At 41.8% G+C, this 126,550-nt stretch overlaps 7 protein-coding genes across 9 annotated transcripts; 2 read left to right on the forward strand and 5 right to left on the reverse strand.

Annotated features, from left to right (window-relative positions):
• Nucleotides 1–3,488: 3,488 nt before the first annotated feature.
• On the forward strand, nt 3,489–18,332 carry ccsapa (centriole, cilia and spindle-associated protein a). 2 transcript variants are annotated; one of them, XM_075464137.1, is made up of 4 exons: nt 3,489–3,612; nt 5,933–6,339; nt 11,027–11,349; nt 11,683–18,332. In XM_075464137.1, the coding sequence occupies exons 2-4, from the start codon at nt 5,967–5,969 to the stop codon at nt 11,860–11,862; spliced, it is 876 nt and encodes a 291-aa protein (XP_075320252.1). In that variant the 5' UTR covers nt 3,489–3,612; nt 5,933–5,966; the 3' UTR covers nt 11,863–18,332. The 2 variants fall into 2 exon arrangements, with proteins under 2 accessions (XP_075320252.1, XP_075320253.1); XM_075464138.1 differs by having other exon boundaries at nt 3,607–3,696.
• An 897-nt stretch (nt 18,333–19,229) lies between these two features.
• Nucleotides 19,230–24,829, reverse strand: cdc6 (cell division cycle 6 homolog (S. cerevisiae)). Its single transcript, XM_075464608.1, has 12 exons — nt 24,704–24,829; nt 23,593–23,972; nt 23,264–23,473; nt 22,560–22,759; nt 22,136–22,284; nt 21,187–21,293; nt 20,929–21,068; nt 20,740–20,840; nt 20,552–20,619; nt 20,223–20,401; nt 19,949–20,089; nt 19,230–19,865 (listed from the first exon to the last, which is right to left on the reverse strand). Exons 2-12 carry the CDS (start codon nt 23,960–23,962, stop codon nt 19,773–19,775), a joined length of 1,758 nt encoding a protein of 585 aa, XP_075320723.1. The 5' UTR covers nt 23,963–23,972; nt 24,704–24,829; the 3' UTR covers nt 19,230–19,772.
• Nucleotides 24,830–29,148: 4,319 nt separating this feature from the next.
• On the reverse strand, nt 29,149–46,727 carry LOC142379163 (uncharacterized). The gene is made up of 6 exons (XM_075464296.1): nt 46,705–46,727; nt 46,184–46,287; nt 32,727–33,071; nt 32,529–32,618; nt 31,588–31,674; nt 29,149–29,571 (listed from the first exon to the last, which is right to left on the reverse strand). Exons 1-6 carry the CDS (start codon nt 46,725–46,727, stop codon nt 29,429–29,431), a joined length of 792 nt encoding a protein of 263 aa, XP_075320411.1. The 3' UTR covers nt 29,149–29,428.
• A 1,850-nt stretch (nt 46,728–48,577) lies between these two features.
• On the reverse strand, nt 48,578–77,612 carry wipf2a (WAS/WASL interacting protein family, member 2a). The gene is made up of 8 exons (XM_075464139.1): nt 77,140–77,612; nt 70,237–70,369; nt 67,550–67,682; nt 62,942–63,067; nt 60,432–61,112; nt 55,403–55,642; nt 50,711–50,812; nt 48,578–50,625 (listed from the first exon to the last, which is right to left on the reverse strand). The coding sequence occupies exons 2-8, from the start codon at nt 70,291–70,293 to the stop codon at nt 50,585–50,587; spliced, it is 1,380 nt and encodes a 459-aa protein (XP_075320254.1). The 5' UTR covers nt 70,294–70,369; nt 77,140–77,612; the 3' UTR covers nt 48,578–50,584.
• A 2,226-nt stretch (nt 77,613–79,838) lies between these two features.
• On the forward strand, nt 79,839–80,647 carry mrpl21 (mitochondrial ribosomal protein L21). Its single transcript, XM_075464143.1, has one exon. The coding sequence runs from the start codon at nt 79,853–79,855 to the stop codon at nt 80,462–80,464; it is 612 nt and encodes a 203-aa protein (XP_075320258.1). The 5' UTR covers nt 79,839–79,852; the 3' UTR covers nt 80,465–80,647.
• A 329-nt stretch (nt 80,648–80,976) lies between these two features.
• Nucleotides 80,977–85,586, reverse strand: c4h6orf120 (chromosome 4 C6orf120 homolog). Its single transcript, XM_075464144.1, has 2 exons — nt 85,504–85,586; nt 80,977–82,948 (listed from the first exon to the last, which is right to left on the reverse strand). Exon 2 carries the CDS (start codon nt 82,915–82,917, stop codon nt 82,360–82,362), a length of 558 nt encoding a protein of 185 aa, XP_075320259.1. The 5' UTR covers nt 82,918–82,948; nt 85,504–85,586; the 3' UTR covers nt 80,977–82,359.
• Nucleotides 85,587–86,354: 768 nt separating this feature from the next.
• Nucleotides 86,355–110,878, reverse strand: npepps (aminopeptidase puromycin sensitive). Of its 2 annotated transcripts, XM_075464140.1 has the most exons (23): nt 110,511–110,878; nt 108,160–108,244; nt 107,941–108,018; nt 107,675–107,796; nt 106,329–106,436; nt 105,177–105,377; nt 104,815–104,911; nt 104,691–104,724; nt 104,046–104,160; nt 103,628–103,792; nt 103,276–103,380; nt 103,131–103,191; nt 102,919–103,028; nt 102,544–102,607; nt 102,248–102,387; nt 100,151–100,285; nt 96,465–96,684; nt 94,409–94,551; nt 93,841–93,897; nt 93,308–93,415; nt 92,194–92,349; nt 91,281–91,328; nt 86,355–88,566 (listed from the first exon to the last, which is right to left on the reverse strand). In XM_075464140.1, exons 1-23 carry the CDS (start codon nt 110,805–110,807, stop codon nt 88,420–88,422), a joined length of 2,796 nt encoding a protein of 931 aa, XP_075320255.1. In that variant the 5' UTR covers nt 110,808–110,878; the 3' UTR covers nt 86,355–88,419. The 2 variants fall into 2 exon arrangements, with proteins under 2 accessions (XP_075320255.1, XP_075320256.1); XM_075464141.1 differs by lacking the exons at nt 108,160–108,244; nt 110,511–110,878 and having other exon boundaries at nt 107,675–107,825; nt 107,941–108,019.
• Between the last annotated feature and the right edge of the window lie 15,672 nt (nt 110,879–126,550).

Below are 126,550 nucleotides of genomic sequence, written 5' to 3' on the forward strand. Positions count from 1 at the left end.
GCAATTGTTTACTTCAAAAAGGATGTCACTAATGTCATAGTAACATTTCAAATGGCTATGGCTGGAGCCTCATACAGACAGTTAATGTCAACAGAATAGTGTTCAATAAAGAGTCAGTTTCTCTTTCATGTCTGTGCTTTGTTAGATCATTAATGGTAAATGAATAAAGCATCAGATCACTTTAGTTACATGGATACAAATGTGTTGCATCTCACATTAGAGAGCGGATCTTATCTCATTCCTCAAATGCAGGTACAAATCCACTGCTTGATAAGCATCAGCTGGAATATGAAGCTGTGACTCCACCATCAGAATGTTGCAGAGGTCAAAGATGTCTGTGTCACATGACACAGACATCTGGTCGAAATGTGCAGTTACTCTGACACAACTGTACATCAGCTCTGTCCACTGGGGAAATGCAGTCCTCACTTGAGTAGGGTTCTGGAAACATGTACATGATTCGGGGTCGACCACTGGGTACCCCATCATTCTTTGATAGTCTGATGACATGTGAATCCCACACATGGATGGTCTCATCCAATTCGTCCTGGAAAAAATTGTTCTCGTGTCAGCCAGATGATCTGAGATTTAAAAAAAAAAGTGTTTTGATAAAGTTACAAAAAAATTTAAAAAAATAAATAAAATATCGAAGAGCAGAGTTGGGTGCGCAGCTTTTGCCGTGTCAGCACCATGGACAGCTCCGGACCTGATGTCCTGTGAAAAGGACCAGCAGACCGGTGCGGTTCCATGCTCAAAAAGTTAAAGCCATTTTCGCTTCTATTATGAATGATTATTGTAGGAGACCACATGGATGTCAGTAATTAAGACTAGTGGACACAGAGAGACATATTACAGTATTCACAACCATTCAGTGTCTGCTGAATGGTTGTTTAAAAAAAATGTGGGCCACCATTTAAGATTAAGTTTTGACAACAGTATGATCTTACCTGAATGATACCCATTAAGCTGAACTGAATCAGACTTGTGTCCAAATATGAACCACCGAACAAACCACGGTCCTTCAGGTCAGTAAAGGGGAGATGAATAATTCCATTGATTCCCTTTTAGAGGAAGCCCCACCAACTCTCTATGCTTGCCCCTTCAATGTAGCTGTCAATGCCAGAGATGTCGTGAATATTGCGACGGAGAAAACATTGAAAGTCTTTGACTTTAACATTCTCTGTGCCCCGATCACCTCTTACAACTCCGCCAGCATGTGGGGCCACCGTGGAAACTGCAGACAAACCCACTTGGGACCCTTATCTGCAGCCCAAATTTAAACCTTATGGGCCCCACGTGGACATGCTGGCTGACAGCCACTGAATCTCTCTGTACTGACCCCATGTAGTAGCCTCCAATGATTTTTGGGTCACTGCTAGATAATACATTCATCCAGATAATTTTCCGAGAAAAGCCATCAATACAGCCATTAATACAGACACCGAACGGTTTCAGTTTGTCATTGGAGTCTAAGTGCCAGAATAAATAATTGGGTCCTTTTGCAAAATAACTGCGGCAATGGAGCTTTCTCCTTCTTCTGAGTTCCACACCCCTTGGGTCAAGTTCTTTTAGAATTAAACAAACCTCTTCTTTCTTGACGCGTAACCCACTCTCCTTGCTTTTTGTGTACATCCACTTATATCCACAGAGCTGGCCAGATGTTTACAGCTGTTCTTCAATGAAACTGACAACACGATCCAAAGCGGTGTATCCCCTGCGCTGAAACAGACTACATGACCTCAAAATTCTTTTGAAGTATCTTTAAGACACAACATAACCATGACGAGTTGCAAGCAAAGTAGCTATGTCTTTATAATGCAGTCCCAGGTCAAAATATAAACGAGTGAACCCCCATACTGACATTTGCATATGGGAATGCACACAAGAAAACTTTCTGGTGCACACCCAAAACATTTTTCTTTTTCTTTCTTACATGTCCCTTTAGGGGCTCCGTAAATACGGTTTAATTTGCCAAAAACTATTAATCTTACATTTAGCTAACGCCGACACAAGCTTTATCAGAGCTGACTGAAGTAGATTGAAATTATTCCAGCATTATAAATACATGCTATACTGATCCAGAAGGTAAGCTACCTGACAATTTTAAATATTAACCTTCAATTTCAACTAAATTTCTCTTATTTACCCTTTTTTTGCTGATTGTATCTGATAGCAGTTTGTATTTAACAAACCAAGTTTTTTTTGTTGTATGTTTTGTTTTGTTTTATTATGTGTCTTCTTTTTATTGGCATGGTATGAAACTGACTTATTTGGAGTTTGATTTATTTGATTGGATGGGATTGTGGTTGTATTACATTGAATTGGATCATGATTGGCTTGAACTGACTATAACTTCGAAGTGCCACTAGATTACATTTGTTGTGATTTGGTGCAATATAAATAAAACTTAACTGAATTGAATTAGTTATTCATGAAAAGGGCGTGGCTGAATTATACAATAAAGGGAATTTCTTTCCAGTATAATTGTGCTCATATCGTGGCAGTGGCAACTAACAATGGCACTTTCGGTGCAGTCTGAGCTGCCACAGCTTTGCAGAGGCAGCTGCCACAAGGTGCCACAGGGTGCCAGGGGCTGCCAAAGCAGATGTAAAAGCATGTAAGGCGCTGCCACAGCCCTGCCATGCTGCTGCCATGCTGCTGCCACCGTTTGTTGAAGCCAAGGCTGATTATCCACAAACGGGTTGTCAGTATAGTTATTAGCTATGGCCTGTTACTCAATAAATTATTTCAGATGATGATGTACTTATTGGTTGTTCGCCTCACAGCAAAAGAGTTCCAGGTTCAATTTCCAGCTGGGGCCTTTCTGTGTGGAATTTGCATGTTCTCCCCGTGTATGCATGGATTCTCTCCGGCTTCCTCCTACCGTCCAAAAACATGCATGTTAGGTTAATTGGAGTCTCTAGATTTTTCCTAGGAGTGAGTGCGAGCGCGCTTGGTTGAATCTCTCTTTGTGGCCCTGTGATGGACTGGCGACCTGTCCAGGGTGTACCCTCCCAGCCAGCATGTCCATGTGGGGCCCATAAGGTTTAAATTTGGGCTGCAGGTAAGGGTCCCATGTGGGTTTGTCCGCAGTTTCCACGGTGGCCCCACCTGTGTTTGCCCATATGGGTTTCAAGTTGCTCTGTGGCTTTAGTTGGACTTTGCATTTAGCCAATTTGAATGTGAACATTCTTTTACTTTGTACCTGTATTGCCTTTGGAATAATTTAAGGCTTAGGGTAACCCCCCCGCAAACCCTACATTGGATAATGTAGTAGATATAGAAAATGGATGGGTGGGTGGATGGATGGATATATGGCACCCTGTGGCAGCTCAGGCTGTCACCGGAAGTGCCATTGCTAGTTGCCACTGCCACCATGTCTATGACTACCACGATTTGAGCTCGCGGTTTCTCCAAAAGCAGCGAGTTGACGTCTGATCAGTTTTATTCTGAAAATAAAACCCGGAAGTAATGTAACATTGTTGCTGACTTAGTTTGTGGGTCATCTGTAGGTGTTTGCCGTCAGTCAGTGGGGCAATGCTCGCCATCTGACAGCTGAAGCGGAGGGACAGACGGGGTTTATAAACTGGACCCCAGTGCAACGACATCTTGGTGAGTCAACATATGTCCGAGTTGGATATCCAGCCAGGCTTTGTGTTTACACCTCCGTGTGTTTGCAAACGCAGCATCAGGCAGGTGAGAAGAGTAGGAAGTGAACATGGCTGAAGCCTGTTTTCACACGGTGTCATTCAAAATCTCACATTCACACTGTTTATTTGATTGTTTCGTGTTTTTTCATTTCATGTGCATCCGTTAGTTTTTGTGCAGCAAGTACGCTGAAATCTCGTAAATACGACCAGGTTGGGTGTGACTGGGATATATTAAGCCTTTAAAGCAATAGGCACACAGCGTGTGTATTTAGGCTGTATGAAAATTCAACATTTGAAAATTAGCTATGATTTGACAGTGAACTGGGACTACATGCAGTTCCGGTTTTGTCCTTTGATGAGATGTAGGCCATCTCAAAGAAGTAAATTATTCATGAACATGTTCACCAGAGGTTACAGGTATCTAAATGTTGATCAGAGAAAAAGACAGAGATGTGTGTAGGTGGAAGGACGCCTGGCTAAAATAGACACTGCGTTGTCGGTTGTGTAGTATGAGTTATAATTTGGCTGCAGTCAGTAGTAAAGCTGTAGTAAGCCTCAATCCTCCTATGCTCCGAGGTAATCTGTGGTAGAGGGAGAGATGGGCGGGGCTTATAACAGGTAGACCGCACCTTGCAGAGGTACATCACTAGTTGGTGCTATATGAATAGAATTACAAGCAATTAGCTGATGTTGGACTGGATTTAATTGCACTTGATTTGAACTCTTTTCCTTTCTGTGCCCTGAGATGACTTTTGCTGTGATAGGGCACCATAATTAAAACAGATAAACCCTTTGAAAGAGATACATTTGCACTCAAATGGATTATATGTTTTTAGATTGTGACAGTTTCAGTGAAGGAGGTCAGACAGCTGGGGATGACGTTTTGAGGCCATTAACGCTCATTTGCACAGCACATTTTGAACCCAGAGCCAACTCAAAGTGCTTCATGTGATGTGAAAGCAAGAAACAACAACCATGGAGTAACTGTTGCTACATGAATCTGTGTTAGACACGTGGCTGTTGAAGAATGAACCGATGAAAGTGTCCTCGTGGACATCTGAGCCCCATGGAAATGTGACACTGCTGCTTCCTTTGGGCACTAAGGATCAATACGGTCTGTCTGAAGCAACACAAAACCAACTCAGAAAGTTCAACAGGTGATCAGGTTGCAATTGCTCACTGACGTTTTGAGAATTGGATTTAGGTAAGAATTTTTCCATGAAGACAGTATTGAACTTAGAAGGGGTTTTTTTTGGAACTTGTGTGCTTGAATGACAGGTGTGGAAGCCTATGACAGTGGTACTCATCCCACCTTTGAATTACAAGTTGATTTATGGGCCTCGGTGATCTATAAATCTTTACATTCTAATTTTATTCGCAATTTACACAGTGTCCCAATATTTTTAAGGAAAAGTCTTAAACAGACTACAGTTGAATCAATCAGCAAAGTTCAAAATCAGAATTTTGATTATTATTTCTCTGTCTTGTTTAAATAAATGTCAGTGTGAAAATGCTAACTCTGAGTCAAATCAAAATCAAATCAAATTTATTTGTATAGCACATTTCATTTACAAACAATTCAAAGTGCTCTACATAAAATAAAAGCATTGCAGCAGGGAGTGGAAGAAGCATTAAAAATACATAAAATTATATAAAGAGAAACAAATAAAATCATTTAAATGAATTTAAAAACAAGCAACAACTAATCATTAGTCAATTAGTCAACAAATTGATTCAAATACTAATTGCAACTCTCGTACGGACACAAAGAGTTCATCCTAAGAGGGATCAGCTCTCGTAACTGGATCATCAGGCTCATCATCTCTATAGTTTGTGCTCGGTGCTAATAAGAGGATGTTTAGCATATCGGCGTGATGGCATTTGAATTTTGCTGATTTTAAACAGCCTCAGCTCCACACCAGCTTCCTACTATTTGTCGTTCACTCCAAGTCCTTGCAGAAGCCTGGACTTGGAGTGGACTTGCTTGTTTGTTCATAATATCTTTGTCTGCATTTAATTGTATCATAGAAGGCAAGATGAATTCTGAAACATTTGCGATTTAAGTTTATTTTACTAACCAATGACCAGCTGTAGGTAATAAACTTTGGAAATTCATCATATTTATCACAGATTTGTTGTCATATGTTGGTACTTAAAGTACAGACAATTAACATAATGATAATTACAGTTAATTACACTAAACATAATAATAATTGGGCTACATTGGGAAAATTGTGTTTTTTTTAATGTCTGTATTTCAGGTCTTCTTTTCATTTCCACAGATATTGGGACCAAACACAAGCAATACCAAGAACCATGGTGACCAAAAAAGTCAGGACAGAATACATGAAGAAGTTCAGGGATCCAAAATGGGAGACATTTTCTAAAAGTTACGAGGATTCTCTGAAGTACCGTCTGACCCGGCGAGTGATGGAACATTCCCACAAGCCTTGGTTCTGGGAGGGCTGGGACAGCGGTTCCGACTCCAGCGGATGGTCCACACCAAGGCTAACCCGAAATAAAGTGGCTCCTCTGTCTCTCCCGCCGCCGCAGCCGACCACATCCCTGGAGGTCAAGCAGAGACTGTCAGAGTTGAAGACAAGTCCTGAGCCGGAGCGTCTCTCTGAGGAGAGGGAGACTGAGGTGGGAACAGGAGAGGCGCCGGTTGTAGATGCTGCACTACCCACAGGTGAGGAAAGTGTTACAAAAATCATACAACAGAACTGGGGATAGCCTGACAGAGTTTTAGTTCTAAAAACGGTCAACAACAATCAGTTGTTGGGATGTAATTTCAGATTTTCAAATGTGATGCTTTTCTCTGTCTTAAATAGTGTAAACATTACATTACATTACATTACGGTCATTTTGCAGACACTTTCATCCAAAGCGACTTACAATAAGTGTGTTCAACATCGGTAGGAAAAAGAACTTCAGGTCACAAGAAATCATAAGTGCATTTCCTTCCAAAACCAAACAGCTAAGAGCATAAGAAGAGTAGGTAGACCGCTGCTGGTATCCCTCAAAATCAACTGGTGCTCTTGGAGGGTGCAATGTTCAACAAAAAGAGAGAAAAAAATCCTAGGTCCATTTTATGTTGGACTCACCAAAAGAAGGTTGAAGGACAGACTGTATGAGCATAGATATGCAATCAGGGTAGGGAATATGAATTACCCAATGGCCAGACATTACAAAGAAGCACAATATGGGCGTGACTCAAGTCTACGCGCTGTGGGCATTGAGGCTATCTGCCTTGACGCCAGGGGCAGGGACAAAGTCATGCGAAGAGAGATGTTCTGGATCTATACCCTGAAAGCTACAAGCCATCCCGGTCTTAATGAGGACTTTGACCTGTTTCCTTTCTTAAAAATGTTTTGGATTTTATATTGATGTAATAATGTGTTTGCTGCATACAACATACTTTTGATTAATTGAGCCAATAGCAATGATTTGGTATTGATCTATGGGATATATCTAATCACTCTGTGTAGTGTTTTTCTATGGAGAGAGCAAATTGTAATCTATGCCTAAATCCTTCCCCTGTCTTTTATAAGTAAATTGACTATTCCAGGAACGGTGTATGTAGGCTTATGTAGTTAAAAGAGACATCTATCTAGTTTAGAGAGACATCTATGCTTCTTATACTTATATCTGCCATGTTGCCATACTGTGGTGCTTACCACTGCCCCTTGTGGCTTGGAGTAGGCCTACAGGTACTACACCTGAGGGCAATCATAAAATTAGATACCTGTTTGCCTCTGTAACACACACCCTGATGAAGGCCTTAGAGCCGATACGCGTTGGTGATTTTTAATGTACTAGCCCACTTTATAAAGATTGTTTTGGACTTTTTAAATCAACTGAAGTGCCTGGACCAAGGATTTTTTCCTCTCTTTTAGCTAAGAGCATAACTAGTGCTAGAGTAAGTGCAGTAAGTTAGGTACCTTGACAAATGGGAAAAAAAGACAATTTAGAAACAAAGACAATTTAGGAAACAAATAAGTGCGTAGGAAGCTGGGACGAAACAGGTGATGTCCTTAGAGAGAATAGATTTGGTGCTGGAATAAAAAGAAAAAGCAAGATGGTGTTGGATGATCAGACAGGGGCATGTTGCATCACCTCATACACGGCATCGGATTTTTGACGTTTTTAAACACAAGCCTTGCTGGGCTGCTGTCTGACCAAAAACTGGACTTTTAAAATGCACGTGAAGGCATTAGTCTGACTGAAACTGTAAAACACACCCAGATTTTGTGGCTGGGTACCAAATCACTCCTGCATGTATACACTCGACTGTACGTGCTCCAGAGTTCCATCTTTTTGTGTAAGTGTAAGTGTATGTTAAAACAGCTTAATTCCCAATAAAGCTCCTTTTATTCACTATTCTGCTTTTTTTGGCAGATGAAATGTTTACGGTTCAGGTTGAACTTCATTGGGATTCGTATATGTGACATGAAGTTACAGAGATGAAAAAGAACAAATCGTAAGAGTTAAACATTGAATTAGGCTACTAAATAATATGTCTTAATGGTTGTGTGTGTGTGTGTGTGTGTGTGTGTGTGTGTGGGGGGGTGTGTGTGTGCATGTGTCAGGTTTTTTATTGTAATCTTAGGTAGTATTTTTATGTGTGTGTGTGTGTGTGTGTGTGGGGGGGGGGTTGTATTTTTTATTTTAGCATCATATGTATAATATTTGTTTATATATTTAGGAGGTATGTGCAATGGATATCCAAATGGGGTAGAATTACTGATGATGGGATGATAGGATCAAGAGGGAGGGTTGTGTGCACTAAATGGTTGTCTGCTGCGGGGCTATGGCTGTAGGCAAACTAGGCTACAGTGTATCTATGTTTACATGTTTCCTTGTTCAGCATATATTGTATGTTTCTTGTGTGTTCCCTCTGTGGTACCTAAGTCGTGTCTAAGTCTTGTTCGTTCATTGTAAATCAAACCTTCTCATGCCCACGCAAAATTTCTCTCCTGTAGAGACAATAAAGGCGAATCTTATCTTATCTTATCTTAATTAAGGATTGCGTGTATATGCTCCTCTATTTCACCTGGGTTTTACTTGACTCCAAGAGTGTGTTTGTGTTTTTGTGTAAGCATCATTCTGACAGTATTAGGGCCGCAGGCCAGTGTACCTCAGAGAACTGTGATGCTAAAAATGTTGCAGTTATCAGTTGGGACTGTTTCTTCCTGCGCAGACACTGGGCCCACATATGAAAGACGTCCAGTGTCTCCTCTATCACTGCAGTATGCATAATGTCAGCACACCAGCTCATCAAACCAGCTCCTCTGCAGTTTCCTTCAACATTTGTACCTGCTTGTTTTTGTTGTTATGCTATGGTTTTTATATTTCTCAGTGATTTTGTAATTTGTAGTTACTTTACATATTTGATATGCCATCAAGTTGCCATGGACTGCACATGAAAATCAGCATCTATGACTACATCAGGGACAATAATACAACAAAGTTGTCATGTGCCTTTCCTAAATCAAAAACATAAACATGTGGTTAAGCCACTGTTAACACTGGCTTGCTAGTGGGGACACCCAAGAGAGACAGAGGCAAGGAGGAAATCAGCAAACCGCTCAGGATATCAGAAACAAAAATAATTTTATTGCTGCACCAAGAACTAAGGGAGTTGTTTAACTGAGGTCATGGAACTTTTCTCCTGGAACAAAGACAACTAAATCATCTCAGTCCCCTTGCTACGGGGGAAGGAAGAATACAGTCCACATTTTCACGCTGCTGTAACTTCTGAGGGCATTCCCCCTTGTTTCGGTAAATGATCATTTAGTGCTGCTTCCCTGCAGGTCAGTGGCTCTCTTGTACTCTGTATGAGCAGCTCTTTCTAGCTCCGAGCTCCTGCCTCCAGCTCCTTGCTATCCAGCCCTCTTTTAATCAGGTGGCTTAAGCAGCCACACCTGTCACTGTTGTGAGGGCTTCCGGGTAATGTGGTTTGAAGCCCATGCAGCCATTTTATGTTGTGGCAGCTTCCAGACTGGGATGTAGCAGCCCTCCACCTCTTGACCTCTGATGATGTCTGTACAAATCCCAGAATGGTTTAGGCCCAAAATACATCTGTGATCTGTTCAGAGAATATAAACCTAGCAGAGCTCTTAGATCCAAGGACTCAGGTCAGCTGGTCCAGTCCAGAGTCCAGACTAAACATGGAGAAGCAGCATTTAGCTGTTAAACTTTTTAAATTTTTAAATCCAGGTTAAAAACATTTCTTTTCTCATGTGTCTATGCATGAAATGTGCACGGTATTTTTTAACCTATCTAGACTTTTGCTTGTTTTTAAATCAGTTTGAATTATTTTATTTGTTTCTCTTTATATTCCTTTATGTATTTTTAATGCTTCTTCCACTCCCCGCTGCAATGCTTTTATTTTTATGTGAAGCACTTTGAATTGTTTTGTACATGAAATGTGCTCTACAAATAAATTTGACTTTGACTTTATATACATACACACATATATGTGTAAATATTCATATGTATATGTATATGTATATGTATATGTATATGTATATATATACATATCATCACAGCAAGAGGGTTCTGGAGTTCCCCCCAAGACCATGAATTGGATTAAGCGGGTATAAAAAATGATTGGATGGACAGACGGATAGATAGCTAGATATACACATAGTTGTACACTGTACAATATACTATAATTTTGTCTGAATTAGATCTGATGACTACATACAGTTCAGGAGGTCATTTCTGCAGTGTTTGTAGATTCAGGTACATCCCACAGAATCCAGGGATTTGAATGAGTTACATTTACTTTGATGAACCAAATTAAGCCTGAAGTGTAGCTTTAAACAGCAGTGAGATGTACTTCTGTTGTTTTTTTGTTTGTTTGTTTCGCCCACACTGATTCCTCCTGTTTATACTGTCTATAAAGATAAATTTCCTTTACATGCTTTGACTTTGAGAGAAGTGGAAAAAATCCACAGCCCTCATTCTATTTATTCCAACGTTAACTGAAACATGTGGATGTTTCTGTTCCTTCAGTGAAGATCAAACAGGATGAAAAGTGTGGTGAAACATGCTGAAATGTTTGCAGAAAACACTGCTGAATCGTCAGATAAACCTCCAATAAATGTTACACTGTAGATCATTTCATATATCAGTTACACTGAAATCACATAAGGAACAAATAGGCAGATATAAACTGCAAGAACGTTGTAACAAAAAATGTTAAATGGGCATGTGGCTTTCAACTGAAGACACCAGAGAAACTGTAAAACTGTCCTGTGACGTGACCAGATTCGGTTTATGAGCAGTGCAGCTGGGTGCTGTTTTCTGTTAAAAGATCAAAATAAAATGACCCTCTCTGCCGCTACATTTTTGTCTGTCTTGTGAAATAGAAGTCGTAGAAAATGATGTGAATGAGGCCAACGGAGGTTCGGTGAAGGTGGCTCCGAACCCCAGTGGACCCTCAGATGACACTGGGACAGACAACGGACTGGCTGACTCTGCTTCTTCTGACGGAGAGCCGCTGAACAGAGCACCACGAACACGCCACTGCCGTCGCACCCCTCGCTCTGAGTCAGGACAACGGGACAGTTCAGAAGACAACACACAAGCTGTATTCAAAAAGTCACCAAGAGCCAAGAGCCAACCACCAATCAGCACCAAGAAAAACCTGAGGCCATCCAGCCGATTGGACTGGACTGAGAGAGAGATTGAGGTGTGTTTGTCTTAGTGACTTTATTTCTTTAAAAGCCTTTCAAGACATGCTCCGTACAAAAGTCAATCAAACAAAGAATTTAGTGTAAAAAAGAAAATATTATAGGTTTAAACTGGTGTTACATCACAGGTATGGTACTGAAAGATTAGTTTCTTGTGTACTTGTCCTTTTCCTGCCTCAGATGTGAAATTAAAAGTCAGAACAATCTGAGTCCTCGGAGCAGCATTCGCAGGACACCAGATCAGTGGAGCTGTGTCACTAAACTCTCTGCAAGCATTAATAATAAACCACTGGTGTACTGTTCAGAAACAAACCATCTCTCTGGTTTCACAGAGCCACACGTCCAACGCCCGTGGGCAGACTCGGCGGGAGTCCGACAAGCAGAGCTCCAACCTGGACCGTCGACGGGCTCGGTCAGCTGACCTGGAGAAGACGAGGCAGTCGCAGCTGACGGTGGTAGATGACCGCTGGATGACAGAGTACATGCGCTGCTTCTCGGCCCGGCTCAGGTAGAGACGGGAACCACAGACCTTTGAAGACATGTTTCTTTAACAAGAGGCTAAAATCAGGTGTGGACTGTTTTCAGCTGATTAAAGAAAACAGACTGAAAAACATGTAGTCTCAAAGTCAAAAAGTGGGCAGAGGTGCTGATACAGAAAGAAACGTGCAGCAACTGCAACATTGGCATTGATAAAAACAATATTTTTAAAAGTCACATTTGGATTAGTTTGATTTATTCCACCAGGTCAAATACTGAGCTGAAGTTTGACTCCATCATAAGTAAAACAGAGGACATTTGCATAAGAGCTTGACTGTTTCTGTTGCAGCTTTTGTAAGTAAACTCTAGTCCCACAGAAATGTAACAGTGCATAAATAGGCAAGGCAAGTGTATTTGTAGCGCACAATTAGTACACAAGGCAGTTCAAAGTGCTTTACAGCTACATAAAATCACAAGAAGGAAAATAAAATCATTAAAACATGAAAATTAATTAATTAAATTAAAAGCGAAGAGTGCAGATAAAACACTTTCAGTCATCATATGCACAGCTAAATAGAACTGTTTTCAGCCTGGATTTAAACATTGTCAGAGTTGAGGCCTGTCTCACATCTTCTGGAAGACTGTTCCAGATGTTAGGAGCATCAAACTGAAACGCAGCCACACCCTGTTTAGTCCTGACTCTGGGCACCAGCAGGAGACCCCTCCCTGAGGTTCTCAGAGTCCCAGTTGGTTCATATGGCTCTAACATGTCAGAGATGTACTTTGGTGCTAGACCATGAAGAGACTTGTACACGAGCAGAGCTGTTTTAAAGTCTATTCTCTGAGCGACAGGAAGCCAGTGCAGAGACCTGAGCACTGGACTAATATGGTCGTATTTCCTGGTTCTAGTCAGGACTCGAGCAGCAGCGTTCTGGATGTACTGCAGCTGTCTTACAGCTTGTTTAGAGAGCCCAGTGAGCAGGCCGTTACAGCAACCTGCTGGAGACAAACGCATGGATTAGTCTTTCTAAGTCTGGTTTTGACACTATTCCTTTGAATACCCCACAGGTCATAGCCATTTGGACTGAGACACTGAGACACTGAGACACTGAGATGCCGTCAGTGACACGTAGATCTGAGTGTCATCTGCATAGTTGTGGTAGGACACATTATAGCTGCATATTAGCTGGCCTAATGGGGTCCCAGGATTGACCCCTGGGGAACCCCACAGGTCATAGCCATTTGGACTGAGACACAGTTACCAATTTCAACAAAATACTTCCTGTCCTCCAGATAGGACTTGAACCAGTTTAAGGCACGACCAGAGATTCCCAGCCAGTCTTCTAACCTCTGTAATAAGATCACATGGTCAACTGTGTCAAAGGCAGCACTCAGGTCCAGCAGAACTAAGACTGAGGATAGACAGTGAGCTGAACCTACAGGATGCTATCAGCTGATTCTACAGCTTCTCTTTGCAGTACAGAGCTGTATAGTTTCAGCTGTTTATCACTCTGACTACAGCCTCACTGTTTTGTGCGCTGCAGATAAAACAACTGTAGAAATCCACCATACACAGCAGAGAGCAGCAGGTGAACAGCAGCGGTCATAATGATGAAGTCTTTTAATCCTCGAGTGACCAAATATTAGTCCTTGCAGCTTTAAAAGCTGAAATCTGGTCCAACAGCTGATATAACCACAGTAGTTACAAAGATGAACCGCAGACAGTACCTGTCCTGTGTAATGGAAATACTAAAAGAAACTCTGAAGCTCCTTTTCTCAGCATCGAAGCAATTGGACCAGCTCTTTGATGGCTGATTTCATTCCAATAGGGACCTTCATAAGCAAAAAAAAGACAATTCAACCCGACCCCTGAAAACCCTCCAACAGTTTATCCATAGAGTTACTTATCAGGACAGTGACTTTTAGGCCCCTGATGGCCCAGTGTAACCCTGCCCACTTCTTTACTTTATTCTACGTTCTATACAATACGATGATGAACCAATGAGACAACAGAAGCAGGGCTGTCTTGTAGCTACAGTGTTCTTCAGGGTGAATCGCTACTGTTTAGGAGGAAACGCCTTTTTTTTCTTGACCACATTCACTTTTTTGCACACCAAATACATGAAACACACATGTTAAAAGCTGATTAATAGATAGATGATTGTTTTAATTTTCATTTCATGACACATGTACATGTACATGTCTGGTTGGACAGATCTGCATGAGCTGAATGAATCCTACAGCATAAAGGTGTGTCTGTCCGTTCTGACCCTGACGGCGGCGACTCAGTATGCTGAACGAGTTGAAAGTCTTAGTTCAGATCAGTTTCACAGGCGGTGGACTGCTTTGTGTTTCTCTGCTTCTGTAGAAGCTGTTCGCTTTTGATAATGAACAGACGGCTGAAATTCGAGGATAAATTTTTCTCAGCCTTTCTACATACCTTTAAAAAAATCCCTCCATATCCATCCATCCATCCATCCATTATCTGCCGCTTGTCCGGGGATCGGGTCGCGGGGGCAGCAGCCTAAGCAGAGAAACCCAGACGTCCCTGTCCCCGGCCACTTCCTCCAGCTCTTCTGGGGGGACCCCGAGGCGTTCCCAGGCTAGCCGAGAAACATAGTCTCTCCAACGTGTCATGGGTCTTTCCCGGGGCCTCCTCCCAGTGGGATGGGCCCGGAACACCTCACCAAGGAGGCGTCCAGGAGGCATCCTAACCAGATGCCCGAGCCACCTCATCTGACTCCTCTCGATGCGGAGGAGCAGCGGTTCTACTCCGAGCCCCTCCCGGATGACCGAGCTTCTCACCCTATCTCTAAGGGAGAGCCCAGACACCCTGCGGAGGAAACTCATTTCGGCCGCTTGTATTCGCGATCTCATTCTTTCGGTCACTACCCACAGCTCGTGACCATAGGTGAGGGTAGGAACATAGATTGACAGGTAAATCGAGAGCTTCGCCTTCTGGCTCAGCTCCTTCTTCACCACGACGGGCCCGACCCGGAGAGAGCATTCCACCCTTTTTCGGCTGAGGACCATGGTCTTAGATTTGGAGGTGCTGATTCTCATCCCAGCCGCTTCACACTCGGCTGCGAACCGCTCCAGTGAGAGCTGAAGGTCACGGCCCGACGACGCCAACAGAACCGCATCATCCGCAAAAAGCAGAGACCCGATTCTGAGGCCGCCAACACGGACCCCCTCAACGCCCTGGCTGCGCCTAGAAATTCTGTCCATAAAAATTATGAACAGAATCACTCCATATCACTTTCTGAATGTTCTTTATTTCTCAGCTTGACAGTAAATGTATTTCTGCGATTTAGCTGTTAATCTCCTTTAAGTCAGTTTCAGGTTTTTCAGTTCTCAAGGCAGCTGAATGTTTACAGCTCAAAGGCAACAGAAAGGACCAAACTGGAATATTTTTGATATCTGAGTATTTTAAATGTTTTTAGATTAGAAGAAACTACTCCTGGATGATTTATCAAATCAGATGAGTATCTAATGTATTTTCTCAGTAAAAATGACATAGGCTAGCTGACTTTGCTATAAATGAACCTCACTTCACTTAAATGACGTGACTGTTGAATCATTTTAAAATTGAGTTGTTGTTTTTCCTTTAGAGCTTTAAAAGGGAGGGTGAGGTGGTGAGTTTTAAGTTGGTTTCATTTGGAAACTTCACCACTGAATGTCACAAACTCTGACACAGTGTTTCTGTCTATCAAAGTCTTTGAGACTCTTTGGCTTGAAGGACGATTTGAATAAAAAATGTACGTCTTTATAATTCAGGGTTTCCTCCAACATCTGACAAATGTTCAAGGAAAAATAGAGCCATACATGGCTGTCGTCTTGTCTCTAAATCGTTTACAAGATGGCATTTTGCCTGGCTAAAGATTTCAGTTAAAAAAGTTTGATCCAATTTAGTTATAGAAATAATGACACTGTCTGTAAGATTCTACTGGATACCCTGAAATAAGCTTACTCTTTCAGTCCTGCGTTTAGAACCCGAGATGGGATGAGATAAGGAATGTTGACAGCTAATGTAATACAACTTTTATCTGTTTGTATCATGCACTTGACATTTAGATTTTAAATGTTTCCATCAGCAAGACTGACAGGTTGTGATGAAAAGCGAAAGCTGCGAGTGTTTGCTGTCGTATTTAAGAAAAAAGTTTTGTTTTTGATTGGTGATGTAACTAAAGATTGTACATATGTGAGTGATGTCATTGTCCCACTTGGTGAACCACTCTGAAGGCTAATGGCCCTGTCACACTGTTGCGTAGGGCACTAGCGTATGCCAGCTTATGAAAATTATCACTCATACGCTGGTATACGCTGACATACGCTAGGGGAACGTTAGGCATAGGTTGTATACGTTTCAAGCACGCTGGCATACGTTGGCATACGCTTAGGCAGAAATAAATTTTTGAACATACTCAAAACTTTTGTGCGTATGGTTAATACGCTAAGCATACGCTAGGCATACGCTGAATATGCTAGAGGTACGATATAGGTACGTTACTGATAGGTCGAGAACGCTGGACATAAGTTGCCATACGTTGGCATGAAGGTGTACCGTACAGCTAGCGTATTTATAGCCTCTGCCCGTCTGCCGCCTCCATCTCCGCCAGACGGGCGGAGATGGAGGCGGCAACTGACATATCTGAGGCAACCGACGATTCACGGGAGCGGTCAGGAGGAGGAGTTGGGGATCTTGATCGCTCAGAAGCATGTAACTCATCAGCCGCAGGTGCATCAGGCATTTCAGCAGGTTTGGGTGAGAATGATTCTTGTGTTTTTTTGCCTTTTCCTCGACCTCGGCCTCGGCCCAGGGCCCGGGCAAACGACGATTGCTTCTTGGGAGGCATGATCGAGATGAATGTCTCGAGAGATGTTGATAGCGCGTCGTCTACTGCAATAATGGAGCAATGTGGAAAGGCTGCTGATATAGGCGCGTTGAAACGTACGCTGGGCATGCGCAGTTCATATGCTACTCATGCGCTAGTCATACGCAGAGTACGCTGGTTATACGTTGTTCATACGCTGACATGCGCTGGCCATACGCTGTCAATACGCTGATCATAAGCTACTCATAGGTTCAATACGGGAAGTATACGCACAATTCTTTATTTTCAAGGACTTTTCGTGCGTATGAAAATTATATTATTAATTTTCATACGCAACTCATACGCTTCTCTCATACGCAACAGTGTGACAGGCCCATAATCTCCTTTATGTAACTGAATGCTTCTACGTTCAGTGGGAATGTCTGATTCCACTGCAGCTGAACCTCCTCATTCTGAAGGTGCACACATATGAATCGATTCTTTATTTAACAGGGTTTTTATTCACTTTGCTGTAAAAATGACCTCTTGTCATTTTGAACATGCCCAGTCTGAAACAACACACCATGTTTACCACAGAAAGAAGTGCTCTAAACTTTTCCTGAAATAAAACTAGTACTACCACTGTAAGAAAGCTCCTTTACAGGCAGAAATTCTGCTTTTGAAGTTTTTATCAAGTATTTTAAGTTTAATCAGCTAGTGATGATTTTGTGTTGGTCTCTTTGTTTGATCAAACATCCATCCATCCAATTTCTAAACCTGCTTAATCCAATTCGGGGCGCAGGAGGGCTGGAGTCTAGTCTGATCAAAGGTTTGAACTACATTTATCACACCTTTGTGGGCTGGAAGCTGAGAAGTGATTCTTATTTTCAAATTTAAAAGCTTTTTACTTCAAATGATTAAAATATTTGCATATTACTTTTTCAGTCATTTCATTTAATTGGAAAAGGATGCATTTGATCGAATCAAAATAGAATTAAAATTTGGGGATTTGAGCTGTCAGAAATAAATAAATGAAGACCTAAGTTTATAAGCACTGCTCTGTGTCCTTTCAGCTGGTGGGTGTGCCGTCTCAAACTGAACTCGTTTCACTTTTGATTTAAACCAAATATTTGAAACTCAGGGTTGATTTTTAACACAGCTGATGCATATGATAGTGAATCTGCTCTAAATTATTCTGTTCAGATGACATTTGGTTCCTCCCTGTTTCAGCCATCACATTATATGACACATGAACTGTCAAATTCCTGAAAACAAATATAGACCAAATTATTGAAACTCGAGTCTTCTTAATCTTCATGAGAAAGAAGACATGCGTTTGATATATTCCAAACATTTTGTATCTTAATTCATCTCTACACTAAGTGGATTATTGAGTTTCAGAATGTTCAGACAATCAAATGAAAGTATTCAAACTGTTCTTGAGCAGGCGATTTAAAAAGGGAAATGAAAAAATGAAAAACACAAAGCTACTGTTTTGGAGAAAGTGTTATTTCCTGCTGTGGCCTGCTGGCAGAAGATAATAGATGTTTATTATCCATTAGAATATTTGATTATATTTTATTTCCACTGATGTTTACATTTTTGGTCACTGTATTTGTATTTGAAAACATGCACAAAATATATTTTCATCCACTTTAAGGTGTTGCTGTGAATAAATGATTTGAATAAAATCTGATTGGAGTCGTTTATATTCCTATCCAACACCATTTCTCCACAGTTTTAACCCTTGTGGGACCAGGCTTTCTGGTCTGAGACAGGATCCATCCATCCATCCATTATCTATACCGCTGAATCCGTCGATCGGGTCGCGGGCGGGCTGGAGCCTATCCCAGCGTCTGAGACAGGATGTTCCTGATTTTAACAATATTACGAAGATGAAAGAGGGCAGTCCTAGAAACCTGTTGTAAATGAGTTAAAGGACAGATCCTGGTCAAAAATAACTCAGAGGTTCCTTGTCGTAGTACTAGAAGCCAAGGAAATGCCATCTAAACTATACAGCTGGACCAGAAGCAACAACTTCAGCTTTGTCTGAATTTAGGAGCAGAAAACTCTTTAGGTCTTTAAGACATGCTTGTAGGCTATCAAGTACAGCTGAGGATCATCAGCATACCAATGGAAATGTATGCCATGCTGTCTCGTAAGATTACTTAATGGAAGCTTGTACAAAAATCAGTCCAAGCTTTCTGTGGAGCTCCATGACTTACTCTGGTGTGTGAGGAAGATTCCTCATTTAAATATGGATGAAACATTTGAGTTTTCTCAGAGAGAAAAAGAGTTGCCAAACCCTTAATTATTTCCCTTTGTTTTCCCAACAGCAGCTTTCCCAATACCGCCTGTTTCTCCTCAGACATCCGATTCATATTGTGGCTCGAGCCACAAGACTATGATATCAAACAGGCCTCCCATTATTCAGCCTGACATAGAACTTAAAACCTTTGTTGCTTTGACTCGGGTCTGTGTGCCCATTTGCTGCGAGGCTCAAACGTCTGGTAGCCGAGAAAAATCACAGACCTTCACCTTTGTGAGGTTTTAATCTTTAATCCAATCAGGTGCATGGTGTTGCTGGTCTTGTAGCTCCACCCACATATCTGCAGATTATTTTCCAAATGTTATATTTAATCTAATTTAATCTCTTTAAAACAAATTAACTTGGAAATCACCTGCTACTTTCCAAAACATTTCAGCATGAGGTGTTCTGTTAAAGGACAGTAATGAAAACTAAATGAATGTGCTCTGAAAACCCCATCTGTGACTGAGAAAACTACAAGAAAACTACAAAATGTGTTCCTTAAAAATAAAAATTTCCCTTTAAATGAAACAGCAATATAAAAAGCACACCAGATTAAAATGTCTGTACATTTGTTTACTTACAGCACAAAACTGAAACGTTTCAAAATTAAACTGAAACAGATGCTGTTCTTTTCATAACTGATGCGAGTCCAACATTTCTCAAAGTCTTTTGGGGAAAAATTAATAATAATTAAAAAAAAAAATTGCACTAAAACATTTCATAAAACAAAACAAAAAAATCCCAACAAAACCGAGAATTATCAAAAAATAAAAAGCTAATTGTTAGACTTAAAAATCCAAGATAAAAAACAAACAGGGCATCATGAGGGGAGTCGTGCAGCGAGGATGCTGCCCAGCAGCGTCCGGTCCTTCAGAGCATTTTCCACGTCTTTCTCTTCAATCTTCAGAAACACCTGCAGGAACAAACTTACGTTACGTCACGTTTCACCTTCTGAAAACTGTGGAATCACATTGGAAATTAATCGGCCTCATTTACCTTTGTGAGACGAGCCTCTTTGGCTTTCTTCAGAGCGAAGATTCCTCGACTCTCCAGCAGACTGCAGAGCGACAAACACTCGGCCTGACCGACTCCGGACACCTGCCTCTGAGCGCACAGACGGCTGTACACCTCGTGGAGCTGCAACAAACAACTCTGAATTTACCTTACACTCACATGTGACACTTTTAGAATGATCCACCAGGACCTCATCTGATCATCTTTAATAAAGCATCCAGGTAAGCAGGGACAGAGGGTGCAGTCTTAGTCTCACCTTTCCCAGGCCGATCTCTTTACTCTTGCCGTTGCGGATGAGCAGCAGGAGGCAGCAGACCAGTAGCTTCTGCTGCAGTGGGAAACTCTCTCCCTCTGAGCCGCTGCTCTGAGATGCCATTCTGTCACCATACACCTCTGATAGCACCTGTGCAACCTGCGGGAGGCTGACCCGAGACGCTGCAGACGCCCAAGAAGCAAAGGTTTCAGCAACAGTGTTCACTGGTTCAGATTGTCTCTACAGCTTCTTAGCATCAGTGTGCCAGTCATAAAGCTGCAATTAAACTGATTATTTCTTGGCTTTTTATTGTAGGTCAAGGCTGAACTTACCTTTAGTTTCACTTTTTGAATCTGCTCCCTTTTTTCTCTGATCAGCCTCAACAATTTCAACTGCTCTCCTGAGAAAACAAAAAACAACAACATCTGAATCTATATGAAGGATTTCTTTCTTTCTTTCTTTCTTTCTTTTTTGCCTAACAGCATTGCTTGTGATCCAACATGCAGGCTGGGATGTTTACCTGCAGATGTCCAGAGCTTTTCTGGCATCTCCAGAGACAGCCGACACTTTCCTGGCACAGAACTGGACCGCGGAGGCATCCAGAATCCCATCGGCTGATGCCTGAGGAGAAAAGATAACTCCTGAGCACAAATGTGAAATTAGATTGAAAAAAAAAAAAAAAAATGTCACACGAATAAACGGTGTTTACCTGTGTGAGTCGGTCTTGTACGATGGCGGTGAGCTCCTGCCGGCTGTAGGGAGAGAAGTTGAGTAGCTCGGGGCGACAGTGAGGTCGAGCCTGCAGTCTGGGCAGGATGCGGTCCGTCAGGTCCAGAGCATTGGCAACACCTGCACATAATGCACATTATTACAAGCTGCAGATCCTAAGATTTTTAGTTCCAGGTGACAAGGAGACAGACCCAGTGACGTTTTTTTTTTTTGTTTTTTTTTAAGGCTGAGGTCTTACCAATGAGACACAGACGAGACTTTGGCAGGTATGGCCATTCAAAGATGGTGTAGAGGACGTCCTGAGCTTTGCTGTCCAGCTGATCCATCTCATCCAGAACAAGAAGTCTGAGAAGGAAACAGATCTTTTATTATTGCTCACAGTACAGTAATGTCTACAGGTCGTATTGCCATTTAAACTAGGGCTGGGCAAGTTAACTCATTAATTATTCAACGCCGATAAATATTTTATCGTGCATTAACGCAGGTTTTTTAAAAATCTTTTGTGCCTTTAATGGTTAGGAAAGTTCAGAGAGACACGAAGCAGGGGGCAGAGAGAGGGGGAACAACACGCAGCACAGGGCCGTCCAATGCGGGATTTGAACCGGGACCAGCTGCAGCGAGGACAATAGCCTCTTGTACACGGGGCACCTGCTCAACCCACTACAACCACCCTTGTTTTATTATTGTAAAAGTCTGTTGTCGTCTGCTGCGGAACCGGAAAAGAAAGTAATCGGCGGATCCACCAAACATGGAGAAGGGTACGGAACTTTTACTCGGCCATTTTCATTTTAAATTTCTTCCACTTGAATTATCTTCTCACCGTAGTAGTTCCATTCTAAAATATCACTTAAAGGCAAAACACACAACTGATAGCAGCAAGTCATTCAAGGAAACAGACAGTGGAGCGAGGCTTCTACATAAAAACTACAGAAAGATGCTGATGTTAAAAGTGTGTTTGCACAACAAATGTTATGGCACTTTCATTCATATGGCAGCACATTTAAAACAAAACTAAATGTTAAAAGCTATACCCTACTTTTGAATTCATTTTTGGTGATTAATCAAGGAAATCATGTGATTAATTAGATTAAAAATTTTAATCATTGCCCACCCATACATTTTACATATTCAACAGACTGATTATAATAAATTGTTATCGAGCATGTGTAGAAGGATTGGTAACTCACATTGTGGGCCCCGGGACCATCAGGAACCTCTGCAAGCCGTTCTGTCCACCGGATGCTTTCAGCTTGTCAGCCAGCAGTGGGAAGATGGCGTGGGAACTCCGCAGACTCATGCAGTTCACCGTCACAGTCTGCACCGATGACAGCTCAGCCTTATGAGACAGCAGCACACTGATTAGTGATGCAATAACAACCCTAGTGGGCAAAATAGTCAAATTATGAGTCGTTTGACAGTAAAAACTCAAGCAAAAGTCGAAAATATGCACAACAGACCTTCAACTAAAGAGCCAGGTACAGCTCTACAGTCGAAACCATAAAAGTTTTTGGATCTCCAGCTCTAATTTCCGCCGGGTGCCACTAAAGCCCCACATATTATTATCCAGGTCTAAAGATGTCTACACTGAGAAGCTGTCCAACTGCCTCTCACCCTCATTTCCTGTAGCACACAGTTTAGGCAGGCTGTCTTCCCAGTCCCCGGGGCTCCTGAGATGTAGAGGCTGCCAGCGCGGTGCTGCAGGACCTTCTCCTCCAGGAAGGACCGGATGGACGCCTGCTCAGACTCACGGGACAAGAAGCGCTCAGGGATGGCAGTATGGAGCGCCTGTTTCACAGTCTGAAATCTGGACTCTGGGAGAGAAACAGAGTTTGCAGGTTAGTAATGCTGCCGATGGCGTGGCTGGACTGACAGGAACAAACAAGACAAAGTTCATTATGCCTTTACATTACATTACGGTCATTTTGCAGATGCTTTTACTCAAAGCGACAATAAGGCTTACAATAAGTTTGTTCCACATCGGTAGGCAAAAGAACTTCAGGTCACAAGAAATCCTAAGTGCATTTCCTTCCAAAACCAAACAGCCAAGAGCATAACTAGTGCTAGAATAAGTGTAGTAAGTTAGGTACCTTGACAAATGGGAAGACAATTTAGAAAACAAAGACAATTTAGGAAACAAATGAGTGTGTAAGGAGCTGGGACGAAACAGGTGATGTCCTAAGACGGCGGATCTGGGTAGTGTTTCCTGAAGAGGTGGGTTTTCAGCATGCGGCGAAAGATGGGCAGCGACTCAGCTGTCCTGTCCTGACTTCATTCCAATCATTAAAATACTTTATGTGGCAGTTAGGAGTGCTTACTTTCTGCAAACAGCCGAGCGACCGGCAGCCTCCTCTCCTGGCTGTGAGGGACGGGACTCCCAGCACACGGTCGTCGTGGGGAAGTCTGAACCAGCCGTCTGCGTGCCAAGGCTGGTGAGTTTTCATCGAAGCCCAGCTTCCGTGGTGAGGCCAGTGCGGGTCTGTTCTGTTTCGGTGGTGAACAGCCGAGGTTGCAGCCATTATCGTCACCTGCAGAAAGAAAATACAAAACGCATGAATTTCCTAGGCATCCTGCCAGTGATAGGTAAGACTGATTTTTATTTGAAGTTCAATCAGCCTTTCTTGTGGAGGATGGGTCAGTCTCTCACCTGTGCGCTTTCGAGGGCTGAGTGGGAGCCGTGTTTGGAGAGCTGGGGAAGAGGGTGGCTGTGGAGGCTGAGATACGGGGCGTCTGGGTGAAAGGGGGGATGGGGGGGTACCCTGCTGCCCTGGGGAAACACATGGGGGCCCGTTACCGAGGCGTCTGGGTAACAGAGAGGTGGCCGAGCCAGCAGGGTGTTTTGAGGAAAGGGGCCCAATTCTGGTTGGAGCGAGGGGCTGAGGCTCAGGCTCGGCTGGTGGCAGAAGCAGAGAACCCTGGGACTGGGGGGTCTTGGAGCGAGGGGCCGCTCTGCAGGATTTGCGTCGCTGGAACTGCAGTGTGGGCTGAGCTTGGCCCTGAGAACGAGTGTTGGGCATTTTGGGTTCTCTGTGAAAGAAAAATGGCACATGATTAATGATATAAGAAATGAACCTTCAAGCAGCTGAATTTAATACAGAGCGTTTAATGAAAAACTGATGTCATAGTGAGAATTAGCTTCTTTGGGCTTTATTTTTATCTGGTTCTTGCAAAGCAATTTTCATCCATGTCCAACCACAGATAATGAGGAATATTACACTGGGCTGTATGCATCTGCTGAGAAATAACTCGACCTCTTAACCCGGGTTTCCATATTTGTGATACAAACACACTGTTAATCATCAGAGCCTTTCCACGCTCTCTTATGTTCAAAGGGAAATACGCTCTTTAAAGAGTCCTCAGAGTACTAAAGTTCGGTTATCCTGACATCATTTACCTGAACAACACAAAGGTTGCAGTGAACTCAGTGTAGTTTCTTATTAAATCAACAGATCTTTATTTGAAACAACAGAACAGCCTAAAACTGTAAGCAGAGAATATGGCGCCAAGAATCGGCGTCGGCAACATTACAACATTATGATGGCTTTTGGTTGATCAAAAACACATCTGCTGAACTAACTTAAACTGTGACATACAAGTTTTACCAACATTTTGAATAATAATTTACTTAACAGATGTATTACAGAAACTAAACTAAACTAGCAAACAAGCAACCCCACGGCTTATCAGACTTCCGCCCTTCGATGAACGAACTTTAACGAACTTTAGCCTTTAAATGAGCGACCTGGAGTTACACATACCTCACTGAAAAGTTGAAAGAAGTCCTCTGAGTTCAAATCGTAGTATCTCCTCAGTTTAAAGCTCTGTGTACCTCTTTTTTAGTCAGACTACACCAGAGTTCTGAGACAAGACTTGCGCCAAATCTCCTCTCCAGCTGGATCTCCCGCCGCTATTCTCTGATTGGTCAGAGCACCAGCTTCTGCGATGCCCATTGGTTTAGTGCTCTGGACGGATGTTACGTCAGTGTTACTTCGCCAGTGAGTTGTCGGTGGCGGGAGTTTCAATAGAGCACCGTTTTGGCGGATTAATTTTCCCGGGAACCTTATAGCTGTTTTGTTACGTCACCGTTAAACACATAGCATTTTTATTTTTTAATGTCATTCATCTTGACAGTGACGTAATATCTAACGTACCACTGAACTACCGACTCATGTAAAACACTTAAAACTTATGAAAGTGAAATTGTAAAAGTTGAATTAAAAGAAATGTCCTGAATTTACAACATCTAGAACTCCAAGTCACATTGTGAAATCCACCCTTTCGTCAAAAGTTAAGTTTTTATATGTTTTCGCATATGGAAAATATGTGTGCACTTTAAAGAGTTCTGAAGTGGATTATATGCATCTAAATGCTGAATACAGATGTGAGTGCATCACACGGTGATATTAAATTACTAGCATTTCTAGTAAAAACAAAAAGCTCACAGTATTACTATTTTCAAAAAGTGATTTGCACTACAGAGTACAGTAAATGAACAAGGAAGTCCAAACCAAAAAAAAAGAAAAAAAAGATGCACATTTATAGAGAATACTAATGCTACAGCTATGATGAATAATAAACCCAGTCATGCAAGATTTAGGGGGCCCTTGGGAGTTTGTTTTGGAGGAGTACAACCTCCACCATAGATCTTATGTGAGGGGCAATTACATATCCACCCCCTGTAATATTTGATGAATTGTTGTTGGAAAAATCTAAAGAGTGCTTTCAAGTAAACAAAAAGAATCAAAGACATACAAATTGGTTCATTATAACTGGCATCTAGAAATTCAAGCCACCACATGATCCATTATGACATTTTTCAGAGAATCCGTTTTACAGCAATTCTTACACAAATGAAATTCCTTTTGTCCTGACACTGTCCTTGTCACTGGCGCCTTTTATCATCTGGTTTGAACTTGCCCAGAAGTTTAAAACACAGATACAAAATCTGATTTGGGTTCTTCTTCTTCTCCCAGTCTTTGCCTTTTTTCTTGTGATGTGTTGAAGTTCAATGTTAAAGTGGGAAGTGGGACAAATATAGTGCAATCATTTGCGCTCATCGGGTTTAATGGTTACATTAGGGGACTTAATAGTTATCACTCTATATTATAATTTTAGAATATTGTACTTTGATACTAGAATAGCACTGACCCCTGACAATAAAATGCTGAGGGCTACTCAAACTCATCAGGAGAACATCGGCAGTGACAACTACAGCAGCAGCAGTGATGTGAGCAATCATTCAGACCTCTACCTTTGAACAACCTGAGAGAAAGCCAGAATGTGCCGAGTTGAGAAGCGGGACAGCCTGAAAGTTTTAAACATCAGGAGGTCATTCATTCTAATATAATCTACTCTGTAATACAAGTAAAAAAAACATAATTTCCCTCACTTCACATCAGTCAGTTCTCCTGTTGCTTGACGAATGCAGGATGTAGCATACTGATGTAATTTCAGTTTACCCAATAAGAAAATAAATCTAAAACATTTCTATCTTTGCATAGCTATCTTATCATTGAGTGTGTCGTTGGACAAGTCGACTGGTGAATCCAGAAGTCCTTTTTATCCACCATTATCTAATCAAATAATAGGTGTGCATCAGTGTTTTGTTGCTTGTAAAACACTTGAAGTCGATAAAATCAATTAAGTAGTTGACCTTGACTAATAACTAGGCAAAAGACATGCATCTTGTTAGGATGCCTCCTGGTCGCCTTTCTTTGGAGGTTTTCAGGGCATGTTCAACTGGGAGAAGGCACCGGGGAAGACCCAGAACTCACTGGAGGGACTATACATCCCTTCTGGCCTGGGAATGCCTTGGGATTCTCCCAGAAGGAGCTGGAGAGCGTCGTTGGGGAGAAGGATGTCTGGTTACTCTCCTGGACCTGCTGCCTTCGCAACCCGACCTTGATTAAGCAAAGAAAATGACCGGCTCTGCTCTTTTTGTATGTACTGAAAATAAGCATTCTCAACAGAGTTCCCTCAATCGCTTGCTAATTTACAGCTTGAGTTATTTTTCAACCCTTCAAAAGGTGGCTGTTCTTTTGGACCAATCTTGTCCATCTACAGTATAATTGAGTAGCTTTATATGAATTGCACTGTTCATACAGTCAACATCCAAAAAGTAGATGTCATCTTACTGATTTTCACATGATAAAAACTAGACAAAAATCCCCCAATTTTTTTCAGAGCATTTTGTGGAGACATCTGTCAAAGTCCAAGATGGTAATTCCTGTAATTCGAAGCCTTAGTTGAGCTACAGAAAAACTTTAAGCAATATGTCTGAAAAATGTATAAAAATCCAAATGCAAACCATCACTAACAGCTAAAGAGAAGAAAAAAAAGAATGTACAAGAATAAAAATGTAGCAGAAAGTGTTTTTTAATAAAAACAGAAGGAAAAATGATCATCTGAAGAGAGCAATTCACAATGTTTAAAGGCTCACTCTCAAAGGATTCATAAAAAGTTTTCATAAGTGGTGTGGGAACTAGATCTAAAAGCATCTCTAACCAGCATCTTGGCATCAACCAGGACAAAACTGTCCAGTGTTTCCTCAGGTAAAAACACCTTCAGTTTCATTAAATAACGTTTTTATCTGCATAAAATGCTGGATCTAATAAATACTAAAAAGAGAAGCAGTCAGGGATTGTGAATGATTAGATGAAAGTGAAATTCAGAAATTAATCACCAATCTGCATTAGACAAGGAGATGAAGCTGGAACTTAAAAAAACAAGCACATTTCCACCATCATTATGATATGGGGTATGGGGTTGATGTCAGGAAAAGGACCAGGAGAGACGGGAGCCATTACCGCTGACATTTTGGACACTTCTAGTTCCATCAATATAAAGGAGCTTTGGTGATGATGAAGTCATTTCTCAGGATTTTAAGCATGTAAAATGACAGAGCAGGGTCAGCGGATGCTGAGGCTCATAGTGCGCAGAGGTCATCAACTTTCTGCAGAGTCCATCGCTACAGACTTCATGTGGCCTTCAGATTAGCTCGAGCAGTGCGTAGAGAGCTTCATGGAATGGGTTTCTATGGCCGGGAAGCTGCATCCAATCCAAGACATGGAGGAGCCAGTTTGGTGTGGAAGACCTTGACTGGCCTGAGCAGAGTCCTGACCTCAACCCGATAGAACACCTTTGGGATGAATTAGAGCGGAGACTGCGAGCCAGGCCTTCTGTCCAACATCAGTGTCTGACCTCACAAATGCACTTCTGGAAGAACGGTCAAAAATTCCCATAAACACACCTAAACCTTGTGGAAAGCTTGCCCAGAAGAGTTGAAGCTGTTATAGCTGCAAAGGATGGGCCACCATCATATTAAACCGTATGGATTAAGAATGGAATGTCACTTAAGTTCATATGCGTGTAAAGGCAGATGAGCAATATAGTGTGTTTATATATATATATATATATTACGGCTGCCACAAAAGATTATTTTAATAGTCGACTAAGCACCGATTAGTCGACTAATGGGATGATACGTAAATTGAATGTAAAACATACAGCGTATCGCACCAGCATGCAGCTGCTCTTATGAGATTATAGATAGATAAGTACTTTATTCATCCCAATTTGGGAAATTATTGTGTTGCAACAGCGTACAGTATAAAAGATATGTAAACAATTAAAGGAAAAACAAGCAAATAGAATAGAATAAAAAGCCAAGTTCTGTCTTGCTGATATTGTATTGCACTTTTCTATTTTGTTTTCATCACGGCTTACCCCGATTACCACTAATGCATGTGTGTCAAGGACAGAAAGACAGATGCAGCCCTAATATATATACACAGATACATAATAATAATAATAATAATATATTTCATTTATAAAGAACTTTACATCAATTTAATGACCTCAGAGTGCTACATTTTAAAACTAGCAAAAAAACCAGTAAAATAATATTAAGATAATTCAGGCAAACTAAAGGCTTTTCTAAAAAGGTGAGTTTTCAGGCCTTTTTTAAAAGAATCCACAGTCTGTGGTGCCTTTAGATGGTCGGGGAGAGCATTCCACAGACTGGGTGCAGCTGAGCTGAAGGCCCGGTCGCCCATAGACCTGAGCCTTGTCCTCTGGAGCTGGAGGAGATTGGCCTGTCCAGAGCGGAGATGACGTGAGGAGGAATGGGGGGAGATGAGTTCTTTGATGTGGGGAGGGGGGGGGGGGGGGGGGGGGGGGGGGGGGGGGGGGGGGGGCAGTGCCATGGAGGCACTGGTGGGACAGAAGGGAAATCTTGAATTCGATCTTGTACTGGACAGGAAGCCAATGGAGGGATTTGAGGATTGGTGTGATGTGGTGGTACTTCCGCCCCCCCCCCATCAGGATCCTGGCAGCACAGTTCTGAATATACTGCAGCTGCTGGAGGTTCTTGCTGGGGATCCCGATGAGGAGTGCGCTGCAGTAGTCCAGCCTGGAGAAGACAAAGGCGTGGACAAGTTTTTCGGAATCAGGGAGAGTGAGTCACATAGCCCACAGGCAGATGATCACGCCTCCTGCTGAGCTACAGCCGCCCCCTCAGACCATTCACTGAGGTCACTCTGAGCACCAACCATCACCTCCGGATGGATGGTCCTCATCTCCAGTTCAGTGCCATTTTCTTGACCCTTCCGTCTTCTCAGCTCGATACCTATGAAAACCATTTTAAAAACACACAAATTGGATACGTAATTATATTGTTATCAAAATATTTAAGACGATTTTGCAGGGTAACATTCATCACATTAAAAAGGTTTTCAAATGACTTAACAGTTGATGAAAACAATCATCCGCGTGCTCGCAGTGCCATAATACACTCTTTGATTTGATATAAATTACAGGATCTTATCATCGCACTACATGGTGGTTTAGCAGCTTTAGGTCTCCTGCAGGACCTGTGGTGATTCACAGCCGGGATGTGACTATTGGCACCTAAAGCTCTCAGGCCACCATTGTCAGTTGGAAACAGGTGGAATGCACGCTCCAGGTTGGAGGTTAGTCCCTGATGATGCGGACATTAAACCAGTGTGTCATGGCTAACGGAGCCGAGTCGAACAGCAACCCTCACCTGTGGTTATGAGCTCTGGGTAGCGACCAAAAGAATGAGCTCAAAATACAGGCGATAGAAATAAGTTTCTTCTGCAGGGTGTCAGGGCTCACCCTTTGGGATAGGGACGAGGAGCTCGGTCATGGGGACTCAAAGTAGAGTCGTTGCTACTTCTAATTTAAATCAGCCAGTGGTGGTTGGGCCTCAGGTCAGGATGCCTTTTAGACATCTTCCAGAGGAGAAATTTCAGACGTGTTCCGCCAGAGGGAGGCCTCAGGGCATGCCTCGGGAACCACTTGGTGTCCCCTCGGAAGAGCTGGAGGAGGTGGCTGGGAAGAGCAAAGTCAGGAGATCTCCAAGACTGCTGCCAACATGACCCAGTGATGGGTAAACGGCAGAAAATTGATAAACTGATGGATGGAGAAGGCAGAGTAACTATGGAACAGTGTGTCCATCATCAGCTGAGGGACATTCATTCAACAGCAGACACAGGGTGGTGATGAGAAAGCAGTGGTAGATGGACTAATCATTGCAAATAAGTACAACTACAAATATCAAAATGTGCAAATAGAAGAAAATCCTTCAACTTCTTCTACTGACGCAAACTTCTGTAGGATAACCATTTCTGGGTCTGTAAATGGCATTTTTTTAACACCAAATGTTGAAATAGTTTTTCTTTTTAATGCGGATAAACTGACAAAAAGAAGCTGATTAAATCCTTCCTCACTGCCATTATCACAGGGTTGTATCACGACAATGTACTGAAAACCTGATCGGTAACTACCACATCATCCAAGGGTAGTAACCACATGCTTACAAACATAACAACACTAAGGGATGGGATAACACTGTATCCTCAAGGCTGTGGGTGACCACAGTTTCAAGAAATCCCAATTAAACTAGTTCCTCATCTTTGTTTGGACCATGGGCATCAGCCCAACCAACAGGACCGAGAGTGAGCTGCCAGAGTTGTTGCTGCCAGTTTCAGAGACTTCATATGAGACGTTATGGTTGGAAAATGTGTGTTAGGTGTCATCCTGTGCCGCAATCAGCTGCTTTTAAGACTGCTGCAAGAGCCTGGGCAAGACCAGGGTCACTGATGAGGGATTTCCATTCTGCTTCAAGTGGAATAGTTCCACCACTCCCAGAGATGGCTGACAGGCTAACATTCCACCCAAATATACACTGAGGTGAGGAGCGACACTCGATTCTCTTTCAGGCTCTACTGTCATTTCTCATTTGACCATTTGTGACACTTCCCGTGTGGCATGTGAGAATGCAAAATGTCTAAAACATTTGTTCCGGACCGCTCGCTCAGATTCTCTTCCCAACCTCAGAGTGAAATCTCTGAAACGTCTGCTGGTGAGACAACACCCGCACAAAAGGTCTACAAGACATCTGAAAATGTGACACGAGGTCACAACGACAGACACCAAAAGTCAAAATTACTCCCTGGATATTCAATTCTTAAGATGCTTACATTTCATCAATTTAAAAAAATCTAAATTACATTTGCTGAATGCGGTGTCGTACAACTACAGGGCAGCCTAAAATGAAAACACAAAAGCAAAGAATCAGTGCGTCAACACCGAGCAATCTGTAACTAAAGTTGTAACTCACACGTAGTTGTGAATATCACCAGAACTACAATGGAAAGGAGTCCAAAAGCAGCGATGGGGTAGTACCACACACGGTCGGCTTCCTTTTCTGCAGAAAAGCACACTGCTTAGAATACAACCTGAGACTTTATCTTCAAGCAGCACCATTTCACACAACTCCAACGGTAATCACTTACTTAAAGGGATAGTTCCCCTCTTTTGACATGAAGCTGTATGACAGCCCATGTTAGCAATATCATTTATTAAATTTGACTTACCCCATGCTGCGTCCTGTGAGCCGAGTTCCAGCCTCGTTTTGGCATTGACGAAGGTAGTCCGGCTCGTTGGCTGGGGCTTAAAAAATAAAGCGTTTTGCTTCTCAAAAGAATATGCATTCAAAAGAGTAATACATTTGCATCACAAAATCATTCATCCAGAAGAAGTCAGACCTCACATCGCTTGGCGCTATTTTCTCTCCCTTTGTATCACTATGGGCTGTGTAGACCGTGCAGACCGAAGTGCAGACCGAAGTGCAGACCGAAGTGCAGACCGAAGTGCAGACCGAAGTGCAGACCGAAGTGCAGACCGAAGTGCAGACCGAAGTGCAGACCGAGCAGTAAACACCGTAACAGGTGCGTCTATCGGCAGGCAGCCGCCCGTAGTGATACGAAGGTAGAGAGAAAATAGCGCCAAGCGATTGTAACGGCTGACTTTTTCTGGATGAACGATTTTGTGATGCAAATACTCTTTTGAACGCATATTGTTTTGAGAAGCAAAACACTTTTGCCAACTAGCCGGACTACCTTCGTCAACGCCAAAACGAGGCAGGAACTCGGCTCACAGGACGCAAGTCAAATTTAATAAATGATATTGCTAATACGGAATGTCATACAGCTTCATGTCAAAAGAGGCGAACTATCCCTTCAAAAACACAATGTAGTGAAATTTGACAAAAAGCCTTACCCGCCTCACTTGGGTTGGTCTTTTCTTCCACCGAAGGTGTCGTCAGGCTGAAAACGCTGCTTTTTATTCCAATCTGCTGAGCTTTTTTTACTGTTTCAAATGAGATACAAAGTATAAAGTTACACCTAACTTACATTTATTCATTAATCAGAAGCAAATGGAACATGTCCAGTACAGTATTAAGCTCAGTAAACTGACCAACTACGGTAAAATCAAAGGTGGCTTTGAGTTTGGGGATGTAGCACTTGTACAGTCCACTATCCGACAGCCCCACAGAGAGGATGTGAAGAGTCAGGAGGCTTTTTCTTAAGTCATCACGGTCGAGATGTATCCTGTTTCTGTACTGCTCTGTTTGGGGATGAGGATGGTCGTGTCCATTTCGACGGGAGTAGATAAGACGGTTGGAGTCACTGAAGTTGTCGTCAGTTCTCTTACAGTCCGCTGTGAATTTCTCTAAGTCCACATGGGGATTTACTTCACACTGGAGGGTAACATTGTCACCTTCTTGTTTCTCAAGAATCACAGGAGTGAGGTAGCACCTTCCTGCAGAAGCAAACCATTAAACATTTAGACAGTTTGAACACATCTGAAAGACTAAAGTGTAACAACAACACGGGCTTGTAAGGCCTGGCGATGTGGCATAAAACCATGGGTCACAATTATCTGGTGTCACTGAGGCTAACTTTATTCAGTGATTGTGGTTAGCTTAGCACAAATCTACTTGGCTTTCTGAAACCAGCAGAGGATGATAATCGTCTCTAGCAGAGTGATAAGTATTTAATGTAACCAAACTACCCAAGTAGCACGAGGAAGCCAAACAAACATTCAAAGGTTAAAGGTTAACAGCTGTACACGGTGTGCATTTTAATTAATCGTGGGATTATTTACTTGTGTTTCATATACAGTGTTAACCCATTTAGGCCTAAGACGCCTGGAAAAGAATGCCTGTAAAACCTATTGGCGATTTCAGAAAGACCCCCTAAAACCTGAAGTGTTTCTGGAAATTCAGCAATTGTGTCAACACCTACTAAATGATTGATTTCTCAGCCTCTGTAGCAGATGGAAACAAAATTCAAAAAGTATTTGAGAGCTTACACCTGTGGCTTTCTTTGGAAATTGAGTTTATTTACATACACCTTCACGAAAATAGAAAATGTAAAAAGTAAAGTGCAGGAACAGCACTATTTTCAATAAAAAAAACAGTAATAAAATAAAATAAAAAGTCAAGTTCAGGAACAGCGCTACTTTCAATTAGAAAACAGTAATAAAATAAAATTTTATTTTAAATTTAAATTATTTATTTATCCATTTATTTTATTGCCAGTAATCTCTTCGTACTGGCAGCACAAGGAGCCCATACACATTCCAATAAACGTTTTCATCTCCAGCACAGTTACGTGTGACCACCTTGCCATCTTTGCTCGAACTGGAGTCTGAAGTACCTGGTCACTGTATCTATTCGTCTCGGAAACGAGTAAAAATATGATTAAATGCCTGCAACGGTGTGGCATCTGCAGGTAAATCGACTTTCACCGCTGGTGTGCGGTTGAAATCTCTCCGTCGATTACAGTGGTAATTGTCAGTCTTCCACTCACATTCAAACCCTTCAAAATCATCCTCAAACATATGTGCTCGCCATAAATCTCCATCAATTGTGTCAGCACGTTCTTCAGCATCATCAAAGCCAAGAAACTCCTCACAATCGCTCCCGTCTGAAATGTCTTCCCACTGAAAGTCCTCCATGCTTGGTTCGATGAAACTTAACTTCAAAACAAAGACACGAGGAACATGACGACACTCTCACGTGTCTATTATAATGCATTTAATTGGCGCAGAGGTCAATAATTGGTGCAAAACAACCTTATACATGAAAAAAGACGTGTACGCTTTCCCGGCCTTAAAGGTAGAAATGCGGCAACGCTTTCCCAGTCTCAATGGGTTAAATGCTATCAAATTTCCCAATATTCACCAGACTAAACCCTCAGAATTGACTTTACAACCACAGACAGCAAGCAATGTATAACAAGAGATCAAACCAGGCACGTCAGCAGATACTTTTTACGGGGGCACATGCCCCTGTAAACATGCGTTGTGCCCCGGTAAAAATTCCCACATACATCCTTCAGACTACGCTACGACTGATATGTGCCAAGGAAGAATAACACAGGCACGATTTTCCCTATTTTAACCACCTAACCTGCTTTAGCCAATGCTGCACAGGTCTACCAAAGAGTGAAGTGAAGCGGTTGTATTCGCAGGCTTTGGGTGCGTCTGTGCATGTTCAGTCAATGGACTGCGTGTGACGCGTAGTGCGAAAAATCAGAGTTGGAAGGCAAGATACTGCGGCCCGTTCGTCATATTTATCAGCGGATAGTAGCCACACATTTTGTCAATCAAAACATAAGCCGCTTTCGGACTATAGGAACCTTTGGCAGTTCTAATAACCTTTTAATCCGCGGGGCCGTTTTCTCCCGTGTTCGGACATACAGGAACTCGGGGCTTTCTCCCTTAGTTCCTATAACTATTTAGCTCCTTCTCCGAGGTCGGGTCTTTTCATAGTTCTTATAGAACGAATCTAACGAAGGTGTGTGGTGGTCGGTAGCTACGCCCCATGTCATGCTATCACGGCTGAAATGTTTCCTCATAAGACACAGACAGAACCGGCGGGTGTTTAATAAGTTAAACTTACACTGGTCTCCTTTGTCTGCACCGCTCTGCTCTCCTTTCTTCCTTCATGAAATGAAAAAGTATCTCCTGACTCTCTCTGTGAGCTCTTCCAGCCTCGATATTAGACGCCTGATGTGATTGTCCATGATTAATATCACCATCATGCAGACCATAAACACGGTGGCCTCCCCGCTCTCCATATTAGCTTCTTGGTGGTGTTTTTTCTACTCTCCTTACTTTTACCGTTTTGTTTTGTGTTTGAATGTAGCGCTAAACGGCTAACGGCTAACACGTCACTGAAGCAGACGGCTGCGCGCGGCGCATCAGTCCCTATCAGGTCCCGACTCATGTGCGAATGCAGACTGAAACAGTTCCGCTGGGGAAGGATAGTTATCAGAACGAAATTCGAGGAGGGTAGTTCTGATAACTACTTTCTTAGAACGGTCTGTCCGAAAGCGGCTATAATAGGCTATATGAACCACTACACATTGATGGATTGCCGTCATCGTGGTCATGGACATAAGGAAATTCTCACAGAGGAGAGTCAGGGACAGAGAAGCAACAAGGAGAACTGAGCATGAAGTGGAGGGAGGTGAGAGATTTGTTTTCTCTGTTAAGTCGACGCTCATGCAATAGGCCACTGTCATTTCTCATGCCAAATACACAACGTTTACATTTAGGCTTAAACAATATCTGGTTCCATGGTATATGAATTAACGCGAGACAATATCCTATTTTGCCTGTTATAGCCTATTTACTAAACTATCTTAGGCATTATAAATGGGTAAAAAGTGGGTAGGCTAGTTTAAAAGGCTACTCAATCCGGGGAATAACTTATCAGACCATATCAAGTACTCTTAATTTAATTTTTATTTTGCAATATTCCCTCTTGTAGAAGTATTTATTGACTGTGCTACGGTAACATTAAAAAATGTTCAGTACCTGGACTGAAATATTGTTCATTATTTTGTATCTATTGATTTGTTGAAAATTGTAACACTGGGCATACTGTGTTTTTTAGGAACATTAATTGATTATGTTTGATGTGCTACAGAAAGAGGAATTGAAAAGCTAAATGGCTGAACTCAAATGTGTTTTTATTTGCTTGGATAGTTAAACCTGTTGAGGTTCATGCAAATTTGAATAAATGTTCTTATGCATCCAGTAGGCTACAGGCACATTTTCTGTATACAGTACAGCAGTGTTGGTGGTGGTGTTCTGGCTGGGGGCCTGTGCCCCTGTACAGCTGTATACCTAGCAACGTCCCTGGATCAAACATGTAACAGACATTTCAGACGAGCTCCATTCCAGAGAGAATATTCTCCCTTCCAGGGGCGTCGCACCCGTGGGGGATGGGGGTGTTTCGACACCCCCACTTTTACAGCAAGGTGATTTCATCCCCCCCACATTTTCTAAAGGTAAACCCGTTTGCCCACCCTCGTAGTGCACCAACATACAAAAAAAGGAGCGCACCTCAGCTCCCTTACGCTGCACGTAAAGGCATTGGTCAAACTGAACGGACATTCACCCAATCACAGACTGTTGTGCGCGACCCAGCCCGGGAAATTTGATATTACGTCAGAGATGAACAGTCGGAGCTAGTGATGGGAAGCTCGGCTCTTTTGACTCGGCTCCCGAACGGCCACCTCTGGAACCTGATTGGACACCTCAGGTGTCACTCCAGTTGATTGACAGGCAAGTCTCGTTGAAAGATGAGTGAGAAACGCGGCGTCTTTGAAATGAGTGGCAGGCATAGAGAGTGTCCTGTTGTACTGTCAGAGTGAACCTACTTTCATGGAATACATCATTTTGAGTTAAGTTTTAATGTGATTTCCAAATGAGTCATTAATTTTAAAGACTGCACCTTTAGAGAAGAGATTGTGTTGCCAATTGTTAGGCTAAACGAGTAGGCTAAAGTTATGAAAGGCTAATGTCACATTAGCATGAAGCTATTATGTAGCACTTTAAAGTGATACCTTAAGTTAAGAGTGTCCCAACATACGATTTTTTTTAAGAGCCGTTATTCCGTCTATTTTTATTTCATGGAACGGATTAATGGCATTTCCATTCATTTCAATGGTGAATATTGATTGGACTACGAGCTATTTGACTTATGAGCTCTGTCACGGAACCAATTAAACTCGTAACTCAACGTACCACTGTGTTGGGATGTTGGGTGGAGGAAGAGGAGGTGGAGATGGAGGAGGAGGAGGAGGAGTCCAATATTACCCCGAGATTTCTAACTTGATAGTTAGGTTTTAGAGAGAGAGTCTCAAGGTGACTGATAACACTTTCTCTTTGTTTCTGTTGGCCACAGACAATGATTTTAGTTTTGTCTGAGTTTAGCTGGAGAAAATTGTTTTGCATCCACACACTGATCTGTTCGATGCAGTGACACAATGTATCTACAGGCCCGTGCTCTCCTGCCGTCAGTGACACGTAGATCTGAGTGTCATCTGCATAGTTGTGGTAGGACACATTATAGCTGTGTCACTAAGCTGTTGGTATACAACTTTTTCTAGGACTTTGCCTAAGAATGGCAGGTTTGCTATGGGCCGGTAGTTGTTCAGTACTGTGGCATCAAGATTGCTCTTCTTTAGAAGAGGCTTATTGACAGCGGTTTTTAAGGCCTTTGGAAATATTCCAGTCTGGAGTGAGATGTTGACTAGATGAGCAAGTTGTGGTAACAAACTGCTCAGCAGACTTTAGGAATCTAGTGGGCAACTCATCAAGGCAGCACGTTGATGAACTCAGACTGCAGATGGTCTCTTCGACTGTTTTGTCAGTAACAGGTGTGAAATGTGTCAGCTCTAGGTGTCTAGCTGGCTGCAGAGTAGTTATTTGTGTTGTGGAAATTATTGCATTTTTAATGCCTTGAACTTTGTCATTAAAGAATATTGCAAACTCATTACACTTGGATGTAGAAATGAGTTCTAAAGGCTGTGAAACTGGAGGGTTTGTTAATCTGTTTACTGTAGCAAACAGGACATGAGAGTTGTTACTGCAGTTTTTGATGATTTCAGAAAAATAACTCTCCCTTGTTCTACGCAAAGTCTGGTTGAACACACATAGCTTTTCTTTGTAAGTCTCATAATGAACCTGGAGCTTTGACTTGCGCCATTTCCGTTCGGCTCTCCGGCACTCCCTTTTCTGTGCCCTGACCGACTCTTCTTTCCTCCATGGCGCCCTTTGCCTACTTTTAACCATTCTAACCTTGACAGGAGTAATGGTATCCAAAACATTTAAGAGACTTGATGTGTAAGAGTTCAACAGATCATCAACATCAGAACACAGGGTGTTCTCAAACCTAATCATTTCCATTAACTGTGTCCCTGTTCTGTCATTTATGAGTCTTCCCCGAACAACTGCAGACCCAGCTGCTGGTTTGGGTGTAACAGACAGGTCGAAGAAAACACAGAAATGATCAGATAAAGCAACATCGACGACATCCACGTTTGAAATAACAACACCCCTTGAAATGAGCACATCTAGAGTGTGCCCTCTGTTGTGGGTGGGCTCTGTCACATGCTGAGTTAGACCAAACATTTCAAGGACAGCAGTGAGCTCTTTAGCTTGCTTGTTATGCGCTACGTCCACATGCACATTCAAGTCCCCTGTTATGACTAAACAGTCAAAAGCAGTGCACACAATTGAAAGTAGTTCAATAAAACAATTCTGTGGTGGTTTATAAATGGTGACATAAAGTATGGAAGATTCTTTTATCTCCATTTTGAATGACACATACTCAAATGATGAAAAAACCCCAAATGACAACTTGTGGGTGGGTATATTGTCCCTGAACATGGCACAAACACCCCCACCCCTCGGTTTTCTCGTGTTTCAGGCACAAAATTGAAGTGAGGTGGACTAGACTCAATCAGGACTGCATTAGCTGTGTTTTTGTCGAGCCATGTCTCAGTTAAAAACAGAAAATCAAGATTGTGAGAGGAAATAAAACTATTTATCAGGAATGATTTGTTACTTAAAGATCTGACATTGAGTACTGCGTGTTTGAGATTAGTTATAGTTGAACTGGATGCTGTGTTCTTGCAAGGGATATGGATAAGATTTCTCTGATTGGACAGTCTGATTGTCCCTCTCTTCACTCCAGGCACAGGCATAAACTAACTGGATTCTTGTATTTAACCAAAATGAACAAATAATCAGATATGAATGTATTACCAAAAAAAATGACTTCAGTTTTAAAAGAAATCAAAGTGTACAAAAAGTGTCATTGTAATATTCTTGAAGTATGTCTATTCTAATGTTGTTCAATAGCAAATCTGAAGTAAGTGCTTTCCATTTTAACTAACATTTATATGTGTTTACCCAATACTTTCAAATTGTAATCAAAAGTTTATTGATTTCTGTTAAATGACTTATTTGATGTGATCTAAACTGGCAGCAAAAGATGTGCACTGTATTTTGGCTGGCACTGTATATTCCTGGGCATCCTATTGATAATACGCCATTAATTGGAACATTTTTAATCCATGACTTTTACTCAGAATGATTTTTTTTACATTGTGTTATTTATATTTTCTTTGTTTGATGAATATATCTTAATATATCTTTGACCTCTGGTTAGTGCTACAGTACTAAAATATGAAAGCCATATTTTTTTGGGGATTTGAAACACATCTTGAACCATTCATTTTTTTTTATTGATTTTATGTTTTTTAATTATAATATGTGTTTTTGATTGATTTTTATTTCTTTGTTTATTTTGCCATTTAGTCATTTATCATTATTTAGTTAGTAGTAGTATTATTATTGTTGTTTTATTGTTGTTAATTCAATCATTGTAAATATTTAAAAATGTGTTGAGCTACTTGACGAATTTGAATTTCCCCCATTGGGGGATAAATAAAGTATTTTTCTATTTCTATTTCTAATCATATGGACTTTTAATCTGGAAAGTTCCATCATTCTTTTTGACTCTGAAGTTGAACAGGCTCTGTGATGTATGGTTCTATTTCAACATTCCGCTTCTACTGTGCATCGAATTTGACACGGTTGTGGAACTTTGGTCATTTCACATTGTGAAGAGCTCAAATAAGCTGAGATGGAGGAGGAGGAGGAGGAGGAGGAGATGGAGGGGGAGGTGGAGATGCAGGAGGAAGAGGTGGAGATGGAGGAGGAGGTGGAGATGCAAGAGGAGGAAGAGGAGGAGGTGGAGGTGGAAGAGGTGGAGGAGGTGCAGGTGGAGGAGGTGGAGATGCAGGAGGAAGAGGTGGAGATGGAGGAGGAGGTGGAGATGCAGGAGGAAGAGGTGGAGATGGAGGAGGAGGTGGAGATGCAAGAGGAGGAAGAGGAGGAGGTGGAGGTGGAAGAGGTGGAGAGGTGGAGGAGGAGGAGGTGCAGGTGGAGGAGGTGGAGATGGAGATGGATGAGCAGGAGGAGGAGCAGGTGGTGGAGGTGGAAGTGGAGGAGCAGAAGCAGGAGGAGGAGGTGGAGGGGGAGGTGGAGGAGGAAGAGGTGGAGATGGATGAGGAGCAGGTGGAGGAAGAGGTGGAGATGGAGGAGCAGGTGGAGGAAGAGGAGGTACAGGTGGAGGAGGTGGAGGAGGTGTAGATGGAGATTGATGAGCAGGAGGAGGTGGAGGATGTGGATGAGGAGGTGGAGGAGGAGGTGGAGATGGAGGAGGAGCAGGTGGAGGAGGTGGAGGGGCAGGTGGAGGTGGAGGAGCAGGAGGATGTGGAGATTGGGGAGGAGGAGGTGGTGGAGGGGGAGGAGATGGATGAGGTCGAGCAGGTGGAGGAGGAGGAGGTGCAGGTGGAGGAGGTGGAGATGGAGATGGAGGAGCAGGAGGAACAGGTGGAGGAGGTGGAGATTGGGGAGGAGGAGGAGGACTAGGTGGAGCAGGTGGAGGAGGATGAGGAGGAGGAGATGGAGTAGGTGGAGCAGGTGGAGGAGGTGGAGATGGAGGAGGAGGAGGAGGAGGAGATGGACCAGGTGGAGGAGGTGGAAGTGGAGGAGCAGGAGGAGGTGGAGGAGCAGGAGGATGTGGAGGAGGTGGAGGAGGTGGACGAGGTCGAGCAGGTGGAGGAGGTGTAGGAGCAGGAGGAGGAGGAGGTGCAGGGAGGAGGAGATGGAGGAGCAGGAGCAGGTGGAGGAGGTGGAGGAGAGGGGGAGGAGATGGACGAGGTCGAGCAGGTGGAGGAGGAGGAGGAGGAGGTGTAGGAGCAGGAGGAGGTGCAGGGAGGAGGAGATGGAGGAGCAGGAGCAGGTGGAGGAGGTGGAGGAGATGGAGGAGGTGGAGATGGAGGAGGAGGAGGCGGAGATGGAGGAGGTGGAGCAGGTGGAGGAGCAGGAGGAGGAGGAGGCAGAGATGGAGGAGGTGGAGGAGGTGGTGGAGGAGGGGGAGATGGACGAGGTCGAGCAGGTGGAGGAGTAGGAGGAGGAGCAGGAGGAGGTGGAGGTAGAGGAGGTGCAGGGTGGAGGAGGTGGAGATGGAGGAGGAATGGAGGAGGAGCAGGTGGAGGAGGAGGAGGAGATGGACGAGGTCGAGCAGGTGGAGGAGTAGGAGGAGGAGGTGGAGGAGCAGGAGCAGGAGCAGGAGGAGGTGGAGGAGCAGGAGCAGGAGGAGGTGGAGATGGAGGAGGAGGCAGAGATGGAGGAGGTGGAGGAGGGGGAGATGGACGAGGTCGAGCAGGTGGAGGAGTAGGAGGAGGAGGTGGAGGAGCAGGAGCAGGAGCAGGAGGAGGAGGTGGAGGTGGAGGAGGTGGAGATGGATGAGCAGGAGGAGGAGCAGGAGGTGGAGGAAGAGGTGGAGATGGGGGAGGTGGAGGACGTGGAGGAGGAAGAGGAGGAGAAGGTGGAGGAGGAGACGGTGGAGATGGAGGAAGAGGAGGTGGAGGAGGAGCAGGTGGAGGAAGAGGAAGAGGAGGAGAAGGTGGAGGTGGAGGAGGAGCGGGAAGAGGAGGAAGAGGTGGAGATGGAGGAGGAGCGGGAAGAGGAGGAAGAGGTGGAGATGGAGGATGAGCAGGTGGAGGACGTGGAGGTGGAGGAAGAGGAAGAGGAGGTGGAGATGGAGGAGGAGGAGGTGGAGATGGAGGATGAGCAGGTGGAGGACGTGGAGGTGGAGGAAGAGGAAGAGGAGGTGGAGATGGAGGAGGAGGAGGACGAGGAGGTGGAGATGGATTAAATGTACAGTGATACATTTAATGTATCACTGTACTATTTAAATGTAATAGTGATTAAATGTTAAATTTTGTGATTAAAAATGTGTAAATTATGATACCGTATCTCTATTGTGAGGCTTGACCTTTTTATATACAGTCTTTGGAGTTGATGTGGTGCTCAAGTGCCACCCCTGGAACACCCCCACATCTAAAATCACTGCTCCACCCCTGCTCCCTTCTGTCAACAAATGATCAGCTCTTACAGGCAAAAAGAACACAAGTATTCAAATAAAGAGATAGAAGTGTTCCTGATATAACCTGACGAGGTTTATGTGACCAAACTGATTCGTTTATACGCAAATAAATAAATTACAGCGCGTATTCAGTGGGCTTAAACAGTGGTGTCTTCATAATGCGGTAAAACAACATACATGACATTACGTTGACAAATGAGGTTTGTCATTAATCCTCGTCTGTCTGGTGTTATATTGGATGTATTGTCCGGAAAGACAGAGCTGCGTCTGGGTCAAAGCGAATACACTCAGGAAAACGGTTCAAAGTGAACAAACCGAACGAACTGGCGTCGTATAAGTAGTGACGTTTGAAAAACTTACCCCGAGAGAAAGTTAAAAGAATCACAAACGCCGACAGGACCACAATCATACTGATACAGAACCAAATGAGGACGGCGGTGCCTGGAAACTAGTTCGCTGCGTTGTTTAGGAAAATGGCAAGTTTAAAAACACGGTCCTCAAAACGGTCCCGCCAAACAAATAGAGCGGTCACGTGACCCGTGACGCTGAGAAACTAACCATGTCCGGTTAGTTTCAGTATCACGTGAGCATTCAGGTGCGCAGCGCCAAATTGTGGGTCCTATGCACAACAGCCCCCAAGTACAGGTACACAGAGCTTGACTTTGGTGTTGCTAAACACATTACAGTATGGATAACTAAAAATATGTGCTTTCATTTTAAACTCACATGGTCTCAAGTCTACATTTTCAGAGGATGAGAGGTCTGTTCAAATCAAATTCAAATTCAAAGTTTATTTCTTTAGCACATTTAAAACAGCCTCAGCTGACCAAAGTGCTTCACAACAGCAACCGCATCACGAGAGTCATCAATAAAATCAATAGGAATGACTTTCAACACAGATAAAAATAAAATATGAGATAAAATTAGCAATAAAATAACAATAACAGTAACAATGACAATAAAAGTACCAAGCCAAGGTGAAACTCCATTTCAGCTATGGAAGGCCAGGGAAAAGAGATGTGTTTTCAGTCCAGATTTGAACTGGCCTAAAGACTGAGAGGATCTAACAGACAATGGGAGGCTGTTCCACAGTCTGGGTGCTGCCACAGAGAAGGCTCTATCACCTCTGGTCTTTAGCCTGGCTTTGGGAACAGCCAACAGGAGCTGGTCAGCTGACCTCAATGCTCTGAGTGGAATGTAGGGCTGCAGCAGCTCACTTAAATAAGGTGGGCCCATGGAGTTTAAACACTTAAAAACAATCAATAAAACCTTAAATTTGATCCGAAAGCCGACAGGGAGCCAATGAAGGGCGCACAAGACTGGGGTGATGGATTCGCGCCTTTTTGTTTTGGTCAGCAGGCGGGCTGCAGCGTTTTGGACGCCCTGTAAACGCTGCAGAGAATGCTGGTCCAACCCTATATATAAAGAATTACAATAATCCAAACGCGATGTTATAAATGCGTGGATTGCTCTTTCAAAATCAGCCCGAGGAAGATAAGATTTAATCTTGGCAAGAGTCCTCAGCTGGAAAAAGCTGGCCTTGATGACACCGCTGATGTGCTTATCAAATTTAAACAGAGGGTCAACCATCACACCCAGATTCCTAACAAAAGGACGGCAGTAGGAGGACAGAGGACCAATCACACTGTCATGTCCATGCAGGGGATTTCTTTGTCCGAACACCAGAATCTCAGTTTTATTTTTATTTAGGTTCAGAAAGTTAAATTTCAACCATGCCTGTACCTCCACAAGACAATCCTGCAGCATTTTTACTGCCGACTGGCTGTCATTGGCGTTTACAGGCAGGTAAATTTGAACGTCGTCTGCAAAGCAGTGAAAAAGGATTTTGTGCTTTTTAAAAATGGAACACAGGGGGAGCATGTACAGGGCAAAAAGAACAGGTGCTAATATCGACCCTTGGGGAACACCATAGCTCAGAGGAGACATACTGGAGGAGTACTGTCCAAGGTTTACAGAAAAACTCCTATTAGAGAGATAGGACCGAAACCAATTTAGTGCTGTACCTTTAATGCCAACAAGTGTCTCCAGGCGGGACAGAAGGATACTGTGATCCACAGTATCAAAAGCTGCGGACAAGTCTAAAAGCAATAGGACTGTCCATTTCCCTGCGTCAACAGTTAAAAGAAGGTCATTAAAAACTTTTAAAAGGGCCGTTTCAGTGCTGTGACGCAATATAAAATTAGTCTGTTGTTGCATTACCCTTTTTGACAGTTTCTGAAACTGACGTTTCACAAGTTAGCTTTGCTCCTTGTTTGACAGCCTATCCATATGAACCTATGACACAGAGCCTAAATCCAAATCAAATCAAATTTATTTGTATTTCTAATTTCATGTACAAACAATTCAGAGTGCTTTACATAAAATAAAAGAATTGCAGTAGGGAGTGGAAGAAGCATTAAAAATACATAAAAGAATATAAAGAGAATCAAAAATCATTTAAATCAATTTAAAAACAAGCAACAGTCCAGATAAATTAAAAGATATCGTGCACATTTCATGCATAGACACATGAGAAAAGAAATGTTTTTAACCTGGATTTAAAAATATCTACATTTGGTGAAAGTTTAATCTCCACTGGCAGTTTGTTCCACTTGTTTGCAGCATAACAGCTAAATGCTGCTTCTCCATGTTTAGTCTGGACTCTGGACTGGACCAGCTGACCTGAGTCCTCCTTGGATCTAAGAGCTCTGCTGAGTTTATATTCTCTGAACAGATCACAGATGTATTTTGGCCCTAAACCGTTCTGGGATTTGTAAACCATCAGCAGGCTTTTAAAATCTATTCTGTGACTGACTGGAAGCCAGAGTAAAGATTTTAAAGCTGCTGTGATGTGTTCAGATCTCTTAGTCCGGGTTAAAACTCTAGCAGCAGCGTTCTGGATGAGCTGCAGATGTTTAATGCTCTTTTTGGGAAGTCCAGCCTACTCAGTTAGGCTATTAGCCTAATTATGTTATGGCCCTATAATAAATATCAATTACATTTTTGAATTAGTATACTATTGCATTGGTGTGGTAGGCTATGCAAAAAAAAAAAAAGTAGACTTTTACCTCAGATTACAGATGAGGCGTCATGTTATTTCTAATTTTGTGTTGTGCAGTTTTTTGCAATGACACTGGCGGTGGCATTGAGGCATTTTATAACCACAGAAGTTCATTTACGTGCTATTTGCTTTCACATTTGGGCTCACCTTTCTTGAGAAATAATTTTGTCAGCAGTTGCTTTTCCTCATTTCCTGTCTGTTTTATCTTTTGAAAACCGGATTTTGCTTTCTTGGACATCATCATCAACGCGTTGAGCACTGCTGCTTCAGCAGAATGAACGCTGAGATAAATGTGCGCGCTTCAAAAGAAAAAGAACGCCCCTAAAAAGCCCAGTGAAGGCGAACTAAATTGTTTGAGGGTGCCTGCCCTGTACTCTGACACTATAATTAGGGTAGCCTAGAACACAAAATTCAATCCATCCGAACCGATTTATTTACTCAAAACATTCAATTTACATTAGTTGGCAACATTTACAGTGATGTTTAAATCATATTAATTTTAATATCATATATTGTATATATGAATACATTAATATTCTATTCGATTACCTGCAATATCTGCTTTGTCTGCGAAGCACCGTCCAGCTGTGCAGGCTGCATCCTGCCTCTCATCCGATGCCAGCTGGAATGTCCTCTGGCCCCTGGATCCTGGACTGCATTAAAGCGGGTTTGAATGGACTGATGAATGGGCCTCTGTTCACTGACAGTTTGGAAGGCATCTGCAGTTAAGGTAACGTATCAAACAGGCTTCCAGGGTCCTCAAATGACGCGACTCTTCGGTTTTATCTAAAACGAATTGCAATAAAACACATAGTCTTCTAAATATTTCTGACAGTGCAGAGATATTTACACCATACATTATATTCCCGAAGCACATCCATATTTCCAACATTCAACAACCACATGTTTTTTTACGACCACAGAAACTGCATCCATGAATGAATGAAAGAAATCACACTAATGAAGCAATAATTCTCACAAGAAATCAGTGAAACCTGGTTTGCACTTCAGATTATTTCAGTTAAATGAATAATTTTAAGTATTTACCTGGTCTGAGAGGAGCTTCTTACAGCATGCTGATATCTGACAGCATCTCGCTGTTAGACGCCTAGGGTCACGTGATCATCTAATCCTGCCTTTTCACACACTTTCCCGCCATCCAGTGGGCTGCTGTTGGCTGAGCTGCCGCGGCAAATTTAAGATGTTACTTTTGGCGGCACTTAAGACTCGTGCAGTTGTTTTGCACTGACGTCAGACTGTGAGGGACGCCACATCATTCTCCAACTGAGAATGATGTGGCCCCATCCACACGTAGCCGGGTATCTGCTAAAACTAATATATTTTTCTACGTTTGGACCTGTCATCCACATGAAAACGCATAAAAACGCATCGTAAACGAATGTTTTTAAAAACTCCGGGCAAAGTGAAGATTTTTGAAAACTCCGTTTATGCAGCTGCGTGTAGACAGAGATAACCGGAGTTTTGCGTTTTCGAACGTCACAATATGCGCCAAAACAACAACAAATCTGCTTTAAAGTCTAAAGTGCGACCTTTGTTTACTGAAGAAGCATGGATGTCTTGAGAACTGTGGTGGTTATTATTGTGCAGGCGCTGTTTACTGCCTTGATTTTACACGCCCAAGTCGTACTCCCAGAGGAATGGCGTGACAATTTCGCATGTCCCGGTGTGGAACATTATAGATGGACGGACCTCTGGATCATGAAGTCCGTTTACAAACCCAAATAGATCCCATGTCGGATATCTGCAAACTGGATCACACAAAAGATTGATTTCACTTTACATTTAGCTCAGACAGAACACGTTTCCGCATTAAAGCGCTTTATTAATACCTGAGCATTTCCTTAGTGAAAGTGACCCTTCCTGACCAAGAAAATAACGAGTGAAGAGTGTCACATTTCTGAGTGATTATTAACATGAAATTATTTTTCCACGACTGGCGCCCAGAATAAAAGTTTGTGATCCAATAATTTCTTATACAGTAACATTTTAGAGTAAAGGTAAAAAAAAAAAAAAGTCCCATGAAAACATGGTAAATGGTGAGTGCTCTTTTAACTGGACTTCCCAATAAGAGCATTAAACATCTGCAGCTCATCCAGAACGCTGCTGCTAGAGTTTTAACCCGGACTAAGAGATCTGAACACACCCCACCAGTTTTAAAATATTTACTCTGGCTTCCAGTCAGTCACAGAATAGATTTTAAAAGCCTGCTGATGGTTTACAAATCCCAGAACGGTTTAGGGCCAAAATACATCTGTGATATGTTCAGAGAATATAAACCCAGCAGAGCTCTTAGATCCAAGGAGGACTCAGGTCAGCTGGTCCAGTCCAGAGTCCAGACTAAACATGGAGAAGCAGCATTTAGCTGTTATGCTGCAAACAAGTGGAACAAACTGCCAGTGGAGATTAAACTTTCACCAAATGTAGACATTTTTAAATCCAGGTTAAAAACATTTCTTTTCTCATGTGTCTATGCATGAAATGTGCACGGTATCTTTGAATTTATCTGGACTGTTGCTTGTTTTTAAATTCATTTAAATGATTTTATTTGTTTCTCTTTATATTCTTTTATGTATTTTAATGCTTCTTCCACTCCCTGCTGCAATGCTTTTATTTTATGTGAAGCACTTTGAACTGTTTTGTACATGAAATGTGCTATACAAATAAATTTGATTTGAAACATCATAGCCTGGTGTTGTTCAGATGAAGCTCAAACAGTAACCTGAACATTGTGTTAAATGCTCCGCCACAACATGAACTTTACTTCAGAGGAAGTATCGAACATGTCAGATATTTAGGAAGGATTATTGGACTGCAACTCACACTTTGAGCGTAGTAAAGGACTTAAATGTTTTTTCCGAGCACAGTTTGTTGTACAGAACTATTAAAACTGATATAAGCATAAAGAACAAATAAGACAACAGGTACCCTTTTCCCCCCAACAGGAATATATTTATTTCAAATGATTTCAAATGATAAAAAACATGGTTGATTAACATGAAATGACACAGGGTTCTTGCTCTTCAGAGTGGGTGAGGTGACAACATGAAGATGCAAAGCCAAAGGTCACCTGTGTGTCTCAGTGAGTGAACATCCAGAGAAGGTGTATGTCCATTATTGTGTGTGTTCATCACTCACCTTCTTTAATTGATTCACCAAATGGATTTCTAGATATCAGAAGCCCCAAACATATGTTGGCAGAAAACTAACATAGATCCATGTAGCTCATTCACCCGTTTGGCCAAACATCCAGAGAGGTGCTGCAGACAGTCTGCTCTACTGGAACATTGTTATAGCTCTTAATCATTTTATTTTCCTATATTACAAACTTTTTACAACATAAAAATAGATCAATAGCTATGATTACCATATTCCTTACTGTAAATATACAATATTTATTGAATTTTCAAATATACTTGTTTCTTATTTACTCTGATGACATCATCACCCAGAAAAACAACCAAAATAAAAGCACTGGTACCATGAGGGTGACAACAGGTTTGTGTAAGGCAAACACCAGCAGGGGGCGCTGCATCATGCACAACCTGACCCCATCGCCCCTCTTCCCCCCCCCCCTGCCTGGTAGAGAAGTCCTAATGTGATGTCTTTAGTGTCTTAAAGTGAAGCATAATGGTTCATTAAAAAAGTAGAATAAAGAACCTAGGTTTTTCTAACAGTTCTCTGGCACTTAAGTGTTCACGTCTTGTTAGCTGCTACAATCAACACAAACTGCTCCCTTGCATAGCAATTAAACAACAATGTATCTTTCTGGCCATACAGTCCTTTAAAAAAGGCCACCAGCAGCAAAAGTAGGAATATTAATAGCTTTTCAACTTCCCTGGAATAAGATTTGGAAAAAAAAAAAAGAGAAAGATCCCTTGTAAACTCCTCCAAACCACTGAGAATCTGCAGCTAAATCCTCTTAACTCGGTTCCGTAAATAAATCTTTAATGTTGGACTAAACTGCGTATCCCACTCAGACCCCACAGCGTGTTTGTCATGCACAACTACAGTTTATCAAAAACACGAGAGAACATTTCAGCCTTTAACCGTTTTCCGTTCAATCTTCGTGAAAGAATTCTTATTAGTGTCTAAATCCGCATCGTGCACAGTGTTTCGGTTTAGCAGTTAAGCTGCCGTGCAACATCGCCTGAAGATGGAAATATAAACCTCCTGAAATAAAGGGAGGTGGAGGGTGAATAAGCAAGAAACATTCCCTCTTAAATGTAAAAACAAGCAGGCCAGCCTTCTCAGAACTTAGCAGGTTTTCCAGCACTGTGTCTGCAATCATGAGAATATTCAAAATGATCTCTGCACAGTTCATGCAACTCTGCCTGCATTTGGCACACTGAGGGGGGAAAAAAAGAAGAAGAAAAAAAAGAACCCTTAACTGGCACTGCTGGAATGGCTAATGACAACAAAAAACAATCAAAACATCACCATCATCAAGCCCCACATTTGTGGCATTAAGTTTAGCAGAAACACTGAAAGTTTTCATTCATTGTGCTGACCCCCCCCCCCCTCAAAATCAATGCTGACACCAAATACCTCACAAAAAAAAGAACGAAGCGTTATTAAGAATTAAGAAAATCACAACTATCATCATTATCATCATGAACATGCATAAAAAGAGGTGGAATGCAGCGTTCATTGAAGTGTTTGGAGTTTGGTCCTGATATGTTGTGTCAAACGGAGGCTTCGCCATCCCATCAGAGGAGGAGTTGAGTGCAATTTTCGCCTCCTTCAGTGGTTTTTGTTCTTGTGCAAAGACACACGCTGAGCAGTGTCAAACCTTTACTTTGTACTCACCGCTGTGCTTCTGGCTGGTGGTTTAGTGTTAGTGCATGTAGTGTGTTTGTGATTCGAGTGCTTCTTCGCCGCTCCATCCGACCGAGTCGGTCGACAGAGTTCAATTCCTGAGTTGAAGTCTGTTCACCTCCCCACCGGCGGTGCTGGGGGTGCTCCTCTAATGGCTGCGGGCGGAAGAGAAAGGCAGGGGTTACTTCAGGTCATATATGCTGCACATAAGAAGATGCACAGATGTGACTAAATTCGTACCCTTGTTGCTTTTGCTGGGGTAGACCTTGCTAAAGGGCCTGTAGTCCTCTGGAGGTGGAAGATCCTCAATGGGGTGAAAGCTGAACCTGGATTCAAAATCATCTGGGGAAAGAAAATAAAACAATCCAGAAGCATTCAGTGTCCAGGCTGAATCAGTCAAGACAATCACAACAGACTTTAAGCAAAAGAAATGGCTGCAAATTCTGGCAGATATGAAAGGACGAAAAGTAACACAATATGTGACTATTAGAAGATATCACAACTGCACACAAACTGATTGCTCGACCTTATATTTAAGCTTCATTAGGTATGACCAGAAATTTGATGGTCCGGTTCAAGTACATCAGATTCTGTGTCGGTAAAATGAACATGAACCACCGAATTGTTGCCCGGGAGGCAGAAATTGATCTGCCACTGATACGCGTCTGAGGCTGTGCAGAACACGCAGCTCTAACCGACGTTGAGCTGATCCTGTGATGCCGGCTGGATGTGTGTAAGAATGCAGTGATGCGTGACTGGGGAGTCTCGGTCTGCCAAAGAGGATCAGTGGTGGGTTGACAAGGACATCATTTTTTCCAGACAATAAGCTACGACCGATGTGAAAAGGATTCATATTCAAACTTCCAGGATCAAAAACTATATTTTGGAAAATAGTTTAGGTTTCACACTTAGAAGGTTGGACCTTGCTTGATTGAATAAAAAGTCATTCAAAAGATGAGATTAGCGAGCTGGTTGTTTCCCCCATCACCATGTAAACCAAATTACTGTACTGTGATACTTTAAGTAAAACTGGACTTTTAAAGTACAGTACATGTAAGCATGTTGGTCAGACTAAAATTGTACAAAATTGAATTTCTCAAAGTCATTCTGGTTAGGAGTCAAATGACTTATTTTCATATACATTCAATTTGACCTATAACACAGTTCCCACCCTGAGCTTTAACTCAGAAGTAACAGAAGAAGCAGGAAACTATTTGTGAAAACAGTAAAGGTCACAGCATGTAAGAAATGTTCAGAGCTGTGAAGCTTCAACGTTAAACCTTGTGCCAGTTTGACACTGGCTAATAATTTTGGGCTGTGGTATTAAATCAGCAGGAAGAAGAAGAATCGCTCGAAGTGAAGTCAGGCATACTTTTGTAAATAGATTGATTCTCCTCCCGTGTTAGTATACTGGGACAAGGGGAGCAGTTCAATTAAAAGGTCTAAGCAAGCTTTAATCAAAGCTCAACTTAACTGTGCATGTAAACATACCGAGTGGTCTCCAATTCCCATTGTAGCCGGCAACAAAACAGGAATTAACTGTGAATCAGGAGTCTATACATTCCACTCCATAAACAGCTGCTATTCTTTTCATAAATTCTGTGTCCTGGACCGCATTCTAGGAACAGACTCTGCTCTCCTGATTTGTCCAGTAGAACAGGAAACAAAAAGCCTTGTTTGCATTGCTGCAGGGGATTTGACTATGCATGGCCTCTCACCACTATGTGCTCCATCACATCAAGATAGCAAACAAAGTAGTTAAACAGCAGAACAACTGACAGACTTCAGAAGAGATCTGTGTAGGATTCACAGAATTCTGTGCTAGGCAGATAACTCCGACCTTCGATATCAAACAAAAACAAACCCTTAGGGACAGTGGAAATTTGTGTTTTCTCAGATTGTAGCAGAAGTGTGTAGCAACTGCAGAAAGACAGAAAGAGATCCAGCAGTATTTAACAGCACGTCATCCTTAAATATACATATTAAACCTCTGAAAACCTCAAAGTGGTTCTTGGAATTCCTCTGAAAATGCCACATTGAAGAGCGGAAAAGAGGAGATGATACTTTCCATAATCCTGTCGTCTCAAAGTTAAATTTCAGATTCTATTAGATGTATTTATTTCAATGTCATATATTCATGCACTAAAATTGAAAAGAAACTTGCAGTTGAAAGCAAACCCACTTTAAAACTTTTTCTTTATTGTTCTCTGGAAGTAGGGAGCGTATGCTGCTGCTTTAAGAGAGAGGCCTGCACTCAGTGGGCCTCATGCAACAACCGTTCGTACGCACAGATTTGTTCTTAAATCGTGCGTACGAGTGATTTAAGAAAATTTGTGCATTCACCAATCTTTTCGTATTTTACGTTTTCTTTCAGGTACGAACAGAATTTACGAGTGATCCAGAGCTGTCGTAGGAGTTTCCTAAAATAGTCCGCTGTTATTCCAATCAAGTTTGCTTGACTAATGGATTGTATATTTAATTACATTGAAGCAAACATAAATAAATATATACATTATACCCCATAATGATGCTGACATGCACTAATTGAAGGTTAATTTGAATCTGAATATAACAAGGTCAATGGGAAGTGTAATCAGCAGCCGACTTGCTACTTTTGGATGCCTTAGCGCGTCAGGCTCTTGAAGAGACCGTGTAGATATTCTTGCGGAGACAGACGAATGGCTGACATCGCGATTAAGATTGCCAAGGACTGTGCTGCTGCAAATATGCAGCTTGCTAGAGCCACAACTCCAAAGAGAAAAACGCAGATCAAACCCAATTTCACCACACGTCCAGGTCCTCACCACCCTTGGATTTTTGGCCACTGGAACCTTTCAGAGCGAGATTGGAGACAGATCGGGGGTGTCACAGTCCTCTGTGAGTCGTGAGCTCCCCTTGGTCATCAAAGCTCTCATCAATTTATCACCCATGGTACATCAAATTCCCATACACCGCTGTCCAACAAGTACAAATTAAGAGGGACTTTCATTCCGTGGCTGGACTACCAATCATAATTGGAGCGCGAGACACATATACGCATCAAAGCACTCGTGCTGTCGTGGAGTGCACTGAGCTGAAGGCCAGGTGGGTGTGTCTCGATACAGGGGGGGGGGGGGGACTGCTCTATAGCCCAGAGAAGGCATGCCAGATTTGCACAGTATTGCCATGAACAAGTCTCCTACAACCAGAACCAGCCCAGACGGACCAGAAGGTGTGGTGCCAGATTCCCAGCCTCCCTGACACACATGTAGAGATGTTCTTGGGCCTCAAATTGGTCCAATGGTGTGTGAATGTTTGTGATAAAGGAAAAAAAATAAATAAACACACTGTATATATTACAATGTCATTTACTGCAAGATAGCAGAGAACACTGTGAAACGCTGGAAACTTCTAAGACTTTGATGTAAAATGAGCTGACCAAACATTTTTACATCAGAAGAACTTACTCCCATGAGAAGAACTTATTCCCATTAGAGGCCTGCGCGGGACCCGCCCGCTCCTGCATTGTGCACTCCAGCTCCCGCCCGCTCCCGCAAAAAGATAGGAGTTTTAGTCCCGCTCCCGCCCGCACCTGTCATATTTTGTCCCGCTCCCGCCCGCAATTCCCGCCTGATTCAGACGTTCGCGTTACTTCTCACGGAAGTTCTTGTCATTGGCTTGAGGAAAGAAACATGATCTTAGCTGCGCACACCACTGTCCGATCCTTCACGTGGGGCACATAGTGCAGGAGCGCATTATGGCACAAGCAGCTGAGGCTTTACAGCAATAAGCCTACCCAACATACCTACCAAAATCTGCCGTGAATATTAAGAATAATACATTGTACATATGTTATATGCCACTCCTCACATTTCCATTCTTGGAAGTAAAAGTATATATTTTTAGTTAATATGATTTTAAACACAGCGTGATGGAGCCCCGCCCCCTACTTTGAGTGGATTTGAGCATAAATATCTAAGCCTACAGCTCACGTTACATTGATTTAAATGCAAACAAGTGGAATGAAAACAATATGTGTTATTAATTACCCTACCTTTTCTAAACCCAGAATGTTGAAAATGTAACATGTAAGCCAATTATTATTTAAGTAGGTTAACCATGCCCTGTCCCTCGTCGTTGTGCAATGCGCATCTCCTGAATAAAAGGAGAGATGGATCGCGCTTTTGAACTTCTTTTAGTTTGGCTTCATTTCTTCTCAGTTTCTCAGTTTCCTCTCACGTTTTTAGTTAGCGGGACTGCAGCTTATCACCGCTCCCGCCCGCTCCCGCCCGCTCCCGCACTGGGCACTCCCCCTCCCACCCGCAATGAGCTTTCAAAATGTGTCCCGCGCCGCACTGCTTTGCGTTGGGTCCCGCGAGTCCCGTGGGACTCCCGCGGGAGTGCAGGGCTCTAATTCCCATGTCAGTCTGAAACAGAACGGAGCTACAAGCTGAGGTGTCACCAGTGAGACAGAAATGATAACAATAAGGTTAGAACTTAGGTTTCAATTTCTGGTGAATAACTTAACATGGATTACACTGCTGTTGTAAGGATGGAAATCTTCTGCTGGTCATGATAAAAAGCACTAATGTAAACATCTGGAGTATATGAACATGTTTCATCAGTTTTATTACAAAGCAGAATGTTTCATTGATATGGCAGTGCCTGTGAAATCTAAAACTGGAGTATCAAATTCATTGTATTGTTATTGGTGTTTATATGCTTGCCCACTATTTCTCTTCTTAACTCATATGAGATTTTTGTGTAACGTGTCATCTAACTGTCTACCTTGTAATAACAGGAGGGGATCATCTGGGGTAATCCAATGAAATCTCTCCTGCCTCTCTCCTAAAATTCCTATTTGTTTTGTGAAACTAATACGGTGCAAAACATGATTGTGTCAAGGGGGGAAAATTATGAACTGTAACGCAGAGGTGAATTGTCTCAACTCACCCATGATGGACCTGGAGGAAGAGCTGGTGGAGTGACCATTTCGGATGGGCGGGGGAGGTGGAGGAGGTCCAGCTGGGGTCCGGGAAGACGAGGAGATGGAAGAAGAGGAGGGAGGAGGCTGTGGTTTCCCCACTCGGCTGTGGGGCTCTGAGGCCACAGAGCTGTGGCCACGATATGGAGGCGGAGGAGGAGGAACCTCCCGTCCACCATTACGGGACCCAGATGAAGGCACCTGAGGAGCTGTGGAGATGACACATAATCATGACCAACATGATCAGCTACTTTTGAGCATGAAAAAGCCGACAGCTGATACATCGGCAGACAAACACCAAACAGTGCTGGATTGATCTTCGCCTTGAGGAAATTATGGAGAATCAGAGACATTTAACCTCTTTAAAAGGTCCCATGGCATGAAATTTTCACTTTTTAAGGTTGTTTAACATTAATATGAGTTCCCCTAGCCTGCCTGCGGTCCCCCAGTGGCTAAAAATGACGATAGACCTAAACCATGCACTGGAAATTATTCTCAGCCTTTGGAAATGTGACCATGCAGAAGGCCTGATCGGGAAAGCCGCCGCTTATGACGTGTGCCCGCTTATGACGTGGAGGTTGTTTCCACCCAGAGCCAATAAACTGCCTTTCCCCGCCCACAGCTCTTTGGCCAGCTCATTGCTCTGTACATGGATGTAAAAAATCTGTTTAGAGCTCCTGCATCAGAACCTCTAAAGAGCCAGTGGAGAGATTTTGTTTTTTTCTGGGAAAGTGATGACAGAACTGAAGAGATTTGTGTGTGTGTGTGCGCCAAATATTTCACAGACGAATGTTTCCAGAACTTGGGCTAATACAGAGCCCAAGGGAGAGCCCAGACACCCTGCGGAGGAAACTCATTTCAGCCGCCTGTATTCGCGATCTCGTTTTCTCGGTCACTACCCACAGATCGTGACCATAGGTGAGGGTAGGAACATAGATTGACCGGTAAATCGAGAGCTTCGCCTTCTGGCTCAGCTGATTTTTCACTACGACGGGCCATTGCAGAGCCGAGCCCGCATCACTGCAGACACAGCACCATCCGCCTGTCAATCTCCTGCTCCATTCGTCTCTCACTTGGGGAAGGATCTCATTCCCGAGTAAGTAATTTAACGCTCTATTATTGTGTTGCTTTCCTGTATGTACAGTATAGTTACATAGCTTGTTACCACAGGAAAGGGTTTGTATCGTTAGCAGCTAACGTTAGCTAACGGTTAGCTATGCAGCTAATAGCATCTGCAAGCTCTTATCTCTGCCAACTGGGCTGTTGGAGGTGTTTGCATGCCCATGAGATGGTTAGCTCGCTCATTTTAGACCAAAACCCCCGACTTCAAGCTTCCTGAAGAAGAATGAATCCACAATTTCAGTGCATTTCATCAGGATAATGATTCATTCATGGTTCCAGAGTCAAAACGGTCAGTCTGTCTGTGTCGTTAGCTCTGCAGCTAATAGCTCGGTCACTGTCGCTAATGTAACAGTAAATAGCATGAGGTATGCAAGTGGACACCTCATTTACTGTAACGCGAGTGTTGTGTACTTATTTGTTGTTTTGATAGCCGTCCTGCTGTTGGTGTTATGGCGCGCACGATATCTGCCTTTCCCCTGTTGAAATGACTCGCGCTACGTGCATCTTTGCAAACCAAGTAAGGCCACACCCCCACTAAACAGCTCATTCTGAGGATCCTAAGGAAAGCTTATTTTTGGGACTGGCTGTAATTCTGCACCAAGGCAGAATTTTGGGGAAAAAAACTCAGATACAGTATTAGGGGACCACTAAAGCCTATAAAAATACATAAAAGCCTCCATTTATTTTCATGCCATAGGATCTTTAAAGTATCAGGCCTTTAATGGAGGCAGGACTTTATTCCTAATTTCTGTTTTCATCAGTGTGACTTCTGCTTCGGAAGTGTGCATAAATGTGTGTTTGCATGAGTCAGTTAATCCATTACCTTATCATTTAATTCATTCATTCATCTTTTGTAGTGGCCTCTGAAATTTGCATCAAGTTAATATGAAATAGAATACTGTAGATTTCAGAAGGACTGTGCTGTGTGGAAAAAAAAGCTGGACGAACAAAATGGAAAATAGGTTGACAAATACGAGCCTGACCAACCACCTTTTGAACTAATTTAAGAGAAACCTCTGCAGATAGTCACATTTAGCCAGTTGGTACTGAATTCATGGGAAGCTGTTCACTGCACAGAATACAAGCAAAGTGCTTCACACACTCTTTAATATAATCTTTCACTAAACTGATTCCGATTGTGAAATGGCGCCACACCAGTAGCAACCTGCTGCAATAGCTCAAGACCGAGATTGTGTGTTTCTCTGTTTGTTTTACTGAGAATTTTTTTTTCTACGTTTTGGTTGCTGTGAGGCTGGAATGATTTCTGTTACGCCTTTTAACATCCATGTGTACCATGATGTATAACCATGCCAGCAGGTGGAAGCAGCTGATTAAGCTTTCTAAAGTCCCGCAAAAAGAAGAACCCACATACAGATGAGTCAAAAATCAGATGACACAGATGCAGGACTTGAACTAAATGGAAAGCAAAGAGGTGTAAGTTTAACCCATTTCCTCGCCTGATCATCATTGGGAATGTGGGATCAGATAAATAAGAGTTTGGACAGCAGAATATTGTGTTTCATTGAGTCATTGGCGCAAGAACGTACATATTCCAGACTACGATGCTTCTTTTTGACCCCTCTTTGTGCTACAAGCTACAGCAGCTGTATTCAAACAGAGAGGAAGAGACTGACCAGTCAGAGGCAAGAAAGGAAATCAGAGAAATAAAATCTAATCATCAATCATTTCACATTGGTTACGGTTTTAAGCACAAATAAACTTATCCATACCTCCACAAACCTTCACAGAACCATGTTGGAAAATGCTGCTTTATTAGATTTTATGAGAAGTCCCTGTGTGTGTTGCCGGAGAGGGAAGGAAGGAAGGAAGAAGACTTAGGGCTGGGCGATAATTCGATCTCAAATCGGGATCGCGATAAAATTTTGATCGATCTCGATAATCTGCTCGTGACCCACATACGATAGGCTATCACATGGCAAAACTAAACATGGCAACAGTATCAGCATCTGCAGGTAGGACACGCCCACTTCCCCTGTTGTGAGCAGCATGGCTGCAGTTGCAGAGAGAGACTGGGGTCGAAGAAGGCGAGAATAATGCAGAGTACAAAGGCGACGACATATCCACACCTGAATCCAACAAAATTGTGGATAAAAAAAGGAAACGCAGAACCATATTCCCCAGCGCCTTTCCCGTGGCTTGGACCGCGCAGCGTTGGACACAAAGACGCAGGTCGATGAACTCCTCCCACGTAGCTGGGTCCTGAGTTTGCATAAAATCCTCACATAACTCAGCCTACTAAGCCGTGAGCCCGACACGAAAAGAGTAGTGTGTTATGTCGAGCGCATGTTCCGACAAAGACGGGGAATACCTCTAATCTGTTTCATCACCTGAAGCAGCGCAACCCGTTTGAGCATGGAGAATGCAAACTTTTTTTGATTAGTTGATGTTAGAGTGCGATGTCTGTCACTATAGACAATCTTTACACGCACATATGCGTCGTAGTTGTGTTCCTGGTCAATGTTTAATAAAGAGAGCGGCATCTCCTCACTGAAGCAAGCGAGCGAGTGCAAAGCAACTTGTTTCCTGTGTGTTTCTTATACAAGTAGCTGAGTAAGTTTACTATGTTTGAGGGATGTGTACATCAGCTGAGACGTCAGGAGAGAGAACCCAAACAGCAAGAGAGACGACCGCTGCCGGAGAGCAAACAGTTGACCGGTCAGATATAGGATTTTAATTTAAAATACCTGTTCTGTATTTATCTGAAACAGTTGTATAGTGTCACATGTCATGTTCTACTTTGACAGAAAATAAATATTTACGGTAATTAAAAATGAACCTTCTGATATCATATATAACTGGGAACATTTAAAATTCACAAAACAGTGATTTGTTTTATATCGTGATATATATATCGATATTGACTGATATAAAAAAATATATCGTGATGTGACTTTTTCCCATATCGCCCAGCCACAAGAAGACTGTTCGCTTTTAGCTCTCACACATGTACTCACTGGCTGGCATCTACTCTGTCTCTGACCCCAGCCCCCCAAACAGAAAATTAAAGAACAGTACAATCTTGAACAAATAAGAAGAACAATAAAATAAATTGCAGACTTATGCTACAATTTAATGTAAACTAGGTACATAAGCAGAGAGAGTCAAGAAGGGTGAAGGGTACTGGAATATTCCACAGGGCCTCAGGAATGCAGAGAAACCAGGAGACCTTGTGGAGAATCACTTCAGCTAACAAGCGCCTTCCTGTTTGGTGAGTTCACTCTGAATTCAGGTTACTAACACATTTCCAGGGAGCCACAAATTCACTCGTTTAAAATCTATAAGATAGAGAAACTTGTCGAACTGGGTCAGTGTGTATGTGTTTAACACCCCACTCCCTCACCTTTCTTGTGCAGAGACCTGGTTTGCATCCCATGATCAAAAGAGGTGAGATTTATGTGTTGCCAAGACCCAAAGAAACCTCAGTGCTGCGTTCAGCTCTATTTAGATTGGACTCAGAGTAGGAGTCATGTGGAAACGATGTTTAGTGCACTGTGCTGCTTTACAGCCAGACTGCAATTTGGAGGACAGAGATAACAAGTGAAAACTTGCCTTGTAAACATTCCTCAGAGAAAGAAAATTATCCAAGGTTCAGTCAAAATGATCAGTGGATTACTTTATAGATGATAAGGTTTAGCTCATGGTGGAGTAAACAATTCAAATAATAATTATTACTCATGCAAATTCTAGCTAAAACCAGTCATTTTGTGAGCCTAAGAATTGTGGGCCACAAATTGGACATTTTAAACTAGTTGCAACTGATTTGTGTGTCCCTTTCTATCAACCTTTAAGCACAAATTAAAGGCAAAACAAGTAAGAGGTGACAGCAGTGTGTGTTCACAGGGATGATGGACGTACCTGCTCTGCGTCCAGGGGGCTGTCTAGCAGGTGGTGGTGGTCTGCTGACCTGCTGAGAGGATGGAGATGGTGACGGAGGTGGTGGTGGGGCATGGCTGCGTCCTTGGCTGCCACCTCCTGATGTGTGTTTTTTGTGAAGGGAGTTGTGTCTCTGGGGAAGATGTGGAGCCCCACCACCATCTACATGAGAAGGCCCATTGGAGACGCCACCTGATGGGTGTGGTCTATACGGTGGAGGAGGAGGAGGTGGTGCAGAAGTGCCACCGCTTGCTGGTGCGCTGGGAGGCTGAGGCTGCCTCATGTTGCTCGGAGGAGTGGGGCCTCTGCTGGGTGTTGGTGGGAGGGGTTTCTCTCTGCTGTAAGAGGAGGATGTAGAAGGTGGAGCAGGTGCTTTCTGGTTAGGGGTTGGTGGAGCATTACCACGGCCACCTCTAATAAAGGGTGGAGGAGGGGGTGGTGCAGAGGTGCTGTGCTTCATCCCGCTGCCCGAGGAGGAGCTGCTACTGCTGCTGGAGGGGCGGGAGATGTCAGGTAGTGATGGCCGGTGAGAGCGTTGGTGCTCCGGCGGAGAGGGCTTGCTGCCTGGGGAAGGTGAGGTGGAGCGGCCTGTGGGGGGGCGAGGTGCTGTGGGCCGGGACCCCGGAGGCCGCAGAGCAGATCTGCCTACCGATCCACCAGCATCTGGAGGAGAACAGGTAATGTGTAGTACATCTCTTAAAGCTCTCAAAGAATAGGCAACATAGTTCACAGCTAAAAACTGATGAATTACTCAATAACAATAAAATGTCTGAGAAATTAAAGGTAGGGTAGGAGATCCTGGATTTTGAGTCCAGCGAAGCTGCATTTTGAAAATAGACCGGTAAAAAGTCCCAACCCTTTTCTTCACTTTCCCCCCGAAGGCACGCCTCTAGAGTACATGAACGCGCACAAGCACGAAGGTGCACGAGCGCTGTTCTGACAGCAAGCATCGATCGTTGCCGTATTTAGTATTTAGTTTATGCTAACTATACGTTTAATAATGCTAGGTGCTAGCCAAGCTGGCTCTAGTTTAGCTTCCTTCCAAGCTTCTGGACGCGTAATTCGTTCACGGAGCAGGGTAGGCGCACAGGGAGAGGGGAGGGGGAGGGGGGGGGGGGAAGCTGATTGCCAATCATTGTGAACGGACCGTTCACAATGATTGGATACTGTTTTTCCTAGATTGTACGTTCTAGAGGCCACTAAAACTTTTCATATTTGTGTCAAAACTTTTAATTAATTGGTTGCAATGGGGGTGTGAAGAGTATTTCAAGCAATATGTAAAAAAATGTTCCAGAAAAAGATCCCCTACCCCGCCTTTAAGCAATCATAATTTTCTTCAGAACAGGATTCCTCATCTTGCCCCTTTTACCAAATAGATTTTCTTTTAAGAATGGCACACACCAACTAAAGCAGCACTTCTTAACGTCATCCATGTTTATTTCATCAGGAAAAAATAGACTAGAGCAATCATCGAGTCTACGTGAGCATGTTGCCCAGGGCTTGAAGCTCAGAGCCAAAAACTTTTACTCATTTTAAAATGTGGGCTGTTGAGCCAGCACTACTGCTGTTAAAAAAAACTCCCGTATTGTCATGAACAACTGCTCTGAAACAGCATCATAAGCCGCATTCGGACAGAGCAGTTCTAAGAACGCCGATCTAAGAACGGTCCTCCTCGAATTTCGTACTGATAACTGACATTCTCCAGGGGAACTGTTTCAGTTTGCATTCGCACATGAGTCGGAACCTTGATAGGGACTGATCGGACCCAACCGTCTGCGACAGCGGCGTGTTACTTTAGCGCCACATTCAACAACAAAACAAAACAAAACCTGCGAAAAGTAAGGAGAGAAGAAAAAACACCACCAAGAAGCTAATATGTAGAGCGGGGAGGCCACCGTGTTCATGGTCTGCATGATGGTGATATTAATCATGGACGATCACATCGGGCGTCTAACATCGAGGCTGGAAGAGCTCACAGAGAGTCAGGAGACAAAGGATCGAGCGCAGGCGATACTTCTTCGTTTCATGAAGGAAGGAGAGCAGAGTGCCGCTGACTAAAGAGACGACGTGTCAGTTTAACTTATTAAACACGCGCCGGTTGTGTCCGTGTCGTATGAGTAAACATTTCAGCCGTGACAACATGACAAGGGGCGGAGCTACCGACCACCACACCTACGTCAGATGTGTTCCTATAGAACCCAGAAAATACCCAGCCAGGTTATAGGAACTGAGGGCTGTGGTGACGAGTTCCTGTATGTCTGAATGCGGTAAAAACACGGCCCTGTTCCTGAAAAGGTTATAGGAACTGCCAAAGGTTCCTACAGTGCGAATGCGGCTATTGAGTGGGACTGAGTGCGGAAATCATGTCCACATTCAGCTACTTGTTCCAATTAATTGATAATGACAAAAAAAATGGTGCAACATGAATTAAAAACATTGAAATTTGGATTAAATGTAAAGGAATTGTTGATATGACAAAAAGGAGCTTTTACCTCCAACTGGGCGTAATTTAGGCACACCTCCTTGGAAAAGACCCCCCATTCCCATTGGCCCTCCACCTCCAAAACCTCCACCACTGCCGCCTCCTCCTCCTCCTCCGCCGCCGCCTCCACCTGAATCTGATGGAGAGATGAGACACGTTAATACAGGCATATATGAAGAAGAAATGTGTTTCAGTATTCAGATACTTGGAGAGCACTAAGGTATCTGCACCCTGAGAGGTGTACAGGCACAGAGGAGCTACTATACATCCTAAGTTTAATCTAATTATTAATCAACATTTTGATTCAAGTTTAATCTTTGTTTTTATGCAAACCCTCGACAAAGACATTTCTGCAAGACCACAGCTTCTTCTAAACTTTGGATGGAAATCAATACCCTAACCATAACCCCAAACATTTTGATGGGTTTATTGATGATTATTGAACATTTCAAAACTGCTCCAATAATCTAGAATCAATGGGCCTCATGCAAGAACATTTTTGTATTTTTATTCTAATTTTCTCTGACTTTTTTCGTATAAAGGTCTCATACTCCACGCCACGTCAGATTCAACAAATGCTCTTAACTTGGGAAAAAGTGTGTAAATGACCTGCGTAAAAGATGAATGCCACCCGTGCGTATTTAAGTGCACGTGCACGAGGATAGTAGATTTGCATACTCCACGCCCAAAATTTTACCATATTAGGCCAAGCTTCCTCTCTCCTGTGCCAGGAAGTATTGTCATGAGAATGGCATCAAGGCGCAAAAATAACAACTTTAGGGGCTCTGAAATTGAAGTTCTGCTTTCAGAGATCCAGAAAGGAAAATCTGTCATTTTTAGCAGAGTCAGCAGTGGAATTATGGGACCTGCTAAAGCAAAGAAATGGGAAGCAATTACGAGTGGCAATTACGAGTGCTGTTAAATCCATGTCACCTGTAGTTCGTAATGTCACAGAAATAAAGAAGAACTGGTTTGATATGAAAATGGCTTAAAAAAAAAAAAAAAAAAACTGTCTCGCCATGACCAGGCGCTCGATGACTGCAACTAAAGCTGTGAAATCAGTTGTTGCCTCATCATGATGGCTCTTTGATGGGGTAGTCCATGAGGGGGGTCTTCTGGCACCACACCTTCTGGTCTCCCTGGGCTGGTTCAGGTAGTAGGAGACCCTCATTCATGGCAATATTGTGCAAATCTGGTATGCTATAGATCAGTGTTTCCCAACCCTGGTCCTCAAGGCACACTGCCCTGCATGTTTTCCATGTTTCCCTGCTCCAGCACACCTGATTCAAATAATTGTGCAGGTCTTAAAGCTCTCCAGAATGCTGAGGACGACCCATTCATTTGAAGGTGTGCTGGAGCAGGGAAACATGGAAAACATGCAGGGCAGTGTGCCTTGAGGACCAGGGTTGGGAAACACTGCTATAGATTAAGTGTTAAGTTAAGTGACTTTATTTATACCCGAAGGTAGATTTGTCCTCCGCTTTTAACCCATCCAGGTTGGCACCTGTTGACACACATGCACAGGGTCACACACTCAGAGACAGATGCCAACCTGATCTGGGCTATAGAGCAGTTTGCCCCCCCCCGCTGTATCGAGACACACCCATCTGGCCTTCAGCTCAGTGCACTCCACAACGGCACAGGTGCTTTGATGTGTATATGTGTGCAATCTATTGCTCCAATTATGATTGGCAGTCCAGCCACGGAATGAAAGTCCCTCTTAATTTGTACTTGTTGGACAGCAGTGTATGGGAATTTGATGTACCATGGGTGATAAACTGAGATGAGAGTTTTGATGACCAAGGGGAGCGCACGACTCACAGAGGACTGGGACACCCTCGATCTGTCTCCAATCTCGCTCTGAAAGGTTCCAGTGGCCAAAAATCCAAGGGTGGCGAGGACCTGGACATGTGGTGGAATTGGGTTTGATCGGCGTGTTTCTCTCTGGAGTTGTGGCTCTAGCAGGCTGCATATTTGCAGCAGCACGGTACTTGGCAATCTAAATCGCAATTTCAGCCATTCGTCTGTCTACACGGTCTCGGAGCACACATGCGCTAATGGCCCTGTCACACTGTTGCGTATGAGAGAAGCGTATGAGTTGCGTATGAAAATTAATATAATATAATTTTCATACGCACGAAAAGTCCTTGAAAATAAAGAATGACTAGCGTATGAGTAGCATATGAACTGCGCATGCCCAGGGTACGTTTCAACGCGCCTATATCAGCAGCCTTTCCACATTGCTCCGTTATTGCAGTAGACGACGCGCTATCAACATCTCTCGAGACATTCATCTCGATCATGCCTCCCAAGAAGCAATCGTCGTTTGCCCGGGCCCTGGGCCGAGGAAAAGGCAAAAAAATACAAGAATCATTCTCACCCAAACCTGCTGAAATGCCTGATGCACCTGCGGCTGATGAGTTACATGCTTCTGAGCGATCAAGATCCCCAACTCCTCCTCCTGACCGCTCCCGTGAATTGTCGGTTGCCTGCCGCCTCCATCTCCGCCCGTCTGGCGGAGATGGAGGCGGCAGACGGGCGGAGGCTATAAATACGCTAGCTGTACGGTACACCTTCATGCCAACGTATGGCAATTTATGTCCAGCGTTCTCGACCTATCAGTAACGTACCTATATCGTACCTCTAGCGTATTCAGCGTATGCCTAGAGTATTCTTAGCATATTAACCATACGCACAAAAGTTTTGAGCATGTTCAAAAATTTATTTCTGCCTCAGCGTATGCCAACGTATGCCAGCGTGCTTGAAACGTATACAACCTATGCCTAACGTTCCCCTGCCGTATGTCAGCGTATACCAGCGTATGAGTGATAATTTTCATACGCAACTCATATGCTTCTCTCATACGCAACAGTGTGACAGGGCCATAAGGCATCCAAAAGTAGCAAGTCAGCCGCTGGTTACACTTCCCATCAACTTTGTTGTATACAGAGTCAAATTAACCTTCAATTAGTGCATAATTTAAGTCAAACAGTATAATGTCAGCATCAGTATGGGGTATAATGTATATTTTGATTTAGGTTTGCTTCAAAGTAATTAAATATACAATCCATTAGTCAAGCAAACTTGATTGGAATAACAGCGGACTATTTTAGGAAACTCATACGACAGCTCTGGATCACTCGTAAATTCTGTTCGTACCTGAAAGAAAACGTAAAATACGAAAAGATTGGTGAATGCGCAAATTCTCTTAAATCACTCGTACGCACGATTTAAGAACAAATCTGTGTGTACGAACGGTTGTTGCATGAGGCCCAAGGTTTGTTAGCGCAGGACTACACTGTATCATGAATTTACTGTCTAATAACATGGATAGACCATCATAACACGCAGCCCATGTCCAAATCCTAAAGTTTTGTTTTATAACCATTACAAAACATTAAAAAAAAAAAAAGAAAAAAAAAAAAATTAACAGGATACTATTAGAAGTTAAACAGATTCCAAAGTCAAGGTAAAACGCAGCTTTTCCAGGACTTTCAACTTTACCTCCATCTCTGGACTGAACAGACACTGGAAGGCAAAAACAGTAGAGTTTGTAAAAAAAAAAAGAAAGAAAAAGAAGAAGAAAATAAACAGATGCTAATCTAAATTTCAGTATCTGAATAGAATAGATGTTCATTTTCATGTCCACTGACACGGCATCTGCAGACACCCACCCACACCCATAACACAGAGATGCTGCTGTCTCCAGAATAAAACTAACTAAACTTCAAATGTCGCATTTTTTTTGCAAACAGTGAAAATATATCCCATGTTTTTTTTTTTGTTTGTTTGTTTTTAAATCGTCATTATACTGTGTGTGTGTCCATGTGTCCTGTTTGAGTGAGAAACCGGAGAGTTAACACCAGCTTGTCTCAAAGTCATAACAACACATATGGCGCGTTTCCACTAGCTTGCTTCGGGGCGCGCTATTTGCACGTTTCCACTAGCACGCAGTACCTGCAACCGGGTAGACTTTCCATATAACCATATAAGAACCAGTAGACAGAGATCTTCTTCTGACACAAAACTGTCATGCAGTTAAGATAACATAAAGACATAAAAGTAGTTAACCAATTTGTTAACCAATTTGTTCAGTGTTAAAAAAAAAAGTTTAAATTAATGTTTGTTTATTTTTCTTGTTCACAACTATTTTGTGACATTTCTGTAACTTGTCTGTTTTGATCAAACCATATCAGTAATGTAGTCAAAAATATGATCATGTTTCATTAAAGCTGTTTTTAGGAGTGATTCTTTTCTCAGTTGGGAGCACGAGTGCTGCGAGTGGAAAAACTGTTTCTTAGAATATTGAAAAACAGTTGAGCTATAAGAGTTTATGCCTTTAAATTTGTAAAAATGATCTCCTCCACAGTGCATCAACATTTTATATGTTGTGAGACAAGTACTTCCAAAATTAAGAAACAGCTGCAATTCTCATACTGTAGAGTTGTTTTTCCATGTTTCCATATTCCATAAATACAGATCACATTAACTCCTGCTGCTGACATGTCTGTGGGTACAGTTTTTAGTTTTTGAGCAGGTTTTGAACAAACTCACAGGGAGAAGATCAGTTGGAATTTGAGTGCATGTTTGTGAATGAAACAAACATGTTGCAACTTACTCTCAATTATCGGGGCACTCCGGTCATTAACTGCAGTGGTCTTCTTTAGCTTGGCGCCTTTACAGATGTCCGACAGCAGCGCTCCTCTGCCTTTCGTCTCAGAGGAGTTCAGTTTGGGGGGAGTTGTGTTCGCCTGTGGAACAAGTTAACACCGATGCAATCACACCTCAGTTTTGCCTAGTCTGAACTACAGCAGAAAATATGTTGACCTTGTTCTGGCTGCCAGTGGCAGTAAACAAAGCAGATATGTCTCATTGCAGGATACTTCTGCATTCTTGCTATAAATAGCATGCAGCAGCCTACATAGTCTCCATCTTCTCGCCGTTCGAATGGCATTATTCATAGGTTAATTGATCCACAGATCTTTATTCTATATTCTACTTGCAGGACCAAGGGAGGTAAGCAAACTGTGTTTTTGTCATTTGTCAGAGTATAGCTAGTTGCCCTCCAAGCTTGTACCCTACCTCGCCTTCTGCTTTACTATCCTGAAGTTTTAAAGCATTCTCCTACATGCTAGGTGCCAGTTAGGAGCAGCTGTCTGCAGCTCTCATCTGGACCTTCTAGTCTTGCTTCGTGTGAACATAATTCATAATTCATGCACACCGTCTAGCAGCAGGGTAGTCTGACTGTTAGATACTTTCATCATAAATACTGAAACATACAAACATTCTTTTGACTGTTCCAATCCTGTTTGGTTGCTGAGCCATTTATCTCCCTTGGCTTAATGAGCTAGAGTATTACTTTAGGAAGCAGTATAGCACTCTGTGGCATAGTCACAGTACTCCCTCAGAGGTCCTGCTTGATATCCTATTCTGCGTGAGACTGGCGCTAAACCTCAGTTTAATAATGACCAAGTGTTTTCATATGAGTTACCTAAGGAAGGTCCTAACTAGTGGTGGGCCGTTATCGGCGTTAACGTGCTGCGATAATTTGAGAGTCTTATCGGGCGATATAAAAAATATCGCTGTTAATCTATTCTCAAAATTGGGTTGGGAACTGGGTCAAAATAGGTAAGCAAACTGTGATGACTTTTACCTTGATATTTTAGCTCGGGTGTAGGCCGATGTACTTTGTCAGCCGTTAGGTGTGATGAAAACAGAAGAACGCCACTTTGCAGAAGCCTGTGCTAGGCAGTTTATGGAGGTCGGGGATAGTTGACAAAATCTGCTCTGTTGGAACAGACAGCGCTCCTAATATGGTGGCCACAGGGAGGATACTGCCCTTCGAGCATCTGCCGTGTGTTGCACATGTTGTACAGAGAGCGATTGTAATGTCACTGCGAGAAGGGGGTTTGATGCTGCACTTGCCAAGTGTCGTAAAATAGTGGGATATTTCAAACACAGTCCGGCCAACGCAGATGAGCTGAAAGTCCAGCAAACCTCCCTTGGGCAAGTTCAGGAGCCGCTCGTGCAAGATGTTCCAACACGGTGGAATTCCACCCTCGAGATGATCAAGCGCGTGAGGCGCAACAGAGACGCACTGCACACAACGCTATCTCAACAGCAGCACCATCTGGCCCTCCCAACAAGTGCTGAATATGAGAAGTTGGCGAAGCTAGAGAAACTGCTGGAGCCATGCATGTGAATAAGCTGGTCTGCCTAAGTGACTGGTGGAAGAAGGAAAAGTAGCGCTTGGACTGATTAACAAAAAGCTACTGATGTAAACCTTGTAGGCTTATGGTACTAATTTCCATGTTTAACTGAATAACCCGTTTAACACAAGTACATTTTATTGAGCATGTTTTTTTTTCTTCACCAAATATCAAAGTAGAACAGCTTTCTCAAGCAATCAGTGATGGGTTTTGGAAACAGGAAATGAGCCCCTGGTTTAATGCACCCCCTGTATTAAGAAACCCTATCTCAAAGACTGATTTTTAGTCATTACTTGGGTAACACGCATATTCTGAATGAGCCATTTTAATCTAGATTAATTTCAAGATTTCAGTGAGATTAAAAAAATTAATCTATGCCCACCACTAGTCCTAACTGACCCATGCATTAATTGCACTATTTTGCCGGCCTCTGTGAGAGGAAAATCTTATTTTTTTAAGGATGGCTTTCCAACCTCTTAGCTCTCTCATGAAAGCTTTGTTTCACTCAGACAGTGTGAGAAGCGCAGACATGTGCCTGACGCGGTGCGCAGAAGTCCACACGCCAAGATTCTGATGCCCTACAACCTGGGATTCGTCTTCAGAAGCTATGATAGAGTGAGAGGCAGAAGGTCCATCATAGGTGATCTGTCATTCTACTCGAGGCATGGCCACATCATTGGCTACCACAACGAAGGGAATGTTTTTGGAAGACATCTGTGCAGTGGCATCATGGGTTGCACCTTGCACCTTTACAGCTATAGCGTGGCCTCGGGGTCCATGCTGGCATCTACCAGCTGACCACAAGGTAGGCATAAGCTCCTCCTGAAACTGCTAGTATGAGTCATACACTTTGTTTATTGCTGCTGGCAGTTATCCAGGAATTGTCATATTGTGGCTGCAGTATCTCTAACAGTATATTTTAGTGCAAGGCGAGAACACAAAAATGGGGACATGACGCACAGCCTTAAGACTGAGTTTCTTATACTTAATGAGCAGCAACACCACGGATTTGACAAAAAGGAATGTCACTCGAGTCAAACCAAGTTCACATCATCTATCAAAGACCAGCTACGCTGTGTTTAAGCAAGTCACTCACCACATTAAAGGTTGGGGGAGGCGGGGGTCCAGGGGGAGGAGGTGGAGGAATAGGCATCCCGTCTCTCAGTTGGCTGTTGTTTGATAAAGGCAGGCGACTTCACCGTCTCCTCTGGCACGACACACTCCGACTCCTAAAACATAATTTAATTACACTCTTCTTAAAAATAAGGAGATGTACAATCTACTATCACCAGCTAAGGTAAATAACACCTCTGTAATTACATCATTTTTCATTTCATTTCATTGTAGAGTGGGTTGAGACATACAGCTGTCAGAAGGTGCTAGATTGGCATATTATGTGTGAATCTAACCAAGAATATGTATCGTATAGTAAGTAAGAATTGCAGCACCACCCCCAACCATCACAGCCAAACAGACCTGCAGCTCTGACACAAAGAAGAAAAGCGTTGCTTTTAATTCTATTCTCTCGTGTCTTTATACCATGGTGGAAACCCAGGATACCTGGGCACGTTCAGAACAAACGCTTCTTTGAGCTTGTTGGGGGTTGTGAGGACTGGGGGCGCCATTCAGGACTGCATACCTTTTCAAATACTTTTTAAGTTGCATTTGCACCATCAACAGAAATACTGAGGTGTAACAACAGCCACTCATCGGATGGTAGTTGAGTTAAGATTTCAATCTAATTATCAGTTAAATACGTTGGACCAGCTTGTTTAGTGTTTTAGAGGCTGACTATAAGAATTGCTATTTATATGGACAATGTTTTACTGATATTGACTAGATTTTCGGTAATGGCAGAAGCCCTGACAGCATTCACATGTTCAAACAATCACTGTGCACAGCTTGTCAAGCAAAGAGTTTGTTAACCTGTTCGCTACTTTGTTAATCCAACTTTCTGCCCGCCCTCTCCCCAATCATCCACAAGAGGTGAACTTTTTCAACAATTCTGGAGGAGATGAAAGAGAAAAGAAAAACAGGTGTGTTTCGCATACTAGTCCTGATTATCGAGCTTCATATTGGAATGAATTGATTTCTGGCAAACTAACATATGGACACAATGGAAAGTAGTGAGAAGGCATATGTGCACTGTTCCAGATTGTCTGGACGCATTTGTGGAGGGGGGCGTGGTGCATCAGGTGCAGAGGAGAGGTGGGAAGGGCTCAGAGGACAGGGGGAGGGGAGATGATGGGCACATCTGCACATCATCAGCTAATCATTCTCCCCTTTATCAGTAGCGTGCTGGTCCGGGCGGGAGAAAGGAGAGCCAGGAGATGACCTGGCAGAGAGAACAGGAGCAAGGAGAGCAAGGAGAGCTAGGAGAGCAAGGAGAGCGTGGAGAAACGGAGACCGTCCCCTGAGTTCATCCTTTCGAGTTAATAAATAAAAAGATTAACTCGAACCCAGTGTCTGTGCATCTGTTGGGAACCCACGGTGGCACAAGCTTGCCACAGCATTAAAATGCATTCTTGATATCTTAACCAGTTGAAGTAAATAATAGCTTCTATTTGGGGAAATTTAATATTTTCATGGATTGTTATACATGTTGCAACTAAACGCCCATCAGCTGTTGCGTGCTCCTTGTTCCTTCTGCCACTAACTGAACAAAATGGTTGCGTAGTCAGCTGCCACATTTAAGTCTGTATTTTTATGTTTGGTAAAGTGGCGATACGAGGTTTCCCTCTCTGACTACAGCAGAGAAGCAGCATGAGGGACAGATAGTCCTACACCGAAAAGAATTAAGGTTTGTTTAAAGGACGGTACATTTATTGCTGAGCATGCTGAACGGTTCTGAAAATGGATCTAAAAGTCAATAAATCTATCTGGTGAAAGTAACAAGTGTTCCTACCGTGGCTGTGTTTGCGTTAAGCAGTGAGGGGCTGATGTTTTGTGTGACAGAAAAGTGTTTGGGGGCTGAATCCAAGTGCTGCATGTAGCTTTACATAGGTAAATGTCACTGTTTTGGATTGTAAAAAAAATAAAAAATATGCAAGTGGATTATGAAATATTTTTGGGCAGCCTTTCGCACATTTGGGCAGCGGCCCACCCAAGTATCACCAGTGTGTGGCAAACCCTGTACAGCAATCCAAAAAAAAAAAAAAAAAAAAAAAAAGAAGACCACTGAGACATCAGCTGCTGTACTGCAAAGGTAAAACAGTTACTGAGATTTCATTTCATCTGTTCTTTTTAATGATGTTAATCCCCAACTATTCAACAACTTGTGTACTCTTTGGTAAATCAAATGTGAAATGTCCAAACATGATAGTTTTTCATTTATTAAACTACGGTCACATTTTCACATAGTGAAAAATGTCACCACCTACTTGGAGGACAGGAGTGAACAAACATTTGAGGACCAACATTAGCTATGGGTGTTCACATGGCTGCTGTGTCAGAGAAAAAAAACAACACGCTGGAAGAGTTTCACTGTGCTCCTTAGAAAAAAAGAAATGCTGTTCCAACTTTGCTCTCCAGAAGACATGAATGCGATGTGAAGCAGTTACTGAAGCAGCTCCTGGGAAACATCAGTGAGGTGGAGAAAGACAAAATGAACGTCAACAAAAGGTCCTCGATGTAGCAAAAAAGAAAATAAAGGGGTGCCGTAAATGTTACTAATCTCTTTTGTGGCCACACAAACTCCATGGTGCTTTGGAGGGTTGTGATAAGGTTTTTTCACCTATGCCTCAAAGTTTATACACGGCAGATACACCGATAGGAAGGTAGTACCAGCAGCTAAATGGGCAAACTGGCATCATGCAACATGCCACTAACCAACCCCGCCGTCATCACTGGGACACCAGCTTGATGTGTTTAAGCAGAATAAGCACACACCAATGAAATTCACCTGTGCCTCGGTACACCAACGCCCCAGAAAATAGTCAGAGGGAAAAATATAAAGGCAATAACCTGTTATTCACAGCTTTTATAGAATCAGGAAAAAAGATTGGACTTGCATATTAGCATTGGGTCCTAATTTGACACACAAGTGTTTTTTTGGAGGAATCTGACAGATCACGTTTATAAATTCATAAACAACAGCGTTATACTAACTTGAGATATCGCACATGCACCTCATAGTTTTCTCCATCTCCATCATAGCTCCAACTGAATAAAGCATGAGGAACATTAATGTCGCCATGACAGATTAATGTTAGACTATGTTTTACCGTCTTACACATGCAAACACTACAGTTGTATTCAACGTTAGTTTAAGGAACTTTAAATCAAGTGGATTTTACTGAGGGTCAAATCTCCTCTGATGATATGTGAGCGCCAGACAACGATAAGACACACTATTAGACTTTAAAACTTTGAGGCTGCGCCACCCTTGTTATGAGACAAAAAGGTCAGGCAAAACAAAATATTTTCAGTTTTGCGGGGTGTCACAGGTGTATGAAAATGCAAATGAGTACCTATAAACACACTTGGTCTTCACACAATTTCTATTTAAATGTTACTTACTGCGGTATTTGTGTTCACTCATTTAAAACACGACAGACCTGTCCATCATAGACCCAGTGTTTCCCATACATTGAGGAAACTATGGCGGCCCGCCATAGTTTCCTTTTGGCCGCCATAGTTTCCGAATCCCAATCGTTTGAAAAACAGCGATTTTTTTTTTGGAAACACAGCAATTTCCTCGTAAACCAACCAATATGACTATACAACAGGTGAATTAGTAATTAAACATGTCCTAAAGTGTGAAATGTCAGAGTTTTGAAGTTTAGTGGCAAAAAAGGTTTATGTGTTATTAGTCGCTGTCGGGGCGATTGACACACGTTATAGATTAGTGGGTGCGCGTGCATAAAGATCAGCTGTAATCATCGTGATTTCGTTGACAAACATATTTTTTTGACCTATTTATATTCTGAGAAATAATGTGAAATTTGAGCAATGACGAGTACACTAGTATGTTGTCCGGTATGTTGCTTAAAAAAATAGTAAGCTCAATAGTTTCTGTTTAAAATAAGGTGTTTCATCCGTCCCGCATGTGTGGTTCAACCATCCCGACTAGGCGGGATGGTTATATTCGACATTCGCCTATTTTCCAGCTTTGTAATTGTAATAGCGTCACGAAAACCGCACCAATTAGCCTCAGGATGGTATTAATATTTACAGAAAACTAAGACTAACATACCACAGGCTTTATCAACTCACCAAAGTAAGCCTGAAAGATCAGAGTAACCGCGCCGAATATATTTCTAAGTGAACTACGGCAGCCGGAGCGCTTAGGGACCGTCGCAAAAGTGCAACGCCTTTTTTTGTTCTCACTGGATATTCAACCAATGAACACCAAACCACTTCTGATGGGTTTGTGAACTCACTATAAAGCTTTCACAGTCTTTTAGTTTCCAGAAAAATCATTTTAGGTAGAACATTTACGCAGTGTGCATACTTAATTCCATTTTAGATTTTTATTTTGTAATAGCTCTCTTGTTTTTAAAGATAAACACCAAACCACTTCTGATGTGTTCCTGAACTCATTGTGTACTTCCCACACCCTTTGTTATCAAGGAAAACCTTTTCAAGTTTCTCAAAAAGGCATAAGTCCTCACTGTATATGATCCAGTCATATTTTTCATGAAGTTTAGTTTTAACCTGTAAATATTTTCTATTACAATTGTTATCATTGGGTTTTAATGACAAGATGAGGTTTCCTCATAAGCCCACAAGGGTTTCTGACATCTCCAGCACACATTCCTTTTTTTTAATTTGTTGTGTTTTATTGTGTATTTTTTTGTTATATTTGAATGAATGTGTGCAAATCAATCAAATAAAATAAAATCTGCAGTCGCACAAATTTACGCCGCACAAATTCACGTCGCGTGAATTTACCCCCCCCCCCCCCCCATAGTTTCCAAAAATTCTGTGGGAAACACTGTAGACCAGGAGCTGAAACTGCTCCAAATGTGACAGCACTGCACACAATGAGTATTTGAGGTCACTGGATCTCCCCAAACCAGTTAGCTACCTTGGCCCATTGTTGGCTCATTCAGGCAGTGTAGGTCTCATCACCCCGCCCCTAGCCTAGCTGAGCATTAGAGCAGGTTTTCGTTGAGGGAGGTCAAAGGAATCTCACTGAGCGAGCTCACTAGTCTGCCAGTGACATAGTTTAAACAGAAAAGCACAAAAGTAGAGCCTGAAACAGAGAGCTGGGGTTCAAAAGATGCTTTAGTAGTTATGTGTTCAAGTGGTGAAGGCAAAGTTAAAAGGAAAGTGTATTAAATTTCTTATTATCTCACTAATAATGTTCACGAAATGAAAAATATCTGTTTTAATTTCCAACAGCCCAAGGATCCTTGTTTAGAGACACTCAATTTTATGTGATACGTGAAGGAAAACATCAGTTCCGAAGACCTAAACAAATAGCTGTTTAATGCTGTTCTTTTAATTAACAGCTGCCAATTAATATCATGTCCAGGCATAACTTCTAAAACTGATCAAATCTAAACTTAGAGAGTATTACAGTCTGTATGCAAGTTCTGAATATCATATTAAAGAAATATTCAATTACAAGAAAAAAAAAAAAGAAAAGAAAAAAAAAAAACACAAGATCTGCAGCATACATAACAAAAACATACACACAACATGTAGAAATGCCCTGTTGAAACCAAGAGGTATTAACATTTGCCCACTGTAATTTCATATTTTTCAATCAAGATCAATGTGACATGTTGTCTTGGTAAAGAATGGGATGATTGGAAACTAATTTCCCCACACCACCAGTGTGAGGCTGCACAGCCAGAGAGGGAGGGTTGTAAGAGGAAGTTGGATGCTTTTGTGGTTAAGGAAAAACACTGAACTACAGTACTGTAAACTTAAATGGTAAATGGACTGTAGTTATATAGCGCCTTTCTAGTCCAGCTGACCACTCTTTTACACAACAAGCCACATTCACACACTCACACAGCACTTCTTAGTCTATACAGTGTTAGGGTACGCGGCGTGCTTTTCTGCATCACGCAGTGATGAACAGTTTGGAGGCAATGCGGGGTTCTGTATCTTTCCATACGACACTTCAACGCGTGGCCCGGGGAAACCATGGATTGAGCCACCAACCTTCCAAGTGGTAGACAACTGTTCTTCCTCCGGACCAACAGCCATCCCATTTTTGTTTTGGGATTTCTGAGGAACTGATGGCCAAACAAAGCCAAAACAAGACCAGATTTCTGAACTTGGATGTTTACATGTCAGTTTGAAATTAAAGTATCCTGTTTATTAGAAAATTTATTAAGGATATCTTCATTTAACTTGGTTTAACTTTGCTCTTTAAATGGAGGCAGCTGTAACAAAAGAATGCCCCCCGGGGATCAATAAAGTATTCTGATTCTGATTTATCTTGTGGTGAATAACAACACATAATAATAATGGCGAAAGAAAAAACAACCATGAGCTTGGGCCCCATATAACTGATTATTAATCAGTGTCTACGTTGCCAACTAAATTTTTTTTTTCACACCAAAAATGTCACATAAATTGATGTTACAGCCTTCTCAAATGTACATAATGATTCACTTGAAGCACATAAACTTGGAATATTTGGATTGTGAATTGCATTGTTGGTCAGGCATAACGTCTGGCACAAAACAGGAACGTTTATCAGCACTCAGTACTTATTACTTATTTTGTGATAGCTGAAACAGGTTTACCTGATGCTCATTTTTATAGCACAAACTGAAACGTAATACTTTTGCTTCTATTGAAGCAGTTCTTCGGTGAAATCTTGATACTTTTAAACAGTAAATGTAACCTCTTGTACATATTAAGAGTTTCGGGCGAGCAGAAGCATGCAAACTTTGACATACAATTTAGTGAAACTGGATTTGTCAGGCCGAGGCAGGTTGTGTAGCCGCTCCCAGGTAGAGCAACAACATACCTGACAGTAGCTAGCTGGAACTTGGGTGGAGTTAAGTTAGCTTAAACAGTTTGAGAATTGACTCACCCTGGTTCTAAGAAGAGGATGTCTAGAAGTCTCGTCTTCCCAAACAACATGAATGGAAAGTGCTGTTGTGGCAATCCTTTTTCGAAGCAATCTTGGGAAGAAAATTAGGATGGGAGGGTACTGGCAATTCGCGGTGATGTAACTTAACGCCACCAAAAAGACTTGCAGGTTAGCCGGCTAACATTAGCTAGCTATCGTCAGTTTACCAGCTAGGCTAGATAGTTAGCACAGAGCTGTTTACTTTTCAGCTGTCAGTGTCAACGCAGTCCTGGTACCTGCAAACGTCGTCTGAAAAAAAAAATCACCTTGCTAACGTACGAAGAGCAGAAAACAAACTACTGAACGCGCTTCAGTACCACTTATTAACAGTTTCAGATAGCTAGGGCAAACTTTACCCACACTCCTGACCTGCAAGCAGTGCCATACTCCCCGCTGACACTGTTTTATCGGTTCTTCTCGGAAACCCGGAAACGGGAGGAACTACTCAAAATGGAGGCATTTCATCGCTGCGTTAAAGTGTTTCAGTAAATTCCAAGCTTGTCATTTCAGTTTCTTCCACAATTTCTTCATTTATGGGAAAATGAGAATAGCTCCTCTACGAAAAAAAAAGTTTAAGTAAAAATGAATTAACAGATGAAGCTGCTTGTTAATACGACTCTCTCTAACTAAACACCAAATAATATACAGCATGCTGAGTCTTCGTAGGGACACATTGCAAGCTTTACAAACTCTGCAGCAGCTTTAGTCATATTATACAAATCGTTTTAATAACAAAGTAATAAAAGGTTTATTTCATAACTTTACCATGCAAATTTACTACAAAAAAAGCATCTTTGGGAGAGGTTTGGACTGGCTTATCAATGTTCCTAGATTTTTATTTTACTTTGTTATTATTGCTTTGTTTTTAATTGTGTTCATACTAAGATATTCGGGAAGGATGCAAACATTCAGTAGAAGGAAGACTGGAAGTGTTTCAGGTCCAAATTGATGACATACTTCTCTGATTTGAAAAGGATGAGGGATTTATTGTTGGTGAAATGGACAAACTCGAAACCCACCATCACGCATTTAAATAAATAATTATTTGATTATGAGAAATAGATTAATATAATGGTACTGTCTTTGTAAAAATAATACTTGTTGAAGAATTTTCAAGAAAAACCCACAGTTACTTTGGTATTTTATATTAAGCTCATGTTCAACCTGAAAAGATCCTGATCCAGTGCCTTCGTCCTGCTGGTGCGTGGCTTGAAATGGTGCCTTGTGTTCATCATTTCCCACTGTGGATTAATAAAGCACAACTGAATTGAATTGAATAGAATTGAAACCAGGCTGCGCAGTGAAATTGTGGATAGCACCGTCGCCTCACAGTAAGAGGGTTCCTGGTTGGAATCCCAGCTAGGGCCTTTCTGTATGGAGTTGCATCTTCTCCCAGGTACTCCGGCTTCCTCCCACCGCTCAAAAACATGCATGTTAGGTTGATTGGTGACACTAAGTTGACACTAGGATTGAGCGTGAGTGTGGCTGGTTGTTTGTCTCATTTGTCTTTGTGTGGCCCTGTTATGGACGGGCGACCTGTCCAGGGTGTAGCCTAGAAAATGGATGGATGGATGGATTAATGGATTAATTCATTAAAATCCAAAGACACTGTAGTTCTGGAGGATTTCTGAAGCTTTCCTTAATTATGTTTATTCTCCAGAGGCTTTTTGTGATCCTGTTGACTATTTGAATGAAAGCATGTCATTGTGTGGTTGTCATTGCCTTTCACAAGTGTCACATATGGCATTTGACAATTTTTGACTGTTCAGTCAGTTAAATCTCTTTTCTGGCCTATTTCACCTTACCTAAGTTGCATTGTAATTGTGCACACTTTGTCACTTGGACCACAACCTCTCATAACAAATACATTCAATGAGAAATTCATTAAAATTCAATAAGCATTACAAAATTATTACAAAATGGATTCTTTAAAGTTTGAAATAGAATTTTAAAACAATTTCTCATTATGTCAGACTACTGAGATAACTTGTAGCTTTGGGAGTGTGATTTTTGAGATAATACACCAGCATTTTGAGAAACTAAGACTGTTTGACGTGTTAACTTGTACTTTGGGGAAACTTAAGGTGAAATCGTAAGGTGAAAATTTGGGATGGTGAGACAAAGCTTTGAGACTTTGAGATTTTTTAGGTATTACGCCAGTTTAGAAATATTTAGTCAAGGTTTTGAGATAATGTTAATTTGGAGATACTGTGTCAGAGCTTTGAGTTAAAGATTCAGAATTTTTAAATAAGACTATATTTTCTTTATAATTAACCACAAAAAATGTTTGGTAACAGTAATAAAAGGATAAAATAAGATAGACACATAGAAATATTTACATATTACATATTTTGTGATCTAAATACTATCTCATTAATCTAACTTAGATAAACTTTTTTTAACAGAGTAGGAAATTGGCTTCCAAAAAAATAGACGTTCAGTGTTTAATCGTAAAATAACAGTAAAATGAACTCAAAAATAGCGTCAGAAAATTAGAACTAATCTTGAGAAAGTTCTTCTGTCTACTGCACCTATACTTCACGCTGTGTAGACCTTAAATGACTCGTTGGTTTACAAGCTAAATTAATTCACTTTGGAAACATGTACAGTAGGCTACAATCTTCCTTTTCCGTTTGTAAAAGTCTGACGACTGAGAGGTGACGCATGCGCAGTGATGGTAGGACTACTTCCTGTAAAGATGGCGGCGAGCAGGAGATGTGCGGGTATGTGGAGGACATACAGTATGCTGTTACATAGACAACCTAACCTGTACGTCGGTGCTGTCCGAACTCAGACCTCTGTCAGTGGGGACCTGCTGACCCGCACATCGCTGTCGCGGCCTCCGTGGCCGGAGCAGACAAGCTTCGTCACGGCGGAGGAGGAGCAGAGCCGTCACGCCGCGGTGGTAAGCACCGTGAACCAGCGGATCCACGGGCAGGACTTCGGTCGACTGTTTGCAGTGGTGCACTTCGCCGGCCGCCAGTGGAAGGTCAGCCATGAGGATTTGATCCTGACTGAGAACCACATAGATGCGGAGTGCGGGGAGCGGATCCGGATGGAGAAAGTGTTGCTGGTTGGAGCGGAGGATTTCACCCTGATCGGCAGGCCTCTGCTGGGGAAGGAACTGGTCAGAGTCGAAGCCACCGTGATCGAAAAGACCGAATCTTGGCCAAAAGTCCACATGCGGTTCTGGAAAAGACACCGGTTCCAGCGCAAAAAAATCATTGTCCAACCACAGATGGTGCTGAGGATCAACAGCATCGAGCTTGCTCCCAGACTGGCATGACGACGACTGTGTTCTCACAGACTGACAACAGTTTTTTCTTATAGATGTTATAACAAACTTGACTGCCATTAAGTCTGTTCATGAGGAACAAATCTGGACTGTGACTCTGAACATGATTTAAATGTTGCTTATTCGTTCTCTGGGTTTACTCTTGTGAATAAACTTCTGCAAAGCAGAGATGTTGATCTGTTACTTGAACGGTTTTGTGTGTGAAATAATATGAACATGTTGCAGAACTGTGACCTTCTTAAAGATGTGGGCCTATGGCCATTATTAAGTCAACTTATCCTGTTCTGCAGCCTTTTGAGTTTTTCTGTAGTTGCTTCTCTTAAGATAAAATGGATCACTAGCTTGGAACAGCAAGAAGATGACTTTTAGGGTCCGTGTAAAATTACCATTTGGTGTCATTGTCGATTAAAAAATAATGCATAAAGATTTTGAGGCCAAGTGTAAAGAGAACTTGGTTCCACTGCTCCAAGACAACATTGATTCAGAAACAAAGATTCAGGACGAAAGATGTAAAAGATTGGTTTATTTTGAAACCTGACTGAATTGTCTAGAAACAGGAAAATGGCTCAAACTGTTCCAAGGACTCATCCGAAGGCACTGTTGAACATTTCTGCTCAGTGATAAGTTTAGAAAAAAAAAAAATCAGTAGTGTGTCCAACAGGCAAAACCAAGATGATAAAACCTAATAAAATGTTGCTTCTGGTGTTAACATGCAAGCAGTCAATTCATGAACTGGAGGTTTCTCATTTGGAGTCTAAATAAACAAAGCATCGTCTTTAACAGCAGAGAAACGGCAAATAAACTTAAAGGTCTGATGAAAAACAAAACGTATGCCAAAGTGATCATGTGGCATAATGTGCAGTCTCATGTCTTCACAACAGTTTCTATTCATTCCCCATAACTGAAAAAAAAAAGCAACAGATCAACTTTGGAAAGTTGCCACGGTCTGGCTGCAGGTCTCAGTGTGCTTCTAATGAAGCGCTCAACAGACCTTATGTATTAGTGATAGCTATGCTATGGCTATTTTGTTCCTCTGTTATGACATTTACCAGAAAAGTAAATCAAATCAGATCAGAAGACAAGATGCAGTTCCCAATGTCAAACTTTGGTCATTTGTAATTTGCCAGTGTGATAGCTTGGCTTCCTCCAAAAATCCTGAAAGCAGCTTAATTTTTCTTTAAAAAAAAATTAAGCTTTTTTTTTTTTTTTTTTTTTAAGTGTGTATAGGCTTTTCTGAAGGACACTGTGGAGGCTGTTGGAAAATGACGGGAAACCTACAGAGCAGAATTAGATAACAGAATGAAAGCACAGGTAAAGAAAAAAACATCTAATTTTGAGGGAAAATCAGCAACAGTTTTGTTAGTTACAAATTGACCCTGAATTTGAATCTGCTTTAACATAAATTCTGAGTGCATTTGTGCTCAGAATCAAGATAACAGATTTTAATTTTACATTACTCAATGCAGTTGCTTTACAATGGGACCCATTCAGAACCAATGGAGGAGGGATGATTATTGTAACCCATAACACCAATTCTGTCATAAAAGACGAGAAATAGTTGCTTCCTGCTCTTGTGTTTATAGACTCCAAATCAGACCACCAGCTGCTCATCAGCTTATCATCAAACATAAGCAGGTGGAACGCGTCCGATTGGTCAGGCTACACCCAAGAAATCAGCAAGGTGATCAAATAACATTTAAACTATTAAAACCAAACTGTTCCATGTGTATGTTTGATTGCAAACTAAATTATCATGTGGTGTAGTACACTGAATTATCTACCTTTAAAGAATGAAAGGAAAAAAATCTTTCTAGAGCCGTTATGGCTGACTGAGCCAAGAGCAGAACCAAACCCCTGCATCATAGCAGCAACAAAGGGAATTATTTTCAAAACAAAATTTCAAGTACTATCTTCAAAAGCCCAATCAGAATAGTCCAAAGGATCGACTCTTCTTCCTGAAAGTCGTCCTCTGCTGCTCGAGCAGACTTCTTTTCCCTGTGTTCGTCTTCAGAAGCATATGAGCCCTTATGAAATGGGTCCTGCCACACTGTCTGATCATAAAACACTCGCATTTCAAACTCGCTCTCCAGGTGAGATGGGTGGCCGTAAATTCCAATGCCAACCGGCCTCGTGAAATCTCCCGGAACCACCACCACATCGTGGCCGCAGGTGGCCGACTGCAGCTTGTAGGTGTCGAAGCTCGGATGTAGGGTTTTGTCTGACACATACAGGTCTGCATCCCCCTTAAGGCTCTGCATGTGCAGGATGATTCTCCCATCGTGGTTGAGGCGTAGATAGCTGTAGTTTCCGGCCCCGATATGGCCCTGAACCACATGGAGCAGCACCCACTCGTCGGGGATGCCGTCATCCTCCGAGGGGCTCAGAAAGCTTCTGGCTTGCGACAGCAAGAGGGCGACGACCAGCACGCTGCAGCTCAGCATCATGGTGAAGGCATCTGTCAATCAGCCTGACAGCCTGAAACACAGGACAGTGCACAGAAAGCAGGGCTCAGCAGCGAGACCCAAACAAGGAAAGAAGTAAACGGATGTACTGCATTCATCTAACTGAGATGCAACCAACTGTGAACTCAAACACAAGATGTGAGCAATGTGACGAAAGACACGTTTCCACTATGCAGTCCGGAACGGGTCGCTTTGGGGTCAGCTTGCGTTCCCACTGTACAAAGGGGACCCTCAGGGGTGGGCGGAGTGCGTGCCGAAGCGTAAATAGCAAATAACATCAATAATTTCAAACCACCTCCAAGCTTCTTCAGCTGAATACGACACTGGCTCGCGGTCCGGTTGAAACCACTCTATGCCATTTTTGCAGCAATCAGCTGGAAAACTTTTTCGTTTGGCACAGCGCCATCGAGCTCCCGCTGCACAGCCTCCTCACCAACAACGGAGAGCAGAGCCTGGAACCGGTCCTGTGTGCTAGGTACCCCAAGCAGAAGGGTCACGGGTACCATGGGACCGATACGCTTTCGTGGTAGTGGAAACACTGAAATAAGTGAACCGTTCCGACCCGTACCAGACTGCATAGTGGAAACGTGGCTAAAGTGAGTGCAATCAAGGCCCACTACAACATCCTACTTCAGCAGCATGAAGGTGAAAGAATAATTGTTCGACAAACTTCCATCATTAGACAGAAGAAACTTAAAAAGTGCACAAAAGCATTTTTTTTTTTTGTATGCAACCGTTGATTTTCTACTTCTTAAAAGTGAAACCGGCTGAGTGGCACTAAAAACTGCAGTATCAGAAGAGGGTTTCTGATTCAAATACAAAGGTAATGCAGACACAGCAAGAGATTAGAGTGATTTTAACTGATATCTGTGGAGAGTATATCTCACCACATCACCGAAGAGGAGACAGAGAAAAAGAGACAAAAGGGGGGCTAAGATCTCACAACAGTAAAGATGATTATGACAATACGAACAGCCTTATTATTGGGGTCTAAACATAAAATAGCATTGATGTTGACCCTCTTGAATAATCAGAGAAAACTATCACATGCAAACTGTTCAGTGTGTGTCGCTTAACTCTGGCATAGAGCATTCCTGGACAGAAAAACGTTTGTCAGCATGAGGCCCTCGGTTGGACAGATTAGTCTTTTATTAGCCCAGATACTGTGTGCTTTTACTCCCACCACCATCTGACCATTTACTGATCATTCCTATAATACAACACCTGTTCCCCCGGACGTCCAACGATGCAGATGATTACCAACACAAAGCACTCCCGTGTTCTCATTTTGGTCCATCAGACCACATTTCTCTGCTTCTCCCAACACCTTCCTCTCAGCTGATCAAGCTGTCCGTGTTTTGTTTTTGTGAATTCATTGTTCATTCAAGAACTGTTACAATTGTGTAATTCCATTATACAATGTAATGTTACAAAATAAAAAAGAACCTTGACTTTTGTCATACTAATTTACAATGGGCAATTAATGATTGGCTCAGTGAAAGGATAACTCTGACAATGTTCTTAAATCTCTAATCTAACAACCATAAACATGTCAACCCCCGGTAAGGAAAGCCTAATTTAATCTGTTCGTTGGCTCACGATTGTCGGAATACAGAAACACACTTTGTGTGACATCTGGGCCTCGATTTTTTTAAAATTTGATTAAAAACAATTTAAGCAGCAAATGAAGAAAAACTTTGATCAACTTTAGATAAACAGACAAACACGATCGATTACTTGTTGGGGTTGGTCCTCTCAGAGGACTTTTGGATAAGAGAAATAAGGAAGAACATCAAATCCCCTTTATAGCTGCAACCTAAAATCCAAACAACAGGTAGATACAAGCCTAGGATTATCTGATACAGCAGAGACCAGCTAAACACACAAACATCAGTTAGATCAGGTACTACACCTCACAACTGAGGACCAAACATATTCAGTGGAAAAGGTGACGTGCGGACTGTCCGCCCTTCACCTCACAGCTCAGAGAAAGCCGAGTTAAAAATAAACAGCTCAGTCTCATCTCAGCTCGTTCTGACCTTTGATTCTCAGGAAATCAAACTGTTCCCACAAAGACTGTTAACCGGATCGTGTGAAACTTGCATTAATATGTGCTCTTTTATTTCAAGTGCATGACCATCAATTCATACAACTAAAAAAGCTAAAACAGCAAAAAAGAACATACTTAATAAAACATCAATTACACTTCCACAGTCTCGATAACCTCGCGTAGTTTTAGAATTGATAATACAGCAGCTGGCACGTAGATCCAAATTGTACAACCCATCGTTAAAACAGCAACAAGTGAAAACTAACGATTGTTGTTTTAAATGTACGTCTCGCAAGATACATGTTAGTAGAAACGGTGCTTAGCGCAGACGGAATGAGCTAATAGCTAGCTACTTTCTTGGCTAACAATCATCCAGCTAACGTTACCGCTAGCTTATTCAGTTTCAGCAACAATTGCTAATGAATTCAGAAGCTGTGACTTCTGATTATTTAACTCTTAAACTATATTTTAGTTATCAAATGCACTGAGTCGCTTAACACAGAACTACATTTACTTACACCGCTGTCATTTCCTAGCCAGCATTTTCGACTTAGCATGGCAGCAACTAAGTTCACTTCTTCACTTCCTTTTCCGTACACACTACAAGGGAGCCCTAGCGCCATCTATCGTCCACAGACACCAATAAAGCAAAGATACGGTATAATTTCTTTTTAGAATTTGTAATTTCGGTGGGAATAGTTTTAAGCTTGTAGCTACGTAGTTCATCACATTATAATTCATCTTTTTTGTTTACATTTATTCAACATAAAACTAAAATTGTTTACATTCGAAAACACTGAATCATACGTTCAGACTATTTTTGAAGATTTAAAAGCCAAATTCACATAAATTATGTTATAGAAACAAGAAGCCCAAAACTAAAATGCCTAAATGTAAAATCTCTGCAAGGGTGTCATCAGTTTAAACTTGCTAAAACTGCACAGGACCAAACTTCTGGTTATCACACAGTGGAACAAAACCGTGTCCGTGATAAACAATTAAATAGGTTCGGGGAAGAACAATAAGTCAGTCGACCATATGAACAGTTTTGGCTCTCTAATCAAACCTTTGGTTTCAAACTGGCAATTTTCAGAGCTCTTATTTTAAGAGTAGGTGTTGAGGGTTTAAAATGGAGCTATCCAAAAGGACCCTAACCATAAATCACAAGCTTTCTTGTTCATTTTGCTGAATTTCTTTCCTTCATTTCCAATAACATTAGTAATGATGGGTGTTGAATAACTAAAGATATGGCTGCCATCACAGAACTTTTGACAGTTTGGTATGGTAGTGCCTAATTTGTACATATAACCAAAAAAAAAAAAAAAAAAAGGTTCAGGTACATAAATGATCACATTTTACTTTGCAATAAAAACAATATTCAGTCCTGCAGTGTCAGTTCAGTAAATCCAGCCTTACTCTCAGCAGAAACATCTTCCAACGCGACTGTGATCAGAATCATACTTAAGTGACGCACAGTGGGAAGATTTGATACACCTGAGAAATGTCCTGTAGGGACACATGCTGCATCATCAACTGTTACTTTATTAGAGTGCATATTTACAAATGCCTTGGCAACATTTCAGAGGTGTCCCGGGGGACAGATTTTCCTCTTCTAAGACTTAAAACCCACAAAGACATTCCACATGTTGCACTAAAAATCTGATTCATTTAGAGACAACATTTTTGAACTTCTCTACAGGATGAAAAACCTCAAAGCTGCCTGTACATTTTCCACAGAAACTTTATGAAACCAAAAGGTTTCGACTTCTCCACTCTGATTATGTCAATCTGGCACCTATCTTATTCTTTTTGTGTGATTTAGCTGTTACATGTACACATTAGTCACCTTTAAATGCTGCTGGAACCTTTCTTAACCCAATGTGATCATCTCCATCCATCTCCCAACATGCACATCCACAACACACTCACCCCAAAAAAAAAAAAAAAAAAAATTACCATGTACTGATCTCACTTCATTTGTTTTTGGAAACCTTTTGCACTTTAATGAACACGAACTGTAGCTTTTAACAAAAAAAAAAGAAAGAAGGAAAGAAAAACAACAAATGTCTCAAGGGGGAAAGTGTCTCAAAAACAGGCTAGATGACTTGGTTGGTGCATTTCCAAAAACCACATCAAATTGTAAATTCTATATAGATATACTTGTTCAACAAGTCTGCATAATCTGTCACATTAGATATATTTTACGTTATGTGGAAGTTGCCTATTATCACCACTTCAGTGTTTCACGTTTACTGCAAACCAGTCGACCGATTTAAGGCTTCCAAGTTCGACAGCGAAGTCAACATTGATCTGTCACGTCCAGAGAGTCCAAACCAGACCTCACCGGACGCTGTGAAGAGGCGTTTCATGATGTTACTTCAGAATAAGAAGGCCCCAATAAGTAGTGTTGTGATCGTCCGTCCCCCCCCCCCCCGTCCTCAGAATATAAGATTATCTAAACATTTAAATAATTCACTGCATCTTATGTCTTATAAAAACCCTCCTGAATCTTCATTTCATTGTGGGAGGTGGATAAAGAAACGGGATTAAATATGAATTTGGATGACTGAAACTATAAAAACTCTGAACAGAGCTCCAGAGGCTTTTTTTGGACAGGTGAAAACAGGTTCTCATGAATTTTTCCATCATTTCTCTTAAAAGGACATCAGCACAAAATGCTTGCATTATACAGTTTACAATGTAGTACCATGCTAGGACTGCTCGCCTCATCCTAACCGTTTATTAGCAATGGAGAGAATCAGTGCTGTTAGAAACTACAACACTACTGTTAGAAACCCCATTATGCCCAGCGCACTCTGCCTTCACTTACAATGCGTGAAAGAGGAGGAAGAGGAGGAACGTGTACACAAACTGAGGAGACGTAATAACAAAACCTGAAATTTGTCTGTTTGCACTGAGAAGCTGCTGAAGTAAACAAAGAAAGAAAAATCACACTTCATGCATTCAAAATGAGCAGCAGCAGGAAAAATGGTTGGGTGGGGGTTCACAGTTTTATCAGCTATGACACAGAGGCGGATGAGTGTGTGCATATGGAAGCCTGTAATGCAGAGTGTATCAGCAGGTTTGTGCTGTTTCTGGGACCTTGCTAGGCACCGGTTAGATACGTTTGCGCGCTAACTGGCAGATGTGTCCTCTGCTCTTTGACAGTATGGGGGTAAAACTACATTCCTGGTCTGACTAAACTGGATTTTGTTTGTTAATGAAGAAACAGTCTCCACTTCTTTCTAAAACTCTGATCTTTTCGTGGCTTTGTCTTCTTGTTTCATTCAGTTTTGAGAAATGAAGCCTGCTTTCAGTACACTGGTCTCCCACTCTGGTCTGTACTGAGGAGGGGCCCAGGCAGCTATGATGCTGGGAGGTCCGAGCTGGTGGGATGGGGGAAAGAGGCTGGAGGAGGCGGCAGGGTGGACAGCTCAGACGGGGGGTGCTTTGCGCTGCAGTAGATATTGGTGGATGTCGTCCGCATCGCGCTTCAGCCAGGCGGCATTGAGCAGGATGTTCTCGCAGCACTGCTCCACCGTGCGCTCAGCAGCTGGCGCCGGATGACTCTCAAAGAAACTCTGCAAGGGCAGGACAAAAAAAAAAAAAAAAAAAAGGAGCCATTAAAGCCACCACAAAATAAGAATACAAAATCTATAAATAGAAAAAAAATACAAGTTATGGAAAATAGGCTTTTTAAAAATAGATTGATTGCTTTCAGATTTATGTAAAAAGTACATTTAACAACAGAAAAAGTTGACTGCAGGGCTTTATAGTCAGACATACAACAGTATGCTCATGTTGTCATATCATGCGACAACCAAACCTGTCACTCCAGACAACTTAAGGTTTCTGCCACATTGCTACGGACAGATAAACTTGTTTTCAGGCTAATTTAATTCTGGAGACAGACTTAATATTTTCAGAGCATTCATCAGCTTTTGGAAATTATGGCACTTCTTTCCTTCTCTCCAGATGTAGCCATCGTGTCAGAAATTAATCTTAAATTTCTTTAAAGATTTCATAAAAAAAACTATTTAAGATTTCCTCCTCACTGCTGGCTTATATTAGTAATAGTCTTGATGTTACTCCTGACTCCTGCTGAGGACGCTTCTTAACAGTTGGAAAGAGAGAATACCCCCCTCCACACACTTGATCTATTTATTTTCTTCTCTTGTCCTTTATCCTTTTAATTATTATTATTTTTATTATTATTATTTTCTCTTACCATACTTCAATTTTTCACTTATGTTGCCATATGCTGTATAATAACCAAGTTGTTTGCTGTGACTACATCTGACATGGGTTGTCAGGAGGGATAGTAATGTTGGGGTTCTCTTTTTGTCTGTTTGTTTGTACTTCACTTTAAAGCAGACGCTTCAACGCAATGGTAAACTGTTCTTTTTTCTTTCTGTACTGTCTGCAAAAACTGAAGAGATTTAAAAAAAAAAAAAAAAAAAAAAAAAAGATTTCCTCCTTACATTGATGTTAAACTTGAGGAATTTGTTAAATTTAGCCACAAAAGACCTGAACTACCAACAGGAAGGAAATGTTAAAAAAAACAAACAAACAAAAAACATTAGAAACCTGTATTTTGACTGCAGCACAACAGATTTTACATTGATAAAAGGAGGAAGTGAACGCAGAGATGACTATTCTGCGCAGTAGAACCTATTGATACATTTTAAGATGAGCGATTGATTTTACGTTTATAGATCTGACCTGCAGACAGTTTGATTTGTCTGACCATTTGCAGTCACATCTACATCCTGCAGCTGTGCTCTTTAAGCCACGTCACATTTAATGATCGCTCTACAACTCAGTTGATGTGTGATTTTATTCCGTATATTAACAGTGTACTGCATCTTTGACTAAAGGTCGGATTATAGTTCTGCGTCTATTGTCTTGACGTGTTGCTTTGCTCTGGTCGCGAACCACTTTTCATGTTATGGTTCTGCTACCTCGGTCTGGAATTTCTCGGGACGCACAGCAGTTTCCCCTCGCGAGACTTTCGGTGGGCGGTGCGAGAACTTCGGGGGCACCGGCGGAAGTGTTTATTTTTCCCAAAAAAAAAAAAAAAAAAAAAAAAAAAAAAAAGTGTATGCAAGATATGGATCTGGAGTTGCTCGACATCGAAGAAGAACAGCTTCTTTTATTGGAGCTGCCGAAAATGCAAAGGAGGAAGCCACACAGACAACCGGAAAGGCACACCGAGGACCAATCACAGCCGCTTTTGTCTGCGCACTTCCGTTGGTGGTCTGCGTGCGCCTGTCGCGTAGTCAGGATTTTTTTGAGGTGCACGACAACGCGCGCAGAGCCTCTGCGTGGGGGAGTGGTCAAGATTTTGACGCTCGCAGAGGCTCTGGGTCCGAGCGTCAGAGGCTTTGCGTCTGAAGCATAAATCAGCCTTAATCAGCCTTCGCTGCAAGCCAAACGCTGCAGCGAAGCACTAAGTTTGTCTGCGTGCTGCTAGTTTTAGATAAAGAAAGAAGAAAATAAACAGTCTCCATTGAAACAATGCAGTAAACACCCTGAAAATGTTCCTCAACTCTGTACATCTTTCAAGTGGAGAAAGTGGAGAAAAGTGAAAAAGTGTTTTGGAGCCAATATGGGTACACCTTAGCCTAGAAATCTAGACGCCCCTAGCGGCCGCAAATGGAATCAGCTTTTTGCTGTACGGGTCTGGCTTGCTAGGCTAGGTCAACCTGGAAGTGGAACAACTCCTAACTACTTTTTGAGGAATAAATAGGTAGTTTAAAAAAAAAAAACTCACTGAATTATGAAACTAACAGTTAAATAGTTGTACGGAATCTGAACACAAAAAGAAAGTTTTACATGGTTGGTTAAAACGTGCAAAAAGTGGTAAAAGGTAAAAAACTACCGGTACTAGAAATACTGGAAATCACCCAAAGAGAAGAATGGAACTGGAATATGTTTAAGGTCCATTAAAGGCAGTGATTAAAGAGCAAACAACATCAGCTGCTCTCAGGGATAGTTTGGATTCGTGGTAGCTCTGCTGTTAAAAAATAAAATTGTACATGAGATGCTGATGTTGTCAACAAGAGTAATGTTTGTCTGAACTTGATGAGCAGAATCTCTGATGGCATCATTCTGCCCCCTAGTGGTCCCACAAAGCTCAACAGAATTCAGCATCTAGTGTTTGTTCAACCTGAAACTCATGATTTGAATCACCATTTGAATTATCTTTTCTTTTTTTTAAAAACAGAATACTTGTTGTTGACATTAAGCAGTGAGATATTACATTCTGCCAGGAAAAGACTGTTTATGTTCTCACCTTCACTTCAGCAGCCATTTTATCGATACCAAATCCATCGACTGTGAGCTGCAAAGACAGAAGAACAAGACAAATGTGGCCCAGTGATAGAAAGACAAATATAATTGATTAAAGAGCAGAGTTTCATCCAGTTGCCCCCTATTGAAAAAAAAAATAACATTGTGAAACTTAAACAACTGAATGATCACTGTGTTGGGGTAAAGAAGTAAATTGAGGCTACGGCTACACGAAAACGAAACGAGGTTTTTTTTGAAAACTGGTACGAAAATGATTGTGACCACACAGGGAAGCTTCTGTGTCCACATAGAAACGCGACGCTTGCTGAAAACGATGCAGTACACACGAAACACCTCTAGGTGCGCTGTAAGCCACCCCCACCGTTACACCAGAACAATAGAAGAAGCAATGTGCATGCGTGTACGCCCCTACTTCTACCAGCGCGAAGCTCACGTTGTTCCTTCAACAACGCCGCTGTAGTTAGCAGTGTCTGCAGCAGTGCTGCTATCAATGTTGTGGGGTCCATGATGATCGCTGTCTGTCCTTGTTGTGTTGTCTGCTTCTTCCGGATTTTGAATGGAAGCCGCTTTTTGTTCTGGTCACTGACGTATGTGTATACGTCACTGGCGTTGGCCATGTGGCTGTGACGCAGATGTAAACAAATCCGTTTTGGCTGTAACAATGGAAACGAAACGACGCCGTTCTCAGACCTTCCCACTCTGGAACCCGTTTTCCAAAACTATCATTTTGGGGTAGTGGGAACGCCGGCTCCGTGTGGCCGCGACAGCCAAACGATAAGCAAAAGTATCATTTACAGTGAAAAACGTTTCCGTGTAGCCGTAGCCTGAGACTCAGAGCAGCATCTGACTTCAGCATTCTGAAGTAAATCAGAAGATTTTTTTATTTTTTTTCTAACCTTGATGAGACGTGATATGAGGAAGCCTCCCTGGTAGCGATTGTAAAGCTCATCCCAGTTGTCCTTGACAAACTTCCACGCAGCTTTCCGGCCTTGTTTACTACTGCCTGCCACTCCCCCGATTACTGACACCGTGTCCTGGGGACGGACCTCTTCCTGCCCATGACAACATCCAGAGAGGAAAATTAATTTTTAAGTTTTAGTCAGAGAACAAGCACAACAAAGTAATACGATTGAAGATTGAGATTCTAAACTGTAACTAACCTTGAGAGTATAAGCTTATCGAGTGATCAGTACATTAACATGTGCATGCAAGTCTTGAAAGACATGCATGCACATGTTGATCTTTGCATATACAGTATATCTGTGAAATATAGACGACACAGACTGCACCATCTTTGACTGCTGCCATTGTCAGTTATGTTTCAACAGCCTAACTTTATGGGAATCCTTGATCTGCTCTGCAGTCTCAATGAGCTCAGTGGAGCTGCACATGAACCACCACCTGCTGCAGGTTGTGCTGGAGAGGCCATTCAGCAAAACAAGGACAACCAAAACCAGCTGCAGTCAGTCCATTAAACGAAATCTAATCACAGGGACAACTGAATTGTAAGGAGGACTGCTACAACAGCAGCCTGGTCAGCTTGGAACACCAGACGAGCAGGGACAGGGCAAGCAGGTTAGCACCAACTCAACAAAATTAAATACAGTGGTGGAGCAGCTCCATTAGATGGTGGACAGGTCAAAAAGGAAATAAAGGCACGTTGTATCACTTTTTTAGTGTTTGTGGTGGCTCTTGTTAATGTACATCCTGCAATGCAACATATTCGGCAGGTTGTCAAAGTGGTCAAAGTGGGTGTATGTGACACTTACCCTACTTGATCTGAGAGGGGCATTCAGCATATGCTAAGGCAGATACGCCAATTAAATGGTGTGCATATTTCCCCTCCTTAGTGTGGTGTCAGCTTGATAATGATGCAGACCTTGTAATTACACCACAGACTGCCCTTCGCTGCCAGTATAGGACGCTGACTGGTCTAAACTGGATTTCCACAGGAATGTGATCTTGTGAATATTGCAAGAATCCAAGTGTGGAGTCAACAAGGTTACATACCGAGAGGGCGAAGGTGAGGACTTTCTGAATGAGGTCAGGGGCAGAGATGGCGCCAAGCACTCGCTCAATGCGATTCTTCTCCTCCTGCATGTCTGCTTGTTTGTGGAGCTTAAGGAGGAAACGGGGAAAAAAAAAAAAAAAAAAAAAAAAAAAAAAAAAAAAAAAAACAAGAGGGAAGAGTTGCTTGAAGGAATCATAGGTGGTCAAAAATATTTTTATCCATCAGCTAAACCTACTCTAGGTTACGAGGTGCCAGGACAGGCCTCCAGTCTACCAAACACAGAAATAACTGTATGACCTCATGCCTATTGCCACTTACCAGAACTTGCATGTGTTTGGACTGCGAGATAAATCCCGAACAATATGCCAATATGAAACCATCACTACAATGCTAAAGTTCAGTGCAAACAGCTTGATTATTTTGAGCTGCATTGCTCATCATCAGTGAGAGAAGTATCAATTTCAATATGGTCTTTACATCAGTGTCGTCAGAATATTTCAGTAAAATATACAAATCCCTGCAACCATCTTACCTTCAGCATCGTGTCCAGTGTAGCACTGTCTCCATGCTTCAGCACTGTTAGATACACCTGGAAAAACAAACACGGGCAACATGACAAATCACCAACATTTACATTTACTATCAAGGCCTATGCTTTGAAATCCCACTGGCAGAAAAACAATACAAAATGTATTCATACGTTGTAAAATAAGAATAATTGTGCTTTCATCACCTTAAGATAAGCATTTTAAATCTATCGACATAGCAAAATCACCCTCCTCCATCATGTCGCACCACCTTTCAGCTACGGTAGCCCAGAAAGGACAAATAAACCACTGAATCTAGAGAGGGTCTTCTAGATAAGGGGATTATTTGGTTTGTGCCACTAGATGTCTTTGAATTAAAAATTGCCATGAGAAAGAATTGTTATTGTGAGAGTAAAATTAAGTGTAACTTGGACAAAAAAACCCAAAACAAACACACTCGCATAAATACAAGCCATCAGCAACAACGAAAGATGTTGGCAATTCCAAGGAGTGCCTGAGAATGAGCATTTGCAAACTGGCAGTACAAGACGCCCACAAGAATGGTCTACTTACTGGACTCCTGAGGTCTGCAGGCAGGACCTGCTTGCCTTCTACATGGTCTTTGAATCTCCGTCTGGCCTCATCCAGTGTGGGTTTGTGTCCTGCCTTGCCAAGCTTCCCCAAAACCAGACCTCTTAATAGGGCGTCCAGGTGCCCTGCAGGGAACAATCACCTTAACATTAAGCTCTTTGCACTTAAAGGTAATAAAAGAAGTACTCTTTACCCCCATGCTATCCGTCTTTGGTAAATCACACATGCCAAACAGAGGTGGCTCAGCCCTTCTTCAGAGCGTGCTTACACACATCAAGTCCCCTTCCCCAAGGGGATGGAGAAAGGCAGAGGAGTGTACAACAGGAGCTTAAAAAGACACTACGTCGAGCTAAGGTGGAGTACAAGAAAAAGGTAGAGAGACAGCTGGAGAACAATAACACCAAATCAAATCAAATCTTTTATCTGGACTTCCCAAAAAGAGCATTAAACATCTGCAGCTCATCCAGAACGCTGCTACTAGAGTTTTAACCCGGACTAAGAGATCTGAACACATCACAGAAGCTTTAAAATCTTTACTCTGGCTTCCAGTCAGTCACAGAATAGATTTTAAAAGCCTGCTGATGGTTTATAAATCCAAGAACGGTTTAGACCCAAAATACATCTGTGATATGTTCAGAGAATATAAACCCAGCAGAGCTCTTAGATCCAAGGACTCAGGTCAGCTGGTCCAGTCCAGAGTCCAGACTAAACATGGAGAAGCAGCATTTAGCTGTTATGCTGCAAACAAGTGGAACAAACTGCCAGTGGAGATTAAACTTTCACCAAATGGAGACATTTTTAAATCCAGGTTAAAAACATTTCTTTTCTCGTGTGTCTATGCATGAAATCTGCATGATATCTTTGAATTTATCTGGACTGTTGCTTGTTTTTAAATTAATTTAAATTATTTTATTTGTTTCTCTTTATATTCTTTTATGCATTTTTAATGCTTCTTCCACTCCCTGCTGCAATGCTTTTATTTTATGTAAAGCACTTTGAATTGTTTTGTACATGAAATGTGCTATACAAATAAATTTGATTTGAAGTCAGTATCACTGAATCAGCGGTGTGCAGGCAGCATCATTTGTTACAGCAGCGAGTTCCATGACGATGGCTCTCCCTTAGACATGCTTGTTTAGTCCCTTGCTCGCTAAGAGGTGCATAAACTTCCACCCAATCCACCTCTGTACCTTCAAACAGGACACCGATGCCCAACAAAGGTGCATCAGCATTCTGTTTGGAAGTCATTTGTGAAAAGCCCTTTAGTTTCACTCTCCTCCTTATCGACCGTTAAGCTCTACAGACCAATTTAGTCACTCTGCAAAGCAGAAGGGCTACAGTGGAAACAAACAGACCTTTCATTTCTGGGGCAAAATTAAATTTTATCACAGGATATGAAAGAAAAATCTTATTCAAAATAAAAACGGGATACCAGCTCAGTTTCATCCATCCATTTTCTATACCTGCTTAATCCAAATCAGGGTTGTGTGCTGCCACACTAGCTGCCATGGGGTGAGAGGCAGTGTACACCCTGTCCATCACAGGGCCACACAAGCAAGACAAACTCCGAGGGTCAATTTAGAGTCACCAATTAACCCAACATGGATGTTTTGGGGCAGTGAGAGGAAGTAGGAGTACCCGGAGAGAGACCACGCATACACGGGGAGAATACACACAGAAAGGCACCAGGGATTTGAACCTGGAACCCTCTATGCTGTTAGGCAACAGTGCTAACCACCACACCACCGTGCAGCTCCATCCACTTTCAACCCGATAGGTGGTGGAGCCTATTCCAGCTGCCATTTGGTGAGAGGCAGGTATGCAAATATACAGTATATGGACATATCTGCAATAGAGATAAGTACTCAAATCCTTAAACAAATTGTCTGCAGTCGAATGTTACAAACCTACAACCCTGAATAGGATTAAGCTAGTATAGAAAATGGATGGATGATGTAAAGAGGAATTAAAAGTACTTTGGTACAAATAGGAGGACTAGAAGCTCATGATCCCAGACATCGTTGCCCCTTCTCCTCACCTTCCCCTGGTCTGCTGTCCCAGCCCAGCTTGAGGCCAATGGGCGTAAACAGGTCCCGGATGAACTCCTGGATCTCCTCGAAGAAGTCGGTGTGGGACAGAAGTGAAGACAACACTCCCAAGTTGCAGCTGAGGTCACTCCACACCGTGTAGTTGGGCTCGTTGATGAATGCTTCCATCAGCTTCAGCACCTCCACTGTGCTGATGATCCCTGCGCGAGACTGAGGCCACACAACAACCTGAACCTTTGGCTTTTTGAAACACGGTCCTCTCAGTGTCTCCGATGGACACATTCATGTAGAATATCGACATGATGCTTTAACCTGCTACAAAAGGATCTGAAGCGGGTATTGTTTACATATTCAAAATAAAACATTTTTCTAAATTGTCTCATCTGATCCCATTAAATCATTTAAAACTTATTTTAAGGAAAAAGCATAATTGGAAACTTGTTCTTGTTTTTAAAACATGCTTTTGACTTTCAATCAGGTCTCTCTTGACAATGAGACTGTGCCTCAAAGAAATTACCTGTAAATAAAGGTTAAATTAAAAAATAATAAATAAAAAAACCTGATAAATACAAAACATAGGTCAGTAGTGCTAATCTGACAACCTGACCTGGAGGTTTCAAGTACAGTTGCTCAACAACCTGAGAGCAACTTCTGGTTGCTCTGGAATGACAAATATATGCAGTGTTGGGTAAGTTACTTTAAAAATGTAATCCGTTACAGTTACAAGTTATCTTGTTTAAAATGTAATTGTAGTGTAACTTTTTGGATTACTTAAAAAAAGTAATGTAACTAATTACTTTTGGATTACTTTTACCTATTTATGGTATAGGATAATCTGTATTTTATATGTATGATTCCATCTGTATTTATCACATTTATTTATACCATGCTATTGTTCTTTTCATTGTACTCCCATAACTACATTATACATTCTCTGCACATACATGCATTTCCCTAGGTAATTGATTTATTCTGCACATATCTATTAACCATCTTTCCTTACACTAGCTGTAAATAACTGCATTTTATCTCTAAATACTGCATGCTATACAATCTGCACGCGTTACACTTGATAAGATGCCAAACTGCATTTCATTAATACATGTGCAATGACAATGAAGTGCTCTACTTTAGTAATAAATAAGCAAAGTAAGACTTTTACATCACATTTTTATTTTTCTTTGCACACCCTTGCTTGTGTGTGTGCGCCAGTACTTCCGGTGAAAACTTCCAGGTGATTTGACAGCTAGCGCGTCAGGTTAGGGCCAGTGGCCGTAAACAAATGTTAACTTATAGCCGAGAAGAAAGATGATAATATAACGTAGCTAAAAACTAGCTTTCTTCAGTAGCATTGATGCTTAATGCTTACCAATTTAGCAAGCCTAGCAGCCTCGTTGCTAATGCTAGCCGCCGTAACGTTACCAACCATACCCGACGTCAAGGAGTTGGCTGAGCAGGGGCAAGATTATGGGGCTGGCAGAGTTAACTTCATAATGGGTGAGTGCAGGTTTCATTCACTTGTTTTCATTCTTTCACAGGATTGATTAACTTCATTGGTTTATCCGATTGCTGGCCGCCGAGCCATTATGTGTCTGGGTTTGTGTGGGTTACTGATCATGGTTGTTAGCAGTCGATAGTCAGGTTGTATGATGTGTGTGTGAGTGTGTATTTTTTCTATGGGTACATGCCATTGACTGTATGAGCGGTCTGTGCTCGTTTTTTTTATTTTTATTTAATTAGATTGGAGATACTAATTAATACTTTTCCCGGGGGCTGGTCCCGGGAAAAATTGCCAGGGACGATTTTTTTCCCCAGTCCGACCCTGCCGCTCTGTACGTCTGTCACTGCAATAACCTCGCACAAATTGTAATCCTGTTAAGTAACCCCCATTCTCACTGAATGTAACTGTAATCTGAGTACATCGATTTTGCTTGTACTGTAACGGATTACAGTTACTTTTATTTTGTATCCTTTTACCGTAACATGTAATCCGTTACTCCCCAACCCTGAATATATGCTACTAAACTTCCTGGGAGGTCAAAGTGTGTTGATGAAAAGTCTGGAAAAAAGTCAAGTCATGACTAATGGGCAGGCCAAGGTAAGTGTTATTGTGGTGATAACGCTGAAAATAAAACGACATTAAAAGGAACAATTCTTGCATGCACATCCACATCAAATGTTTTCCCTCATTTTAGAGGACCTCTGCTTTTCATCTATCAGAAGGCCTTTAACATGATGGCTGACAAATACTAACCATTTCAGTTAAATGTGATGAAACCAAATCAATCCAACGGCTTAAAAACAACAAAATGTCTGAAATTTGATAAAGAAATTTATGACTAGATGCCGCCTGATCCTTTGGACATTACTCCTAGTCAACGTAGCACAACTAATTTGACTGTAATAAACTTTGTGGAAAATTCCAGACCTTTGATAATGTTAAATGTTGCATAACAGCAGAGCATAAATATGATGGAAACCATTTGATGAATCAAGAGTCTGTTGATGTTGCAACACAACCAAGTCAGGACTGAAATTCGCATTCATTTCCTCATTGTAAAAGCTCAATTTTCACAGATCTGATGACAAAACTTCACTGCCGGTAATGTGTTCCAAAGAAGTTTTGGACAACTCCAGACATTTCTGTCAAACACCCGTTATCTAAGCTCTCATCTACCAACAGTTCCCTGAAAAACCAAACAAAAAATGTATTTGCACAAAAGATCAAAACCAAACTTAAACACACAGCCTGAATCCTCTGGTTATTCTTAATGATCTGCTCCACCACAGCAACACAGTCTGAGCAGCTGGATGTTTCCTATGCATTCATCTGTGGCAGTCAGCCAAAAAAAAAAAAAAAACTTTGCAAGCAACAAACTGAGTTTTTGGAGCAGTGTTCTGCAGCCTGATGTACTCCCAAGACAAGTGTCCTTTGACATGTTCTCCCCACCTGCACAAAAACTCCAGCAAAGTCCACTTAGAGATCAACTACAAGTCTTACTGCTTTGAAAAGCATCAACCATAGTCTGTGGAAACACTGGACTTCAAAGAGCATTTCAGGGAGACACTGTTGACTCAAACCTATCAATGAAGGCATTCTGAAACAGGAAGACTGTTTTTTTTTTTTGTTCCGTTTAAAACATAAGCCATCATTATTTTGTGCATCAAACTGCTAATAATCATATATCAAAGCAATGCTAAAACTGCGAAGTATCGAATCAACTTTTAAAACTGAAATTACATTTATGTTTTTACTTAGAGTCTAGAGCCAAACAACAGCAAACCTGGACACAGAAATTAAACTCCAAGTAGGCCTAACGGTTCACACGTGAACTACAGTCAAACCTGCAGGTAATAAGTACTTTCAACTTTGATAAACCAAGTTAAATCAAATTTTTGACTATTATAGTATTCCTGGCCTGTCATTCAGCACAATGTATTTCTTTACACTGCAAGGTAATGGCCTTTCTACACTGCTAAGGACTAAAGACAAACCCAATGTTAGCTTCAGAAACAAGCTCGCCAGTGTTAAAGGATCAGTACACTCATGGGTTGTACAGATCACACAAATGCCCAAATATATACACACACACACACACACACACACACAACTTTAAGCATATCATTACACAACCATGCATGTGTGTGTGTGTATGCTCATGTCAATTAGTCTTACCAGGGAGAAGAGGTCATTCTGCAGGCCGAGGCGGTCCACAGGCTGTAGGCTGAGGTCTCTGATGCCTGGAAGCAGACTCTCCAGCATGGATGAGCTGTACTGGATGCGATAGAAGCCCACGGTACCAGGGTTGATCTGTAAACAGCAGATAGAGAACTGTGTTGGGCTGTGATCTAAACTTTACCATTTTCAACTCAGTTATTTTACTCAACATGGTTAGAAGTTAATGACACTGTATTATAACTAATGCTAAAGCTTGGAGAGATAGTCAACAGCACAATGAAAACTGGTCATTTAGACATACTTTAACACACATTAAGACGAAGAAATCTGAGGTGAGAAACCTAATAAGTCTCCCTCACAAGTTAGATGCACAACTGGACCAAATGGAACTGTTTGTACAGTAAGCAGCTGAACAAAGGCTGATCCCTATTCACTTCATTGTTTACACTGTTCACATTCCGAGGAACTGTGATTCAGACCACAGCATCACTAACTGCCATCATTTAAAAGTTACACCCAAGACAGGTCAAACTACTCTATTCGTGTCCATTTACAAATAAAAGATTTTACAATAATTTCCTGCAACTGTGGTTGACAATGAGAGGGTGAGTCTGCCATGAATCACATTCTTGCTTCTCCTCCAAGCTCCCAAATGAACTTTGCCTGGACTGTGATGTTTTACATTTGATGTAAATGACTCAGGAATTCATCTCAATCCACAGCTGTTGCTCTCATAGTCAAATCATGGGTGCAAGAATGCCGAAACCTCACACTATTCTGTGTGCCACTAATAAAAACGATTCTTCCCATCGACGATGGGAAAATGGACGACAAAAAGCTCATTGTGTCAGCTGAATGTGACTGACTTTTCAACAGCTGTTTACAGCCACATGGAGCAGATTTGCAACAACACAATTATGATAGCACTAAGTTTAAAGATGTTCAAATATAATTTTTGACTAAAAGAACCTGAATTTTACACTGATAAGGTACAAAAACCTTCCCTTCACAGAAATTATTGCAAAACGCTACATTTACACTTTCACTTTGAATGTTTAATTCAACAAATTCTACTTTACATCATATTGGTTTTATCGTCAGAAGAATTATCAGACGTGACACTACCTGTACTGGGTCAGTAAACAGCACTCAGCCATACATGAGACAGCAACTGATAGACATGCTGACCAGCCACTGTCATGCAATCTTCAGCTGAGAAAATGCTGTTACAATTCATGTCTAAAGCAAGACTGATGCTTTGTAAAAATCTGCAATATAGCTTTTGTTCAAATGACATAACATTTTTGAGTTGTTTTGATTCGAGTCGTTTTGGTAAAAACTTGCTCCTTTGTTGCAGTTCAGATTAACTATTAGCTTAGCTTGGCTGTTCGTCCCCCTCGCAGCTTCTCCAAACTAAGAGCACTGACTGCGCTTTACTGCAGGGAAGACACGAATTGCTCATGAGTGCCTCACTTCATAAAAATAAAAATGAAAAGCTCGAGAATGCCACTGCACTTGTGGCAGGCTTCTGCAGTAGCTCTGGACATATGGTGTTTCTTATTGAGATTTTCCACATTGTGTTTTTCTCTGAAATAAAATATATTTCTAAAAACATTTTTTCTACACTGGTTTGGACACTGTGCTACTACAGTGATTTCCACAGGTAACTTGCTTTTCTTTTTTCTTTCTTTTTTAAAACCTGTTATGATGCATAGTCATGGCAAAGGGAAAATTGTTTGCACACTGGAGCAGTTGACTGAGCTTTCCAAAGCAAAAGAAATGCCTGGAAAAAGACCCCAAAACCAGACTGTTTAATGTTTCCACCTTAAGGTTATTCAATTGTGGAAGCAGGCTTTGCCACAAGAATTGCTTTATTTAATCTCTGTCTGCCAAGTATTTGCCAGATGCTTTAAAGCTAACGTAAGATTGAACACAGAAATGCATTCCAATGAACAGTACAACTGTTTGCTCAACACAACTCATTTGTAGCTAAAAACTTAAATGGATGTTGCCTCCATGGATAAATCCCTCAAATAATGTAGGTGACGATCAACATTAGCTGCTGTTGTTGTGAGAGGTATTCCCAGGCCTTACCTTGATCCACTGGTCCAGGCCAACATCGTTTAGAGTTATAGTGGTCTCTTTGCAGTCCAGCAGAACCTTGAGCTTGGTGCATTTAGGGTCCTCGCTAGTACAAATGCTAATGGGGACCATCCAACTTGGGCAGTCCTCACCTGTTCAACAGACAAATGAGGGTGGCAATGACAAGCCATCACATAGAAGTGGGAGTAACACACAAAAAAAAAAAAGACTAAGAAAAAAAAAGTTGATGCCATGTCTGCACCAGGTGATCTTTGTAAATATGACATGAGTCTGCAATTAACACTCACCATTATGTGGTCCACTGGCACAGAACTTCTTTTGAGATAGCTTAAGGATGCGGTCATCACCTTGCTACAAATAACATCAGCGTATGATTATCAACAGAGTAGAAAATTACAACCACCTACCAGACACATCTTCAACCAAAATTAAGCTGTTAAATGTTATTTCTACTGGTGAATGCCATTGATTAATCAATTCTTCAAGAAAGGAAGCAAAAAAAAAAAAAAAGGAGACATTAGTTTTCCAAAACACTTGATTAGGTGAGTTTTAAATCGGGTTTCTAGCGTTGCCCGTTTGCTTTTGGGCGAGCTTTTCCACAAACTGAAGAAAGCGCTCAGTCTTATAGCAGACTACACAGCTCGTGTTCCAGTGGAGCTCACCTGTTCCTGGTCAACTACGATAATGGGGAAGCCCATTTGCTTGGTCCATGAACTCATCACTGCGGCAATGGGTTTCCCGCTGGCTTGTTCCAGACAGTCCCACAGGTCCACTGTGGAAGGCAGCCAGGAATCAGAGGTGTAAGGATCCAGAAAATTCATCTGCTTCAACAAGGGAATATTTCAAATATTTACTAGATACTTCATGGTCTTACCTGTCGATGCATTTTTATGTTGGAACTTCAAAAGATAGGAGTTCATTCCTTTCCTAAAGTCCTGCAAAAAATACAAAAACCCTTTAATAAAGAAAAGCTAAAAATAGAAAACAAAAGAAGCTTGGTCGCAAGTTGGACAACCAACCTCGTCTCCTATGTAGTTGTGCAACATGCGGATCACAGATGCTCCTTTACTGTAAGAGATTGCATCAAAGATTTCATCTACCTCTGATGGATGGCCCACATTCACCTGAAGCACATAACATCAAAAAGGGGGTTTGACGGAAACTTGTGTTATAACATATCCTATAGTTTAGGAATATTTGCATACAAAGATATTAAGGTCAAAGACAATTTTGCAAACCACCTTCAAACTTTCTGTTTTTATGAACTGCAGCTGCAATGGTAAGATTTTGTGTCTCATGTGAAAACATCCCAAAAGACAGACTGTCTAAGTTTTATAAAGTGAATCCCAACTGACTTTCTGCATTGCTCACCTCTATGGGATGGCTGCTGTCCAGTGCATCCAAGTCAAGGGCACGGGTGTAGTCGGCCGAGACAAACTGGGTCCAGATGTCATATTCCGGAAAGCAGTGGTCTACACACAGATACTCAATCCAGGATGCGAATCCCTCATTAAGCCAGAGATGGGTCCACCATTCCTGTGTATAAAAACACATATGCAGTGAGATGATACACTATCCTCAAAGCATATCATTATAAAACAAACATAGAAACGCTGCCATATGTGTGTGTGTGTGTGTGTATGTTCTGATTTCTGCTTTAAATTACAGTATTATTATTATTATTTTTTTTTTTAAAAAGAAGCTCTTCACAAAGTGTGTTTGTACGTGGGGGCACGACAGCAACGTTTTTTAACAAATAATTGGTCAGTGTTGGTCAGTGCTGGATTACCATGGTGACCAAGTTTCCGAACCACTGGTGGGCAAGTTCGTGTCCAACCACGAGTGCCACCCACTGCTTGGACGATGAACAGGAATTCTTTGGGTCGATTAGCAGTGCAGTTTCCCTGGAAAACACAGACTTGAGGTTAAATCTTGTGTGTAAACAGCAAGTTCTTTCACCGGTCCAAAGTCCACATCAACTGCTGGGCTGTTCATTAAGAAAACATGCATGCAGGTGGCTGACATCAGTAGATGAATTGAGACTGCTGCTTTATGCTAATTACATGTCAGTTGAATACTTGCCAGGTGGCAGCACATTCAACTAATCGCAAAGCAATTAAAAAGCCATTACAGCTGTCAACCACAAGGGCATAACTGCAACAATATTGTCCTCAAACATAGAGCAATTCAAAATTTTCTCAATAAGACCTTGAACTGCACAAAAACAATCAAACATATTCTAACATAAGCTAGTACATAAGCACTAGTTCAAACATAAGCCAGAAGGTAGCATAAATGGCAACCAGCTCGAGAAACATTGAGACTTGCATTAAAAAGATGATAACCAAATAATTCTACTACAGTGTCAGTTTCTCAAAATTTGACTCTCAAAGTTACTACAATCTTAAAATATGTTGTTTAGGAACACGTTTACCTGTAGGTAACAAGGCCCCAGTTTTCCATGGCACCTGAGTGCGAAGAGAAAGAAGGCATTTCACTCTAAACATTTTCTCTGAAGATTTTACAAGTATATCAATTTGCTATTTGGAGGAACTCACCGGCAGCAAAATCAGCAATAGCTATGAGATCAATTTTAGGCAATGGATAAGGAACATTGAAGTAGTCTTTGTAGAAAGGTAAGGTCTTAGTTGCAACCTGAATAAACAGAAAAACAATTCAGCCATCTATAATGGGTTCAGGAAAGGGTGCCCAGCAAGACTGGCAGAGGTGCAGCAGATTAAATGTAGATGAACCATCATACAAATGTTGCTTAATATCAAAGCTTTCTGTTCATTTATCTACTTGTACTTATCTACTTTGATTGTAAAGTATATCATATACACACACACACACACACCAGTGATCAGTACATTTCATTTTCTGCACCAAAAACACAAGATTATTGCACCAACATGCTCACCTCCAATGCAAATTTCCCTTGTTCCGCCTTCCCAATTGGTGTGTAGACACGCACAGTTATACCATCTGAGGACTGGCTCTCCACAAAGTCATATTCACCAATGACAAAAGCTACAAGGTACGTGGACATGACAGGTGTGGTGGCAAATTTTACTTCCACTAGGTTCTCGTCCTCTGGGTATGGCTTTCGATCAATAACATTCTGGAGAGGAGAAACATGCAGTATGATGGCTAAATATCAAGAAATCACATCAAAACAGACGGGCACAGCTCAGCGTCACGTGCTGATACATATACACCTGATGCAAATTAGTTCTTCACATGACTGCTGGGATGGGCACTGCCCCCCGGACAACCCTAAAAATCGATCAAGTGGGTATAGAAGATGGATGGATGGACTATCATGTGACATAATGATTACTATAAATTTGCTGGAGACTGACATATTTTTTATTTTCCACAGAGTAATGCTCAGTATGACATGCCGTTATCGGGACTAATGCCAATGATGTTATCTTTATGCTTGGCTTGCATGCGATATAGGCTGGATGTACTTGGGTAAGAACTAAACTCACTGGTTAAAAGAGCTTAAAGAGGTTTCCCCTGAATATTATTGCAGCAGTCAAACAATGATGTGCGATCAGGAATCAAACTATACGTTATACATCCTTTCCATTTTAGCTCTGCTAAAATAGTACATGTCAACTGTGACTTAAGCATTATACAGTTTGTAATGTTGTGCTTTAAGGAGTTCAAATTCTAATAAACAGAATATCCAGCAAAAAAAAAAAATATATATATAAAATTTGTTGTGGAAAAGATCATTCAAGACTCCTGTCATTCAGATGATCAGAAGAACCAAAGTTAGTTCCACACACTGCACATGGGTGACCTTGGAGGAGTGTTATCGGATATATTCTGAGCCAGCTGACGCTTCCTGATTCAATTTAGCTGTCAATGTGTCACTTAATCAATGCTGTACAATGACAAACCTCAATTTAGTTTAATGTTAGGTAGAGATAGAATATACAGTCACTTTCTAGCCTCAGTTATGTAAGCTATTAGGAAAAAAGAAAAAAGGGAAGACAAACAAAGACATATGTCACAGAGTGATTCAGGCAGTGTGGGTCTGGAGTGAACATATGACACGTACCATATTTGACAAAGCTACTCTGTCCTTTGGAACTATCAGGATGATGTCAAAGGTGGCTTTGATAGCTGGCTCATCCCAACAGGGAAAGGCTCTGCGAGCATCTGTGGCCTGGGGGTACAGAGGGAAGACGGACACAAATTGATCCAGACAGTATTCAGACCATGTTAAGGAGACCTGTAGCTCACATATAAATTCAAAATAGGTCTTAAATGATCAGTTTTCCCTCTTTCTCTTTTGTACACTGTCACTGCAGGAAAAAATAAATAAAAAATGTGAAAAATAGAATGAAAATAATACAAGTAAAAATTCCAAACACTGCAGTGCCTCACAGTTCTATGCATGTTTATTTTACATGGAAAAATCCATTCGATGGACCACTCAAACAACTCTGTTCTGACATTAAGCTTGGTGCTGCAAGTTTGCATCCAAGCAGAGTTTTTTGGTTTATCAGAGAGAAAAGTTGTGTTAGTCATGATAGAGTAAGATCTGAAATGTGGAACACTCAACACATTTTGCCCACCAAAAAAAAAAAAAAAAAAAAAAAAGAAGAAAGAAATCAACAAGCCCGCCCACATCATGCTACAACTAGCCCATTATTTAATCATGAAAGTATCAGAGTAGATAGGTTTGAACTTCACCCTCAAGCTGTCATTTTAATTCATCACACAAAACCTCACTTTGTGCAGACCTGAGTGAGGCACTGGGAATGAGTCACCCCTTTCAGCAATGGATGCCTTTACACATCAACTTCTAGTGCAGCCACTTAAAACAGTTACAAACACATGTGCCAATAAAAAGAGCCAACAATGCTTTCTACTTACCACTTTGTACATAGGAATCAAATTTTATACTATATTATTACACTGCAACTGCTCACTGATAATAACTCTACCAAACGTTTAGACTCACGGTTCATACATTTACATTACCGCCGACAGCAGAGAGATAAACATTTTATCCATCAAGAAAATGCATGACTTAAAAGTGCATAAATTATGTTTTCCTCTTGGAAGAGACCCCAAGCCTTCACACTGTAAAGCCCTGTCTGATATATAGGTTGAAATCCTGCAGCCGACAGCGTGTCAACTTTTCATGAAAGTTTCCTGGTCAGAAGCCACACAAGACTGGCATGGTTTGGAAAAAACTCTCAGAGAAACACATTTGAACAATATAACAGTTTAGAGTAAAATGTGCACCGTTTCGTCTTAAGGTCATTTCTAAAAATCTCAAGCAGTCACATGACCATCATGCCTCTCTGTGTTGCAACAGAGGCAACAACAGAGTTGAGCAATACATTCCACTTTCCCAGGAGAAAACATCTTATCTTCCTGAGGCCATCCACTCACCTCAAACTGTGTGACAGCAGCGTACCGGTTCTCTCCAGCAGGAGTTGTATATTTACTTCTGTAGAATCCTTTCATTTTGTCATTCAGCTCCCCAACAAAGTCGATCTTCAACGTGCCGGAGCCTGGGGAGGCGTGCACAGAGAAAGTTGCACTGTTCGTTCAGCCACGACCAAAAGGGGGAAAATCTGTTATTCTTCAACAGCGAAGATAAAATGTGTCAAAAGTAGGGACAACCAAGAGCAGCACCGAGTGAAGTCCCCTCTTACCGTTCTGTAGAACACTAGGAAATGACAGGGTAACTTTCTCATCCTCATTTTGATAGTTGAATCCTGTAGCATTAATTTCTAAAAAGGTAAACAATAGCAAGAAGGCATGGCTGAGTGTCAGAACCAGAGCTTTAAAAGTAGCAACTTTATGGACTGCTGAGCAGATGTTGAATCAAATAAGGTAGCCACAAATAATATCTATTTTCGCCTTATCCTCACCATCTCCTCCCTGTGGTGCAAAGGAAGCTGTGATGATGTCGATGTCAGCACAGTTCATCACAATCTGATTTGTAGCTTGTGTAACCTGTAAATATTGACACAAAACAGCTCAACTTATACTTTGAAATCCTTCGCTGTGTCAAAATTTTGAATTCCACTTTGTCTGAGAAAGATTGCAGTTCTCTGAGACATAGGCTCTCTGTGAAACCTGAATTTAGCTTGAATCTTGTATAACTAATGTAAATTGCACTGATGGCAGAAAATTAAACATGAGCCTGGGGTGTGATATTGCTGAGACAGGAAAGATTCAGCTAGCTTTGAGATAAACTCCCATCGGTTAAAGGCAAACCTGGTCACAGATACAAGATGCTGGTTCAATGCTGTTGTTTGGCATACTCGGAGGCTGACAAGGCACAACAAAATACATATACATAGAGGATGTAATTAAGAAGAATGAAAAAGAGCTACATTACTTCGCTCTCTTTCAATAAATTACCCAATGGTCATCCAACTTCTGTGTGCTTCCCCTTTCAAGCCAGGAGGGATGTTTGCAGACTTTAACAGATCAAGCATAATGCACTGGAGGTGCTGCACTCTTGTTTTCAAGACAATTATTTTTCTAAATACTGATAAACACAAAAGGGAAAAGTCAATCATAAAAAGAAAAAGTTTACGGTTTAGCCTATACATTTTTAAGGATAAAAATAAAGTTTTCTGTGACCAGTTTTGAGTTTTCACAAAATAGTTTTAGTTGCCCATTTTTCACTCAGCGCTTTGTTTTAAGAATGGACGTTTCTATAGGAAGCTTTAGGATTGAATGAGTTAACAGGATATTACCAACCCAAACTGGTACAAAAACAAAGACAACATTAACAAAAAGAAAAATATTCAGAAGTAGTCAAAACAAGACTTGTGAAGTGAAATGGAGATTTGCAATGCTACAATCAAACATTTGAATGATTAAAACTTTGGAAATAGTTTGTGCATTTTCATATTAGATTTAAATATCTTCTGTTTATGAGTCGCTTTTTAACATATTCCCTTCTCAAAAGAGTCCCTTTTGCTGGTTGTCATTTTAAATGTATCATCCAGCGGTGGCAGATAACAGAACTCTCAGCAGGTATTTTTGGCCTGGTGTTATGGTGCTAGTTGGCCCCTCTGTCTTATCCACTCAGCCCACCACCAGTCAAGGCAGATGGCCGCTCTTTCTAGTACTAGTTCTGCTGGAGGTTTCTTCCTTTGGAGGAACTTTTCCTCTCCACCGTTGCCCCGTGTATGTGTGGGTTCTCTCCTAGTACTCCGGCTTCCTCCCACCACCAAAAAACGTGCATGACAGATTAATTGGTGACCCTAAAGTGTCCGCAAGAGTGAGTGTGAGCGTGGATGGTTGGTTGGTTGTCTCTGTGTGGCCCTGTGATGGACTGGCGACCTGTCAAAGGTGTACCCTGTTTCTCCATCATTGATCATTAATTTAGTCCTAATTACATTTTACAAGTTGTACAGCAACACGCCCAGCAGTTAAGTCCGCTTTAGCAACAAACCAACTAAATCAGTCAACTAGCTCAACTGAGAGCTAACTAAAAACGTTAGCAAACGTAATATACGTTGCAATACTGAAGTGTACGAAAGGACTGTTTAGAGTTTAACTCTAAACGTTTTGATAATCAGCGAGCGTTATCTCAAGAAGTACGTAATTTTGTTCTCAGGACCTTTCACATGAGGTATAACTTAAACTGTCAGACAAACTGAGGAAGCGAGGGTGGGAGGGGGAGACACGATGTTGCCATGATTTAGCAAACACTAGTCAGCGTTAGCTAGCTGCTACTTGGCTTGTTAACCGCATCAGTAATCTCTTCTAAATTATCTTATAGTTCCTCAAAGTGATGCAACGGTGTTGCAATGGTTAACGTCGCTGACACATATCACACTGCTCACGAACACATTTAGCGCAGCCAGCAGGCTCATGTCCATGATTTCAGCTGCTAGGCTAACATGAGAATGCAAGTCTGCAGCAACCTTTGGTAATGTTGTGCTAGCTGAATGGAAGCAGCATGTGGATACACACAGAAATACACAGACGTTATTATTTCATTCATGGGTCTCTTTTGGCTGAATGGACCCTTCAGAGCGCTTAACTAGTTTACAGCCTCCAGCTAACGTTAAGACTAAGCTAATGCCTCCCAACAACGACAGCTAGCGGGCTAGTGGCTAACAATTTGTCGTGATCAGTAGAACACAGCAAATTGACTAGCAACTGGCAATGGTAGCTGGTCAGATTACATAACAAAATCCCCACTAGACACATATTAACTACATCCATTTATGCAGCCAGGTGCTTTAACACAACATACCTCCACCAGTGCTTCCAGCTTGCCCTCAAAAGTGAAGTCGATCAGGTCTGGCTTCAAAGATAAACCATAGTTGACGGGGTAAACGTCTGTTGGCAACCGTACGAAGGGCCTCCTTTCGGGCATGGTTCCTGTATTTTGGCCGGTTGTAATACCGAAGACGGCGCAGTGTGTCACACTAGTTATATCTCTCAGTTTTATTAGCACGGAGCTGACCAAACTGGTCCTTGACAGTGAAAATGGACAGCAGGTAGTGACCCCTCGTACGAACGACAACGAAACCGTGCGGAACAGCAACATCAACTGGAGACCTTACAGCCTTGCCAGCTACACTTCTCTCCTCTCAAAGCCCAAACAACTCTACTTAATCAGCGTCAAACTAACGAGACACAACGTCATCACGTTTCAACGTGCATACAGAACGTGTGTGCGCATGGCAGTGCATTCACTATCCTTGAGTTTCATTTTATAAAGAAACGTTAGTGACACATTTATTTATACATTTATTGTAAGAGAGGTAACATTTACACTAAATAAAAAAACACAATCTCAATAATTAAACAGATAATATGCGATATCTCGATAATCCAGTATTGTTGATATGATGAGTCTTTAAAAAAAAAAAAAATTAATTCAGGAAGAGAAAAAAAACCTGCCTCTCAGTGTAGGCATTCAAGATAAGATCAATCTTTATTGTCATTGTCACTTTTTAACAAAAGGTGATGGTGCAGTCAACTCAGGGTGAGGCATAAGAGAAAATAAAGACAAGAAAAAAACATGATAGATCAGTAAAAAATAACATTGATAAATAACAATGTTTTTTGTATCAGGACATATTGCACATTTTCAGGATGTATTGCACATTTGCGGGACGTATTGCACATTTGCGCATGAAGAAATATGGAGCAGCTCTATTTTGAGTTCAGTGCCATTAATGCTTTTGGATAAAAGCTGTTTTTTTTAACTGGTTTGTCCTAGCTTTTATTGCTCTGTATCTCCTGCCTATGGCAAAAGCTGGAAGAGACAATGACCCTGGGTATGATGGGTCTTGTGTAATGTCTATTTCTTTTTTTGCGACAAGTCTGTAGATTTGTTCCATGGTGGTTCCATAGCCAGTTTTCTCCGCTGTCCTTACAACCCTGTGGAGCGTCTTCTTCTTCTCCGATAATGTGCAGCTACAGTACCACACACATAGTGACCATATGTTAGCACGCTATCAATGGAGCAGTGGTAGAAGGCTTGAAGTAGATTTTGGGGAAAGTGGTACTTTCTCAGAAAATACAGTCTCTGCTTCACCTTCTTCAGCAGCTCCTTGGTGTTGGCACTCCAGATCAGGTCATCCTCCAACTCAACGTCCAGAACCTGCAGACGGGGACCCTCTCCACTCAGGCCCCGCTGATGATGAGTGGCTGTTTGTTCTGGAGTCAATAACAGCTCCATAGTTTTTGTCATGTTAAGAAGTAGATTATTGATTCTGTACTACTCGACATCCAAATAGACATACTTATTTATTAATGTATATGTTCTAAATTAATGAGAAAGGGCTTTGGTAATTTGGAGAAGGACTATTTTCATCATTATAATCCTCATTAATATTACAGAGTTTAATTGGAAAATGAATATTATTTGTGCATTATTTGGGCTGCCGCGTCAACTCGACTCGCCTTTCGACCCGCGTCGGACCCTAGTCTTTTTACCGAGCCGAGTTTGGTGTGAACGCAATCGACGCGGGTCGGACGTGGGCGTGGCGTGACGTGAGGAGTTTAAAAGACAGAATGGACAGCTGATTCAGAACAACAGCGACAGGTGAGGACAAGTTTTACTCTGTTTTAGCCTACATCAACTTCGAGACATTTTTGAAGATGGCCAACTGGGGAGACAAGGAGGTCCGCGAGCTCCTCAGCCTCCGAGCAGAGGACGTTATTTACCGCCACATTTCGGGGACTATAGTGCTCTTGTATTCTCCGCATATGTTCTTCGGCGGCATCCCACGTTGTAACCATCCACACCCCGTAAAATAACATCTCCATGAACTGCATATACAATTGCAAAAACGAGTCCTCAAGGTGTATTTAACCCTACCTCCGACGCATGGCTTGTGGCTACGTCATTGTACACGCCCAGCATTTTATGTGTTTCGTGTGACGCTCTGCCACTAGGCAACGCCCCCTGAACTCGGCTTCAGGCGACACGGGTCACCAACACGCCAAGCGTTCACATTGCTCGACGCGGGTCGAAGGTGCAATTTGTGGTAGCGGGTCGCAGTGTGAAAGGGGCTTAAGAGAGTTTTTTTTTTTTCTTTAAACTTTATTAATAATTCAACAAAATATCAGTTTACAAATGTTAGCATAACGCCAAAAAGAAGATAGCCAGGGGGAGCATAGGAATAATAATAAAAAGAAGAAGATGACCTTCATGATGCACTTACAAAAAGAAAGCTAATGAGCACAAAGACATATGTAACAAAAAAATAAAATAAAAAATAAAAAAAATTAGGAATTATGACAACAGTTCGTCCAAAATCCCAAGTTGGGAGCAGGCCCATATAGTTGTTTCTGCTTTTTTATTAGTTAAAGGTCTAATTGTAAGCAGGTATTGCTTTAATTCAACCAAAAAGACAAAAAAATATGGTTTAATTTTCAAAAATTTGTGTTTGTGTATGTGAAATTTAGCTTTAAAAATTAGTAAATTAATAAAGAAAATCTTTGGATTCATTTTAGCACTTTGTTGATAGCCAAATAGGACATGTTCCCAGAACAACTGAAAGCTTGCAAACATTTTTAAATCAATATAATTACAAAAATGTTGCCAGAACTCTTTAGAATGAGGACATAACCAGAACAAATGAGTGATGGACTCGGGGCAAAGATCACAGAAGGTACAGTTCACATTAATGTTTGAGTTGAATTTCTTCAGGTAGTCTTTAGCAGGGTAGATCCTGTGAATGAGTTTATAGGACACTTCTTTTACCTTGTTGGTGAGAATAAAATGATTTGGGAGCAACCAGGTAGATTTCCAAGATATATCAGACCGAAAAAGATTTCAAAATGGAATGACAGCAGGAGTAGAAGTAGTCTCCATCTGAAACAAGGATCTGATTGATTTGTTGTTGTTACGAAGAAGAGGGTTAAAACATATTTTACCAACAGGAGAATGTAGAGGAGTAAGAGTTGGAGAATGAAGATAACTGAGTCTTGTCCTCTGTTTGAATAACATGCAAATCTTTGTAGAAATAGCCCCGAAAACTTTTGCGTAATCTCCATAACAAATGGGAAAATTAAATTTAGATAGGAAATCCTCATAACTCAGTAACATTCCAGTACTGTTAAACAGTTGATCTACCAGAATAATGTTATGATTAAACCAGGTATCCAAAAACAAAGTTTTCTTCTTAAATAAAATGTCCTTATTATTCAGGGGCTTAAGAGAGTGGGGGCGCAAGAAGACTCACTGATGGACCACATGGCATCTAACCTCAGAACAGAAACAATGACGAACCAAACGATCAGCCCAGCATTAAAGACCATTGGGAAACAAGCTTCAAGACTGTGTCTGTGAGAAGGTAACATTGGAGAGGGGGCTCAAGGTCCATCAGGGCAGGAAGAAGTGCCTGGCAGAGTGTAGCAAGGGGCCTGCATTGACCGCTACTTCATCAGAGATAGGGCCCGGTGGCAGGAAAAGTACCACAATCCAGGTATCAGAACCTCGGCCGAACATCAACCAGATGCAACACCACTGATTTTAGAGAGCCCAGAGTCCATCCAACCACAGACAACAGAATAGCAGAAGATGGATTCAAGAAAGCCTGAGATCCCCTGGCCCAAATAATGCCATAAAACACAGAATGGGCAATCATTAAAGCTGCAGTCTGCAACTCTTTTTCAAGCATAATGCCTGGAACTGTCCGGGGATTCTGAAAGTAGTACATTAAATACCCCAATACAAAAAAAGAGTTCTCTAGGTCCCCTATATGTCCCGCTAGGTCCCTCCAAAGCCAGCAGGTTTGTTTACAAAATTGCAGACCGGACCGGTAAAAGGTAACCAATCAGGTTACGAGCTGGGCTCTGCTGCCTGTCAATCACCGATTGTGCATGCGTGATACAAGGTAGGCTCGTCCCCACGCTTATTTATCTAGACTATTGAACTTCATTACGGGCTAGTCTACTTACTGTTGTAGCGTGCTCGGTGGCAATTATATATATCAAATATAAGGATTTATCTTAAACCTCGAATTAAGGGCACCACCTACCTATAATTTACTTTAAATGACAGTCAGGTAGGAAAACTGTTGAAATATTACGATCCTGGTATGTTAAATTAATAATTAGTTAATAATTAGTTAATAATCAATTAATAATCAATTAATAATCAGTCTCATTTCTTGCTACTTTCGTGAAGTTCTCGTTTGGTTGGACAGACATTACGTAAAGAAAGCATACGACACAATCTGTGATTATAACATATATATATAGATATATGAACTATTTATTAAAATGATGTGACCAAAACATGAACCTTTAAAACAAACAGGAGATGCATTGAATATGGGTGATTATATAAAACACTTAGTGAATGGAAAATAAAATATGGGGAATGGGGAGATACTGGATGTATTCAAATAGTTCAGGTTGGCTGACTATTTGACGCTAAATACTGACATTTCGGATTAATGTATCATTCTGTGAAAGCCTCGAGACATCCATCAAACCCACTTTAAGGTGAAAACGGGTCGGTCTTACTGTGCTGAAGTTCTGCTTAGTCAGCTCGGAACACGGCAGCGGCCACGCGGGGTCCGAGGGGATTTCTCTTCCGCTCTCTGGGCCTTCCTGGTTGTGGTGGCTGACTTTAGCGGACTTCTCAGTTGCTTCTTTCACTGGGAAACGGGAACGATGGTGCCGAGGGCTGTGGTTAGATGATCGAATCTTCTGAGTGTCAGTGGGTCCGTTGCTTCTCTGATGAAGTGAACTTAAGTTCACAGAAGATTAATAAAAGGTTGCTTGGAGTTGGCTTTCTGGGTAGGAAAACTTCATTCTGTTCTTATCTTTGTTCGGGTCTTTCTTTCTCGTCTCCGGGGTCTCACTGGGTTCTGGAGGGCTTCCTTCCGGTCGTCCTCTGCATCGCTCATCCTCACGTCCTTCCGCTCTCTCCTGAGATTATGGGAAAACTCCCAAACTCTGGTGAGCTCTTCTCTTCTGCTCAAACCATCTCCAAATCTCTCTGAGCAACTGTTCTCTGCTCAAATCTCCTTCTGAAACTCTGGGTTGGAACTCTTCTGGAACAAGTGGCATGAAGCCAGAAACAAAACGCCTGAAGCGAGAGCCAGAAAACGAGAGAACGAGCGAGTGTGTTTTTCGCGGGCTCAGGGTTTTGACTCTCGGAGGCGGGGCGTGACGTAAGCTTACACTACTCTTTCAGCCAATGATATGCCTGAACTGTGTAAGATGATCTGTTTTGCGTGGGGATTTCTGGATGAGAAACTCTGTCTCATAGAACATTTGTCTCGGTGATTCTGAAAACACCACATCTTGTTAAGATATGCAGATTAAAGATATAACATAGACTTGCAATATAAAGACATCAAAATAACACACAACGTAATTGATGATTATGACTTTCAAAATTCAGATGAATGTCTATGAAATCGTGACATATGAATAGTGAACCACACAATGTTAATTTTCTGTGTTAACAATGGGGATACCAAACAAATACCAAATAGATACCGAAGGGACATCGTTAGAAGTTAATAGTTGCATATATCTTGTCCATTTTACTGAGTCCTCTGGGATTTAAATGTTCAACTAATCAACACTGCAGACCACTAGGGGGCAATGTGGTTCCATCAGGCAGGTTGGGCATTTTCAACCAAAATCAGTTCTTTGTCAATATTTAAGCCAGAATCGTACAAATTGTCTCTATATGCGTCTTGTGATCAAGCTGGAAAGCTGAAAGAAATTGTATACGGTTATCAAACACATTTAATATAGTTTTAAGATTCGACTAAAAGTGAGTCTTAGTGAAGTCTTCTCAGTTCGTGGGTAGCCATCTGGTCTCTTTCTCTGGTGGGAGAGGGTGTTAATATATCAACCGCGATTCATGGTGAAGATAAGATAGTGAGGTCTCCAACATCTCCAACAGAAAGGTTCTTTGTTCATTCGAGTTTATCCCAATTTATGGAGAGCGTCTGTTGCGAATTCGACTCCCCAAAAACTCTCAAAAGGGTAGAAGGTTAACGTAAATTAGGCAGTTTCTGTCTCTTTTTCCTTTGTGGAAAGAAAATGAAGATCTGGTTTATATCCACATACGTAAACATCCCCCACAGGAATGTTGGTATCGTCAGAGACTGAAGGCCTCTTAATCCACACGGCACTGTGACTGCTACACTGTGTCTTCCATGATCGCAAATGACAGGTGAGTTGATGAATGAGGAGTCGTGTACGCGCATCTGGCGTGCACGTAGACGTGCACGAGTTCTCATGTGTTTTGATGGGGCGGGATAAAAAAAGAGCATTTCTTGCATTTTGCGACTATGGAGGTCACCGTTTTCAACTTCAAGCGTTCTGATAGATCATGTAAACTCTTAAAATGCCAAAAATTAGGACTTTACGTATGACAACAACAAATCCTGCAGACTGCTGCTTTAAGTCAGACTTTGTCTAGCTACTTGAAGATCAGAAAGGAGATGTGTAAAGGAAGTTAGAAAAGATTGGGGAGATCATCTGTACCTATGGTGCAGAGAGATTTGGGCCCAGAAGCAAGAACTTAAGGACATCGAAACAACCTCCAGCACAACTTAAATCCAGAAGACTGTAACAAACCATAGACCTGTGAAAGAACAAAGAACTCCAGAACGCCAGCAACTAGTGGTGGAGGAAGTGTGACACCAGAAAGAAGCAGTCAGGTGTTCCAGAGCAGTCTCACAAACCCAGCAAGGCTGCTGGATGGAGTGGAGCAACATAAGATTAAATGGAGTGACCTGTTGAGTATGGGAACTAACAGAATAAGCTTCATCATCAGAGCCACTGATGACATTCTGCCCTCTCCAACCAATCTCCATCTCTGGGTTGGAGAGGATTCAGTTTGTCACCTCTGTGCATGCAGCTCCATCAACCTTCACATCCTGGTTGGTTAAGCCTGAATCTTTATTTGATCAAATTTTAAGGTTCAATGTTTAAATGAGTCATTACAATCGGTTGGCTATATGTATGGAGTTTTGAGTCCTCCCCATCTCAGCAACTTAATATATAAATTAGTGGTGGGCCGTTATCGGCGTTAACGTGCTGCGATAATTTGAGAGTCTTATCGGGCGATATAAAAAATATCGCCGTTAATCTAGTCACAAAGTTGGGTTGGGAACTGGGTCAAAATAGGTAGCCTAAGCAAACTGTGATGACTTTTACCTTGATATTTTAGCTCGGGTGTGGGCTGATGTACTTTGTCTGCCGTTAGGTGTGATTAAAACAGAAGAACGCCACTTTGCAGAAGCCTGTGCTAGGCAGTTTATGGAGGTCGCTAATCTGTGGGGGATAGTTGACAAAATCTGCTCTGTAGGAACAGACAGCGCTCCTAATATGGTGGCCGCAGGGAGGATACTGCGCGTGTGGCGCAACAGAGACGCACTGCACACAACGCCATCTCAACAGCAGCACCACCTGGGCCTCCCAACAAGTGCTGAATATGAGAAGTTGGCGAAGCTAGAGAAACTGCTGGAGCCATGCATGTGAATAAGCTGGTCTGCCCTAATGCTGCGTGTTCACCAAGAGCGACCTCGCTGGAGAAGCTTCGCTTGAGAATTTGCTTTGGTAGCTTTGGTAGCTCGTGACGTCACATTTAGAATGTTCAATTCTTAAAGGCCCCGCGGCTGTGCAGCACACCCGCGGAAAAAAACATGAGGAAAGTGAGGGCAGGGACACGAATAAACGTTTTGTTATTTACAATTTGTTATACAAGATATACATCACGTTACAAATTATGTAAAACTACATTAGGTACACCTGAGAAGAGCAGGAATAGCAGAGGCAGCTGTGAAAAAGAAACTAAATTCGAAATAAAGTCCGAAATAAAACTTAATTGCAGTGAAAAAGGTATGCGTGGGGTTACTACACTATTGTATTGAAGCACTCGACACGGCAATTGCAACAGTCTCAGGATTTAACGACTATTGTTTGGATAGGAACTAAAGTTTACACGTCTGTTTCCGCGAACCCCGCGGATTGCCGGACCCCTGAATGAGCCATTTTAATCTAGATTAATCTAGATTAATTTCAAGATTTCAGTGAGATTAATCTAGATTAAAAAAATTAATCTATGCCTACCACTAATATAAATAAATAAATCTGTATCAGGTGTTACGCGTCTCACGGTACGAGGGTATGTATAGGTTTCTAAACACCAGGGGCCCGTTGCACAAAAGTAGGATTTAGACATCCAGGATGAGTTACTTAGCCAGGTTCAAGGAATCCAAAACATGGGCGCCCAGGCTTAGTTGGTTGCACAAAGGCCAATCCAGGATGAGCAGACACGGATTCATTAAGCCAGGTGAAAGCGATCCTGGATAAGTGCTGCACACGGCTTTCTTAAATAGACCCCACGATCGATCATAGATTCACTGATTCACCATGGCAACAAGGGCGGCGTATTCCTCCCCCAGCGGAGCAATAATTATTAATGGAAGCATATGAAGAGGTGACGGAGAAAATAAAACAAAAAGGAAATACTGCCACAGTTAAAAAACAAAGGGAGCAAGCGTGGCAAACCATTGCTGACCGCCTGAATGCGTAAGTACAAATCACACTCACCACTCCACTGAAACTATCACAATTAGGCAGTGTTCGAACTACGGGGGACTCGGGGGATCCGAGACCCCCTGAAACTGACACGAGACCCCCTCGAAAACATGATTTGGGAAATGTTGGTGGGTCTCTAAAATATTGGCAAAATGTGATTTCCCCTGATGAGTTATGATTGCAGACGCGATGCGTGTGGAGCCTGTGTGCGTAATTGGCATAAAGCTGTGCTGTCCGCCGCGTATGATTCTGTATAGCTGTACAGTTGTATAGCTGTGTTTTCGAGATCCGCGCTCTGAGTCAAGCGCAAGCAAGCAACCAAAATGGACATGGCAGCAACTTTTTATTAAGAATGTGCCTGCCCACACATTGCCTGTACTGTTTTAGCAGTGAAAAAAACACAATTAAAGGACTTGCAAGCATCTTCATCTCCTTCCCTGGGCATAGAAGACTCTGTGACATCAAGGAGGAGTTCTATTGAGAATGAGGAGTTGTCGTCATAGCACAGAGCCCCGCCCCTATCCGCCATGTTGGCAGAATGCTAGCGAGAAAACGCCATTCTCTCCGTTCGTTTTACATTGTACGCGTGTGTTTTTAAATCAGTAAGTCTAAACAGTGCGGAATTGCAAGAATATGCCTGGAAATCACTGCTGTGTGAAGAACTGTTCCAGTACCTCACATAATACGTTTGGGAAACATAGGAACAACGAAATACATTTTTTTTCGGTTTCCTAAATGGATGCAGCATCAGGGAGAGCAGGCGTCTGACCTGACGAGGAGACGCCGGATTGCCTGGCTGGCTGGACCTTACTTTCGATTGCACCCCTCCGTCGATGAGAGTGTGTTCTCTACATTTTCACTCGGGTACGTTATCTAAAAATCTCTTTATGTTGTTGTCTCTTAAAGCTACGAAGTTACTTTATGTTGTTGCAAACCCTGAAGTGCACCTGACGTTGCTGCCTAGCTAGCTAACTAGCGAACTGTTGCCTCTTCGAAAATGCTTAATTTGCAAACTGTTGCCTCTTCGAAAATGAATGTTAACTACCCCCTAATGTGGCTAATGTGTTAATGTGTACCCCTTCAGCCCTTTTGTCATACCATGAGCAGCGTTACCCTCTCAGTCTGTATCTTTATTTTGCATGTGTTCTGTGATGGGTTTGCCAATGATTGCATAGGTTTTTTTTCATAAACTATTTATTCTGTTGTAGGTAAGCCATCATATGAGATGTTGGAGAACCACGCTGACTGGACAAATTCAGCTTTTTACATTCAACTGTACCTGTGCACATGCTGCTCAAATGTGAGGGTGAAAACCTAATGCCTTTAGATATGATTGTCACTGTTTGCTGTGCCTTAACGAACATGTCCTCTTGTGCAAAAAGAAATTATTAAAACAAAAACTTTAACTGAACAAAAACATCAAACTATTAAATGTGGTTTGCTGAATATCAGATCTCTCCTTTCGAAGTCTCTGTTAGTGAATGAGTTGATTTGTGATCATCATATTGATATATTTTGTCTTACAGAAACCTGGCTGCAGCAGGAGGATCATGTTAGCATTAATGAAGCAACTCCCTCTGACTGTTTAAATGTTCACGTTCCTCGAACCACAGGCAGAGGAGGAGGAGTGGCAGCTATTTTCAGATCAGGGTTACTCATCAGTCCCAGACCCAAGATTAGTTTGAGCTCTTTTGAATATCTGATTCTCAGTTTTTCCCACGCAAAGTGGAAATCCCAGAAACCTCTTGTGTTTGTTGTTGTGTATCGTCCACCTGGCCCTTATTCTGAGTTTCTGTCTGAATTCTCAGAGTTTTTATCCCAGTTAGTGCTGAGTACAGATAAAGTCATTGTAGTGGGTGACTTTAATATTCATGTAGATGTTGAAAATGACTGCCTGAATATGAACTTTAATTCTATATTAGACTCTATTGGATTTTCTCAGAGTGTTCACGGACCGACTCACTGCCTTAATCACACCCTTGATCTTGTTCTGACTTATGGCATTGAGAGTGAACAGTTAACAGTGTTCCCTCATAACCCTGTCTTATCTGACCATTTTCTGATAACCTTTGAGTTTACATTACTTGACTATACAGTTTCTGAGAAGAAATTTACATATAGAAGGTGTCTATCAGAGGATGCTGTAACCAGATTTAAAGAATTAATTCCATCATCCTTTTCTTCACTGCCATGTGCAGATATGACAGAGGACGACTACATAAACTTTACTCCAGCAGCATTTGACTCTCTTGTTGACAGCACTATAGTTTCAATGCGTACAGCACTGGACAATGTTGCCCCTCTGAAAAGGAAGGTAATCAGTCAGAAGAGGTTGGCTCCTTGGTATAATTCACAGCTGCGTGCTTTAAAGCAGACTGCAAGAAAGCTGGAGAGACAGTGGCGTTCCTCTAATTTAGAAGAGTCTCAGTTAGTCTGGAAAGATAGTTTAACAATGTATAAGAAAGCCCTTCGTAAAGCTAGAACTGCTTATTATTCATCATTGATAGAAGAGAATAAGAATAATCCCAGGTTTCTTTTCAGCACTGTAGCCAGTCTGACTAAGAGTCCGAGCTCTGCTGAGCCAGTTATTCCTTTAACTCTCAGCAGTGATGATTTCATGAGCTTCTTTATTAATAAAATTGTTTCTATCAGAGAGAAGATTGATGGAGTCCTTCCCACTATTATCAGTGATGTATCATCAAGTACAGCAGCTTTAGAAGTATCTTTAGAACCTGATTTGTATTTAGACGGCTTCTGCCCAGTTGATCTCTCTGAACTAACAACAGCAATAGTCTCTTCTAAACCATCAACTTGTGTTTTAGACCCAATCCCAACCAGACTGTTCAAGGAGGTTTTCCCCTTAATTGACACTTCCATATTGGATTTGATCAATCTGTCTTTGTTGACAGGATATGTACCTCAGACTTTTAAGGTTGCTGTAATTAAACCTTTACTTAAAAAACCTACTCTTGATTCAGAAGTGTTGGCTCATTATAGACCTATATCCAATCTCCCTTTTATGTCTAAAGTTCTTGAAAAAATAGTTGCAGCTCAGCTTTGTGATCATTTACACAGAAATAATTTGTTTGAAGAGTTTCAGTCAGGATTCAGAGTGCATCATAGCACAGAAACAGCACTGCTGAAAGTTACCAATGATCTCCTCTTAGCCTCTGATAGCGGACTTGTGTCTGTGCTTGTCCTGTTGGATCTCAGTGCTGCATTTGATACGGTCGATCACAGTATCTTATTACAGAGACTTGAACATGTTATTGGGATTAAAGGAACTGCATTAGGCTGGTTTAAATCATATTTATCTGATAGATTTCAGTTTGTTCTTGTAAACGAAGAATCTTCCTCACACACCAGAGTAAGTCATGGAGTTCCCCAGGGTTCTGTGCTTGGACCGATTCTTTTTACTTTATACATGCTTCCATTAGGTAACATTATTAGACAGCATGGCATAAATTTCCATTGCTATGCTGATGATACTCAGCTGTACTTATCTATAAAACCAGATGAAACCAATAGGTTGGTCAGACTACAAGCATGTCTTAAAGACATAAAGACCTGGATGACTCAGAACTGTCTGCTGCTAAATTCAGACAAAACTGAAGTCGTTATCTTTGGACCTGAGCGTTTCAGGGAGAAATTGTCTAGCTATATAGTTACTCTAGATGGTATTTCCTTGGCTTCTAGTTCTACAGTGAGGAACCTTGGAGTTATTTTTGACCAGAACTTATCATCTGACTCGCATATAAAACAGGTTTCTAGGACTGCCTTCTTTCACCTTCGTAATATTGTTAAAATCAGGAACATCTTGTCTCAGAGTGATGCAGAAAAACTAATTCATGCATTTGTTACTTCAAGATTGGACTACTGTAATTCTTTATTATTGGGCTGTCCTACATATTCTCTGAAAAGCCTTCAGTTGATCCAAAATGCTGCAGCCAGAGTTTTGACGAGAACTAACAGCAGAGATCATATTTCTCCAGTTTTAGCTTCTCTTCATTGGCTCCCTGTTAAATTCAGAATAGAATTTAAGATTCTTCTCCTCACATATAAAGCTCTTAATGACCGAGCTCCATCATATCTTAAAGATCTCATTGTAAGATATTTTCCTAACAGAGCACTTCGTTCCCAAACTGCAGGTTTACTTGAGGTTCCCAGAGTTTCTAAAAGTAGAATGGGAGGCAGAGCCTTCAGTTATCAGGCCCCTCTATTGTGGAATAAGCTGCCAGTAAATGTCCGGGAAGCAGACACCCTTTCCACTTTTAAGACCAGGCTTAAAACTTTCCTTTTTGATAAAGCTTATAGTTAGGGATGGCTCAGGTGATCCTGAAACATCCCATAGTTAAGCTGCTATAGGCCTAGACTGCTGGGGGGCCTCATCTGACACACCTTTCCTCACTTTACTCTCTTTATGTATATGTGATATTATTGTGGTCATTAACTCGTGTTTCCCTGTTCCAACAGATATCCTTTGAATGGTGTTACAGTGCCGCCGTCGCGGTGGCCCCCTGCCCCCCTCCCCCCCCCCTTTTTCTGTCTTCTCAAACCCCAGCTGGTCGAGGCGGATGGCCACCCTTCCTGAGTCTGGTTCTGCCAGAGGTTTCTTCCTGTTAAAAGGGAGTCGTTTCTCTCCACAGTCGCCTCAGGCACGCCGCTCAGGCCGGGAGATTGGACCGAAAAACAAAAAGTTTTCAGTGCAATCTGTTGGTTTTCTTAGCTAGGAAATTGTTTTTGAATTGGCTCTATATGAACGAATTGGATTATTTTATGAATTATGATTATTATTAATTAATTGAATTCCAATTGGCTTGAATTGGACTTACTATCTAAGTGCCTTGAGATGACATTTGTTGTATTTGGCGCTATATAAATAAAAATGAATTGAATTGAATTGAATGTGCAAAAGTGTTGTTTAAGTTCATTCTTCATTGTTCATTACCTTTTAATTTGTTTGAAATAAATGCTTGAAACAACTTGATATGGCTTAACAATGTTTATTAACAGAACAGGAAAAAAGAATAAGGGCGCAAGGTGCAGAATGCAATATACCTCTAGGAAAAGTTAACAGTGCAAAAGAACATGTGTGCATTCAGTATAAAAATTATAAAAAATTCCAGCATGTAAACATTGACAACAAGCAATAATAATAAAATAATACTGTTACTAGTGCAAAAGAACAAAAAAACACTATTCAGCACAAGAAGAGCAAAACCATGGCGTGTCAGCGGAGGGTCTGTCCACAAGCCCCACACAACTGAAGTGATACCACTGGACTGGGTAAGTGGAGGCTCAGAGTCTCCGTGAATGCAGGACCTGTAAAATAAATAAAGTTAAATAAACTAAACAGTAAAAAGCATTTATTTCAAGTTACAGTCTACACTTTAGACACATTGATAATGGCTGTAATCTAACCAGGACATGTACACCTTGCATTCAAAATGTTAATGGCTTAAATCTAACCAGGAATGTACGCCTTGCAATTACACATAAGTACCCTAGCCAACCCAAAACTGGTTTGTTCACTTTGCAGCCCCCAACACCCAACACAATAACTTGCTACAGTATGTGTCGTTGGGCTAAAATCAAATGACAACTAAATACCAATAAGCTTTAGCATACATCAAAACATTGGATACGTTTGTGTACATTGAACATCTCGTTAATCTAGTGTTTACAAAACAAGTCGCAGTTAATTACGTTGTCATTTTGGTCAAGAAGTGTCTAAATGCAATGTAATTACAACACACTAAAATGCATGACAAGAACCTTACCTTTGCCAGTACAACGCTGTTATCATCACCAGAGCCACCTGGAGGCTTGTAGATGGCCAAGTCCTGTACCCAGCCACAGCAGAAAGTCTCGTACAATTCCAAAGATTTGTGACTTTTAAACTCCTGCATAGTGTAGTAACTTACACCAAAGACAAGATAATTGACTATGTCCATATACTGTATGTGCACGGAGGTAACTGGTCTCTGTGCCATTCTGCTGCAGGGAGCTCGTAAGGATCAATATTTTGGATGCTGGACAGTTTCTCCAAATACCGCTGCCTTGCGCTTGTAATAAGCTTGTCCCTGTAAGGTCCCTTTTCTTTCGCCTTATCTCTCTCCATTGCTTTGCTTTCTTTCTTTTGTATTCGTCTCTGCCCTGCCGAAATGACAAATGCGGGAAGATATCCGTTAAGTTAATGGCGTTGCCCCTGGCAACCAATAGATTCTTCTGCCAACATGGCCGACCGGAGTCACATGACTCCTCATTCTCAATAGGATTGCAGGTAAGATTTTTTTTTTTTTTTAAATTATAGTTACAATTACAATGTTAACATTCAGAGTAAGATACTCATTGCATCGTATTACAGGTTTCCCCAATGTCATTGGTGCAGTGGACTGCACACACATCAAAATAAAATCCCCCTCAGGTGGCCATGAGGGGGATTTTGTGAACAGGAAAAACTTCCACAGCATCAATGTACAGGTGAACATGACTTTTGATAAAGTTGATTAATGAACACTGTACATTGCCTGTGATGTGCATTAATTGGTTTAACATCTTATCATTTCAGATGGTCTGCAATGCTAACTATTTGATCAGTAATGTTGTGGCAAAGTGGCCCGGCTCGGTCCACGACTCCTGAGTGTTTCGGAACTCAGAGATCTATCGCCGCCTATCACAAGGTGAGCCACAGAACCTCTATTGATAACCACTTTTAACATCATGGCTGTGTTAAGACTGTCACTACTTATGAGGTTGTGATGGTAACATTTTGTATTCACAGGTGAATTCCTGGGTGTATTGCTGGGTGACAGAGGGTATGCCTGCCAGCCTTTTCTGCTCACTCCATTTGCAGACCCTCTGGAGGCACAACTGGCATACAACCATGCCCATGCCAAAACAAGGGCCCGGATAGAAATGACATTTGGCCTACTGAAGGCACGCTTTCAGTGTCTGCACCACCTGAGTCAGCCCAGACAGGGCAGGTGATATCATTGTGGCCTGTGCTGTCCTCCAGAATGTGGCCTGCCTGAGAAAGGAGAGGGCCCCCAGAGTGCCAGCTCTCATAGACTGGGACATTCCTGCCATCTTCCCGGATGACGACTGTGGTCGGCTGGTCAGAGACCAATATGTGTTAAATTATTTTAATTAATATGCATGTTGATTTAAGTCGGGCCTGCAATGACAGAGGAATTTTTGTTAGGTTTTTGTGCTGTATAGGCAAGGCAATTTTATTTGTATAGCCCATTTTTACAA

This window comes from Odontesthes bonariensis, chromosome 4, assembly GCF_027942865.1.
Source record: "Odontesthes bonariensis isolate fOdoBon6 chromosome 4, fOdoBon6.hap1, whole genome shotgun sequence".
Classification (NCBI taxonomy): domain Eukaryota; kingdom Metazoa; phylum Chordata; class Actinopteri; order Atheriniformes; family Atherinopsidae; genus Odontesthes; species Odontesthes bonariensis.

Excerpts from the sequence above, each read along its gene's own strand:
- LOC142379163 (XM_075464296.1), bottom strand. The coding sequence starts at position 46,727 with ATGCTGTCAGATATCAGCATGCT. Across the intron at positions 33,072-46,183 it reads AGACAAAGCAGATATTGCAG|GAAGGTGCTACCTCACTCCT; the intron begins GTAATCGAATAG and ends TTGCTTCTGCAG. Across the intron at positions 32,619-32,726 it reads CTTTGATTTTACCGTAGTTG|TAAAAAAAGCTCAGCAGATT; the intron begins GTCAGTTTACTG and ends CATTTGAAACAG.
- ccsapa (XM_075464137.1), top strand. The coding sequence starts at position 5,967 with ATGGTGACCAAAAAAGTCAGGACAGAATACATGAAGAAGTTCAGGGAT. Across the intron at positions 6,340-11,026 it reads AGATGCTGCACTACCCACAG|AAGTCGTAGAAAATGATGTG; the intron begins GTGAGGAAAGTG and ends CTTGTGAAATAG. Across the intron at positions 11,350-11,682 it reads GGACTGAGAGAGAGATTGAG|AGCCACACGTCCAACGCCCG; the intron begins GTGTGTTTGTCT and ends CTGGTTTCACAG.
- cdc6 (XM_075464608.1), bottom strand. The coding sequence starts at position 23,962 with ATGCCCAACACTCGTTCTCAGGGCCAAGCTCAGCCCACACTGCAGTTC. Across the intron at positions 20,841-20,928 it reads TACAAGACCGACTCACACAG|GCATCAGCCGATGGGATTCT; the intron begins GTAAACACCGTT and ends TTTTCTCCTCAG. Across the intron at positions 19,866-19,948 it reads AAGAGGCTCGTCTCACAAAG|GTGTTTCTGAAGATTGAAGA; the intron begins GTAAATGAGGCC and ends TTGTTCCTGCAG.
- mrpl21 (XM_075464143.1), top strand. The coding sequence starts at position 79,853 with ATGGTAGGACTACTTCCTGTAAAGATGGCGGCGAGCAGGAGATGTGCG.
- wipf2a (XM_075464139.1), bottom strand. The coding sequence starts at position 70,293 with ATGCCTATTCCTCCACCTCCTCCCCCTGGACCCCCGCCTCCCCCAACC. Across the intron at positions 67,683-70,236 it reads CTCCCCCAACCTTTAATGTG|GCGAACACAACTCCCCCCAA; the intron begins GTGAGTGACTTG and ends CTTGTTCCACAG. Across the intron at positions 61,113-62,941 it reads TAAATTACGCCCAGTTGGAG|ATGCTGGTGGATCGGTAGGC; the intron begins GTAAAAGCTCCT and ends GTTCTCCTCCAG.
- npepps (XM_075464140.1), bottom strand. The coding sequence starts at position 110,807 with ATGTTGCTGTTCCGCACGGTTTCGTTGTCGTTCGTACGAGGGGTCACT. Across the intron at positions 103,029-103,130 it reads ACATAAAAATGCATCGACAG|TGGACCTGTGGGACTGTCTG; the intron begins GTAAGACCATGA and ends TGCCTTCCACAG. Across the intron at positions 88,567-91,280 it reads AAATGGCTGCTGAAGTGAAG|AGTTTCTTTGAGAGTCATCC; the intron begins GTGAGAACATAA and ends CTGCCCTTGCAG.
- c4h6orf120 (XM_075464144.1), bottom strand. The coding sequence starts at position 82,917 with ATGATGCTGAGCTGCAGCGTGCTGGTCGTCGCCCTCTTGCTGTCGCAA.